General features: G+C 40.3%; 2 protein-coding genes across 10 annotated transcripts in view; both read left to right on the top strand.

Annotated features, from left to right (window-relative positions):
* Nucleotides 1–5,213: 5,213 nt before the first annotated feature.
* On the top strand, nucleotides 5,214–99,281 carry SPAST (spastin). 4 transcript variants are annotated; one of them, XM_031008303.3, is made up of 17 exons: nucleotides 5,214–5,998; nucleotides 28,905–28,991; nucleotides 31,231–31,314; nucleotides 40,192–40,287; nucleotides 56,280–56,467; nucleotides 57,340–57,473; nucleotides 57,756–57,849; nucleotides 68,579–68,653; nucleotides 70,047–70,118; nucleotides 78,178–78,253; nucleotides 78,492–78,583; nucleotides 78,728–78,807; nucleotides 83,522–83,564; nucleotides 84,971–85,050; nucleotides 86,578–86,648; nucleotides 88,844–88,884; nucleotides 96,015–99,281. In XM_031008303.3, the coding sequence occupies exons 1-17, from the start codon at nucleotides 5,584–5,586 to the stop codon at nucleotides 96,135–96,137; spliced, it is 1,851 nt and encodes a 616-aa protein (XP_030864163.1). In that variant the 5' UTR covers nucleotides 5,214–5,583; the 3' UTR covers nucleotides 96,138–99,281. The 4 variants fall into 4 exon arrangements, with proteins under 4 accessions (XP_030864163.1, XP_030864165.1, XP_030864164.1 ...); XM_031008304.3 differs by having other exon boundaries at nucleotides 5,278–5,998; nucleotides 28,908–28,991; XM_031008305.3 differs by lacking the exon at nucleotides 40,192–40,287.
* A 7,884-nt stretch (nucleotides 99,282–107,165) lies between these two features.
* Nucleotides 107,166–121,896, top strand: part of SLC30A6 (solute carrier family 30 member 6) — a 57,683-nt gene continuing 42,952 nt past the window's right edge. For 2 of the 6 annotated variants that reach the window (XM_055377680.2, XM_055377679.2), the window contains exons 1-5: nucleotides 107,166–107,281; nucleotides 112,691–112,777; nucleotides 115,455–115,539; nucleotides 116,709–116,751; nucleotides 118,891–119,010. In XM_055377680.2, the coding sequence (XP_055233655.2) occupies nucleotides 107,279–107,281; nucleotides 112,691–112,777; nucleotides 115,455–115,539; nucleotides 116,709–116,751; nucleotides 118,891–119,010 (338 nt within the window). In that variant the 5' untranslated portion in view covers nucleotides 107,166–107,278. Of the gene's footprint in view, nucleotides 107,282–112,690; nucleotides 112,778–115,454; nucleotides 115,540–116,708; nucleotides 116,752–118,890; nucleotides 119,011–120,159; nucleotides 120,225–121,896 lie in introns of those variants that run through there. The other 4 variants (XM_019021453.4, XM_004029074.5, XM_063696196.1 and 1 more) reach the window with 3 other exon arrangements.

The following is a 121,896-nucleotide window of genomic DNA, read 5'->3' as shown; positions in this document are numbered from 1 at the left end:
AACCTCTGAACATATGAATGAGGCTAGCTAGGCCATACAGCCATTCGGTCAAGCCATCAGATGACTACATCCACAGGAATGATCCACAGGCAAGGCCATCAGAAGAACCATCCAGCTGAACTTACCCCAAATTGCTGAGTCACAAAGTTGTGTGTAAATAAATGTCTGCTATCTTAAGCCAGTGAGTTTTGGAGTGGTATATTACATAGCATCAGAAATCTAACACAATCATTATGTTTGAATCATTTTTCAAATTACTCATATTTATTAAATGAGTACCATAAGCAAGGTGTCAGGCTGGATGCAAAAAGTGAGGCAAAATGTATAAAGTGTGACCAATGCCTTCAGTAAGTTTACAATCTATATCAAGAGGTGATGAAGTGTTTAAATAAGCATCCTGCAGGGCAATATAGTAAAAGAGCCACAGAGTAACACAACCATATTGTCATAACAACTGAAAAACAAGATCATTTCTGCTGGAGGTGATAATGGAATAATTTATCAAGAATATAACAGAGCTGGACACGGTGGCTCACACCTGTAATCCCAGCACTTTGGGAGGCCAAGGCAGGTGGATCACAAGGTCAGGAGTTCGAGACAATCCTGGCTAACACGATGAACCCGTCTCTACTAAAAATACAAGAAATTAGCCGGGCGTGGTGGCACGCGTCTGTAGTCGCAGCTACTCAGGAGGCTGAGGCAGGAGAACCACTTGAACATGGGAGGCAGAGGTTGCATTGAGCTGAGATCGTGCCATGGCACTCCAGCCTGGGTGACAGAGTGAGACTCAGTCTCAAAAAAAAAAAAAAAAAAGAATATAACATTAGAGGTAAGTCTTGAAGGACTTTGACAGTGGAAGTAAGAGGAGAGGCCATTCTAAGTGAATGAAAAATGATAGGAGAGTAATTGTAGTCCTGGAAAAGAGCAAAGTAGGTACAGACCAATAGTCTATATTAGCTAGAGTACAGTGAAAGTGCAGAGGAAATGTCGGAGAACCATTCTTTATTCAAAAACTATCTTCCTCATGGCCAAGCATAGTGGCTCATGCCTGTAATCCCAGCATTTTGGGAGGTCAAGGTGAGTGGATCACTTGAGCTCAGGAATTCAAGACCATCTGGGGCAACATAGTGAGACCTCATCTCAACTAAAAAACAAAAAATTCGGACGGGTGCAGTGGCTCACGCCTGTAATCCCAGCACTTTGGGAGGCTGAGGCGGGTGGATCACGAGGTCAGGAGATCAAGACCCTCCTGGACAACATGGAGAAACCCCATCTCTATTAAAAATACAAAATTAGCTGGGCATGGTGGCACATCCCTGTAATCCCAGCTACTCGGGAGGCTGAGGCAGGAGAATCGCTTGAACCAGGGAGTCGGAGGTTGCAGTGAGCCGAGATCGCACCACTGCACTCCAGTCTGGCGAAAGAGCGAGACTCCATCTTAAAAAATAAATAAATTAAAAAAAAAATAACCCAGCATGGTGGTGCATGCCTGTAGTCCCAGTTACTCAGGAGGCTGAGGCAAGAGGGTGGTTTGAGCCAGGGAGGTCAAGGCTGCAGTGAGCTATGATGGCGCCACTGTACTCCAGCTTGGGTGACAAAGTAAGACCTTGTCTCAAAAACAAAAACAAAAACAAAAACCAACAAATCTTGTTAGTATCATGGTGAGTAAAAAATAAAATAAAAATAGAAATAAACTGAACATGGTGGCTCATGCCTGTAATCCTAGCACTTTGGAAGGCTGAAGTGGGAGGATTGCTTGAGGGCTGGAGTTCAAAACTGGCTTGGGCAACACGGTGAGAGAGACCTTGTCTCTACAAAAGAACTTTTAAAACAAAAAATAAATAATTAAAAAAAATTTTAAAAAAACAAAAAATAAAAAATAATCAAGTATCAACTTGATTCCAAGCACTGCTTACTACTCTAGTGTTATACTGTAGATACGGAAGCTGAGTAATTCATCCAAGATCACCGAAAGTGATGGAACACAGATTTAAATGCAACCAGTCTGACTCCAGGACCATTTAACCATTCTACTATTGGGCCCTATCTTGGCTAAGTTAGAAAGTAAGTTACTTTCTTTAGTGGTAAAGACTGGAGGGATAATAGGGAAGATAGTTAATTAAGAAAAAAAACTGGCACCAAACTAAATATCCATCAATAGTTGAACAGTAAAATAAGTTGTGGTAAATTCACATAATGGAATACTATATAGCAGTGAAAATGTACCACAGTTATAGAAATCAACAGGGAGGAATTTCAACACTTAATTATTGAGTAGGTAGCCAGGCATAGCGGCTCATGCCTGTAATCCCAGCACTTTGGGAGACCATGACAGGAGGATTACTTGAGCCCAGGGGTTCGAGACCAACCTGGGCAACAGTGAGACTCCATCTCTATTTTCTTAAAATAAAATAAATGAAATTTTAAAAATTTTGAGGAGGGAAAGCAAACAAGGGATACTTGAAATATGATTACATTTCCATAAAGTCAAAGTGAGGCAAAATCATACAACACATTGTTTAGAAATACATAAATACACTGCAAACTAAAAATGAGACACTAGAATGATTAATATAAAATTCAGTATAGTGGCTTCCTCTAGAGGAAGAGACAAGACATTGAGATTAGGGAGGAGCTCACAGAGTGCTTCGAGGAGTTGGTTACATTCATTTTTCTTAAATGGAATGCTGCTTATTATTTTTCTTTAAATTGTGCATTTAAATAATACACTTCTTGTTTACATGATATATGTATAAATGTAATTTTTTTTTTTTGAGATGGAGTTTCGCTCTTGTTGCCCAGGCTGGAGTGCAATGGCACTATCTTGGCTCACTGCAACCTCCGCTTCCTGGGTTCAAGCGATTCTCCTGCCTCAGCCTCCCGAGTAGCGGGGATTACAGGCATGTGCCACCACGCCCGGCTAATTCTGTATTTTTAATAGAGACAGGGTTTCTCCATGTTGGTCAGGCTTGTCTCAAACTCCCGACCTCAGGTGATCCGCCTGCCTCGGCCTCCCAAAGTGTTGGGATTACAGGTGTGAGCCACCGTGCCAGGCCCTGAATCAGATTTAAAAGAGGGCATTTCATTAAAAAATTTTTTTTGTTGTTGTTTGCTTTTGAGACAGAGTCTCGCTCTGTCACCCAGGCTGCAGTGCATTGGCATGATCTCGGCTCACTGAGGCCTCAGCCTCCCAGGTTCAAGTGATTCTCCTGCCTTAGCCTCCCAGTAGTTGAGATTACAGGAATGCACCACCACCACAGGAATGCACCTGTCTAACTTTTGTATTTTTAGTATAGAGGGAGTTTTGCCATGTTAGCCAGGCTGGTCTTGAACTCCTGACCTCTGGTGATCTGCTCGCCTTGGCTCCCAAAGTTCTGGGATTACAGGCTTGAGCCACCACACCCGGCCAAAAGAGGGCATTTCAGAATGAGGGTCTAGCATAAGCACAGAGAAGGGGGAGCAATAAGAGGGAAACAGGGAGTAGGTCATTTTTGCAATAGCCTGTGACATTTGTAGGGCAGTATTGGCGGGGAATAATTAAGTAAAATTGGCTGGAGCTGTGGCTCATGCCTGTAATCCCAGCACTTTGGGAGGCCAAGGCGGGCAGGTTGCTTGAGCCCAGGAATTCAAGACCAACCTGGGAAACATAGAAAGACCCTGTCTCAACAAAAAAGTAAAAAAATTAGCTGGGGGCGCGACGGGGTGGCTCATGCCTGTAATCCCAACACTTTGGAAGGCTGAGGCAGGCGGATTTCTTGAGCCCAGGAGTTGGAGACCAGCTTGGGCAATGGTGAAACCCCGGCTCTATAAAGAATACAAAAATTAGTCGGGCCCAGTGGCGTGTGCCTGTGATCCCAGCTACTCGGGAGGCTGAGGTGGAAGGATCCCCTGAGCCAGGGAGGTGGAGGTTGCAGTGAGTCATGTTGTTTGCGCCACTGCACTCCAGCCTGGGCAATGGAGTGAAACCCTGTCCAAAAAATAAAAAAATAAAGCTGTGGCAGAATGTGGAGATTCTTGGAAGCTGGAAGCTCTCATGGGGCATTTGTAAACCTCACATTGTAAATAACGGAGTCTTTTTATCAGTTTGGCTTCCTTAGTTTTAGGAAACAAGAAATAATTATGGCTAACTCAAGTAAAAAGAGAAAGAGAAGAGAAAAAAGACGTGGAGATAGAGAGGGAGAGAGAGGAAAAGACGAAAGGAAGGAAGGGGGAAAGGAGAGAGGAAGAGAGAAATAGAGAAACAGACTGATTAGTGTATTGGATAGATTACATAACCAAGTGACCAGTCAGGAACCCAGCAGCTCTGGGGGAGCTCAATGTGATGCATTGATAAACCCGCTCTTAAGAGCACTCGTTTCCAGTTACTTTCTGTTCGGTGGGTCTCCAGCCAAGATTCCAGGTCCCAGGAGAGTCTGACTGACCTAGTGTTTGTTTCCACCTTTGCGGCCTGGGTTCTGTGCTTGCAGCTCATTAGAATACAAGGAGCAGAGACAAGCAGGTAGTTTCCGAAAGGAAGGGATGCTGAGTAGATTAAAAAAAAAAAGTGTAGATTCTTCAGTAAACTATGGGATGGTTACTATGCAAAACCTAAGATTTCCCTTATTCAAATAAATTATCTTTCATATTAGACATCTAAATATGCACTAATTTAGTTAAACCCCTGGGTTCGTTGATCTCATCACACTGAGCTAACATTTTTGTTGCTGTTGTTTGCAGTGACCTGAAGTTTCTTATCTTCACAATCGCTTTCCTCTCAAATAATTCCCAGATTTAAAATTTTTATTTTATTTTTTCTGGAGACGGAGTCTCGCTCTGTCGCCCAGGCTGGAGTGCAGTGGCGCGATCTCAGCTCACTTGCAACCTCTGCCTCCCGAGTTCAAGCGATTCTCCGGCCTTAGCCTTCCAACTAGCTGGGACTACAGGCGCGCGCCCCCACGCCCGGCTAATTTAATTCCCAGATTGATATCCATTGCTTCTGAGATGGGCCAATTATCCTTCGGAGAAGACTTAGGTCGCCTGGCAGAAAAAGATGAAAGAAATCTAAGAAAACGATGACACTGAGAGAGGAGAATAGCGAACCAGCAGAGCGACCTCAAGCCGCAATTCCCCCTTCCGTGGATCGATTACGAAGGCTTCCTGGCAGGAGCTCTCCAGGGCTGCCGACGTGAGCCGAACTGCACATTGGGAACTGTAGTTGAGTGGGAAAGCCGAGAGGCGGGCGCCGCACACGCGTACAGGGGCCCCGGTCAACAAAGACGCGCCGTGCGCGCGCGCGCCGGAGAAAAACACGGGAAGACGTGCGCGTGCGCGGCCGCCGCTGGGAGCCACCAGGCGGCGGAGAGGACAGCGACAGGAAGGGAGGGGCCCGAGCCACCGACTGCAGGAGGAGAAGGGGTTGTGCTCCTGGCCGAGGAAGGAGAAAGGGGCGGGGCCGGCGGGCAGCGTGCGGCGGTGCGGAGCTCCTGAGACCGGCGGGCACACGGGGGTCTGTGGCCCCCGCCGTAGCAGTGGCTGCCGCCGTCGTTTGGTTCCCGTCGGTCTGCGGGAGGCGGGTTATGGCGGCGGCGGCAGTGAGAGCTGTGAATGAATTCTCCGGGTGGACGAGGGAAGAAGAAAGGCTCCGGCGGCGCCAGCAACCCGGTGCCTCCCAGGCCTCCGCCCCCTTGCTTGGCCCCCGCCCCTCCCGCCGCCGGGCCGGCCCCTCCGCCCGAGTCGCCGCATAAGCGGAACCTGTACTATTTCTCCTACCCGCTGTTTGTAGGCTTCGCGCTGCTGCGTTTGGTCGCCTTCCACCTGGGGCTCCTCTTCGTGTGGCTCTGCCAGCGCTTCTCCCGCGCCCTCATGGCAGCCAAGAGGAGCTCCGGGGCCGCGCCAGCACCGGCCTCGGCCTCGGCCCCGGCGCCGGTGCCGGGCGGCGAGGCCGAGCGCGTCCGAGTCTTCCACAAACAGGCCTTCGAGTACATCTCCATTGCCCTGCGCATCGATGAGGATGAGAAAGGTAACTAGGGGGCTGGGGGAGGGGGCGGCGGCGCCGGGAAGAAGGCGGTGGGGTCGCCGGGGGAGGGCAACACCTGCGTCCCTTTCCTGCGGGAGGGGACGGTGCACCCCCGGAATTGATATGCCCCGGGAGACTGCTTTCCCGTAGGTCAGAGCCTCATCTTCTAGTATTCTTAAAACCTCTCCCCTTTCAGGGCACCGTAGCTGTCGACTTTGTTTCAGACACCAGCCTTCCCCCACACTTCTGCATGACCCAAGTCACTGTGAGACACCCAGACGTGTTGATGACAGTGACATTTGTCCTAGAGTGACCACACTGATCCTTTCTAGCACTGTGAAGAGTGTGCAGCTTCCTCTGAACCAAGGTTTCCAAAAGGTTTTGATATTGAAGAAGCAGTGCCTTGTTACTGGCTTTTAATGAAAGCAGAGTACTGTAGTGTCAGAAAAAAAGAACAAATGGTGACAATTTTGAAAGAAATAGCTGCATATGACTGCAGTTGAGTTTGCATCATTTTAATCGAGATAATCATTTTATCAGTACAACGATTCCTGAATACTTATTCAATGAAGTTATATTTAGCATAAAACTTTTCCCTCTGTTGCTTTGATTTTAATTGAAACAGTATTCCAAAGTAGCCTTTAATTTCCAAGTTGAAATGTTTGATGAATGGATTGCATAAACTTAAACATACCACTTTACAATAAAACCTAAAACAACTATGTATGTTTCTGAATGAAAGCAAGGATACTACATCTTTCGGGTTTCTTTTAAGCTAACTTTTTTTTTTTTTTTTTTTTTTTTTTTTGAGACGGAGTCTCGCCCTGTCGCCCAAGCTGGAGTGCAATGGTGCAGTCTCGGCTCACTGCAACCTCCGACTCACTGGTTCAAGCGATTCTCCTGCCTCAGCCTCCCGAGTAGCTGGGATTACAGGCACGCACCACCACGCCCGGCTAATTTTTGTATTTTTAGTAGAGTAGGGATTTCACCATGTTGGCCAGGATGGTCTCCATCTCCTGACCTCGTGATCGGCTCGCCTCGGCCTCCCAAAGTGCTGGTAATACAGGCATGAGCCACCGCGCCTGGCCTTAAGCTAACATTTTTTATTATATGTGCCAGGCATTGTGCTATTAGCTTTGCATGTGTTATCTTTTTTCTTTTTTAAAAAAATAGCAAACATCCCAGACCATGAAAAGTGTTATTTAATCCTCACAATAACTTTCTGAGATGAAGGTATTATTGGTATCAGCATTTTAGAGATGAAGAAAATGAGGCCCAAAACATAAAGCAGGTTATTCCAAACCTGTGCTAATAATGAAATTTATTTTATGGAAAATAAGTGAAATTAGGAGAAGTCTAACTTTTACAATTCTCCCCTTTTATCCTTACTTCCAGTATGCTGAGATCTTGCTTCTCCCTCTGCCAAAAACACCCACTTTTCTACCACACCTCAATTAGATACTCACTTGCATTGTCCATTAGTGAAAACAGAAACAATCTGCACTTCATTCATAGTGTCTGTCTCTACTACCAACTCCAAAAACTGTTCTAGAATTTCAATCTTGTTGAAACCTATTTCCTTTGTGGGGCCTGGGAGTGGGAAGTAGGATATAAGGAAAGAGGCAGTTATTCATTGTTTTGGACAGTAAGGAAAGAGTGACGGTTAAGAGAGGTCAAGGAGGGTGTTAACATTTAAGAATACTATGTGTTTGTAGAAGGAAATTTTTTGTTAACTGCTTCGTTCTTTTTTTTTTTTTTTTTTTGAGATGGAGTCTCCCTGTGTCACCCAGACTGGAGTGCAGTGGCGTGATCTCAGCTTACTGCAACCTCTGCCTCCCAGATGCAGGCGATTCTCCTGCCTCAGTCTCCCGAGTAGCTGGAACCACAGGTGCTCCCTACCACGGCTGGCTAATTTTTTGTATTTTTAGTAGAGATGGTGTTTCACCATGTTGGCCAGACTGGTCACAAACTCCTGACCTCAGGTGATCCGCCTGCCTCGACCTTCCAAGTGCTTGGATTACAGGTGTCAGCCACTGCGCCCACCCAGCAAGCTCCATTCTTTATCACCTCTTAAGAACATTCAGGATCCCTTGGGGAGAATTAAAACGGTTGCAAAGTTTTAGAATAGAGGAGCATGTTTAAGAGTAGATCATTTTTTGGGCCAGTCACGGTGGCTCACGCGTGTAATCCCAACGCTTTGGGAGGCCGAGGCGGGTGGATCATGAGGTCAAGAGTTTGAGACCATCCTGGCCAACATGGTGAAATCCCATCTCTACTAAAAATAACAAAAATTAGCGGGGCATGGTGACACATGCCTGTAGTCCCAGCTACTCAGGAGGCTGAGGCAAGAGAAGTGCTTGAACCTGAAAGGTGGAGGTTGCAGTGAGCCGAGATCGTGCCACTACACTCCAGCCTGGGCGGCAGAGCAAGAATCTGTCTTGAAAAAAAAAAGTAGGTCATTTTTTGCTGGGCACGGTGGCTCATGCCTGTAATTCCAGCACTTTGGGAGGCTGAGGTGGGTGGATTGCTTGAGCCCAGGAGTTTGAGACCAGCCTGGGCAACATAGTGAAACCCTGTCTTTGTGAAAAATACAAAAATTAGCTAGGCGCAGTGGCATATGCCTGTAGTCCCAGCTACTTGGGGGGCTGAGGTAGGAGGATCACTTGAGCTCAGGTTGTTCAGGCTGCAATGAGCTGAGATCGTGCAACTGCACCCGAACTGTGTGACAGGAGTGAGACTGTCCCAAAAAAAAAAAAAAACTGTTTTAATTGTTTTATTTAGGAAGAGAAAGTCAGAACATGCAAGGAAATTTTATTTATTTATTTATTTTTGAGACGGAGTCTCGCTCAGTTGCCCAGGCTGGAGTGCAATGGTATGATCTTGGCTCACTGCAACCTCTGCCTCCCGGATTCAAGCGATTCTCCTGCCTCAGCCTCCCGAGCAGCTGGGATTACAGGTGTACGCCACCACGCCCAGCTAATTTTTGTGTTTTTAGTAGAGATGGGGTTCCACCATGTTGGCCAGGCTGGTTTCGAGCTCCTGACCTCAAGTGAACTGCCCTCCTTGGCCTCCCAAAGTGCTGGGATTACAGGTGTGAGCCACTGTCCCCGACCACAAGGAAATTTTAGTTAACACTGTTGGTTGATGGGAGTTGGGAGGTAGGATAAAAGGAGAAATTAAGGAAAACCTAGGCATGAAAAATAAAAGACCCTGAGCTCTTAGATTTGAAGAAATAGCAGTTCCATGTGAGGAGTAAGTGGAAGAAATAGAATTCAGACCTCAGGTCTCGGGCTTGTGACTTAAATCTTTGAGTATCACATATATGAATATATCTATTATACTTAAATCCTCCTAAACATTTTTGTTTTTCAGTTGGATATATTAAATATATAAAAATAATTATTTAATTTATTTTAGAGACAGTGTTTCACTCTCTTACCCAAGCTGGAGTGGAATGTGATCATAGCTCACTGCAGCCTCAAGGCTCATTCCTAGGCTTAAGTGATCCTCTTTTTTTTTTTTGCTAGAGATAGGATCTTGTTATGTTGGCCAGGCTGGAGAAATTTTGACAATATTTTGAACAATAAAAAAAACAATAAATTAGGTTTTATTGTAAAGTGGTATAAGTTTACGCCATTCTCCTGTGTAATGCATATTTCATACTCTTTCTACTGATAATGTTTCTGTTCACAACTTTTTCTTTATATTTTGATTTCTTTTTTCTTTGTTTCTTTTTTTTTTTTTTTTTGAGACAGAGTCTCGCTTTGTCGCCCAGGCTAGAGTGCAGTGGCGCGATCTCGGCTCACTGCTAGCTCCGCCTCCCAGGTTCACGCCATTCTCCTGCCTCAGCTTCCCAAGTAGCTGGGACTACAGGCGCCCGCCACCATGCCCAGCTAATTTTTTGTATTTTTAGTAGAGACGGGGTTTCACTGTGTTAGCCAGGATGGTCTCGATCTCCTGACCTCGTGATCCACCCGCCTCGGCCTCCCAAAGTGCTGGGATTACAGGCGTGAGCCACCGGGCCCGGCACATATTTTGATTTCTAATGTGGACATCAGAATGGGCTGTTGACAGCTGTTTTTTTTTTTTTGAGACAGAGTCTCGCTTCTTCACCCGGGCTGGAGTGCAATGGCGCTATCTCAGCTCACTGCAACCTCCACCTCCCAGGTTCAAGCGTTTCTCCTGCCTCAACCTCCCCAGTAACTGGGATTACAGGCATGTGCCACCCCACACCCAGCCAATTTTTGTATTTTTAGTAGAGACAGCATTTCACCATGTTGGCCAGGCTGTTCTCGAACTCCTGGCCTCAAGTGATCCACTCGCCTTGGCCTCACAAACTGCTAGGATTACAGGTGTAAGCCACCGTGCCCGGCCTTGACAGGTCTTTAGTTTGATTTTAGTTCAACAACTGATGCCATAATATGCCAAATTAAATTAGTTCAGACTGAAACAGATTACTTAAAGATTCATTTTCCTTTAAAAATGAAGTAAAACTTTAGCCGGATGTGGTGGCGGGTGTGTGTAATCCCAGCTACTGGGGAGGGTGAGGCAGGAGAATCGCTTGAACCCAGGAAGTGGAGGTTGCAGTGAGCTGAGATCTCACCATTGCACTCCTGCCTGGGTGAGAAGAGTGAGACTCCATCAAAAAAAAAAAAAAAGGCTGGGCGTGGTGGCTCAAGCCGGGTGCAGTGGCCCATGCCTGTTATCCCAGCACTTTGGGAGGCCGAGGCAGGCGAATCACTTGTGGTCAGAAGTTTGCGACCAGCCTGGCCAACATATTAGCGAAACCCCGTCTCTACTAAAAATATAAAAATTAGCTGGGCATAGTGGTGCACGCCTGTAGTCCCGGGTACTTGGGACGCTGAGGCAGGACAATTGCTTGAACTCCAGAGGTGGAGATTGCAGTGGGCCAAGATCATGCCACTGCACTCCAGCCTGGGCAACAGAGCAAGACTCCATCTCTCAAAAAAAAAAAAAGAAAACTGAGTTTATTTTGTTATGGTTCTTTTCTATCTTAAATTTTTTCTTTAGGAGATTGAATATTTTTGTACTTTAGTCTTAATCCAGTGGTTGAAAGAGAGTGCACTTTTGAAGTCTGCCTCTTGGCTGTCCTTGACAACACAAACCTTAGTTCCAAGAGAATCTAATTCTTCCTCTTTCTCACTGCTTCAAAATATATATGATCAAATAGAAATGAGTTGAATAGGCAGTCTCTTCAAAGGTTTCCTAACTCTGTGGTTAACTATTAAGGAGCTGGTAATATCATGCACTGCCATTCCCTTGGCAACATGACTTATCTTTTTTTTTTTTTCTTTTTTGAGACAGAGTCTCGCTCTGTCACCCAGGCTGGAGTGCAGTGGCGAGATCTCAGCTCGCTGCAAGCCCCGCCTCCCAGGTTCACGCCATTCTCCTGCCTCAGCCTCCCAAGTAGCTGGGACTACAGGCGCCCGCCATCACACCTGGCTAATTTTTTTTGTATTTTTTAGTAGAGACGGGGTTTCACCGTGTTAGCCAGTAGGGTCTCGATCTCCTGACCTCGTGATTCTCCCACCTTGGCCTCCCAAAGTGTTGGGATTACAGGTGTGAGCCACCGCGCCTGGCCTACTTATCTTCTAATTTAACTGAAAACCAATTTATTTGATTCAGTGAAATGGCGTCAAACTGTAGTAGTGTTAATTAATTGAAATATTTGGTACCTTGAAATGTTAAATGCCAAATTAAATCTCATTTTAATGAAATCTTGTATAAATGTGGTTTATACGGTGACTATGTTTATTCTGAATTTTATTCTTACGGCATACTCAAAAAAAAAAAATTTTTTTTTTTTGAAATGGAGTCTTGCTCTGTCACCCACGCTGGAGTGCAGTGGTGCAATCTCGGTTCACTGTAAACTCCATCTCCCGGGTTGAAGCGATTCTCCTGCCTCAGTCTCCCGAGTAGCTGGTACTACAGGCGCGCACCACTATGCCTGGCTAATATTTTTGTATTTTTAGGAGAGACAGGGTTTCACCATGTTGGTCAGGCTGATCTCGAACTCCTGACCTGAAGTGATCTGCCTGCCTCAGCCTCCCAAAGTGCTGGGATTACAGGTATGACCCACTGCACCCAACCCACACTCAAATTTGACACTGAATTTTCATAAAGGCCTTAATTTATCTGAAACCAAACTATTTCAAAAGAGGAATAGCACAGCAAATTCTATTGACTTAATAAAAGGATATGTGAGGTCTATTTATTAAAGCAAATATTAATTGGAGGCCAGTTAATTTGTACAGCTCTGCATTTTAGATATTTGAGAAATATTTACTTCCTCTCCAGTGAGATGTGTTAAAACATTAGTTATGTGATTAACAAATATGTGTACATATGTATATATGTACACACACATTTTGAGATGGCCTAGGTCTGTTGTTCAGGCTGGAGTGCAATGACACGATCTTAGCTCACTGAAGCTTCAGCCTCCCAGGCTCAATCGATCCACCCACCTCAGCCTCCCTAGTAGCTGGGTCTACAGACGCATACCACCATGCTTGGCTAATTTTTTAATTTTTTGTAGAGATGGCGATCTTTCCATGTTGACTAAGTTGGTAAATATTTTAATTGTTGAACTTTCTTGGAAGACTGAAAACCTGTGATAGCCATTTTGTAAAAGGAGAAGCTGAAATTCAAAGAGTAGACTCACAGCAGAAACAAAAATAGAATTTAAGAGAATGGACTCAAAATATTGTACTTTTTACTTTATACTGCAGGTTTTTATGTTGTAATGCTGGTAATGAGCTCCTTGGAATACTTGGAGGAAAAAAGAAGGTTGTAATAATGGTTCTTTGGATTTACTAGAACATACCATGTTCTGCGTGGCTCTTGTGGGTAGACAAGCCTGAAATCTCCTGGGTAACACAATGGTGGAGGTTCTCTAGGTGACGTTTGATTTCTCAAGTACGTAGGACTAAACAGAAAAGGCCTAGTATGTTATATGAATGAGAGATCAAGTTTCTCAGGATATTGTAGGGCTAAAGGATCAGGCATCGAAGACAGAAATTGTCTAAATAAAATTTTTTCTATTTATTCATAGTTTTAAAGGGCTAAAGGGTCAGGCATTGAAGACAGAAATTGTCTAAGTAAAATATTTTTCTATTCATGGTTTTAAGCTGTGTATATGTGCATGTGTGTATTTAAAATAACTTCGTCAATGAAAAGAGTCAAACTCTGTAAAATATTTGAAGAGATTTATTCTGAGCCAAATATGAGTGACCAGTGGCCCATGACACAGCCCCAGTAGATACTAAGAACATCTGTCCAAGGTGGTCAGGCTATAGCTTGATTTTATACACTTTAGGGAGACATAAGACGTCAGTTAAACATGTAAGATGTACATTGGTTCCATCTGGAAAGGCAGGAAAACTAGAAGTTGGGGAGGCATCCAGGTCGTAGGCAGATTCAAAGATTTTCTGATTGGCGATTGGTCAAAAGAGCTTATCTGAAGTCCTGGAATCCATAGAAGGGAGTGTCTGGTTTAAAATAATAGGTTGTAGCTACCAAAGTTTTTATTATACAGATGAAGCCTCCAGGTAGCAGGCTTCAGAGAGAATACATTGTAAATGTTTCTTATGAGACTTTAAAAGGTGGCAGACTCTTAGTTAATTTTCTCCTGGTTCAGGTAAAAGACTTGGAAAGGGAAAGGATTCTCTACAGAACGTAAATTTTCCCCACAAGAGAAAGCTTTGCAGGGCCATTTCAGAATATGTCAAAGAAATATAATTTAGGGTAAAATACTTCAATTTATTTTATTTTATTTTATTTTTTTGAGACAGAGTCTCGCTCTGTTGCCCAGGCTGGAGTGCAGTGGCATGATCTCGGCTCACTGCAAGCTCCGCCTCCTGTGTTCACGCCGTTTTCCTGCCTCAGCCTCCCGAGTAGCTGGGACTACAGGCGCTGGCCACCGTGCCTGGCTATTTTTTTGTGTTTTTAGTAGAGACGGGGTTTCACCGTGTTGGCCAGGGTGGTCTCGATCTCTTGACCTCGTGATTCACCCGCCTCAGCCTCCCAAAGTGCTGGGATTACAGGCGTGAGCCACCGTGCCCGGCCTCAAAATACTTCAATTTCTTTCATGGCCTGCTATCTGACGTGATGCTGTACTAGAGTCAGGCTGGGAATTTGGTGTCTTATTGCTACAAAACATCTTAATATCTCTGTTTTAATGTTAATGCTGATCAGTTGTCTCTGAATTCCAAAGGGAAAAGGGTATATGAGTCATGTCCAACCCCCACTTCTCATCATGGCCTGAACTAGTTTTTTAGGTTAACTTTGGAATGCCTTTGGCAAGGGGAGGGGGTCCATGAGTCAGTTGGGGGTCTTAGAGTTTTATTTTTTGCTTACCGGTTTATAAAAAGTTAATGAAAATTATCATATTTCATAATTCTATATAATTCAACTTTGTACTTTATTTAAAACTCACGTATAAAATAGCTGTCCATATCTGTTTTCAGAAGATGAGGATGGAGGGTAGAAATCAGAAGTGTCAGATTTGGCAATTTTCTTATACTGCTGAAAACCTCTATACCTACCACTTTGAAAGGATTAATTTCAGACTTACTTTCTTTGGGCCTAATGATTCTACTTTGAAGTTTCTCTGATTAAACTAAGGAATAAATCTGATAAATGGACATTCAGATGATACCATACTTTTCCGAAAGATAACATTGCTTTTGATTACATATGCAATAAACATTTCACATTTTTTCTGAAGATTATTTACTGGCATCTGCACCAAAGACACAAAAAAGCAGCCACTGTTAAGGACTTTATCCCTTGTTCTGTTTTTAGCTGGTTTGTTGTTGTTGTATTTTTCCTCATGTTGAATACAGTTAAACCCTATTAAACTGGATTCCCCATATTACTGTTAGTTGTCCTGATGACAATTAAGGATAGTTAGTAAATGGATATTGAATGATTTTATTTTTTTAGTGGTGATGGCGTTTCGCTATGTTGGCCAGGTTGGTCTCGAACTCCTGGCCTCAAGTGATCTGCCTGCTTTGGCCTCTGAAAGTGTTAGGATTACAGGCGTGAGCCACTGCACCTGGCTGGATATTGAATTATTGAAGAAGGATGTTCCCTAACACTTCCTGCCTCTTTTCCGCTGTCTTACTCTCTCTGTTCCACCCAGTAGTAGTTGGGTTTTTGATGTCTGGCAAAGTATAGATTGTCTACTCTTCTATATTAGTTTTCTTCACTTTTTTTTTTAAAAAATGTTTTTAAAGCAAGATAGAGACAGGGTCTTGCCGTATTGCCCAGGCTGGTCTTGAACTCCTGAGCTCAAGCAATCCTCCCGCCTCACCCCATAAAGTGCGGAGATTACAGGCATGAGCCACCATGCCTGGCCAGTTTTCTTCAGTCTTGACCTATAATAGTCCTGCAAAGCCAGTGAAGCTGTTAATATGCTGACGTAGCCTTTTTTTCTCTCGTTTGTGAATTATTAACAATCGCTGATCTTACACATCATATACAATAAAACATCTTTGAACACTGTCACATCTCAGCAGCTCATTCTGGTTAATGAGGAAAGAAAAATGTCAAAATATGTGATTTTCTTAGAGGTTATTAAATGTTTTACAGCTATGTAGATATTCTGTAGACTTGCTGTACTTACTTACATAACTCTTCTGCTCTTCTGCAGAGGGAGAGAATTAACTTCATAAGTGGGCTTTGTCAATGCCCTCCAGTCAACGATCTCCAGGAACAAACTTATCTATGGTTGAGCAAGTGGGGTTTATTACCCACTGTAGCCAGGGAGAACACACATATGTAATAACCATGGTATGTCATAGTAAAGGGTGTTAGGAAGATCTTATAGGATTTGGGCTCGTTTTTTTGGTGATTTTAAGGAGGGTTTAAAGAAGCAGGGTTTTCTCTGATTTGGATGCTACCAGGAGCTGGGAATAATTCTATGAATAAATATCATAAAACCTATCTAGAAGAAAAGACTAGAGTGAGGTCTAAAGCTGTAGAAGTTAAAAAGCAAAGGTCACTCATTATCTGGAAAAGGGGAATATTTGGTATTTCATGGTTTAGACAGTGTTCAGTGTTCACGTTTTGTCTGTGTTTAGACATAATTGTAGAGTGGTCTTGTTCCACCGTGGTCACAGAGTGGCATTATTTCATGCTGATATTCTGTAAGTGCCAGGTCAAATAGCAAGGTTTAGCTGATAGTAGTAGGCCAGCTCCTGGATGTAATAAGCTGCTTTTCTCTTTCTCAGCTTTTTTTTTGTTTTTTTGTTTTTTTTTAAATAGAGTCTGGCTCTGTCACCCAGGCTGGAGTTCAGTGGGGGCAACCTCAGCTCACTGCAACCTCTGCCTCCTGGATTCAAGCGACTCTCCTGCCTCAGCCTCCCAACTAGCTGGAATTACAGGTGCAGGTCACCACACCTGGCTAATTTTTGTATTTTTAGTAGAGACGGGGTTTCACCATGTTGAGCAGGCTGGTCTCGAACTCCGGACCTCAAGCAATCCATCTGCCTCAGCCTCCCAAAGTGCTGAGATTACAGGCATGAGGCACCTGGCCTCTTTCTTAGATTTGAGGGTCAACTTTTACCCTTTTCGAACTGCGGGGCTTCTTATCGAAATTGACATTTAAGTCCTGACCATATAGGATCTTGGGCAAGTTACTTAACTATGTATGCTGAGATGTTTTTTTAAATGCTTAGTGCTTGCACATAATAGGTACTCAGTAAATGAGAACTATTATTATAAAATAAATAGTACTTTTAAGATTAGAGCTAGAGGTTATGTTAGAACCTTGTTAACTCTTTGTACTAGTTTCTGTTACACTTTTTAGGATGCAGTAGCAGCATAAACGAGATATGGGGAAGAACGAGAGGTATTTAAACAGTGATATAGGCCGGGCGTGGTGGCTCACGCCTGTAATCCCAGCACTTTGGGAGGCTGAGGTGGGCAGATTACGAGGTCAGGAGATTGAGACCATCCTGGCTAACACGGTGAAACCGCATCTCTACTAAAAATACAAAAACAAAATTAGCCGGGCGTGGTAGTGGGCGCCTGTAATCCCAGCTATTTGGGAGGCTGAGGCAGGAGAGTGGCGAGAACCCGGGAGACAGAGCTTGCAGTGAGCTGAGATCGCGCCACTGCACTCCAGCCTGGGCCACAGAGCAAGACTCTGTCTCAAAAAAAAAAAAAAAAAAAAAAAAGGTGATACAAAAATATTTGTGTTAATTGTGATGACAAAAAAAAAAAAAAGAGATGGAAGTCTCTCCCTAACCTCACTCCTCATTTAGTGTCATGGCTTTTTTTTTTTTTTTTTTTGAGACAAAGCCTCACTCTGTCACCCAGGCTGGACTGCAGTGGTGCAATCTCAGCTCACTGCAGGCTATGCCTCCCAGATTCAAGCAATTCTCCTGCCTCAGCCTCACAAGTAGATGGGACTACAGGCACATGGCACCATGCCCAGCTAATTTTTTGTGTAGTTTTTAGTAGAGACAGGGTTTCACTGTTGGCCAGGCTGGTCTTGAACTCCTGAGCTCAAGTGATCCCCCCTCCTTGGCCTCCCAAAGTGCTAGGATTACAGGCGTGAGCCCTGCTCCCAGACTCCTGGCTTTTTTTTTTTTTTTTAATGAAAAATTCAAAATGCTTTTTTTTTTTTTTTTTTGAGACAGAGTCTCACTCTGTCGCCCAGGCTGAAGTGCAGTGGTGTGATCTCGGCTCACTGCAACCTCTGCCTCCCAGGTTGAAGTGATTCTCCTGCCTCAACCTCTCGAACAGCTGAGATTACAGGTACGCGCCACCACGCCTGGCTAATTTTTGTATTTTTAATAGAGATGGGGTTTTGTCATGTTGTCCAGGCTAGCCTTGAACTCCTGGCCTCGTGTGATCCACCTGCCTTGGCCTCCCAAAGTGCTAGGATTATAGGCGTGAGTCGCTGCACCTGGCCACAGAAATTTTTTGAAGAAGATAAATAAGGTGACATTTTTAAGGGTCAAAGAAAATGTCAAAAACTAGAATGATGTCTTTACATAGGGTTTAAAACTTTCCAAATTAACAGGAAGAATAATTCTTTACCTTGAAAATAAATGTTTGCTAGTGAAAGCAAATACAATCTTTTTACTAAATGTTTTATTAAATTTTTTTTTCTTGTAGACACAGGGTCCTACTGTATTACCCAGGCTGGTCTTGAATGCCTGGCCTCAAGCAATCCTCCTACCTCAGTCTTCCAAAGTGCTGGGACTACAGACATGAGCCATCACGCTGGGTCTTTTTTACCAAATTATAGTAGAAAGCACTCTTTCTGTAATAGTGAACTATGAGAGAATTAATCAGGGGCTGTTAGTATTTCATCCCTGTATTAATCAGTGATTATAATGCTTTGTGGTCCATGTAGTTTGCTGGGGATTAACACACCATGAAAGTCTACCAGGTTATTTTTTTTTTCTTTGAGAACAGGGGCCATAATCAGTAGTCCTTAAATGAAATGGACTATTCCCATTTCATTATATGTTGCCTAGGCTGGACTCGAGCTCCTTGGGTTAAGTGATCTTCCCACTTCAGACTCTCAAGCAGCTGGAACTATAGGTGTGTGCCACCATACCTGGCTTAATTGAGTTTTTTTTTTTTTTTTTTTTTTCTCTGAGACAGAGTCTCGTTGTGTCGCCCAGGCTAGAGTGCAGTGGCACGATCTCGGCTCACTGCAACCTCTGTTTCCCAGGTTCAAGCGATTCTCCTGCCTCAGCCTCCCAAGTAGCTGGGATTACAGGCGCCTGCCACCATGCCTGGCTAATTTTTGTATTTTTAGTAGAGATGGGGTTTCACCATCTTGGCCAGGCTGATCTCGAACTCCTGACCTCATGATCCACACACCTTGGCCTCCCAAAGTGCTGGGATTATAGGCGTGAGCCACCGCGCCCGGCTTTAATTGAGATTTTTAGATATCTGTTACTCTGCTAATTTTGTCACTTACAAGTTGCCATCAGAAAATTGTAGGAAAATGGATATATTTGTTCCTTGGAATGGTTTTTGTGAGAATACTTAAGGATTAAATAGATAAGTAAAACCGGTGGGCTTTATATAACATAGATGAGCAAATGTCAGGAACATACAACTGTGCACACAGTTCAGGAGAAGGAGGATTTAAGTTAATTAACAAATTTACTAAGTATAATAAAGATACTAAAAGTAGTGTTTCCATACCACTTTATTACTTAAAGTATCATCATATACCCTATTTTATATGATTTTTGCCACAAGTCAGAGTTGGGTAAAAGAAATACTTTCTTTTCAGGTAAGGAGTCTGAAGCCCAGACAGATTAACTGACTTTTCCAAAATCATATTGCTATTAAATGGTGGAAGAAGGACTTAAATCTTTGCCTTCTAACTCACATACTTGCAAACACATATCCTCTCACTCTACCCCAAGCTACCCATGTTTTGACCCTTCTTGTGGCAATCTGGGTCTCACTAATATTTGAAAGGAAACATACAGTAGATAATTTGCAAGTTAATCTGTTACGCATATCTCTTACCTCTATTTAAAGATGAATATCAGCATTTCTGTTGTTTCTACAGTAACATACTAAAAAATAATGCAGTCCAGGTGCAGTGGCTCACACCTGTAATCCTAGCACTTTTGGAAGTTGAGGCAGGAGGATCACTTGAAGCCAGGAGTTCGAGACTAGCCTGGGTATGCAAGACCCCATTTCTTTTTCACTGCAACCTCTGCCTCCCAGGTTCAAGTGATTCTCGTGCCTCAGCCTCCCAAGTAGCTTGGGATTACAGGCATGTGCCACCATGCCTGGCTAATTTTTGTATTTTTTGGTAGAGATGGAGTTTCTGGCCAAGCTGGCCAGGCTGGTCTGGAACACCTAGCCTCAAGTGATCTACCCTCCTTAGCCTCCCGAAGTGCTGGGATTACAGGTGTGAGCCACTGTGCCCGGCCCCATTTCTACAAACAATTAAAAAATATTAGCCCAGTGTAGTGGTGCATGTCTCTAGTCCCAGCTACTCAGAAGGCTGAAGTGAAAGGATTGCTTGAGCCCAGAATTTCAAGGCTACAATGAGCTATGATGATGGCATTGCACTCCAGCTTGGGTGACAGAGTGAGACCCTGTCTCTGAAAAATGAAGTAAAATAGTGCACAAGTATAGAACTTGAAAATCTTCCTTAACCTTACCATAAGGGAAATGATTACTAATAAGTTTCTTAACTTTTTGTACTTATATAAACGTAAGTATTCATCAGAGAAAAAATATGCAAAACAGTTTGCAATCTTTTTCACTTACCATATTTTGGAATTTTTTTCATTTCAATATATTTGCTCTTCCTTGTGTTTTTTCAGTTGGTTTTTGTCACCCAGGTTGGAGTGAAGTGGTAAGAACATGGCTTATTGCAGCCTCAATCTCCTGCTCCCATTCAGCCCCTCAAGTAGCTGGGACTACAGGTACATGTCACCACGCCCAGCTAATTTTTATTTTTATTTTGGTAGAGATGGGGTTTCACCATGTTGCCCAGGCTGATCTTGAATTCCTGGGCTCAAGTGACCCGCCCACCTCAGCCTCCCGAAGTGTTGAGAGAACAGGTGTGAACCACCATGCTCCACCTCTTAGTCTTTACAATCTTCAAAACCTCATAAGTGGCTAATAGAGGAATGTAGTAAAGCAAAGGGGGATATCGCTGATTAGAACTGTGTTTTTAGGCTGGGTGCGGTGGCTCACGCCTGTAATCGCAACGTTTTGGGAGGCTAAGTGGGAGTATCACTTGAGTCCGGGAGTTCAAGACCAGCCTGGGCAATATAGTGAGAGACCCTGTCTTTAGAAAAAAATTAACCAGGTGTGGTGGTGCACACCTGTGGTCCCAGCTATTCGAGAGGCTGAGGTGGGAGAATCGCTTAAGCCTGGGAGGTGGAGGTTGCAGTGAGATCATACACTGCTCTCTAGCATGGGTGACAGAGCGAGACCCAGTCTAAAAAAAAAAAAAGTATTTTTTCGTTTTTTTCCAACTCATGTATACCCGCCACCCCACCCCTGCTTTTTTTTTTTTCTGACATTGGGTCTTGCTCTGTCACCCAGGCTAGAGTGCAGTAGCACAATCTCGACTCACTGTAGCCTCCTCTTCCTGGACTCAAGTAGTCCTCCCACCTCAGCCTCCCGAGTAGCTGGGACCACAGGTGTGCACCATCATACCTGGCTAATTTTTGTACTTTTTATAGAGATAGGGTTTCACCATGTGGTTCACCATCTCTAACTCCTGGGCTCAGTCAGTCCACTTTTGCCTCGGCATGAGCCACTGTGTGCAGCCCATGTTTTTTATTAATGGATATTTGAATTGTTTCCTTCTATTGTGAATAATGTGGCTATGAACATTGGTGTAAATATCTATTTAAGTCCCAGCTTTCAGTACTTCTGGATATATACCTAGGAGTAGAATTACTGAATTATATGGTAACTTTGTGTTTAAATTTTTGAACTGCCAACCTGTTTTCCATAGGGGCTGCACCATTTTGCATTCCCACCAGCAGTGTACAAGGGTTCCAGTTTCTCCACATTTGTTATTTTTCATTTTTTAAAATAATAGTCATCCTAAAGGGTATGAAGTGGTATCTCGTTGTGATTTTGATTTGCATTTATTTTTCTAATGACTTATGATGCTCAGCATTTTGTCATGTACTTATGTACCATTTGTGTATCTTCTTTGGAAAAATGTCTATTAATGTTCTTTTCCCATTTTTTAATTGGGTTGTTTTTATGTTTATCAATTTTGTAAACATTTTAAGCTCTACAGCGTAACTACTCAACCCTGTCACATGGTAAGTTTGACCCAGTAAAACTTTATGTACAAAAATAGGCAGCTTACTAGATTTAATCTTAGTCCAGTTTGCTAAGGCATGCCTTAGATAATGTAGTTACACTATTGGCTAATAATTTAAACTACAAGTGGTTGTAAGTTTCTGCCACCCAAATTCTTTCTTGATTTGATGTAGTCTGGTTTGTTGAATTTGAGTGTTATTTGGGGTCATAGAGTTAAAAGAGAAATGTCTATGAGAAACTAGGAACTGTTGGGAGCTAATGTTAAAGGATTTTGGAGGTCTTTTGTGCACTGGAGACCATCGGAAGATTGGATTTTCTGCTATAAATGTATCTAAAGGATAATCAGTGTAAGTTATGGGCTGTAGTTTGCCAACCCCTACATTAAGGGATTGAAATAATTTGAATATGGGTTTCAGTTCTTGTATGGTCTGGCTCAGTTCTTTTTTTTTTTTTTTTTTTTGAGATGGAGTCTCACTCTGTTGCCCAAGCTGCAGTGCAATGGCACGATCTCAGCTCGCTGCAACCTCCGCCTCCTGGGTTCAAGCGATTCTCCTGCCTCAGCCTCCAGAGTAGCTAGGACTACAGGCACGTGCCACCACATCTGGCTAATTTTTTTTTTTTTTTTTTTTAAGACAGAGTTTCGCTCTTGTCACCCAGCCTGGAGTGCAATGGCACGATCTTGGCTCACTGCAGCCTCCACCTCCCGGGTTCAAGTGATTCTCCTGCCTCAGCCTCCCAAATAGCTGAGGCAACAGGCGTGCGCCACCACGCCTAGCTAATTTTTCTGTTTTTGGTAGAGATGGGGTTTCACCATCTTGGCCAGGCTGGTCTCGAACTTCTGATCTCATGATCCACCCACCTCAGCCTCCCAAAGTGCTGGGATTACAGGCGTGAGCCACCTCGCCTGGCATTTTTTTTTGTGTTTTCAGTAGAGATGGGGCTTCACTGTGTTAGCCAGAATGGTCTTGATCTCCTGACCTCGTGATTCACCTGCCTCGGCCTCCCAAAGTGCTGGAATTATAGGCATGAGCCACCACGCCCGGCTGTGGCTCAGTTCTTAACTGTTCATTCATTCAGGGTCCCAGCCAAAATCTTTTGCCACAGCTTCTCCTCCTGGGCATGCTCTGAAATTCATTTTTTGTCTGTTTAGTTGCATGAGTCCACTAAAAGCTCTGCTTATTTTCTCCACCACTTTCAGAGTTCGCAGTCACTTCAAGTAGACGAGGTCAGGAGATCGAGACCATCCTGGCCAACATGGTGAGACCCCGTCTCTACTAAAAATACAAAACTTAGCTGGGTGTGGTAGCGTGTGCCTGTAGTCCCAGCTACTCAGGAGGCTGAGGCAGGAAAATTGCTTGAACCCGAGAGGCAGAGGTTGCAGTAAGCCGAGATCATACCATTTCACTCCAGCCTGGGCGACAGAGTGAGACTCTGTCCAAAAAAAAAAAAAGAAAAGTGCTGCAAATGCTGGGCTCATCTCGGCTGGCTTCTCTCCTTTTTATATTTCGACAATTTTTAAAATAATAACCATCCAAATGGGCTTGATATGGTCCCTCCTTTCTAAATTTTGGTAATTTTCATTGTTTTGGAAACTCACTAATCCCTTCAAACAGATGTTTTTAAAACTTTTTTTCTAGTTCTCTTTTTTTTTTTTTTTTTGAGACAGGGTCTCTCTCAGTGGTGCGACCTCCCTCACTGCAACCTCTCCCTCCCTCACTGCAACCTCTCCCTCCTGGGTTCAAGCAGCGATTCTCCTGCCTCAGCCTCCCAAATAGCTGGGAGTACAGGCACCCACCCCCACGCCCAGCTAATGTTTGTATTTTTAGTAGAGATTGGGTTTCACCATTTTGGCCAGGCTGGTCTCGAACTCCTGACGCCAGGTGATCCGCCTGCCTCAGCCTTCCAAAGTGCTGGGATTACAGCCATGAGCCACCGCACCTGGCTCTAGTTCTCTTCTAATCTTACTATGGTAATCAAAATTTTAGTGCTGATGTTATAATCCAAGCCCAAATGGATATTCTTATACATTAAATGTTGGAATATCATGCTTGTTAAAAATCAGATCTGCTGGGCACGGTGGCTCACGCCTGTTATCCCAGCACTTTGGGAGGCCGAGGCAGGTGGGTCCCCTGAGATCAGGAGTTCGAGACCAGCCTGACCAACATGGAGAAACCCCATCTCTACTAAAAATACAAAATTAGCTGGGCGTAGTGGCACGTGCCTTTCATCCCAGCTACTCGGGAGGCTGAGGCAGAAGAATTGCTTGAACCTGTGAGGCGGAGGTTCTAGGGAGCTGAGATCGCGCCATTGTACTCCAGCCTGGGCAACAAGAGTGAAATTCCGTCTCAAAAAAAAAAAAAAAATCAGATCTGTCCCTATGGTTTTATCTTCACTGCATGTCATATATAAATGGAAGCATGTAGTATGTAGCCTTTTGTGTCTCGCTTCTCTCCCTTTGCATAATACTTTAGAGATTTATCCCTTTTCCTACATATGTCAGTAGTTTGTTTCTTTTTAATGCTGAATAGTATTCCGTGTGCGGAGATACCACAGTTTGTTACTCCATTCACTAAATGATTTGGGTTGTTTCCTGTGTTTTTTTTTTTGTTGTTGTTGTTGTTGTTGTTGTTGTTTAATTTATTTTTTATTTATTTTTTTTTGAGATGGAGTCTTGCTCTGTTGCCCAGGCTAGAGTGCTGTGGCACAATCACAGCTCACTGCAACCTCTGCCTCCCTGGTTCAAGTGATTCTCCTGCCTCAGCCTCCCGAGTAGCTGTGATTACAGGTGCCCGTCACCACAACCAGCTAATTTTTGTATTTTTAGTAGAGATGGGATTTCACCATGTTGGCCAGGCTGGTCTTGAACTCTTCCCTCCTTGGCCTCCCAAAATGCTGGGATTACAGGAGTGAGCCACCATGCCCATCCTCCTGTTTTTAACTTTTATGAATAAAGGTACTGTAAATTCATGTACAGGTCTTAGAAGTTTGCATTTTTCTTGGGTAAATATGTAGAAGAAGAGATTGTTGACTCATGTGGTAAATATATGTTTAATGTCATAAGAAACTACCAAACTGTTTTTCCAACTGGGTACCATTTTGTTTCCTACCAGCAAACATAATGAAAGGTCCATTACCCTTTGTCTTGTAATATTTTGGTATTTTTATGTTCTTTTGTTTTTTTGCCATTCAAAATTGGGTGCATTGTTGTATCTTTGGATTTTAATTTGTACTTCCCTAACAACTAATGATGTGGAGCATCTTTTTATATGCTTACTTGCCAATTATGTCTCAATTCTTTGGCAATACTTATATTTGACTCTGCCTACTATATATATATAGAGTATATATATATTTTTATGCTATATATAGAGTATATATATTTTTATACTGTATATTTATATATACTATGTATATATATATTTATGTATTTTATTATTTTATTTTTTTGAGATGAAGTCATGCTCTGTTGACCAGGCTGGATGCAGTGGCATGATCTTGGCTTACCGCAACCTCAACCTCTGCCTCCCAGGTTCAAGCGATTCTCCTGCCTCAGCTTGCTGAGTAGCTGGGACTATAGACACATGCCACCATGCCTGGCTAATTTTTGTATTTTTAGTAGAGGTGGAGTTTCGCCATGTTGTCCAGGCTGGTCTTCAACTCCTGACCTCAGGTGATCCACCCGCTTCAGCCTCCCAAAAGTGCTGGGATTACAGGCATGACCCACCGTGCCCAGCTGGAATAAGCAATCTTAAAAAGCAGTTTGTTGATTTCTGGTGAATAGAGAAAATGTGACAAACTATGACTCAATAGTTTTATTTCTTTTTTGTTTGTTTGTTTGTTTTTTTGAGACAGAGTCTTGCTCTGTCGCCCAGGCTGGCGTGCAGTGGCTCACTGCAAGCTCTGCTTCCTGGGTTCACGCCATTCTCCTGCCTCAGCCTCCGGAGTAGCTGGGACTACTGGCTAATTTGTTTTTTGTATTTTTGGTAGAGACGGGGTTTCACTGTGTTAGCCAGGGTAGTCTCGATCTCCTGACCTCATGATCCACCCGTCTCGGCCTCCCAAAGTGCTGGGATTACAGGCATGAGCCACCGCCCCTGGCCTACTTTTATTTCTTAAGCATATACCTTAAAGAAACTGCAGGTATGCATTAGGGGACAGGTAGAAAAATGTTACAGCATTGTTTGAAATGTTGAAAAACTGGAAACAACCTCAATATCTTAATAATAGAAAAAATGGTTGAGGCTGGGTGTGGTGGTTCATGCCTGTAATCCCAGCACTTTTGGAGGCTGAGGTGGGCGGATCACCTGAGGTCGGGAGTTTGAGTCCAGCCTGGCCAACATGGTGAAACCCCATCTCTACTAAAAATACAAAAAATTAGGCAGGTGTGGTGGTGCACACCTGTAATCCCAGCTACTTGGGAGGCTGAGGCACAAGAATCACTTGAGCCTGGGAAATGGAGGTTGTAGTGAGCCGAGATCATGCCTACTGCACTCCAGCCTGGGCAATAGAGTGAGACTCCGTCTCAAAAAAAAAAAAAAAAAAAAGGGAAGGAGCGTGGGAATGGGAAGAGGCACTGAAAAAGGAACTTCTTTTGTATCTGTTACATTGTACTCATTTTGTTTTTAAAATTTTAAACCAAATACGACATTGTTATCACTTTTGTTGACACTCAGAATACAAATGCTATGACACTATTTTCTATAATTTTCCCTTTTTCAAATTAAAAAAAACCAAAAATACATGTAAACAGGTGTTTTCTTTATGGAAAACAGGAAGGTGAGTATCCAAATAATTTTAGTTAATTTATAACAAACTCTTTTTCTTCTTCTTCTTTTTTTTTTTTTTTTTTTGAGACAGGGTCTTGCTCTGTTGCTCAGGTTAGAGTGCAATGGTACAATCTGGTACAATCACATCTTAGTGCAACTTCTACCTCTTCAGCTTAAGTGGCCTCTCTCCTCAGTCCCCCAAGTAGATGGGACCACAGATGTGTATCCCCAATCCTGGTTAATTTTTAAATTTTTTGGTAGAGATAAAATCTCACCATGTTGCCCAAGCTGGGCTTGAGCTCCTGGGCTCAAGCAGTCCTCCTGCCTTGGCCTCCCAAAGTGCTGGGATTATAGGTGTGAGCAAACTGTGCCCAGTCTTCATAAACTTTTCTTTACATGTCCTTATCAAGTACTTTTTGAGCACCTGCTGTCAACCAGGCACAGTATATAATACTGATAATTCTATAACATAAGAAATTGACCTGTTTAAGGGGATGAATATGGTTAGTTATTTTCAGGGTGAAGAAACAGAAGAATCGGGGAGGTAGTACATACTCATAAGGAGACGGCATTTCTTAGTTACTTTGTGTGGTGTTTATAATAAGACTTCATCTGGCCAGGTGCGGTGGCTCGTGAGCGCCTGTAATCCCAGCACTTTGGGAGGCTGAGGTGGGAGGATCACAACAAGGTCAGGCGATCGAGACCATCCTGAACAACATGGTGAAACCCCGTCTCTACTAAAAATACAAAAATTAGCTGGGTGTGGTGGCACGTGCCTGTAACCCCAGCTACTCGGGAGGCTGAGGCAGGAGAATCGCTTGAACCAGGGAGTCGGAGGTTGCAGTGAACCAAGATCGCGCCACTGCACTGCAGCCTGGGCTACAGAGAGAGACTCCATCTCAAATAAATAAATAAATAAATAAATAGACTTCATCTGTTTCATCAAGAGTCATTGTATTATATTGATTTTGAAATTTCAAATAATAATAAGGAATAGTATGGAAATTTTTGATTAAATGGGGACAAGAGGCCAGGTGTGGTCACTCAGGCCTGTAATCCCAGCACTTTGGGAGACCAGGGCAGGAGGGTTACTTGAGCCTAGGAGTTCAAGACCAGCCTGGGCAACATGGCAAGACCCTATCTCTACAAAAGAAATACACAAAAATTAGCTAAGTGTGGTGGCACATGCCTGTAGTCTTAGCTACTCGGGAGGCCAAGGGAAGAGGATCGATCATTTGAGCCCAGGAGTTGGAGGGTGCAGTGAGCTAGGATTGTGCCCCTGCACTCCAGTGTGGATGACAGCAAGACTCTGTTTAAAAAAAAAAATGAGGCCGGGCGCGGTGGCTCACCTCTGTAATCTGAGCACTTTGAGAGGCCAAGGCAGGTGGATCACCTGAGTTCAAGATCAGCCTGGCCAACATGGTGAAAACCCCGTCTTTATACTTAAATTACAAAGATTAGCTGGGTGTGATGGTGCACACCTGTAACCCCAGCTACTCCAGAGGCTGAGACAGCAGAATCGCTTGAACCCGGGAGGTGGAGGTTGCAATGAGCCGAGATCGCACCACTGCACTCCAGCCTAGGCGACAGAGCGAGACTCTGTCTCAAAAAGAAAAGAAAAAAAGTCTAAGAAGTTAATTTTCATTCAGACAAATGTTCAACAGTAATAGAAATAAAACAAAAAATTAATTTTCAAATATGTGATTTGAGTATAACGATCACTTTACAGAAGTTATTCTACATACTTTTTGATTATGCTGAGTTTTTAGGTCCTTTTAAAGCTTAACTTGTATCAGGAATTAATGTTTGAAACTAGTTGTTGGGTTCAAAGAAAATAGAAATGTGTTACTAAATGCCACACTTGTAATCTCATATACCAGTTCTCATGATGCAATCAATTGTTAAATAAAAACTTCCTCTAGAGAGGAGGCACCCAACAATGAACACATTATATCAGATTTGAATATGAGATTAAACAGTGCTTTTTGTTTCATTGTTATTGAAATCATATTTGTATTTTTCAAAAGTATACTTAAAAATTCCTAAATAAAATGTCTTTCTGTAATACAGCATTTTAGGTTATAAGGATCAATACCATGAGCTGATAAGCAAAATAGGACTCACGGCCCTAAAATGTTGATAAACATCATGACCATATTCCCCATATTGGAGTTACATATACACATTACAATGATAAAAATACTAAGAAGTTATATAGTAATGTTTCTCAGACTTGTTTACAACCCTATTTTTTATGTATTATCTCTCAACAGCATGATTTGCAATATTTAGTGTACTCCTCATACGATCTATACAAATAATTTTTTATTTTAAAGCAGGACAGAAGGAGCAAGCTGTGGAATGGTATAAGAAAGGTATTGAAGAACTGGAAAAAGGAATAGCTGTTATAGTTACAGGACAAGGTAAGATTATATTTGTTTATAGCCATCCCAAATTACGATATATTCACATGATTGTCCAGATTTCAGATCTGTTTGTTTATGTATTTATTTTTCTTTCTTTCTTTTCTTTTCTTTTTTTTTTTTTTTTTTTTTTTTGAGACAGGGTCTTGCCTCTGTTACCCAGGCTGGAGTGCAGTGCTGTGATCATAGCTCACTGCAACCTCAAACTTCTGGGCTTAAGTGATCCTCCTGCCTCTGTTTCCCATGTAGCTGGGACCACAGGCGCACATTACCATACTTAGCTAATTATTATTATTATTATTATTACTATTTTTTGAGACGGAGTCTCGCTCTTTTGCCCAGGCTGTAGTGCAATGGTGCGATCTCGGCTCACTGCAATCTCCGCCTCCCGGATTCAGGTGATTCTGCTGCCTGAGCCTCCTGAGTAGCTGGGATTGCAGGTGCGTGCCACCGTGCCCAGCTAATTTTTGTATTTTTAGTGAAGATGGGGTTTCGCCATGTTGGCCAGGCTGGTTTCGAACTCCTGATCTCAAGTGATCTGCCCACCTCAGCCTCCCAAAGTGGTGGGAGTACAGGCATGAGCCACTGTGGGCCACACTTAGCTAATTAAAAAAAATTTTTTTGTAGAGACAGGGTCTCACTGTGTTTCTGTGACTGATCTTAAACTTCTGGCCTCAAGTGATCCTCCTGCCTCAGCTTTCCAAAGTTCTGGGATTACAGGCATGAGCCACTGTACCCAGCCAGATTGTATTTATCTTAATAAATGTATTTGGGCCAGGCGCAGTGGCTCATGCCTGTAATCCCAGCACTTTGGGAGGCCGAGGTGGGTGAATCACCTGGGATCAGGAGTTCGAGACCAGCCTGATCAACATGGAGAAACCCTGTCTCTACTAAAAATTCAAAATTAGCCAGGCGTGGTGTCGCGCACCTGTAATCCCAGCTACTTGGGAGGCTGAGGCAGGAGAATCGCTTGGACCCAGGAGGCGGAGGTTGCGGTGAGCCAAGATCGTGCCATTGCACTCCAGCCTGGGCAACAAGAGTGAAACTCTGTCTCAGAAAGAAAGAAAAGAAAAACAGTATTTCATTTAATTAAAAGTGCCTTGCATTATACCAGTAAGAGTAAAAAACAAAGTATGATATATGCTCTTTTCATCACTTAGAATTTGAATTTTAATCTTATTGAAGAGGCTGTTTTAGTTTTATTTAGACATAGATATAACAACAATATTAATATCTGTGACCAAATTGGTGCATGCATGGGCAATGAAAAACTGTGTTGTGACTGCAGCCTGGTGGATAGCATTAGTAAGTTAGCATTGGTTGTAAAATGAATCCCAATTTCAAAGATTTTGAAATGTGGGGAAAAAATGTTTTAGACCCCATGAAATAAGACCTGAAGTCTATGAAATACCACAGTAGGTTGGAAATCATCATGAGAAACTGTAACAATTTTTTTTATAGCTATTATATGTATTCTTTGAGACAGGGTCTCACCCTGTTGCCCAGGCTGGAATGCTGTGATGTGGTCACCTCTCACTGCAACATCCGCTTCCTGGGGCTGAAGTGATCCTTGCAACTCACCCTCCCATGCTCGGCTAATTTTTTTTTTTTTTTTTTTAAGTAGAGACCAGATCTCTTTATGTTGCCCAGGCTGGTCTTGAACTCCTGGGCTCAAGTGATTCTCCTGCTTTGTCTGCCCAAAGTGCTGGGATTACAGAAGTGAGTCACAACACCTGGCCTGAAGATAGTATTCTTTTTTTTTTTTTTTTTTGAGACGGAGTCTTGCTTTGTCGCCCAGGCTGAAGTGCAGTGGCGCGATCTCGGCTCACTGCAAGCTCCACCTCCCGGGTTCACGCCATTCTCCTGCCTCAGCCTCCCGAGTAGCTGGGACTACAGGCGCCCACTACCACGCCCGGCTAATTTTTTGTATTTTTAGTAGAAACGGGGTTTCACCGTGTTAGCCAGGATGGTCTCGATCTCCTGACCTCGTGATCCGCCCGCCTCGGCCTCCCAAAGTGCTGGGATTACAGGCGTGAGCCACCGCGCCCGGCCTGAAGATAGTATTCTTAAAATTTCTTCTGTTTTCTTTCTTTTGGGTATATATTTTCTTCTTTTTTTAAAAAAAAAAAATTTCTGTATAAAGACTGTGACTCCCCATGAAAGTAGTTTGGGTGATAATTTATCGTGAAACAATATTAGTTGGGAAATGTAGATATTTTAATTAATTTTTTTCTTTCAGGTGAACAGTGTGAAAGAGCTAGACGCCTTCAAGCTAAAATGATGACTAATTTGGTTATGGCCAAGGACCGCTTACAACTTCTAGGTATCAATTAATGTATAATTTGATGTGGGATTTATTGGAAATGTGTGTTCAATGAAACTTTAACTTGTAGAAAGAAATAGATCAGTGATTGAAAATGTGGACCAGGCTTTTTAACATAAAGAAAACGTATAACATATACAAAAACAGAAGAGCATAATGGACTTCTTTTTTTTTTTTTTTTTGAGACGGACTCTTGCTCTGTCACCCAGGCTGGAGTGCAGTGGCGTGATCTTGGCTCACTGCAAGCTCTGCCTCCCAGGTTCACGCCATTCTCCTGCCTCAGCCTCCTGAGTAGCTGGGACTACAGGCACCTGCCACCACGCCCCGCTAATTTTTTTGTACTTTTAGTAGAGACGGGGTTTCACCATGTTAGCCAGAATGGTCTCGATCTCCTGACCTCGTGATCCACCCGCCTCGGCCTCCCAAAGTGCTGGGGTTACAGGCGTGAGCCAACGCGCCCAGCCGAGCATAATGAACTTCTAATTATTCTTCTCTCAGCGTTGATAATTATCACCTCACTGTCAGTCTTGATTTATTTATACCAAGGGCTAGCAAACTGCAGCTGATGGGCCAACCCAGATTACTGCCTATTATTATAAATAAGGTTTTATTGGGACACAGCCATTCCTTTCCTTTAGGTATTGTCTATGGCTTTCATGCTACGGTGACAGAATTGAATAGTTGATACAGAGACAACACTGCCCTCAAAACCTAACATATTTACTGTCTGGCCCTGAGAAAGCCTGCCATGTTCACTTGACATCCCACTTCACTGTCCCCCAACTTCTTATTATTTTGAAACAAATTCTTGACTTATTTTCCATTTATAAATATTTCATATTATACCTCTAAAAGATAAGGATGTCAAAATAAAATCACAGAAATACCATTATCACACCTAAAAAGTAACTCCAAATTTCTTTTAACATTATCTAAAAAAACTGACCCCCCCAAAATGCTATTTCCAAATTTCTAATTTTCTCAAAATTTAATAATTTTTACTATTTTTAATAATTTGTTTGTATCAGGATCTTAAAAAGGTCCATATGTCTCTTTTAATGTACGGGTTCATCTGTTTTTCATTTTCTTCCAATTTATTTGTTGATGAAACCAGGTCTTTGTCACGTAGTATTTCCTACAGTCTGACTTTTGCTGCATGCATCTTTTGTGGTATGTTTTAACATGTTCTTCTTTCCTCCCCCGTTAAATGATAATTGGATATAGAGCCTTGATCACATTGAAAGTTGATTTTTATTTTTTAATGATTAGACTACTTCCTAGGTGGTTGTGTTTGTGTGTGTTCATCATTAGTTGTTCCATCTTGTGAGGTTAGCAGCAGTTAACTGTGACTGATGCCCAGTGATACTTTAATTCTGTCATTCTTTCAGCATTCATCACCTGTGATAGAAACTTTTACTTGTCTTCTGTTTGATGGCGTAGGTTTTAAATTTATATTAATAAGTTAAATCTACCACTCAAAAAAAGTAGAACAAAACCTACTACATATGAGTGGCTCTACCATATGTTGGTGGATGGAAATAGTAGATATTTGGTAAGCAGGTAAACCTTATTTATTTGTAGCCCTGTGACTTGGGGTAAGTAATTTTGCATGTCTGGGTCTTTTTTATCTAATTTGTAATATGAAGCTATTATTATCATCATTATTATTATTATTATTATTATTATTATTATTATTATTATTCGAGATGAAGTCTTGCTTTGTTGCCCAGGCTGGAGTGCAGTGGTACAATCTCGGCTCAATGCACCCTCCACCTCCTGGGTTCAAACTGTTCTCGTGATTCAGTCTCCCGAGTAGCTAGGATTACAGGGGCCTACCACCACACCTAATTTTTGTATTTTTAATAGGGACGGAGTTTCACCATGTTGGCCAGGCTGGTCTCAAACTCCTGACTTCAAGTGATCCGTCCACCTCAGCCTCCCAAAGTGCTGGGATAGGCCGGGCACGGTGGCACACGCCTGTAATCCCAGCACTTTGGGAGGCCGAGGCGGGTGGATCACGAGGTCAGGAGATTGAGACCATCCTGGCTAACACGGCGAAACCCCGTCTCTACTAAAAAAATACAAAAAACTAGCCAGGTGTGGTGGTGGGCACCTGTAATCCCAGCTACTCGGGAGGCTGAGGCAGGAGAATGGCATGAACCTGAGAGGCGGAGCTTGCAGTGAGCCGAGATCATGCCACTGCACTCTAGGCTGGGCAAAAGAGTGAGACTGTGTCTCAAAAAAAAAAAAATAAAATAAATAATAATAATAATAATAATAATAAAGTGCTGGGATTACAGGCATGAGCCACCACGCCCAGCTGAAGCTAATATTATTAGCTAATAATAATATCTCATATTTTTGACCATTGAATTATTAAAGGAACCTAAACCGTAGTAGTAAGTGCTTTAAAAATGTTGGTTTTTATTTATCTGTTTACCTGACTGTAATCACCTCCTTTGCTTAGGTAGAAAGATATATTCATATACACATACATACAGATTTTATTCATTCTTTAATTCATTTACTCCTATATGGTCATTGTGTTTGTGGGATTTTTGCCCACACATAGCTAAAAATGCAGCCGTTACTGTTTTCAGATGAGTAACAAGGTAGTGTTCCCTGGCTTCTGTGGCTGACAGGATTTGCCTTCTTCCTTTCTAAATGGAGGTTATTACTGTGTCAGATATAATTAAATAGTGTATTAAAGTTTGTTGCAATAAAATAATTGATGGTTCTAATTGGTACTTTCTACGTGTTTTATCTTTAAAGCTTTTCAGTGTATATATAAAGTATTGTATATATCATACAGAATAAATTTGATTGTGGAGCATTTGGTAACATCTTTCAAAATTAATAAGAGTTGGTTTTTATGTTTTGCTTGATGTTATGATATAGGACATTAGAAGTATTAATATCAATTAGAGACTCATCTTTGAATGTGACTTTGTACTTTCTTATTTGCGTTAGTAGAGGAGAGAACAAAAAGAAGATATGTAATGTAATGTGAAACTGGGCATTTAAAGATTTAACATTTTGGATATTTTAAAGTTGGTGTCTGTTTTCACCCTCAAAAATGCTGTTACCTATTTATGAAATATCTTACTTTAAAAGCGAGGAGTGGTAGATGGGAAGGGTGACATTGGCTGGGCGCGGTGGCTCACACCTGTAATCCCAGCACTTTGGGAGGCCAAGGTGGGCGGATCACCTGAGGTCAGGAGTTCACGACCAGTCTGGTAACATGGTGAAACCTCATCTCTACTAAAAATACAAAAAATTAGCCAGGCTGGTGGTACGCACCTGTAATCCCAGCACTTTGGGAGACTGAGGCGAGCAGATCACTTGAGGTCAGGAGTTCGAGACCAGCTGGGTGCCTGGGCAACGTAGTGAAACCCCGTCTCTACTAAAAATACAAAAAATAGCTGGGCGTGGTGGCGGGCACCTGTAATCTCGCCTACTTGGGAGGTTGAGGCAGGAGAATTGCTCGAGCCTGGGAGGCAGAGGTTGCAGTAAGCAGAGACCACACCACTGCACTCCAGCCTGGATGACAGAGTGAGACTTTGTCTCAAAACAAAAACAAACAAACCAAACCACCTCTTGTCCACTCCTAATCTCCCTTACTGTGTTTCACTTATTTTTTTCCCATACATTTGTCACCTTCTAATAAACTGTGTAACTTATTTTTTATGTTTATTGTGTACTATCTGTCTTCTCCCTGTTGGAATATAAACTCTATGGAGGAGGGATCCTTGTCTATATCCCAAGTGCCTACAACAGTGTCTAGCACATGCTAGTTACCGAATAAATATTTGCCAAGTTAATAAGTTGTTTATAACCCTTGGCACTATACCTGATACAGTGTAGGGACTTAATAAATGAATGTTAAATGAAGCTATCTTAAAAAATATATATATGTATAAAAGCCAGATATACCAATTTGCTGACATCAAAATTAATCTTTTCATCTATTGCAGGTTTTACAGTTAAGCTTTGCTCTAAGGTTCACTATCACTAAACCAAAAATAAATAATATGTACGGTCTTTTCCCATTTTTAACAGAGAGGCTACATCCTCTCAAACCAGTCAGTATTAGGAATTCCCAGGATCATTCTCTCCATTTTCCATCCTAATTAGATACCTATCTGGCACCACATCTCTGAAAAGCTCCAATTTTTAACCAGCACACAATAAACAAATATGTTACTATTAATACACATTTGTACGCAAGTCATTTTTATTGTCTTAGGTATATCCACTCCCAGACCTTTTGAGTTATTAAAAGACAGGAATATGTGGTGTCACCTCTTTTTTCTTTTTTTTGAGACGGAGTCTTGCCCTATCACCCAGGCCAGAGTGCAATGGCGCGATCTCGGCTCACTGCAACCTCTGCCTCCTGGGTTCAAGCGATTATCCTGGCTCATCCTCCTGAGTAGCTGGGATTACAGGTGGCCCTAGTTTGGGTTTTTGGTTTTAAACAGGATGGTCTCCTCTTTGAGAAGTTGCCATGAGTTAGCCATGATGATACCTGGGACAATAATGGTCCACAGAGAAGTAAGAGCCAATACAAAGCCTTAAGAGAACGTACCTGGTATGTTTGTGAAGCAGCAAAGAGGCCAATGTGTCCCAGCAAGGAGATTATAGTAGAGATGAAGTCAGAGAACTCATGCGGAGAGGGATTGTCACAACACGCAGGGCTGTAAAGGCCACCATGAGGACTTGAGATTTTACCGCCTGTGAAATGGGGAGCAGTTACAAAGATTTTTAAGAAAGCAGCCCGGTGCAGTGGCTCATGCCTGTAATCCCAGCTCTTTGGGAGGCTGAGGTGGGTGGATCACCTGAGGTCAGGGGTTCGAGACCAGTCTGGCCAACATGGCGAAACCTTGTCTTTACTAAAAATAGAAAAATTAGCTGCGTGTGGTGGCCATGCTTGTAATCCCAAATACTCGGGAGGCTGAGGCAGAAGAATCACTTGAACCCGGGAGGCGGAGGTTGCAGTGAGCCGAGGTTGCACCACTGCCCTCCAGCCTGGGCAACAAAGCGAGACTCCGTCTCAAACAAAACCAGAAAAAAAGATTTTTAGGAAAGGAATGAAATACTCTGACTTAAATTTTAGAAGGATCACTCTGGTTGCTATGTTGCATTATAGACTCTGAGGGTAGAACCAGGGAGAGCAATTAGGATACTGTTACAGTAATCTAGGAGAAAAGTGATAGAGGCTTGCACCAGGGTAGTATCAGGAGAAATGGTAACAAGTGGTTGGATTATGATTATACTTGAAGGTCGAACAACTAGATTTGCTGATAGATTGGATAAAATGGTCCTCTCTTTATGGATCTCACAATGCAGTAGGAGAAACAGACACATAAGTAGTCATCACTGCAGGATGGGGATTAGAAATATTTTGCAAGGGTGTAAAAGGTGCTAAGAAAGCTTTCTTGTGTGACAAAGCTGGTTAAAGAAAGAAAAGAAAGCTTCCTAGAAGTGAAACCTAAAGTATACACTTAGATAAATGAATAAAAGTTATGAAAGAATGTGAGGGCTGGGCACAGTGGCTCATGCCTGTAATCCTAGCACTTTGGGAGGTTGAGTCGGGGGTATTGCTTGAGTCCAGGAGTTTGAAACCAGCCTGGACAGCGTACTGAGACCCCATGTCTAAATTAAAAAAAAAAAAATAGCCAGGAGTGGTGATGTGCACCTGTAGTCCTAGCTACTTACTTGGGAGGCTGAGGCAGGAGGATCGCTTGAGCTCAGGAGGTCGAGACTGCAGTGAGCCATGAGTACACCACTGCACTCTAGTCTGGGTGACAGAGTGAGACCTTGTCTCAAAGAAAATGAAAAGAAAAAGAATTTGAGAAAAGATATGTCAGGAAAACGTGATGGCATGAACAAATACTCAAAGGCAAGAAAAGCATGGTGAGTAGGGGAGGGTACAGGTTGAGACATGAAGTTGGGATTGCCGAGGCATAAGAGGTATAGGCAGATCATGGATGGCCTGGTTTGTCATAGGAAGCAGCTTGGGCTCTTATCTGTGGGCAATGGGAAGCCACTAAAGGGTTTTAAGTAGAAGAGTGTTATACGGTAAGATTTTCCTCTCCAGTAGATCACTCAGATGACTGTGGGGGTTGGATGTGAGGAGGTAAAGCAGCAAAGTTACTGCTTTAATTTAAATCATTGATTAATCTGTACAATCCTAGTCATTCCAAAAAGAAACATTAGTCCTTTAACAGAAGTGAATTGGGTCTGGGCGCGGTGGCTCACGCCTGTAATCCCAGTACTTTGGGAGGCTGAGGCGGGCGGATCATCTGAGGTCAGGAGTTTGAGACAAGTCTGGCCAACATGGCAAAACCTTGTATCTACTAAAATTACAAAAATTAGCTGGGCGTGGGGGCACCCACCTGTAATCCCAGCTACTCGGGAGGCTGAGGCAGGAGACTCCCTTGAACCCGTAAGGCAGAGGTTGCAGTGAGCTGAGGTCGCACCACTGCACTCCAGCCTGGGCGACAGAGTGAGACTCCGTCTCCAAAAAAAAAAAAAAAAAAAAAAATTGGAGCAGTTTCACAGACGCTGTTTACTGTTACAGTATATGTGTCTATGACTCCGCCTCCAAGAAAAAAAAAATGAATTGGAGCAGGTTCACAGAAGCAATGTACTGTTACACTGTATGTGTCTGTTTCTACACATATAAATTTGAATTCTGTGTACACGAAAAGAAATCCTATAGCTTTTTATTCCTAGCTATAAAAACTAAGAATATAATTTCTTTCTTTTTATTACATAATGAATGGTTCTGTTAACTTTTTGTTAAAATTTCGTTGAGGGGAGTATTCACATTTATGTACAGATGTCTACATTTACAAATCAGTGTATTTTTTGATTTATGCTTTTACTGAGACAAAGGGTTTCTGTCTCAGCATGGTCATTTAAAGAGTTTATCATTGAGAAAAATCAGATGACCAACCTGTTAGCTCAAAAAAAAAAAACCTCCAAGGTATATTGTATCAGCCAGTTCTAGGATACAAAAGCCATGCAGTACTTTGTGTTTTGTGCAAAAAGGGTAGCTGCTATTTGACCTGTCCCAAAGGCATGTGTGGTTGTACCATAAACCAAGCATGGTACCTGTTTGTCAAACTTTAGAAGTGAAAGTTTAAGAGAGTTAATATATAGGTGCTGCATTTTTTCATGTATTGATTGACTTGCTGGTACAGAAGAAAAGAATCAATTATGATTCAGCACAATATTCCACTTGGGGAAGAGAGTGCAGCAGTAGTTTAGAGTGTCAGGGATCAAACTGCTACCTTCTTGGGCTTCAGTTGCTAGACTTAAGAGACCCAGATCTTGGGAGGGGTTTTTGTTGTTATTTGATGTGGGGGTAAGGTTGAAATACTCCCTTTTAATTGATTAATATAAAAAATAGGTAATGTAGATGTATGTCACAAAATTTTAACAAGTGTGAGTGTGAAAAGCATCCATCCCATTCTATGCCCTGGCTACCCATTTCCCCTCCCTAGAGGCAGCTGTTATTATCAGTTTCTCTGGGTCCTTTTTAGAGGTAATCTTTTTGTATGCAACTGTGCACATGTATGTTTACACAAATGGTAGGGTATCGTATATATATACAGTTACTGCAGTATGCTTATTTGACTTTGCTTTATTGCTTTTATTTTCTGCCTGACATATGTTAATGTGGCCAAATAGGGCATTTCCCAGACAATCCTTATAGTTTCGTTCTGTGCTACTTTAAATGCTGTTCTCCTTTCCTGAAATGTCCTTTTTTTTTTTCTTCTTTTTTTTTTTTTTTGAGACAGCGTCTCGCTCTGTCACCCAGGCTGTTGTGCAGTGGCACGATCTCAGCTCACTGCAACCGCCACCTCCCCGGTTTAAGCCATTCCCCTGCCTCAGCCTCCCGAGTAGTTGGGACTACAGGCGCGTGCCACCACACCCGGATAATTTTTTGTTTGTTTTAGTAGAGACAGGGTTTCACTGTGTTAGCCAGGATCGCCTCAATCTCCTGACCTCGTGATCTGCCTGCCTCAGCCTCCCAAAGTGCTGGGATTACAGACGTGAGCCACTGCGCCTGGCTGTCCTTTCTTTTAATCTTTTCAAATTCTAGCCAGTTCATAGCCCACTTGCTCTGTAAAGCTTTTTCAGTGATCTTTCTTTTGTACTATGCAGTCTTTTAAAAAATATACAGTTTTATTATAAGTTGCCAATTATATTTAATAAATACCTAAATGGTAGAAACTGATAAATTTTTTAATCTCCATAGTGCCAGGAACTGTGGCTCATGCCTATAATCCCCGCACTTTGGGAGGCTAAGGCGGGAGGATCGCTTAAGTCCAGGAGCTTGAGCCCAGCCTGTGGAACATATTGAGACCCTGTCTCTACAAAAAATAAATTAGCTGGGCATAGTGATGTCTGTATGTAGTGTCAACTACTCAGGAGACTGAGGCAGAAGGATAACTTGAGCTCAGGGAGTTGAGGCCACAGTGAGCCATGATGGTGCCACTGTACTTCAGCCTGGGTGACAGAGCAAGACCAAGACCAATAATAATCTCCATGGTATTTGTTTTGGACGTATTAGATATTCAGTAAATATTTTCTGGTGATGATAGTGATATCTAACTACCTCAGGTTACCTAACGTGAATAAGGCCTATTTTTAACATAGCCATTCACTTGTTAATTTCTGTTATTTTCGTGACTTTGTTTTTACTAATTATATTTTAAAAGATAATTTTATATAAATGCAAAACCTTTTATCATGTAACAATCTGGTAACACCTTGAGTAATTTGTCATTTCACATGCACATTTTATTTGTTCATTATCTTTTTTCTTTTTGTTTATTTTTTCTGTTTTTTACCTTCTCTGTTGCATAGAGAAGATGCAACCAGTTTTGCCATTTTCCAAGTCACAAACGGACGTCTATAATGACAGTACTAACTTGGCATGCCGCAATGGACATCTCCAGTCAGGTGGGTTTAGGTTAACTAACATAAAATAATAAAGCTTGCATGCAAAGTAAGAGTCTTACTTAACCTGATAATGTTGATTTGATTTTATAATGGTAGGTTTAGTTGTTCATGTTTTCACAGGGCTATGTTGAAAATATAGTACCTTTATCATCATAGTATATAAACATGCAACAAATCAGGTATAGTCATTCTAAACTTGCTTTATTTGCATATTTTGCAACCTCTGGTTTTTCAGATTATAAAATATGAAGGTGTACATTTCTGTAAGTGATTAAAATAATCTTTTTTTCTTTTGTGGCTTTTGTGTTTTTATATGGATAGCTATACTGATTTTTTTCATGAAATAGTGTTTTCTAAGATACATTTTAATTTTTTATGTATCAATTTTTATTGCATATCAATTTTCATATATAGTATATGTGAATGTCTTATAGTACTTGATAGAAGAAATTTGAAACTTCACATAGTGAGGAGAAACATTACAGTATTATTTGCTATGGATTAACTCTGTCCTTCATAAACTTTTGGATATCAACTTCTACAGAAGATTAAATGTCTTTCTGTTTTGTTTTCTTTGGGTGGGGGACTTTCCATTTCTTAGGTTCTCTGACATCTGAGCTAGCTTTTTATTTAATTAAAACTTTTTTTTTAGTTGACAGATAGTGTACATGTTCATGGGGTACACAGTGATGTTTTGATACATATAGTATATGGTGATTAGATCAAGGTAATTATCATTTCCATCATCCCAAACATTTATCATTCCTTGTGTTGGAAACATTCAGTATCTTCCTTCTAGCATTTGAAATGATATAATATATTATATTGTTACCTATAATCATCCTGCAGTGGTGTAGAACAATGGAGCTTACTCTTTCTATCTAGCTATACCTTTGTATCCTTTCCCTACCCTTCTCAGCCTCTAGTATCTTCTGTTCTACTTTTTATTTCTATGAGATTAACTTTTTAAAAATAATATTCTGTGTGTATATATACCACATTTTCTTTATTCATTTGTCTGTTCTTGGACACCTAGGTTGATTCTGTATCTTGGCTGTTGTAAATAGTGCTGCAGTAAACATGGGGTGTAGATGTCTGTTTGATATGATGATTTTCTTTCCTTTGGATAAATTCCCAATAGTGGGATTGGTGGGTCATATGGTAGTTCTGTTTTTAGTTTTTGAAGAACCTCCATACTCTTCTCCATATTAGCTGTACTAGTTTAGATTCCCAAAAGTAGTGTATAAGAGTTCACTTTCTACACATCCTCACCAGCATTTGGTACTTTTTTTGTCTTTTTGATAATAGCCATCCTAACTGGGGTAAGATACCTTGTTGTGGTTTTGATTTGCATTTCCCTCATAATTAACGATGTTGAGCATTTTTTCATATCTTTGTTTTTGACAGTCCAGCTAGTTTTATTGGTGACTTTTTTTTTTTTTTAGCAATAGTTTCATGTGCAGGGCTCAAATTATATTTAATATTACTTTTTTCAAATTATAGCAGAACAACCTTAGGTTAGGCTATAAAACAACTGCCTTCTTTTTCTTTTGGTATAATAAGTATATATATTTTTTTAATTACACTTTACGTCCTAGGGTGCATGTGCACAACGTGCAGGTTTGTTACATATGTATACAAGTGCCATGTTTGTGTGCCGCACCCATTAACTTGTCATTTACATTAGGTATATCTCCTAATGCTATCCCTCCCCTCTCCCCTCACCCCACGACAGGCCCCAGTGTGTGATGTTCCCCACCCTGTGTCCAAGTGTTCTCATTGTTCAATTCCCATCTATGAGTGAGAACATACGATGTTTGGTTTTCTGTCCTTGCGATAGTTTGCTCAGAATGATGGTTTCCAGCTTCATCCATGTCCCTACAAAGGACATGAACTCATCCTTTTTGATGGCTGCATAGTATTCCATGGTGTATATGTGCCATATTTTCTTAATCCAGTCTATCATTGATGGACATTGGCATTGATTCCAAGTCTTTGCTATTGTGAATAGTGCCACAGTAAACATACAGTAAAGCAGCATGATTTATAATCCTTTGGGTATATACCCAGTAATGGGATGGCTGGGTCAAATGGTATTTCTAGTTCTAGATCCTTGAGGAATCGCCACGCTGTCTTCCACAATGGTTGAACTAGTTTACGTTCCCATCAACAGCGTAAAAGTGTTCCTGTTTCTCCACATCCTCTCCAGCACCTGTTGTTTCCTGACTTTTTAATGATCGCCATTCTAACTGGTGTGAGATGGTATCTCATTGTGATTTGCATTTCTCTGATGGCCAGTGATGATGAGCGTTTTTTCATGTGTCTGTTGGCTGCATAAACGTCTTCTTTTGAGAACCATCTGTTCATATCCTTTGCCCACTTTTTGATGGGGTTGTTTGATTTTTTTCTTGTAAATTTTTTTAAGTTCTTTGTAGATTCTGGATATCAGCCCTTTGTCAGATGGGTAGATTGCAAAAATGTTCTCCCATTCTGTATGTTGCATGTTCACTCTGATGGTAGTTTCTTTTGCTGTGCAGAAACTCTTTAGTTTAATTAGATCCCATTTGTCAATTTTGTCTTTTGTTGCCATTGCTTTTGGTGTTTTAGGCATGAAGTCCTTGCCCATGCCAGTGTCCTGAATGGTATTGCCTAGATTTTCTTCTAGGGTTTTTATAGTTTTAGAACTAACATTTAAGTCTTTAATCCATCTTGAATTAATTTTTGTAAAAGGTGTAAGGAAGGGATCCAGTTTCAGCTTTGTACATTTGGCTAGCCAGTTTTCCCAGCACCATTTATTAAATAGGAAATCCTTTCCCCATTTATTGTTTTTGTCAGGTTTGTCAAAGATCACATGGTTGTAGATGTGTGGTATTATTTCTGAGGGTTCTGTTCTGTTCCATTGGTCTATATCTCTGTTTTGGTATCAGTACCATGCTGTTTTGATACTGTAGCTTCATAGTATAGTTTGAAGTCAGGTAGCATGATGCCTCCAGCTTTGTTCTTTTGGCTTAGGATTGTCTTGGCAATGCAGGCTCTTTTTTGGTTCCATATGAACTTTAAAGTAGTTTTTTCCAATTCTGTGAAGAAAGTCATTTGTAGCTTGATGGGGATGGCATTGAATCTATAAATTACCTTGGGCAGTGTGGCCATTTTCATGATATTGATTCTTCCTGTCCATGAGCATGGAATGTTCTTCCATTTGTCTGTGTCCTCTTTTATTTCGTTGAGCAGTGGTTTGTAGTTCTCCTTGAAGAGGTCCTTCACATCCCTTGTAAGTTGGATTCCTAGGTATTTTATTCCCTTTGAAGCAATTGTGAATGGGAGTTCACTCATGATTTGGCTGTTTGTCTGTTATTGGTGTATAGGAATGCTTGTGATTTTTGCACATTGATTTTGTATCCTGAGACTTTGCTGAAGTTGCTTATCAGCTTAAGGAGATTTTGGGATGAGATGATGGGGTTTTCTAAATATGCAATCATGTCATCTGCAAACAGGGACAATTTGATTTCCTCTTTTCCTAATTGGATACCCTTTATTTCTTTCTCCTGCCTGATTGCCCTGGCCAGAACTTCCAACACTATGTTGAACAGGAGTGGTGAGAGAGGGCATCCCTGTCTTGTGCTAGCTTTCAAAGGGAATGCTTCCAGTTTTTGCCCATTCAGTATGATATTGGCTGTGGGTTTGTCATAAATAGCTCTTATTATTTTGAGATACATCCCTTCAATACCTAGTTTATTGAGAGTTTTTAGCATGAAGGGCTGTTGAATTTTTTTGAAGGCCTTTTCTGCTTCTATTGAGATAATCATGTGGTTTTTGTCTTTGGTTCTGTTTATATGATGGATTACGTTTATTGATTTGCATATGTTGAACCAGCCTTGCATCCCAGGGATGAAGCCAACTTGATCGCATTGGATAAGCTTTTTGATGTGCTGCTGGATTCGGTTTGCCAGTATTTTATTGAGGATTTTTGCGTTGATGTTCATCAGGGATATTGGTCTAAAATTCCCTTTTTTGTTGTGTCTCTGCCAGGCTTTGGTATCAGGATGATGCTGGCCTCATAAAATGAGTTAGGGAGGATTCCCTCTTTTTCTATTGATTGGAATCGTTTCAGAAGGAGTGGTACCAGCTCCTCTTTGTACCTCTGGTAGAATTCAGCTGTGAATCCGTCTGGTCCTGGACTTTTTTTGGTTAGTAGGCTATTAATTATTGCCTCAATTTCAGAGCCTGTTATTGGTCTATTCAGGGATTCAGCTTCTTCCTGGTTTAGTCTTGGGAGGCTGTATGTGTCCAGGAATTTATCCATTTCTTCCAGATTTTCTAGTTTATTTGAGTAGAGGTGTTTATAGTATTCTCTGATGGTAGTTTGCATTTCTGTGGAATCGGTGATGATATCCCCTTTATCATTTCTTATTGCATCTATTTGATTCTTCTCTCTTTTCTTCTTTATTAGTCTTGGCAGCAGTCTATCAGTTTTGTTGATCTTTTCAAAAAACCAGCTCCTGGATTCATTGATTTTTTGAAAGGTTTTTTGTGTCTCTATCTCCTTCAGTTCTGCTCTAATCTTAGTTATTTCTTGCCTTCTGCTAGCTTTTGAAGGTGTTTGCTCTTGCTTCTCTAGTTCTTTTAATGGTGATGTTAGGGTGTCAATTTTAGATCTTTCCTGCTTTCTCTTGTGGGCATTTAGTGCTATAAATTTCCCTCTACACACTACTTTAAATGTGTCCCAAAGATTCTGATATGTTGTGTCTTTGTTCTCGTTGGTTTCAAAGAACATCTTTATTTCTGCCTTCATTTCCTTATATACCCAGTAGTCATTCAGGAGCAGGTTGTTCAGTTTCCATGTAGTTGTGTGGTTTTGCGTGAGTTTCTTAATCCTGAGTTCTAGTTTGATTGCACTGTGGCCTGAGAGACAGTTTGTTATAATTTCTGTTCTTTTACATTTGCTGAGGAGTGCTTTACTTCCAACTATGTGGTCAATTTTGGAATAGGTGTGGTGTGGTGCTGAGAAGAATGTATATTCTGTTGATTTGGGGTTTAGAGTTCTGTAGATGTCTATTAGGTCCGCTTGGTGCAGAGCTGAGTTCAGTTCCTGGATCTGTCTTGTTGATCTGTCTAATATTGACAGTGGGGTGTTGAAGTCTCCCAGTATTATTGTGTGGGAGTCTAAGTCTCTTTGTAGGTCTCTAGGGACTTGCTTTATGAATCTGGATGCTCCTGTATTGGGTGCATATATATTTAGGATAGTTAGCTCTTCTTGTTGTATTGATCCCTTTAGCATTATGTGATGGCCTTCTTTGTCTCTTTTGATCTTTGTTGGTTTAAAGTCTGTTTTATCAGAGACTAGGATTGCAAACCCTGCTTTTTTTGTTTTCCATTTGCTTGGTAGATCTTCCTCCATCCCTTTATTTTGAGCCTATGTGTGTCTCTGCACGTGAGATGGGTTTCCTGAATACAGCACACTGATGGGTGTTGACTCGTTATCCAATTTGCCTGTCTGTGTCTTTTAATTGGAGCATTTAGCCCATTTCCATTTAAGGTTAATATTGTTATGTTTGAATTTGATCCTGTTATTATGATGTTAGCTGGTTATTTTGCTTGTTAGTTGAAGCAGTTTCTTCCTAGCCTCGATGGTCTTTACAATTTGGCATGTTTTTGCAGTGGCTTGTACCAGTTGTTCATTTCCATGTTCACTGCTTCCTTCAGGAGCTCCTGTAAGGCAGTCCTGGTAGTTACAAAATCTCTCAGCATTTGCTTGTCTGTAAAGTATTTTATTTCTCCTTCACTTATGAAGCTTAGTTTGGCTGGATATGAAACTCTGGGTTGAAAATTCTTTCCTTTAAGAATGTTGAATATTGGCCCCCACTCTCTTCTGGTTTTTAGAGTTTCTGCCAAGAGATCAGCTGTTAGTCTGATGGGCTTCCCTTTGTGGGTAACCTGACCTTTCTCTCTGGCTGCCCTTAACATTTTTTCCTACATTTCAACTTTGGTGAATCTGACAATTATGTGTCTTGGAGTTGCTCTTCTCGAGTAGTATCTTTGTGGCATTCTCTGTATTCCCTGAATTTGAATGTTGGCCTGCCTTGCTAGGTTGGGGAAGTTCTCCTGGATAATATCCTGCAGAGTGTTTTCCAACGTGGTTCCATTCTCCCCGTCACTTTCAGGTACACCAGTCAGACATAGATTTGGTCTTTTCACATAGTCCTATATTTCTTGGAGGTTTTGTTCGTTTCCTTTTACTCTTTTTTCTCTAAACTTCTCTTCTGGCTTCATTTCATTCATTTGATCTTCAATCACTGATACCCTTTCTTCCACTTGATCGAATTGGCTACTGAAGCTCATGCATACATCACGTGGTTTTCGTGCCATGGTTTTCAGCTCCATCAGGCCATTTAAGGTCTTCTCCATGCTATTTATTCTAGTTAGCCATTTGTCTAATCTTTTCTCAAGGTTTTTAGCTTCTTTGCAGTGGTTTCGAACGTCCTCCTTTAGCTCGGAGAAGTTTGTTATTACCGATCGTCTGAGGCCTACTTCTGTCAGCTTGTCAAAGTCTTTCTCTGTCTAGCTTTGTTCCATTGCTGGTGAGGAGCTGTGTTCCTTTGGAGGAGAAGAGGCGCTCTGAATTTTAGAATTTTCAGCTTTTCTCCTCTGGTTTCTCCCCATCTTTGTGGTTTTATCTACCTTTGGTCTTTGATGATGGTGACGTACAGATGGGGTTTTGGTGTGGATGTCCTTTCTGTTTGTTAGTTTTCCTTCTAACACTCAGGACCCTCAGCTGCAGGTCTGTTGGAGTTTGCTGGAGGTCCACTCCAGACCCTGTTTGCCTGGGTATCACCAGCGGAGGCTGCAGAACAGCAAATGTTGCAGAACGACAAATGTTGCTGCCTGATCCTTCCTCTGGAACCTTCGTCTCACTGGGGTACCCAGCTATATGAGGTGTCAGTCAGCCCGTAAGGGGAGGTGTCTCCCAGTTAGGCTACTTGGGGATCAGGGACCCACTTGAGGAGGCAGTCTGTCCGTTCTCCGATCTCAAACTCCATGCTGGGAGAACTACTACTCTCTTTAGAGCTGTCAGACAGGGACCTTTAAGTCTGTAGAAGTTTCTGCTGCCTTTTGTTCAGCTATCCCCTGTACCCAGAGGTGGAGTCTACAGAGGCAGGCAGGCCTCCTTGAGCTGTGGTGGACTCCACCCAGTTCAAGCTTCCTGGCTGCTTTGTTTACCCACTCAAGCCTCAGCAATGGCAGATGCCCCCCCTCCAGCCTCTTTGCCGCCTTGCAGTTCGATCTCAGACTGCTGTGCTGGCAGTGAGCAAGGTTCCGTTGGCGTGGGACCCTCTGAGCCATGCATGGGATATAATCTCCTGGTGTGCCGTTTGCTAAGACCATTGGAAAAGCCCAGTATTAGGGTGGGAGTCTCCCGATTTTCCAGGTACCATCTGTCACGGCTTCCCTTGGCTAGGAGAGGGAATTCCCCAACCCCTTGCGCCTCCCAGGTGAGGCAATACCCCGCCCTTCTTCAGCTCACACTCCGTGGGCTGCACCCACTGTCCGACAATCCCCAGTGAGATGAACCCGGTACCTCAGTTGGAAATGCAGAAATCACCTGTCTTCTGTGTCGCTCACACTGGGAGCTGCAGACTGGAGCTGTTCCTATTTGGCCATCTTGGAAGCCTGCCTTCTTCATTCATATGTAATACAAAACTTCTAAGGTTTTAGTGGAGAAGAGATAGAGTAAAAGGATTTCTATGGACAGAAGAAACAGTTGGTCATCAACTCTTTCCCTTGTGGCTTCACATCTCCCCTAAGGACTTCTCATGTTGGTTTGGTCTTACAGTATAGTCAGTGGCAGTTTTCCTCTTCCCATTCCTTCCTATGTCTGATTTAAAATGCTGTTTCAAGTATTGATATAAGTATTTTGCCTGTTTCTTTTAGCATGGCTGTGAAGGGCTGACATTTTCAGAAGGCACTTACTGAAAAAAAAAAAAACAAAGAAATGTAAGAGTCCATCACATATAAATAGTTAAGTTTCTAAAATATGTATTTGAGATCCCAGTAATTCTACTAGGATAAATAGCAAAAATTCTCTAGCCCTGAAGAGTTGGTCTGTCTTTCCTTTCCTTGTTATCTTGATTCTCTTTTATTTCATTTCACATGCTAGACCCCATCATGTTTTCCTGATGCATTCCCCACTCCACCCTCCAAAGCAATGTTCTCTTCCTGCAACCTGTTTGAAAAAATTGAACTTTGTCTTATTTCATATTCCTAGTACAAGTTGAATATCCCTAATATGAAATCTGAAATCCAAAATGCTCTAAAATTTGACTTTTTTTTTTTTTTTTTTGAGACGAAGTCTTCCTCTGTCACTCAGGCTGGAGTGCGGTGGCGCAATCTTGGCTCACTGCAACCTCCGCAGCCTCCCCTAACCCCATCCCTGTGGGTTCAAGTGATTCTCCCACTTCACCCTCCCAAGTAGCTGGGACTACAGGCACCTGCCACCACACCCAACTAATTTTTTGTATTTTTAGTAGAGATGAGGTTTCACCATGTTGGTCAATCTAGTCTGAAACTCCTGACCTCAAGTGATCCACCTGCCCTGGCCTCCCAAAGTGTTGGGATTACAGTCATGAGCCATTGTGCCTAGCCAAATATCCAAAACTTTTTGAGCGCTGACATGATGCTCAAAGGAAATACTGGAGTATTTTGCATTTTGGATTTTTGGATTAAGGATGCTGAACCAGTAAGTATAATGTAAACATTGCATAATGCAAAAAAATGTAAAAACCCTAAGCAGTTCTGGTCCCAAGCATTTTGCATAAGGGATACTCAACCCATAATCTTTTCTTTTCTGTTTTCTAGTTGGAAGGGCATATTGGCTTTATAGCTAATTTACACAGCATTGATGTTTAATACGCAGTGAGTCCAAGTAGATCACTCAGACCTATTAATAGTTTATTAGTGTTGCTCACTTCTGGAACATTCTGTGATGTTTTACTTGGATGAGTTCTTTCACCTCTCTTGGGAAATAGTCATACCAAAGTCTGCTTATTACTACAATGTGTTATCTATTATACATTGTCCAATTTTCTACTCAAAATTACTAGACAGGCAAAGAAAAAGTAAAGTATAACCCTTACTCAAGAAAAAAAAGCAATCAGTAGAAACTGTGAGTGGGCCCAGATATTGGATTTAGCAGACAAAGACTTCAAAGCAGCTATTATAATATGTTTAAAGAATTGAAAGAAAATATGGTATCAGTTAAACAGGAAATCTAAGTAGATGATATAAACTAGACAATAAAAATAATATTCTAAAGTTGAAAAGTGTAGTTACTGAAATTAAAAATTTACAGACAATAGCCTCAACAGCAGATTAGAGATAGCAAAAGAAAGATTCAGTGACTTTGAACGCAGCTCTGTAGAAATTACTAAATTGATGACTCTCACGTAGCAACCTTCACCCGTAGTTTGGTTTCATATACAATGTTTTAACTCTTTTTGCTATTTTTTCTCTTACTTTCTGTGATGGAAACATTTTGTGCTTTGATTTTAATGGGTATATCACAGTTATATACATCTTTACAAACTCATCAAATTGTATACTTTATTTATATATATATATATTTTTTTGAGATAGGGTCTGACTCTGTCTCCCAGGCTGGAGTACAGCTGAAATTAGTTGGGACTACAGGTGGGCACCACTGTGCCAGCTAATTTTTGTATTTTTTGTAGAGATGGGGTTTCCCCATGTTGGCTAGTCTGGTCTCAAACTCCTGGGCTCAATCATTTCTGCCGCCTCAGACTCCCAGAGTGTTGGGATTATAGGTGTGAGCTGCTGTGCCTGGCTGGTATAGCTTTTTTTTTTTTTTTTTTTTTGTGACAGAGTCTTGCTCTGTCGCCCAGGGCGGAGTGCAGTGGCGCGATCTTGGCTCACTGCAACCTCTGCCTCCCGGGTTCAACCCATTCTCCTGCCTCAGCCTCCTAAGTAGCTGGGACTACAGGTGCACGCCACCATACCCAGCTGATTTTTGTATTCTTAGTAGAAACAGAGTTTCACCATGTTGGCCAGGATGATCTCGATCTCCTGACCTCGATCCACCTGCCTTGGCCTCCCATGGTGCTGGCATTACAGGCCTAAGCCACCATGCCTGGCTGTTGGTATACTTTAAATGGATGTAATTCATTGCAGATTATACCTCAATAAATTTTTATTTAGTTTTTGAGACTGAGTTGCTCTGTTGCCCAGGCTGGAGTGCAGTGGCACGATTTCAGCTCACTGCAACCTCTGCCTCCCGGGTTTAAGCGATTTTCCTGTCTCAGCCTCCCTGGTAGCTGGAATTACAGGTGTGTGCCACCATGATCAGATTATTTTTGTGTTTTTAGTAAATATGGGGTTTCACCACGTTGGCCAGGCTGGTCTTGAACTCCTGACTTCAGGTGATCCACCCGCCTCGGGCTCTCAAAGCGCTGGGATTACAGGTGTGAGCCACCACGCCTGGCCTTAATTTTTAAATACTCTAAGGCTTATAAAGAAAAGAATATTCCCCTTCTGTTTCTTTCCTCTCACGTAGCAACGTTCACCCCTAGTTTGGTTTCATATACAGTGTTTTAACTCTTTTTGCTATTTTTTTCTCTTACTTTCTACTATATTTCCAAATACAATGCTTCTATAATGATTCCTTTTTTTTCTATCAGTTTTTGATAATCGTTGACTCCTTATGGTCAAAGAAGACTTAATTCCCTTCTGTCACTCTTCATATATTAATATAACTAGTATATATATGGTTTAGTTTTGATATAACTAAAAATAACTATGTATATATAACTATATATGTATAAGCTATCTGTATATAGTTATATATGTATATGCATATACATATATAGTTACATATGTATATGCACATATATAGTTACATATGTATATGCATATACATATATAGTTACATATCTGTATGCACATACATATATAGTTACATATCTATATGCACATACATATAGTTACATATGTATATGCACATACATATAGTTACATATGTATATGCACATACATATACAGTTACATATGTATATGCACATACATATACAGTTACATATGTATATGCATATACATATACAGTTACATATGTATATGCATATACATATACAGTTACATATGTATATGCATATACATATAGTCATATATATGTATTAGTTATATCAAAATAACTATATGTATATATAGCTATATATGTATATATAAACTATATGTATATAGTTATATATGTATTTGTATATGTGTGTATATATATTTAGGTTTTTTGTGTGTGTGTGTGTTTTTTTTTTTTTTGAGATGGAGTCTTGCCCTGTCCCCCAGGCTGGAATGCAGTGGTGCTATCTTGGCTTACCGCAACCTCTGATTCCCAGGTTCAAGCAATTCTCCTGCTTCAGTCTCCCGAGTAGCTGGGATTACAGGCACGTGGCACCACACCAGGCTAATTTTTTGTGTCTTTAGTAGAAATGGGGTTTCACCATGTTGGCCAGGCTGTTCTCAAACTCCTGACCTCGTGATCCACCCGCCTCGGCCTCCCAAAGTGCTGGGATTACAGGTGTGAGCCACCGTGCCTGGCCCGTATACATATATAGTTATATATACCTATAGTTATTTTTAGTTATATCAAAATAACTATATGTATACGTAACTATATATAGTATATATAGTGTATATATAGTATATATACTGTATATATAGTATATATAGTGTATATATAGTATATATGCTGTATATATAATATATATACACTATAGTATATAGTGTATATATAGTGTATATAGTATATAAATAGTATATATAGTGTATATAGAGTATATATACTATATACTATATTTACTATATATACAGTATATATACTATATATACAGTATATATACTATATATACTATATATACAGTATATATACTATATATACTATATATACAGTATATATACTGTATATATAGTATATATAGTATATATACTGTATATATAGTATATATATACTGTATATAGTATATACATACTATATAGTATATATGTATATATACATATACATACTATATAGTATATATATACTATATATAGTATACTATAGAGTATATATAGTATACTGTATAGTGTACTATAGAGTATATATGGTATACTGTATAGTGTACTATAGAGTATATATGGTATACTGTATAGTGTACTATAGAGTATATATGGTATACTGTATAGTGTACTATAGAGTATATATGGTATACTGTATAGTGTACTATAGAGTATATATGGTATACTGTATAGTGTACTATAGAGTATATATGGTATACTGTATAGTGTACTATAGAGTATATATGGTATACTGTATAGTGTACTATAGAGTATATATGGTATACTGTATAGTGTACTATAGAGTATATATGGTATACTGTATAGTGTACTATAGAGTATATATGGTATACTGTATAGTGTACTATAGAGTATATATGGTATACTGTATAGTGTACTATAGAGTATATATGGTATACTGTATAGTGTACTATAGAGTATATATGGTATACTGTATAGTGTACTATAGAGTATATATGGTATACTGTATAGTGTACTATAGAGTATATATGGTATACTGTATAGTGTACTATAGAGTATATATAGGGTATACTGTATAGTGTACTATAGAGTATATATAGTGTATACTGTATAGTGTACTATAGAGTATATATAGTGTATACTGTATAGTGTACTATAGAGTATATATAGTGTATACTGTATAGTGTACTATAGAGTATATATAGTGTATACTGTATAGTATGTATAGTATACTGTATAGTACATATATACTATATAGTATATATAGTATACTACATAGTATATATAGTATATATACTATATATAGTTACATATACATATATTTTTAGTAATATCAAAAAACCATAGCTAAGATTTTTATGATTTAGCAAAATATTGTTTACCCCAAAGCCACGTATTATATATTAATGATATTTTTTCCTTTTTGAGTTTTTCTTCCCCATAGGTTTTCTGATCTTTTTTTTTGTTCTCTAACTTTATATTATAGGTATATACTCCTTTCTCTGTTTTATTTGCTTTTTAACTAGAAGACCTCCTTTAGTAGTTCTTTTAGTGAATATCTGTGGTTAAACTCTTAGTCTTTCCAGTGTCTGAAATACCCTCATTTTAATGTGACAGGTCACTTTTCTCACGTCAACATTTTGGACATACCTCATTTCCAACAAACATTTGTTACTTCTGATAGAGAGTCTGCTGTCATTCTCATACTTGTTCCTTGTGGAAATGTCTATATATAAAGTCTCAGAACTATATCTTTTTAATATATATACATATATTTATTTATTTAAAAATGTATAATTAAGTTAGTATTAGTAGTAGTAGTAGTAGTAGTTTTTTTTTTTTTTTTTAGATGGAGCCTCCATCTCCCAGGTTCAAGTGATTCTCCTGCCTCAGCCTCCTGAGTAGCTGGGATTACAGGCACACACCACCATGCCTGGCTAATTTTTGTATTTTTAGTGGAGACGGGGTTTCACCATGTTGGCCAGGCTGATCTTAAACTACTGACCTCAGATGGACCACCTGCTTTGGCCTCCCAAAGCGCTAGGATTACAGGCATGAACCACTGCGTCTGGCCTTAAGTTATTATTGACTATTGACGCCCTGTTGCTCTATCAAGTAGTAGGTCTTATTTATTCTAGAACCTCGTTTTAAGGTATCCTGAATGTGGCTTTTTTTTTTTTTCCCCCTAAGACGGAGTCTCACTCTGTTGCCCAGGCTGGAGTGCAATGGAGTGATCTTGGCTCACCGCAGTCTCTGCCTCCTGGGTTCAAGCAATTCTGCCTCAGCCTCCTGAGTAGCTGGGATTACAGGTGCACGCCACCACACCTGGCTAATTTTTGTATTTTTAGTAGAGACGGGGTTTCACCACGTTGGTCAGGCTTGTCTCAAACTCCTGACCTTGTGATCTGCCCACCTTGGCCTCCGAAAGTTTTGGGATTACAGGCGTAAGCCACCACGCCCAGCCCAATGTGGATTTTGTTTTTTTTTTAACTTGAATTTTATTTATACTTCCTGATTTTATAATAGTTAACTTGTAGTAAAAGTAAACTGGTTGTCTAAATAAATAAGCTGGTTTCCTATACTAGTTTAGAGTCTTTAGTTTTCTTAAACCGTATTAAGAGATTTGATTACAAAAGTAAAATTGAGGCTTTTGTCTTTTTTTTTGGCCACTCTAATTTGCTGACTGACTTAACATTTGTCTTCACAGTAAACATTGTAAATAAACACTGATGTTTGTTGCGTAGTATATAAAAATATTATTTAGGAGTGGTGAGATTTAAACATTTACAAACCTGTAATATATATATTAGAGCAACACTGGACAAATAACCTTTTCAACTTAATCAGAGGTGTTCTATAAATGTTCATTTGCATATATACAGCACATATAATACTTAGCATATGTAAAAGCACATCTTTATACTCTTTCAATTAAAATTGATTATTATTATTTTTTTTTTTTTGAGACAGAGTCCCTCTCAATCACCCAGGCTGGATTGCAGTGGTGCAATCAGGGCTCACTGCAATCAGGTAGCTGGAACTACAGGGATGTGCCACCATGCCCGGCTATTTTTGTATTTTTAGTGGAGATGGGGTTTCACCATGTTGGCCAGGCTGGTCTTGAACTCCTGACCTCAGGTGATCTTCCCGCCTCAGCCTCCCAAAATGCTGGGATTACAGGCGTGAGCTACCGCACCCGGCCTAAAATTGATTAGTTTTTAAGACCCTCTTGGTGGGAACAGACTTTCATAGTGTTTATAGTTATAATAGTTTGGAATCAAAGTAGTCGAGTGCTACTTTTTTTTCTTCTGTACATCCTATCCCTAATGCCTTTACTATATTTTGTTTCTTATTTGAGAGCTTTATTTGCTTCATAACTTTTTTTTTTTTTTTTTTTTTTTTGAGACAGAGTTTCACTCTGTCACCCAGGCTGGAGTGCAGTAGTGCAATCTCGGCTTACTGCAACCTCCGCCTCCCGAGTCCAAGTGATTCTCCTGCCTCAGCCTCCGAAGTGGCTGGGATTACAGGCCCCCACCACCACATCTGACTGATTTTTTGTATTTTTAGCAGAGATGAGGTTTCACCATGTTGGCCAGCCTGGTCTTGAACTACTGACGTCAGGTGATCCGTCCACCTCGGTCTCCCAAAATGCTGGGATTACAGGCGTGAGCCATCGCGCCCGGCGCTTCATAACCTTTTTATATTGTCTTTCTGTTCCCCAAAATGAAGTAGTTTCTTCTGAAAAATACTGTTTTTTGTTTTTTTTTTATTTGAGATGGAGTCTCTCTCTGTCGCCAGGCTGGAGTGCAGTGGCACGATCTCGGCTCACTTCAACCTCTGACTCCGTGGTTCAAGCAATTCTCCTGCCTCAGCCTCCCAGGTAGCTGGGATTACAGGCACAAATACTGTTTTTAATAAGAAAATTAGAATAGGGACAGGCACAATGGCTCACTCTTGTAATCCCAGCACTTTGGGAGGCCAAGGTGGGAGGATTGCCTGAGCCCAGGAGTTCGAGACCAGCCTAGGCAACATAGTGAGTGAGACCCTGTTTCTATAAAAAAATGTTTTAATTAGTCCGGTCTGGTGGTGCACAACTGATGTCCCAGCTACTTGGGAGTTTGAGGTGGGAGGATGGATCACTTGAGCCCAGGAAGATTAAGGCCACAATGAGCTGTGATCATGCCACTGCCCTCCAGCCCAGGCCACAGGTTTCAAAAAAAGAGAAAATTAGAATTATACATTAGGGGGAAAAAACCTAATAACCGTATTCCTATCTACCTAGTGACCACCCCTATGAAGATCCTGGTACATGTTTGAATTAAAAAAATATATTATTACCTTGGTTTTACAAATGTTTGCTTGTCTTTATGTTCAGCTACAATTTTCTAATCACAATGGTTTTACTTTTTCCTTGTCAGAAAGTGGAGCTGTTCCAAAAAGAAAAGACCCCTTAACACATACTAGTAATTCACTGCCTCGTTCAAAAACAGTTATGAAAACTGGATCTGCAGGCCTTTCAGGCCACCATAGAGCACCTAGTTACAGTGGTTTATCCATGGTTTCTGGAGTGAAACAGGGATCTGGTCCTGCTCCTACCACTCATAAGGTATTCTGGGACAGTAACTTTAATTGCTGTCTTTTTGCAAATAGAAAAATTTTTAAGATACTATGCCTGCTTAAGTTGATCATAAGTACTTTATAATACTTTAGAGAATGGATAAGTTTCCATAAAGTTAATTTTTTTTTTTTTTTGAGACTCTTGTTTTCCAGGCTGGAGTGCAATGGCGCGATCTCGGCTCATTGCAACCTCCTCCTCCCAGGTTCAAGTGATTCTCCTGCCTCAGCCTCCCAAGTAGCTGGGATTACAGGCATGCACCACCACGTCCAGCTAATTTTGTATTTTTAGTAGAGACGGGGTTTCTCCATGTTGGTCAGGCTGGTCTCGAACTCCCGACCTCAGGTGGTCCGCCTGCCTCAGCCTCCCAAAGTACTGGGATTACAGGCATGAGCCACCGTGCCCAAAGTTAATTTTTTTAAAAATCCACAGGGCAACTTGCTATAAAACTTTTTTTGGACCTCATTAGACATTTAATACCAAGTTTTGCTTACCCAGTCTGTTTTATATAATGCTGTATATTTCATTTTAAATTTATTTTTAAAATTATTTCAATCTTTGTAAATGTTTTATAGCAGTAACATACCTATAGTTTTGTCATGATTCTAACAAGGGTTAAAATTTGTTTTTATTTTGTAAAAACTAAATCTCTGGATAAGATCCTCTATAACTGACTTAATGCCAAATATAGTTCTCTAGTGAATACAGTTTTACCTTCAGGTAAATAAATATACAATTTCTGGATTTTTATACCCTTTTTCCTATTTTTAAAGCTTGAATTCTGTGAACTTTAAGGTTAACTTATTTATGAAAAGTGTAAATGTTAGGTTGTATTTTCATATTAAAATTTTGTATCCTTTAAGGGTACTCCGAAAACAAATAGGACAAATAAACCTTCTACCCCTACAACTGCTACTCGTAAGAAAAAAGACTTGAAGAATTTTAGGAATGTGGACAGCAACCTTGCTAACCTTATAATGAATGAAATTGTGGACAAGTAAGTTTTGCCATCTAAATGTTTTATTTTATAGTTTTTATATTTTAATTTTACTTATAAAACATGTCAGGAGTGAAATAGATAATAAATACCTTGTCTGGTTTACATACTTAATTTTTATGATAGTTTTTAATTATAAATATAGAAAACCATTGCTTTACTGATTTAACTATAGTTTAACAGTTAACATAAAAATAACTATATGTCATAGGGCTTAGGCTTCATCTTGTAATAACTGGGCCCTGTTTGTATCGTAGAACTAACTGGGGTCTTGTTTCTTAGTGGAACAGCTGTTAAATTTGATGATATAGCTGGTCAAGACTTGGCAAAACAAGCATTGCAAGAAATTGTTATTCTTCCTTCTCTGAGGCCTGAGGTAAGAACTTTATATTATCATTTTTCTATAATACTATCTGTTACTGAATCCATAGTAGTAGTAGTAAAGAAATATTTGAGCTATACTAAAATAATTAATTCATATAAGGTAACAGTAGATTTAATGTTTTAAAAAAGATAAAACATTAACAATTGATGTTGAGAAGTTATTATAGAATAGGAAAATGGATATGAGTTCCTAATTTCCAATCCTTTTATATTTTTAGGAAAAGTGGGTAGTATGATATAATTTCGTTTTGTTTTGGAGACGGAGTCTCACTCATTGTGTCGCCCAGGCTGGAGTGCAGTGGCATGATCTTAGCTCACTGCAACCTCTGCCTCCTGGAATTCAAGTGATTCTCCTGCCTCAGCCTCCCAAGTAGCTGGGATTACAGGCATGTGCCACTATGCCCAGCTAATTTTTGTAATTTTAGTAGAGATGGGGTTTTGCTATATTGGCCAGGCTGGTCTTTCATACCTGATGTCAAGTTATCCACCCATTTCGGCCTCCCAAAGTGTTAGGATTACAAGTGTGAGTCACTACATCTGGCCAAATTTTGATATCAAGGTGAGAGAGATTTAAAATTAAGATAAGGTACAAAAATTAGCCTAGTGTGGGGGCGCACGCTTGTAGTCCCAACTACTGGGGAGGCTGTGGCAGGAGAATTGGTTGAGCTAGAAGGCAGAGGTTGCAGTGAGCCAAGATGACATCACTGCACTCCAGCCTGGGTGACAAAGCGAGATGTCATCTCAAAAACAAAACAGGCCGGGTACGGTGGTTCACGCCTGTAATCCCAGCACTTTGGGAGGCTGAGGCGGGCAGATCACGAGGTCAAGAGATTGAGACCATCCTGGCTAATATGGTGAAACCCTGTCTTTACTAAAATTACAAAAATTAGCTGGGCTTGGTGGTGTGTAACCCCAGCTACTCGGGATGCTGAGGCAGGAGAATTGCTTGAACCCGGGAGGCGGAGGTTGCAGTGAGCCGAGATCACGCCACTGCACTCCAGCCTGGCAACAGAGTGAGACTCCGTCTCAAAAAAATAAATAAAAATTTAAAAAGATAAATACATAAAAATAAATAAATAATATTAAGAGAAGGAAATCAGGCAGGTAGTGGCCCCTGACACAATGAGTTTTCCCAGAATTGGATTGCTTGGAAATGCCGCTCAAAGAGTGTGGTAAACTCCATCGAAGGCTAAATACCAACATGACACTGATAATAAACAAGTACTTTATGGGAAAGTTTTTTTTAAATTATTTTTAAAAAGAGAGAAATTGTACTGTAGAAAAGAGGAATTCAGGTAGAATAATTCTTTTTTTTTTTTGAGATGGAGTTTTGCTCCTGTTACCCAGGCTGGAGTGCAGTGGCTTGATCTTGGCTCACTGCAACCTCTGCCTTTGGGGTTCAAGTGATTCTCATGCCTCATCCTCCCGAGTAGCTGGGACTATAGGCATGCACCCCAACACCTGGCTAATTTTTGTGTTTTTAGTAGAGATGGGGTTTTACCATGTTGGCCAGGCTGGTCTCAAACTCCTGGCTTCAGATGATCCGCCCACCTTGGCTTCCCAAAGTGCTGGGATTACAGGCAGAGGCCACTGTGCCTGGCCTGAAGAACAATTTTTAAAAGAATGACTTTTAAGGGTATTAAGTCATCAAAGTAGATAGAGCCATTAAATGATGGGTAGAAACCTAATCTTCCATCCCATATTTTATGACTTATTAAGGAAGATAGGCAATCTTGCAGTTGATAATAAATATTTGGCTTTCCATACTTAGCACTGTTTTGAATTTTTCCAGTTCACAGATGGTATGTTTAGTGCTGTTCCAATAATATTGCAAAAAATAAATCTGAAGACTCACTTCTGGGTCACAGTTATTTCACTATTAACATTAAAATCTTACGGACCTACCTACAACATGTAGTGGAAATAAGTTGTGTGGCACATTGTGGTGGGTGCATTATTAAATAAATGTGCAAAGGTTTTATGGCTGTCTCAATTTTTCCATAGTCTTGAGTCATTCACATACTGCCTTTACGGTGTTTATCACTTGTAAGTGAGTACCAACTGTACTAGAACTTACTGAGTATTTTTCAAGTCTATTTTACTTATTACTCATTCTAAGTACATAAAATCACTGGTCTGATATGCTAGTTAGGTTTTCGCTAATACCCAGTAAAATAATTAGATAATTATTAAAATAGAAAGCATTTGTCATTATGTGAACTGGATTTATGTCATGTACCACCTCAGGTCACACTTTGGGAAACGTAGCTTACGTATTGAGCTAACATTTTGCAGGATTTATGTAAGATTAGTAAATGCTGTAGACTAAATATTGAAAAAAAAGCTTGCTTAAAGAGGATTTACGTAATTATAGACCTGAAAAGGATCTTAGCAGTCTTCTGATCGATTCATTGATAAAGAAACTAGTCCTAAGAGCTAAAATGACTTGCTCAAGATTTTAGTTAAGTGGTAGACCTAGGAAATAACTTTCTAAGATTAGAGCTGCCTGGTTAGTGCTATAGCTGCCACCTAATTCTTGCATTTATTTATTAAGGGACATGCTTTTTACGGTATAAAAATATATCTAAAATTGTGAAGGTAATACCAAGGAAATATTTAGGCTATGCAAGAAAAGTCATTCAGCTTTTGCTTTACCCAGGCCTATAGAGAACATATCTAAAATAATAAGTAACATGTGAATTTGAATTTAGGCATATTTTCATGGTAGTGACATAATGTGCAATTAAGAAGCTATAATAATGTAAAAATGCCAGTTGCAAGTTATTTCAAATAAAGTTGAATAACCTGACCTCAGGAGGGGCAGAAACCTTAGTAAACTTAGCAAACTGAGACCTAAGGAAGAGCAAGATCCGTGGTAGAGCCAGGTCTCAAGGTTTATATCCTGGTACAAACTTGTCTATACATCACCACACCTGCCAAATGGAACTTTTTTTCCTTGTAGTTCAGATTTCCAAGAAAGGGAATATTATTGTCCTAGCTCAGCTTTTCACAATAGACTCACAAAATGAATCTTGTTAAGCCTATGAATGGGTAAGACTCATTCCATAACACGCCTCCATTGTGTAAAAAAAATCAGCTTTATTCCTAATTCCCTGTAGTAGGAAGCTTGCATAGACCACAATAGAGACATTGTTAGATTATATCAAGAAGGTGAGTGGCAGGCATTCTTGAGTATACTGGAATTTTTATTTCATTGTAGAAACACAGAATCATAATTAGTCATCTAAAACTGGTTTTAAGGAGATAATACTAAAGATACTCACTTGAGGTAGATTGTTCTCAGAATTACTTAAAATAAGTGCTTTAAATCTTGCTCATTCATGAAGCCATAGCCCTGGAAGGAGATGTTGAAAAACTTCTCCATCTTCCTTCAATCCCATAGGACCATGTTTTTAATTGTATTTTAACATTAAACATAATTTTTGAAAGTAGCAAATATTAATCTTTGACAAAAAACTCAAAACTATATAGCAGAAAATAGAACATGCCCTCTCACCCAAAAGTAAGACTACATTTTAAAGTATATCACAGTGATCTGTCTAAATATTTTTCTCAAATATTTTACAAAGAAAGCGTATATTCTTCTGTCCTTATTTCATAGATCTCTTCCGTATCCTGTGCAGCTCGTGTATCATTTCGAGCTTTTATATTTCTTATTTTGTTCTCTTGCTGCTTAAATGTGATTCTTTGAGATTTATAGAAGAATGTGATTGTTCTCCAGTTTTAAAAAGCTCTTCTCTATCTACTAAAATTTCCATGAATTTCTTTCTTTCTTTTTTTTTTTTTTTTTTTTTTTGATTGAGACAGTCTCGCTGTGTTCTCCAGCGTGGCCTTAGGCTTAAGCGATCCTGCTGTCTCAGCCTCCCAAGTAGCTGAGATTACAGAAATTTCCATCAATTTCTAAATATGATGTTATCTTTCATATAAGCTTAAACATAAGCCTTTCTTCTTTCAAAAATGTTAGAACTTACCTCTTTAAATAATCTTATAAAGCCATTTCTTAATTTTTGTTTCCTTTTCGAATCTATTAACTTGCATATCGTCGTAAATGAACCCTTAGCTCCATCACACCACACACCTTCTACTCCTGTCCTCCCACTTTTTCTCACCCAGGCTGGAGTACAGTGAATATTTAGTGCTTTTAAATATTATTCATTACCAAGCCAAGTAGCTTACTATTTTTTCCTTGTACAGCCTTTTTTCCCCCTAAATAATTGTGTTTTTTCATTTGCTTCATTTTCATCTTATTGATTGATAATTCTCTGTTCCATTTCAGTCTAATTTCCACGTGGCCAAACCAATCTAAAAACCTATTAACTCAGGTCTTTTTTTTTTTTTTTTTTTTTCCAGAATACCCTTTCCTGGAACCACCTTCTTCTTTTCATTCGAGACCAAATGCTTTCCATGCCTGTGTCAAAGTGGTTGTTCTCTAATCTGTCTTCACCACCATCATAATTTCCTTTTCCTTTTTTCCTTTCTTTATTATGTATCTCCTGTCTTTTAAATTCCGTATTTTCCACTTTCATGATTTATTTTCTCATTTTGATGGCTACATCTTTCAGTAACTGAGAAAAGGTTTGTGTGAGGGAATATTTTGAGATGCTGTAGTTTTGAAAATATCTTTATTCTGCTGTCTTCTCATTAATAATTTGACTGGATGTCAAGATTTAAGTTGGAAACTATTTTCCATGAGTATTTTGAAGGCATTATCTATTGTCTTCTAGCTTCCAGTGCTGCTTTGTATTAGAGACAGAAGATCAGGAATCAGGATAGCATTGGACTTCTTATTTCTATTTCCCAAAGCTTTTTGGATCTTCTCTTTATTCTTATCTTCTGATATTTTATAATGATATGCTTGATGCATTTACTTTTTCTTTTCTTCTTCCCTCTTGTACATTTCTTTCTTTTTTTAGCGGGAGGCAGGGGGGAAGGAGTCTCACTCTTCTCACCCAGGCTAGAGTGCAGTGGTGCAACCTCAGCTCACTGCAACCTCCACCTCTGGGGTTCAAGCGATTCTCCTGCCTCAGCCTCCCGAGTAGCTGGGATTACAGGCATCTGCCACCACGCCCAGCTAATTTTTGTATTTTTAGTAGAGACAGGGTTTCAGGCTGGTCTTGAACTCCTGACCTCAGGTGATCCGCCCTCCTCAGCCTCCCAAAGTGCTGGGATTAGAGGCATGAGCCACTGCGCCCAGCCCCTCTTGGACCTTTCTAGATATTCATCCTTCAATTCTGAGAAAGGTTCTGTAATTCTTTAATTTAAAAAAATTTTTTTGTTTCATCTTTCTCACTTTTTTTTTTTTTTTTTTTTTAAGACACAGTCTTGCTCTGTCACCCAGGCTGGAGTGCAGTGGTGCGATCTCAGCTCACTGCACCCTTCGCCTCCTGGGTTCGAGTGATTCTCCTGCCTCAGCCTCCCAAGCAGCTGGGATTACAGGTGCCCACCACCACCATGCCCGGCTAATTGTTGTATTTTTAGTAGAGACGGAGTTTCACCATGTTGGCCAGGCTGGTATCAAACTCCTGACCTCAGGTGATCCACCTGCTTTGGCCTCCCAGAGTGCTGGGATTACAGGCGTGAGCCACCGTGCCCCGCCCTATTCTGATTTCATAGATGCAGTGTCTTCTTTTATGTCTCTGAGAGCTTTTGTCAAGTTTTCTTTTGTTTACTTTATTATCTGTTTCTTCGAGACTCCTCCTCTTTTCTTTTTGCCTTAAGCTTTTTCATATTGGAAGCTTCTCTCAAATGTCTGGTTATTCTGGTTGTCCACTTATATTATGTGGAACAGTAAAAAAGTTGATTAGGACTCTGTGCTGTAAGTAAGTAAATTGTTGATAGTGAGAGCCCATTAATCACAGGATGATCAAGCAGCAAGGCTCCTGTTTATTTGGGTTTCTCCAAATGGCTATAGCTGTCAGTCTTTTTTTTCTGGGGTTATTTGGCTTCTCTAGAAAAGAATTTTCTAGTCTCTTGTTTGGAGAATACAAGCTTGACTATTGGTGTTCCAGAAAATGGGTGGGAGGAGAGGACTTTGTTTTCTGTTAGGTTGAGCCATGTGAAATTACTAGGTTTTGTTTTGTTTTGAGACAGAGTCTCACTCTGTTGCCCAGGCTGGAGTGCCTTAGCATGATCTTGGCTCACTGCAACCTCTGCCTCCCAGGTTCAAGCAATTCTCATGCCTCAGCCTCCCAAGTAGCTGGGATTATAGGCATGCACCACCACACCTGGCTAATTTTTGTATTTTTAGTAGAGACGGGGTTTTGCCATGTTGACCAGTCTGGTCTTGAACTCCTGACCTCAGGTGATTCACCTGCCTTGGCCTCCCAAAGTGCTGGGATTACAGGTATGAGCCACCGCACCTGGGCTGAAATTACTGTTTTTATAGGTCAAAAACAGTTGAGGGATAGGCATGGTGGCTCACACCTAAAATCCCAGCACTTTCAGAGGCCAAGGCAGGAAGATTGCTTGAGTCCAGGAGTTCGACACCAGCCTGGGCAATGTAGTGAGACCCCATCTATATTAAAAAAAAATAGATGAATATCTTTGTTTGCAGATAACATGATTGCATATGTAGAAAATCCCAAAGAACCAACAAAAAGAGCTCCTAGAACTAATAAGTGATTATGACAAGGTGTAGAATACAAAGTTAATATACAAAGTCAATTGCTTTTTTATCTACCAGCAGTGAACAACTGGAATTTGAAATTAAAACACAATACCGCCGGGCGCAGTGGCTCACACCTGTAATCCCAGCACTTTGGGAGGCCGAGGTGGGCAGATCACCTGATGTCAGGGGTTCAAGACCAGCCTGACCAATATGGTGAAACCCCATCTCTACTAAAAATACAAAAATTAGCTGGGCATGGTGGCGGGTGCCTGTAATCTCAGCTACTCAGGAGGCTGAGGCAGGAGAATCGCTTGAACCCAGGAGGCAGAGGTTACAGTGAGCCAAGATCGCGCCATTGCACTCCAGCCTGGGGGACAGAGCAAGACTCCATCTCAAAAAAAAAAAAAAAAACTAAAAACACAATACCTTTCATATTAACACTAATAAAATGAAATATGTGTAGTTCTAACAAAGTTTGTTGTAGAAGATCTATATGAGAATTATAGCACTCATGAAAGAAATCAAAGATCTAAGTAAACTGAGAGATATTCCATGTAAATGGACAGGGAGTCTAAATATTATTGAGATGTCAGTTCTTCCCAAGTTCATATATCGATTCAGTGCAGTCCCAGTCAAAACCCAGCCAGTTATTTTGTGGATACTGGCAAACTAAAGTTTATATGAAAAGGCAAAAGACCTAGAACAGCCAACACAGTATTGAAGAAGAAAAAAGTCAGAGGACTGAAACTACCCAATTTCAAGACTTACTGTAAACCTACATTAATCAAGACAGCATGTCATTGGCAAAAGAATAGACAAATCAGTAGAATTGGACAGAGAGCCTAGAAATCAACCCACACAGATAAAGTCAACTGATCTTTGGCAAAGGGACAAAGACAATTCAGTGGAGAAAAGATAGCCTTTTCAACAAATGGTATAGGACAACTGGACATCCACATGCAAAAAAGTTAATCTAGACACAGACCTGACAACTTTCACAAAAATAAATGGATCATAGACCTAAATGTAACATGCAAACTGAAACTTCTAGAGGATAACATAGGAGAAAATCTAGGATAACATGAGAAAAATTTTTGGTTTGGCAGTGACTTCTTAGGTACAATACCAAAACATGATCCTTGAAAAAAAAAATCAGTATGTTGAACTTTGTTTAAATTATAAACTTCTGCTCTGTGTAAGATGCTGTTAGGAAAATGAAAAGACATGCAGCAGAGTGGGAGACTTTACAAAATTCATTATCTGATGAAGGACCAGTATCCAAAATATACAAAGAACTTTTAAAACTCAACAATAAGAAAATATACAACCCAGTTAATAAATGGGCAAAATATCTGAACAGACACCTCACCAAGGAAGATAGATAGATGACAACAAGCATATGAATATATGCTCAACATCATGTCGTTAGGGAAATTGCGCATTAAAACAGCAACAAGATACCCTGCCACCCCTATTAGAATGGCTGAAATCTAAAACACTGACAACACCAAATTCTGGCAGGGATGTGGAGCAGCAGAAACTTTAATTCATTGCTGATGGAAATCTAAAATGGTAGAACCATTTTGGAAGGTAGTTGGACAGTTTTTTACAGAACTAAAGACAGTTTGACAGTTTCTTACAAAACTCTTACCATATGGTCCAGCAGTCTTACTCCTTAGTATTTACCCAAATAAGTTTAAAATGTACATCCAATAAAAAAAACTGCACATGAATATTTCTAGCAGCATTATTCATAGTTGCCAAAACTTGGAAGCAGTCAAGGCATCCATAAGTAGGTGAATGGATAAACAGACTTTGGTATATCATGTAAAGGAGTATTATTCAGCAATAAAAAGAAGTGATCTATCAAGCCACAAAAATATATGGAGGAACCATAAATGCATATTGCTAAATGAAAGAAGCCAGTCTGAAGAGGCTACACTATAGGATTCTGACTATATGATGTTTTGGAAAAGGCAAAACTATGGAAACAGTAAATAGATCAGTGGTTGCCAAGGGAGGCAGGGAGAGATGAATAGGTGGAGCACAGTGGATTTTTAAGGCAGTGAAACTGTTCTTTATGATAATCCAATGGTGGATACATGTCATTATACCTTTGTCAAAACCCACAGAATGTAAAACATAAGAGTGAACCCTAATGTAAAATACGGACTTCAGTAAATAATAATATATGAATATTTTTTCATGAGTTCTAACAAGTGTACTACACTAATACAAGATATTCAGAGTAGGGGAAATTGGAAAGGAATGAGAGGTTATATGGGAACTCTGTACTTTCTGCTCAATTTTCTATAAACCTAAAATCACTAAAAAAAAGTTTATTTATTTATTTTTTTAATTTTTAATTTTTTTGAGATGGAGTTTCACTCTTGTTGCCTAGGCTGGAGTACAATGGCACGATCTCGGCTCACTGAAACCTCCGCCTCCCGGGTTCAAGCGATTCTCATGCCTCAACCTCCCGAGTAGCTGGGATTACAGACATGTGCCACCACGCCCAGCTAATTGTGCAGTTTTAGTAGAGACAGGGTTTCTCCATGTTGGTCAGGCTGGTCTTGAACTCCTGATCTCAGGGGATCTGCCCACCTCGGCCTCCCAAAGTGCTGGGATTATAGGCGTGAGCCACTGTGCCCAGCAGGTTTTTTTTTTAAGTTGGATATTAGCCATTTCATATGATTCAACTTAAAAGTACATACACCTTCACTATTATTAAAGTGTAGGTGAGATGTTTTCAGTCTGGAGCTCTACCCTTGATTCCTGCCATGCCTAGTGTCCCTGAGTCTGGAGACTCTTATTTCTTTAGAGGATGAAACTCCTGCCTTCTGCTTTGGTGGTGATTGGTACCTGCTTGACTGCCTTTGGTGGGGAGTTCCTCATACCAACTTTCAATCAGTTCCTGTGTTTGTTTATTTATTTATTTATTTACTTACTTACTTATTTTTGAGACGGAGTGTCGCTCTGTCGCCCGGGCTGGAGTGCAGTGGCGCAATCTTGGCTCAATACAAGCTCCGCCTCCCGGGTTCACGCCATTTTCCTGCCTCAGCCTCCTGAGTAGCTGGGACGACAGGCACCCGCCACCACGCCCGGCTAATTTTTTTGTATTTTTAGTAGAGACGGGATTTCATCGTGTTAGCCAGGATGGTCTCAATCTCCTGACCTCGTGATCCGCCCGCCTCAGCCTCCCAAAGTGCTGGGATTACAGGCGTGAGCCACTGTAAGCCACCGTGCCCGGCCAGTTCCTCTGTTTTTGCCTGCCTGCCTTACTACTGCTTTCTGTGGTGCCTGATAACATCCAATTCCTGAACCTTCCCGGGATTTTTGTTCACGTCAGCGTGCTTCTTGCATCTAGGTATCCCTTCACAAATAGGCATTTAGGTTTTAAGCTCTGCTAAGTGATTTACCACACTTTATCAGTTCTCCATTTTGTGGAATTCATTGTGTTAATCTCCTTTTCTATTTTTGTTTGGAAGATTCATGTATTTTTTATTCATTTAGTATTTTTTGGTGGGATTTCTAAGTAGAGAAACATGCTTATGTTCAATATGTCTTGTTTAAGCAGTCTGCTTTCATTTTTACCACCGAGGAGTTGGTTTTATTTCATTTTGGTTTTTTTTTTTTTTGTTTTGAGACAGGGTCTCACTTTGTCAGCCAGGCTGGAGTACAGTGGCGCAATCAAAGCTCACTGCACCCTTGGCCTCCCAAGCTCAAGTGATCCTCCCACCTCACCCTCCTGAATAGCTGGGAGCTCAGGTGATCCAGCACACCCAGCTAATTTTTTTTTTTTTTTAATTTTTTGTAGAAGGAGAGTTTCCCTATGTTGCCCAAGCTGGTCTTGAACTCTTGGGGTCATGTAATCCTCCTGTCTTTGCCCCCTAAAGTCTGGGATTACAGGTGTGAGCCACCACACCCAGCTGTTTTTAATTATTACACTAATTTATGATTATGTGTTTCCTTTAAAGCTATGGGCAGCTCTGTTTGGGAAGATGCTACTGAAAAAAGGATGCTTTTTAGATGACAAAGAGTACTTAAAATGTTTCTAGAATCATAGTTGTAAACTAAAGTATATATTTTTTAGTTGTTCACAGGGCTTAGAGCTCCTGCCAGAGGGCTGTTACTCTTTGGTCCACCTGGGAATGGGAAGACAATGCTGGTAAGGGTTCTCTTCAAATTTGAGTTTTCTGTTGAGATATTTGGGATAATATGAAAAAAAGAAACTTTATCTTGTCCCTGAGTCTATTATTTATGACTTGCTTTTTGCTATTATACACTTTTGTTTTTTTTGTTTGTTTGTTTGTTTTGTTTTGTTTTGAGTGATCTCGGCTCACCGCAACCTCCACCTCCTGGGTTCAAGTGATTTTCATGCCTCAGCCTCCCAAGTAGCTGGGATTACAGGCACACGCCACCACACCTGTCTAGGTTTTTTATTTTTGGCAGAGACAGGATTTCGCCATGTTGGCCAGGCTGGTGTCGAACTCCTGACCTCAAGCAGTCCTCCTACCTGGGCCTCCTAAAGTGATGGGATTACAGGCATGAGCCACTGCACCTGGCTGATACACTTTTAAGTTTTTCAGCTACTTTTCAATGTAGAAGTAGATGGAAAACCATGTACGTTATCTTCAGTAGTGTGTTTTTGGTTGGTTAAATTTGACAGTATGATTGTCATTATTTTTTGTAAATTAAATTTTTACCTGAAAGAGCTTACCTTACTGCATTGAGTATCTTTCTAACCCCTGATTTTTGCTTCTACTATCATAATAACTTTATTTAAGTAATCAGTATGTTATAGCTTTTTTTTTTTTTTTTTAAGTATTCTTTTGCCAGAAGTTTTTATCAGGCTCTGGATACCTCTTTCCTCTGCATAGTCCTCCTGGATGGAAGAAACAAAGAGGGAAAGAGTAACTTTTCCTTAGATGTTTGTCTTTCTCAAAGCAGTTATCTTTGTATATCTAAGAAGAGAGGAGAATAACACTGTCTCTCTTTTTTTTTAAATCTCTCTCTACTCATTCTCTCTCAGGAGGAGAGTAGAAAGAAGCACAGCTCTTCCTATAACCTGTCCTTATTACTGAGAAAGGAACACATTGATTGCCATGTATTGGGGATTGTATTATACCTTACATTTTTATTTTTATTTTTTATTAATTTTTTTTTTTTTAGACAGTCTTACTCTATCACCCAAGCTGGAGTGCAGTGATGTGATCTCGGCTCACTACCATCTCTTCCTCCTGGGTTCAAGCAATTCTGCCACGTCAGCTTCCCGAGTAGCTGGGATTACAGGCATGTGCCACCATGCCTGACTAATTTTTGTATTTTTATTAGAGATGGGGTTTCACCATGTTGGCCAGGCTGGTCTCAAACTCTTGGCCTCAAGTGATGCGCCTGCCTCGGCCTCCCAAAGTGCTGGGATTACAGGCATGAGCCACCACACCCGGCCTCATAGCTTACATTTTTAGAGAATCTTTTCTAGTACTTAAATCGGTAAATATGGTTATCTTTTAAATGTAATATATTGAACTATTTAATATTTGCTCTTGTGATTTTTAAAGGCTAAAGCAGTAGCTGCAGAATCGAATGCAACCTTCTTTAATATAAGTGCTGCAAGTTTAACTTCAAAATACGTGAGTGCTCTGTTTCCAATATTGTCGTATTTTAAGTTACTGTCTAAATGTTACTGTGTTAACTGTAAATGGTAATAATATTTCATGAAAATATTTTTCTAGGAGCTTCTCTATTGTATCTATTATTTACATATGATGAATATCAATCTTCAGAGTAGAAAGTTATGTACATTTGTGTTGTCAAATACTGTTATTAGTTTACTGGGGCCATGTAATAAAATACCTTAAACTGGCTGGCTTAAACATCAGCAATTTATTGTCTCACAGTTGTGGAAGGTAGAAGTCTAAGATCAGTCAAAATGTTGGCAGGGTTGCTTCCTCCTGAGGGCTGTGAGGGAAAATGTATGTTGTGTGCCTCTCTCCTGGCTTCTGGTGGCTTGCTGGCAATCTTTTGTATTCCTTGGCTTGTAGATGCATCCCTCCTATCTCTGTCTTTATCTTCATGTGGCATTCTCCCTGTATCTGTCACCATGTCCAAATTTCCCCTGTGGATTAGGACCCACCCTAATGATCTCAATTTAAGTTTGTCATCAGCAACAATTCTATGTCCAAATAATGTCACATTCATAGGTACTAGGGATAGGACTTCAACACGTTTTTGGAGAACACAGTTCAACCCATTAACAAATACTATCACTTTCCACTTAAGCTTCAAGTAAAGTGGATTTTATCTCAAGGAGCCACCAGATAGGAACACAGATCTGATGGCATAAACTGAGTATTTCTGGCCTTCTGATTCTGATCTAAAATATGACAGAAGATTTTCCCTGTTTTAATTTTTTTTTTTTTTTTTTTTTTTTGGTAATAGAGACACAGTCTCGCTATGTTGCCAGGCTACTTTCAAATTCCTGGGCTTAAGCAATCCTCCTGCCTCGGACTCTCAAAGTGCTGGAATTACAAGTGTGAGCTACCACACCTGGCCAGTAGATTTTCCCTGCTTTCTTTTGATTGTTTATAATTTCGTTTTCTTTTTCCATTCACCCTCTGCTGACCCTATAGTATTATTCAAAGAAGTGTTCAGTCTAGTTTTGGGGTAGGGCAAGCATAACTACAGTGCTTAAAGAGAGTAATTTGTCTGGTGTGCAGAACTAGTGTGTAAATATAACTGATGCATTGCAAAACTGTGAAGTAGTTTCTGTCAAACCTTACACTGCTTTGTCTTTCTCCGTCTCTCCCTTTCTCTTGGTTGCCCCCTCCCCCTCCCAATGATACCTTAGTCTCTGCTTGCCTTTATCAAAACCTTTATGATTGGCCAGGCACAGTGGCCCATGCCTATAATCCTAGCATTTTGGGAGGCCGAGGCAGGAAGATCACCTGAGCCCAGGAGTTGGAGACCAGCCTAGGCAACATGGTGAAACCCCATGTCTACGAAAAATAAAAAATTTAGCCAGGTGTGGTGGCATGCACCTGTAGTCCCAGCTACTCGGGAAGCTGAGGCGAGAGGATCTCTTGAGCCTGAGAGGTTGAGGCTGCAGTGAACTGTGATCATGCCACTGCACTCCAGCCTGAGTGACAGTGTGAGACCCTGTCTCAAAGAAACAAAACAAGGGGGGGCATGGTGGCTAACTCCTGTAATCCCAGTACTTTGGGAGACTGAGGCAGGAGGATTGCTTGAGGCCAGGAGTTCAATACCACCCTGGGCAACATAGTGAGATCCCCATCTCTACAAAAAATAAAAAATTTAGCTGGACATGCCAGCGAATACCTGGTCCCAGCAAATCAGGAGGCTGAGGTGGGAGGATCACTTGAGTCAAGGAGGTTGAGGTTGCAGTGAGCCACAATCATGCCAATGCATTCCAACCCGGGCGTCAGAGCAAGACCATGTCTCAAAAACAAAACAAAACAGACTTTTGTGGTTGAAAGTGTTTTGGCAAACATACTTAAACTGAAATGTGAATCTCTGATGAAAGAACATGTTACCTGTAAAAGTTTGAAGTGTCGGCATTTGTTGCACCGAAATCCAGAGGTGAGGCCAGGCGCGGTGGCTCACGCCTGTAATCCCAGCACTTTGGGAGGCCAAGGCTGGCAGATCACCTGAGGTCAGGAGTTCAAAACCAGCCTGGCCAACATTGCAAAACCCCGTCTCGACTAAAAATACAAAAATTAGCCAGACTTGGTGGTGTGCGCCTGTAATCCCAGCTATTCGGGAGGCTGAGACACAAGAATTGCTCGAACCCAGGAGGCAGAGGTTGCAGTGAGCCGAGATGGCACCACCGCACTCCAGCCTGGGCAACTGAGTGAGACTCTGTCTCAAAAAAAAAAAAAAAAAAAAAAAATCCAGAGGTGAATCCAGAGGTCATCACCACATGATATCCAGATAGCCTCTTTCCATGAGAGGCTCAAAGGATAATTTTACTGTCTACAGTTTTGCAGAGAGAGAAACTGGATTTTATCAGTACACCAAGAGCAGATCTATGTCTTCGGAACAGACATGAGATCAGAATTGTCTAGCTGCTATGAACAGCATGTTCTCTCCCTGTACCTATAGACATGTATGGGAAACTTATTTGTAAGGTTGTATAATGAGCAGTGAGTTAAAGCAAACTTGACATGTTGACCATAGTTGTTATGGCATTGGACTAAAGTAGCCTCCATCACTATGATAGAGATAGCCTTGGTGTTGGACCCATAGTTTTTGAAGTCTGTTTGCTAAGACTCCCTCTTCTTTAGACAGTTCTTCAAATATTGTTATGCTTTTTCCTGTCATGGGATTCCTCTTCATGGAGTTTCCTTTCTCAGGAACACTATCTTCTCCTGGTTAATTTGTACTTATTCTTCAGATACCAGTTGAAATGTTACAACCTTCCTTGACCCTCCAAACTATTCCCCATTATTATTCTCCTAGCACCACTTGCACCTCATTTTCATACTCACTGGAGTTGCAATTCATATTCATTGATAGGATTATTTTAATTGTATCTGATATCACTGTCACCTCCACTAGAAGATGGTCTCCATGCGGGCAGAGACTATCACCATGTGTTCTTCACTTCGATTTTCAGTAGTTGGCTGTGAGTAGGTATTGAATAAATATTTGTGGAGTAATCATATGAGGTATAGATATTATTCTCATACCTCTATTTTATTAATTAGGGAATTACAGAGTTCAGTGATCTGCTCAGGATCTCATAACCAGGAAGTGGGAAACTAGGATTTGAGCTCCAGTGAGTGTGGCCTTTCATTAAAAATATTACAGCAACCATTCTTTTTTTTTTTTTTTGAGATGGAATCTTGCTCTGGAGTGCAGTGGCGTGATCTCGGCTCACTGCAGCCTCCGCCTCCCGGGTTCAAGCGATCCCCCTGCCTTAGCCTGCCGAGTAGCTGGGACTACAGGCACCCGCCACCACACCTGGCTAATTTTTGTATTTTAGTAGAGACGGGGTTTCACCGTGTTGGCCAGGATGGTCTCGATCTCCTGACCTTGTGATCCCGCATCTACCTCCCAAAGTGCTGGATTATAGGCGTAAGCCACCACATCCGGCCTACAGCAACCATTCTCTTTCATCCATACTTGTTTCAAGAGTACTGTTTCATCTTCATGTTTCCAGAAACAACATAGCATTCATGATCTTAACCCCCAATTCTGATACTGCCTGAATATCTTGAAGTAAGTTTACTTTTAAGAAAGTTGAGGCTAGGTGTGGTGGCTCATGCCTGTAATCCCAGCACTTTGGGAGGCCAAGGCAGGTGGATCACTTGAGCTCAGGAGTTCAAGACCAGGCTGGGCAATATGGCGAAACCCTGTCTCTACCAGAAATACAAAAAATTAGTCGGGCGTGGTGGCGTGTGCCTGTGGTCCCAGCTACTTGGGAGACTGAAGGGGGAGGATTTCTTGAGCCTGGGAGGTGGAGTTTGCTGTGAGCCGAGAGATCATGCCACTGTACTCCAGCCTGGGTGGCAGAGTGAGATCCCATCTCAAAAAAAGAAAAGAAAAAGAAAATTGAAATGTCTAGTCTATCATTTTGTCAGTTCTAGCTAATACAATTTTTTCCTTATGTCTAACTGAAATCTGCTTTTTCTAATTTTTACATACTTGATTTAACAAAACTCAATCTTTTTTTCTTTATGAGACAGCCTTTCAAATATATAGGAACTCAATGTTATATCTGCTTCCCTCCATTCCCCAGAATAGTTACTATTTTAGTTGTCTTTCTATGGTCTCATGCCAGTTTGTCAGTATGCCTAGATAAGAACTGAATATTTTACCTCAGATGTGACCTGACTTTGAAGACTTAAAAAGGAAGCATTGTGCCAGGCGCAGTGGCTCACACCTGTGATCCCAGCACATTGGGAGGCCGAGGTGGGTGGGTCACCTGAGGTCAGGAGTTTGAGACCAGCCTGATTAACATGGAGAAACCCCATGTTTCTCTACTAAATACAAATCTCTACTAAATACTAAATACTAAATCTCTACTAAAAATACAAAAGATGAGCCGGGCATTGTGGCACATGCCTGTAATCCCAGCTACTCGGGAGGCTGAGGCAGGAGAATCACTTGAGCCCAGGAGGCGGAGGTTGCGGTGAGCCGAGATTGCGCCATTCCACTCCAGCCTGGGCAACAAAAGTGAAACTCCATCTCAAAAAAAAAAAGCAGCAGCATTGTGTAATATTATGTAGATGTTCTGTCTCATGATCTATCCTGAGAAAGCTTTTGGGAGGAACTGCATCATAGTCATGGACAACATTTGTGTTATTAAAATATCTAGATTATTTTCCACAAAAAATCAGTTACATATGTATCTTAACATGTTGTATTATTGTTTAACCTTGTTTATTGAATAACTAACATGTAGAAAAGTATTTATAGCATAACTATACAGCTGTATACAGCTCAGTGGATTACCACAAAGCGAATATACTTTCATAATCACCACCCAGGTCAAGAAATAAATTGTTACCTGTGGCCCTAAAATCCCTCCAGGCACTCCACCATCTTTATCCACTCACTCCTCTCCCTCAAAACCATTAGACTACTAACATCATAGACAAAGCTAGCATGCCTTTGAACTTTATATAAATCTAATGATGTAGGATTTTGTGTGTATGTGTATTTGGCTTCTTTCATCAGCATTGTATTTGTGAGATTTATCCAGATTGTTGCAAGTAGTTGTAGTTGTGCTTTTTTACACAGATTTAATTTTTATATTTTTCTTATATGTTCAGTTAACCTGCTTATCTATTATTCAAAAAAAAAAAAATGAACATTCACATAGTTCTTGCCAGTTTACAGTGTTTTTTCCACACAGTCTTCAAAATGTAAAGTTTGGTCTTCAGTACATCAGTATGCTGCTAGATTTAAATACTAGGAAAAAAAAATCAGAGAAGTTAATAATATTAACTGTCACCTCCACTAGAAGATGGTCTCCATGTGGGCAGTAATATTTCTCTTGTATTATCTGTGCTAAGTAAAATCTTCTGTAAGTTTATTTAAATATTTTAATAAACCATAGTACTTAAAATGTTCTCAATATTCTAAAGTAGTTAAAAGTAACTGTAAAATGGTACCTGTTTTTCTGATCACATTTTACTTCCTATGTGAAATTTTAAAAGTCGTTACTCTATTTATTGATTGATTTATTTTTTAAGACACGGTCTTGTTCTGTTGCCCAGGCTGGAGTACAGTGGCGTGATCATGGCTCACTGCAGCCTCAGCCTCCTGGGCTCAAGTGATCCTCCCACCTTAGCATCCCAACTAGCTGGGACTATAGGCACATGCCACCATGCCCAGCTAATTTTAAAAAATTCTGGGGGGCCGAATGTGGTGGCTCACGCCTGTAATCCCAGCACTTTGGGAGGCCGAGGCAGGCGAATCACAAGGTCAGGAGTTCGAGACCAGCCTGGCTAACATGGTGAAACCCTGTCTCTACTAAAAATACAAAAAATTAGCGGGGTGTGGTGGCAGGCGCCTGTAATCCCAATTACTCAGGAGGCTGAGGCAGGAGAGTTGCTTGAACCTGGGAGGCAGAGATTGCAGTGAGCCGAGACTCCATCTCAAAAAAAAAAATTTTTTTTTTGTAGTGACAAGGTGTCACTGTGTTGCCAGGGCTGGTCTCAAACTTCTGGGCTCAAATGATCCTCCCATTTTGGCCTCCCAAAGTGCTAGGATCACAGGCATGAGTCACTGTGCCTGGTCTTCAAGTTGTTATTAAAGCATGTTTACCCACATTATGCATATGGTATAATGGAAAGCATTGTTGTGGAAGTTAGGAGATAGGGATTCTAGCCTAGCTTTTTATTTTTTTGGGACAAGGTCTCACTTATTCGCCCCAGGCCGAAGTGCAGTGGTGCGATCTCGGCTCACTGCAACCTCCAACTCTCAGGTTCAAGCAATTCTCCCACCTCAGCCTCCCGAGTAGCTGGGATTACAGGCATGCGCCACCACGCCCGGCTAATTTTTGTTGGCCAGGCTGGTCTTGAACGCCTGACCTCAGGTGATCCACCCACCTTGGCCTCCCAAAGTGCTGGGATTACAGGCATGAGCCACCGCACCCGGCCTCTAGCATAACTTTTACATTCTGAACTGGCCTTAAGAAAGTATAACTTTAGGCCTGTTTCATCTGTAAAATGTTAATGTCATAGGAGATGATCTTTTGAGATTTCTTTCAGCTCTGATAATTTTGTGTGTGTGTGTTTGTGTGTGTGTGAGATGGAGTCTTGCTCTGTCGCCCGGGTTGGAGTGCAGTAGTACCATCTCGGCTCACTGCAAGCTCCACCTCCTGGGTTCACGCCATTCTCCTGCCTCAGCCTCCCGAGTAGCTGGGACTACAGGCGCCTGCCACCACGCCTGGCTAATTTTTTGTATTTTTAGTAGAGACGAGGTTTCACCGTGTTAGCCAGGATGGTCTCGATCTCCTGACCTCGTGATCCGCCTGCCTCAGCCTCCCAAAGTGCTGGGATTACAGGTCTGAGCTGCCGCGCCCGGCCTAGAATATTTGTTTCAATTATTCTAAATCTGGTGACATTTCTTTTGTTTTTAAGTTAAATCTTCAGTAAAAAGAATAAATGCCACCTAGAGGACAGAAAAATTTTTACAGTAGATTATCACAGACCTCATGACTCATTACTTTGGTGTATAAAATGGCCTTTGTATGGTGTCAGCACCTGGGAATGTCTCAAGGGGTGTTCGTTGACCTTCTGGACTATCTGGAAATATTTTGATATTTATTGGCTGGGCGCGGTGGCTCACGCCTGTAATTCCAGCACTTCGGGAGGCCAAGTTAGGTGGATCACTTGAGGTCAGGAGTTTGAGATCAGCCTGGCCAACTAAGTTAGTTGACTATTTGTGAAATTTCCCTCTCCAAATAGGAAAGATATGATTGGAAACATTATTCAGAAGGAAAAAGTTTTAAAGAAGGGCAAGCTTAAAGACTATCTAATGAATTTACCAATATGGTAAAACCCCATCTTTACTAAAAATACAAAAATTAGCCAGGCGTGGTGGTGGGCGCCTGTAATCCCAGCTACCTGGGATGTTGAGGGATGAGAATCACTTGAACCCAGGAGGCAAAAGTCACAGTGAGCCGAGATTGCACCACTGCACTCCAGACTGGGCTATAGAGCAAAACTCTGTCTCAAAAAAAAAAAGGAAAAAAAAAGAAAAGAAATTTTGATATTTACGTGAGAATGACTTTTCACGGTGTTCTTAATAGCGCAAGTTTTGTTTAGGAGAGCACATTCCAACTTACTTGCTTCTATAAATATACCGTGTAATCTAGGGCTTAAAGAATATGTAGTGTCTTTTTCTCTCCCCTAGTCTTCCCCTTTTCTCACTAGTTATATCCTTGACTGAAGAGCTATTTCGTTCTCAAGTCTTAGGAATGCAGGGTGAAGCAAAACAGATGAATTTTTAAAGCACTTAACCAGGCTGTATGAAATCACAGTCTGTTGTCTAAAATTGTAAGGGACGGTTCAGTAGTACTCTCCCCTTTCTCAAACCAAATCTTTGGTTGTTTTAAGGAAGGGAAATTAAATTCCTGTGTGCTAGATTTTCAACATAAAATTTAAAAAACTGGAATAATGTTGCATTTTATGTGTATAACAGTATAATGCTTTGTTTTAGGTGGGAGAAGGAGAGAAATTGGTGAGGGCTCTTTTTGCTGTGGCTCGAGAGCTTCAACCTTCTATAATTTTTATAGGTAAGAACATATTTTCCAACTAAGTTATTGACTGTTTGTGAAATTTCCCTCTCCAAATAGGAAAGATACAATTGGAAACATTATTCAGAAGGAAGAAGTTTTAAAGAAGGGCAAGCTTAAAGACTATCTAATGAATTTAGTAGGACCCACTATATTAATAAGTAGTAAACTAGATTAATCTCAGATGACTCACATAGCTTGGTCTTTAATTAAAGTCTTATACTTGTATTTCCTCTAGATGAAGTTGATAGCCTTTTGTGTGAAAGAAGAGAAGGGGAGCACGATGCTAGTAGACGCCTAAAAACTGAATTTCTAATAGAATTTGATGGTGTAAGTGTTGATTATGATATTTTTAATGTGGCAGCATTTTAGTATATATATTTTCCTATTAAATGGCCAAGGTTAAAAATACAAATATCTTTATATTTGTTATTACTTTTCTAAATGAATTGAAAAAATATTTTTTGCTTGTAGGTACAGTCTGCTGGAGATGACAGAGTACTTGTAATGGGTGCAACTAATAGGCCACAAGAGCTTGATGAGGCTGTTCTCAGGTAGGGAGATTTATATGGAAATACATGCATTTATTACAGACAATATTTACTCATGTGTCCATCTTACATATTATTTCCTTACTCTCAGTTTTAAGACTAAATTCACTATTTTCTTCCAGTACTACCTCTAGCCTCTTGTTACCAACTACATGAGGATTTTGAGGTCAACAGCTTGATATCAGGAGAATTAGTCTAGTAAAGGTTTAGTTACGGTTTTAGGCAAATTGGTCAGTTCTTCTGGGTTGCATTAAATTATCTTTAAACTTGAAAATTGATTCTTTCTGTCTTTTATTGGGCTTCATGAGAAGATGATCAAATCAGGGTTCATGGAAAATGTGTTTTCTGTTCTTGTGTGTTTGAGCAGTTTATTCCCTTCATACTGGAAGGACGGTTTGGGTCAGCATAAAATTCTTGGGCATCCTTTCCCAAGGAATTTACAATATTGCTCCATTGTTTCTAGGATTGGCTGTAGTAGTGTAAAAGTCTGAATCCAAATTGATTTTTTCAAATTTGTAACTTGATTTTTTATCTCTTTACTGGATGGGTTACGTGGGTATATTGCACCCAGGTAGTGAGCATAGGGTGCAGTAGGTAGTTTTTCAACCCACACCTCACTCCTTTCTTCCCCCATGTAGTAGTACGCAGTGTGTATTGTTCCCATGTTTATGTCCATGTGTACTCAATTTTTAGCTCCCCACTTATGAGAACATGAGCTATTTGGTTTACTGTTCCCACATTAATTGGCGTAGTATTAAGGCCTCCACCTCCATCCATGTTGCTGCAAAGGACATTATTTCATTCTTTTTTATGGCTGTGTAGTACATAGTATTCCATGGTGTGTACGTACCATATTTTCTTTATCCAGTCCACCATTGATGGACACTTAGATTGATTCTATGTCTTCTGTCGTGAATAGTACAGCAATAAACATGAAATGCATGTCTTTTTGGTATAATGATCTATTTTCCTTTGGATATATACCCAGTAATGGGATTGCAGGGTCAAAGGTAGATTTGTTTTATGTTTTTTGAGAAATCTTCAAACTGCTTTCTACAATGACTGAACTTTACATTCCTACCAGCAGTACATACGCTCCACAACCTCACCAACATCTGTTATTTTTTTACTTTTTCCCGCCAATCTGTAGACAATATGGGATGTTTTTTGCCATTTTATTAATAGCCATTCTGACTGGTGTGAGATATCTCATTGTGATTTTGATTTGCATTTTTCTGATGGTTAGTGATGGTGAGCATTTTTTCATGTTTGTTGTCGCCTCGTATGTCTTTTGAAAAGAAGTGTCTATTCATTTCCTTTTTACCCATTTTTTAATAGGGTTGTGTGTTTTTAGCTTGTTCAATTGTTTGAATTCCTTATAGATTCTGGATATCAGACCATTGTTAGATGCAGTTCTGTAGATTGTCTGTTTACTCTGTTGATGGTTCTTTTTGCTGTGCAGAAGCTCTTTAGTTTAATTAGGTCCCACTTGTCAATTTTCATTTTTGTTGCAATTGTGTTTGGGGACTTAGCCAAAATTTCTTTCTGAGGCTGATGTCAAGAAGTGTATTTCCTAGTTTTCTTCTAGCATTTTTATACTTTGAGATCTTACATTTAAATCTTTAATCCACCTTGAGTTAACTTTTGTATATGGTGAAAAGTAAGGGTCCAGTTTCATTTTTCTACATATGGCTAGCCAGTAATCCCCATGCCATTTATTGAATAGGGAGTCCTTTTCCTCATTGCTTGTTTTTGTCAGTCTTATCAAAGATCAGATGGTTATAGGTGTGTGGCTTTATTTCTCAATTTTCTATCCTGTTCCTTTGGTTTGTGTGTCTGTTTTTATACCAGAATTATGCTGTTTGGGCTGCTGTATAGTTCAGTTTAAAGTCAGGTAACGTGATACTTACAGCTGTGTTCTTTTTGCTTAGGATTGCTTTGTGTATTTGGACTCTTTTTTTGCTTCCATATGAATCTTAGAATAATTTCTTCTAATTTTTTGAAAAATAACATTGATAGTTTGATAGAAATACCATTGAATCTGTAAATTGCTTTGGGCAGTATGGTCATTTTACGACCAGATAAATCAGGCAAGAGAAGGAAACAAAAGGCATCCAAATAGGAAAAGAAGTCATCATACTCTCACTCTTCACTGGCAATATGATTCTATACTTTGAAAACCCTAAAAATTCCGTCAAAAGGCTACTAGAACTGATAAATGATTTTACCCCAAGATTCAGGATACAAAATCAGTGTACAAAAAATTAGTACCATTTCTGTACACTAATAATGTCCAGGCTAAGAGTCAAATCAAGAACACAGTCCCATTTACAATAGCCACAAAGAAAATGAAATAATGGCTGGGCACAGTGGCTCATGCCTGTAATCCCAGCACTTTGGGAGGCTGAGGCAGGTGGATCACCTGAGGTCAGGAGTTCGAGACCAGCCTGACCAACATGGTGAAACCCCGTCTCTACTAAAAATACAAAAAATTAGCCAGGCGTCGTGGTAGGCGCCTATAATCCCATCTGCTCGGGAGGCTGAGGCAGGAGAATCGCTTGAACCCAGGAGGCACAGGTTGCAGTGAGCCGAGATTGTGCCACTGCACTGCAGCCTGGGTGTGAAAGAGCAAGAATCTGTTTCCAAAATTAAAAAAAAAAAAAAAGAAAAAAAAAAAGACAATGGAGTACCTAGGAATACGGCTGATGAAGGAGGTGAAAGAGTCTGTATGAGAAGTGTAAAGCACTGCTAAAATAAATCAGAGATGACACAAATAAATGGAAAAACACTTCATGCTCATGGATTGGAAGAATCAATATCGTTAAAATGGGAAATGTATCTTAATTTTTTTCCCTAGTTCATTTTTCTGTTTTCTTTTGCACATAAATTATGTGTTATGTTGCATCCTTTTGTTTTCCCTATCTGTAATTTTCTTCTTCATCCTTTTAAACTTTTAGGTCTTTTTGTTTTGTTCTGTTTTCCCAAGGCTGTTGCCTTTATTTCTTACTGGGTTGGTATCTAATCTCCTTTCTGCTATATCTTTTGTAACTCTTCTTTCCTTGGTGGTTTTTTATTCATTACTTTCCTGACATCTGTTATTCTACTTTTCGTCTTCTGTTTTATTTCTTTGAGCATCTGTATGTTATTTCCACAAGCTCTTACATTTCACTGGGCTCTTGTTTCATAGAAAACTATTTTTTGGTGAGGACAGACCACTTGAGGCCAGGAGTTTGAGACCAGCCTGGCCAACATAGTACAACCCTGTCTCTGCTAAAAATACAAAAAATTAGCTGGGTATGGTCGCACACACCTGTAATCCCAGCTACTCAGGAGGCTGAGAATCACTTGAACCCAGGAGGCAGAGGTTGCAGTGAGCCAAGACGGCGGCACTGTACTCTAGCCTGGGGGACAGAGCAAGGCTCTGTCTCAAAAAAAAAAAAGAAAAAATTTTTTGGTCAGGTGTCATGGTGGGTCACACCTGTAATCCCAGCACTTTGGGAGGCCAGATCACTTGAGGCAGGGAATTCCAGACCAGCCTCGCCAACGTGGCAAAACCCCATATCTATAAAAAAAACTTAAGGATAAAAAAAATTAAATTTTTAAAAAATTAAATTATTTTATTTCGTGGAAAGATACTTGGTCATAATTTTAGTTTGCTCTATGGCAAAATCTTCTCATGCATGTTCTTCATTTTATCTAGTTTATGTTTATTGTGTTTTGTTTGCTCTTTTTTGGGGGCAGGTTTTGTTGTTTTGTTTTTTGTTTTTTGTTTTTTAATGAGCCCTGTCCTGGTTTTTCCTTTTTTGCTTATTATTTTTCTTTGAATAAAAGGAGTTTTCTTGGAAAACCTAGTTTTGGAAGGATATTGTAGGGGAAAGGATAGGTATCTTGAGTAGTCCATGTATACACTAAACTAGCATGCAGCCTCCCTCACTTACAGTGAAGCCCTACCTAATAATGAAGTATATGTGTGTGTAAATAAGAGATAGGGTTGATTTATTCTTCTACTAAAAAATATTGGTCACTGCAAGACATTGTCTTCCTGCCAGACTGTTAGATGCCTTCTTATAAAGATAATTCGTCTTAGAGTTTCTTTGTTCATTCTCACCTTCCTTGCCATTCCTATGCTATCAATTAGGGTTTACATGGTCTGTAGAGCCAGGCCTCATATGCTTGTTTAAATGTGGAGGGACTGGCCTTATTACCCTTTAGGGCGTGCTATCTCTTTTTGGGAGGAAAACTGTACTCTGACAGTCATGTCCATGATCTTTAGCGGCAGATCCTTTGTGTGTCTTCCTTTGTCAGTGTAAGTTTCACTGCCCTAGGCAGTTCACCTTTATGTATTTTAGTTCCATAAATGTTACCTAGTTTGTTGATGAAGTGTATGTTTCTGTTTCTATTATCCTTGCTGATTTTAGTCTTTTTTCAGATTCAAGAAGACAGATCTACTTATATCAGATATTTTGTTTGTTTTAAAGCATTACTGCTATTAAAAACATATACATACATAAATGATTAATTCTAACAATACCGAATTAAGGATTTTAAACATTAACTAGAGTTTTAAAAGAGTAACAAAAATATTTTTACATTGATAACTACCAAAATGCATTCCAGTGCCTTGAATATTATATTTTAAAAGCTTTTTCCTGTCATTTGCTGTTTCAGCTTTAAATTCAAAATTATATTTCTAAAAGTGCTGGATTTTTTTTTTTAGGCGTTTCATCAAACGGGTATATGTGTCTTTACCAAATGAGGAGGTATGTATCTGTGTTTGAATTTTTTTTGTTTTAGAGCAGAAACAAGAACTACCATCTTGACAATATTAAGTCTTCCAATCCATGGTACAGCTACTTTGGAAAACAGTTTAGTGGTTTCTTAAAAAGATGTACGTAAGCTTACTGTCAGAGCCAGCAATTTCACTCCTAAGAATTTACCCCAGAGAAACAAAAATGTATGTCCACACAAAGACTTGTACAAGAATTTTTATAGCAGCAATATTAATAATAGCCAGAACTACAAATGATCTAAAATGTTTATTTTGGTGAATAAACAAATGTGCTATATTCATTTAATGGATACTGTTATCCATTATACATGCTGCATACTCACTTCATATATTAAGTTTTATGAATGAAACTCCAAAACATTATAAGTGAAAGAAGCAAGATGATATATGTCGCATATCATAGGATTCTGTTTATATGCAGAAAACCCAAATTTATTTTTTATTTATTTATTTTTTTGAGATGGAGTCTTGCTCTGTCGCTCAGGCTGGAGTGCAGTGGCGTGATCTCGGCTCACTGCAACCTTCACCTCCTGGGTTCAAGTGATTCTCCTGCCTCAGCCTCCTGAGTAGCTGGGACTGCAGGCATGTGCCACCACGCCTGGCTAATATTTTGTATTTTTAGTAGAGACGGGTTTCACTGTGTTAGCCAGGATGGTCTTGATCTCCTGACCTCGTGATCCGCCCTCTTCAGCCTCCCAAAGTGCTGGGATTACAGGCATGAGTCACCGTGCCCGGCCAGAAATCGCAAATTTCTAGAAACGTAAAGCAGATCAGTGGGTTGTCAGGGTGAGAGTTGGGAATGAGGATTAACTGCAAACAGGTATGAGTGAACTAAAAAGTGTTCTAAAACTGGATTGTGGTGATGATTGCACATCTATAAATGTATTAAAACTCATTGAATTATATACTTACAATGGGTGAAATTCATAGTAGATGAATTCATACCTCTATAAAACTGTTTTTTTGCAGCAAAATATTTATTGCTATGTTTTTATTCAAGTGTGGTGAATTATTGCTATGTTTTTATCCAGGTGTGGTGTCTCACGCCTATAATCCCAACACTTTGGGAGGCTGAGGTGGGAGGATTGCTTGAGCCAGGAATTCAAGACCAGCCTGGGCAACATAGGGAGACCCTGTCTCTACAAAAACTTTTTTAGAAATTAACCAGGCATGGAGGCACGTGCCTTTGGTCCCAGTTACTCGGGAGGCTGAGATGGGAGGATTGCTTGAACCCAGGATATCGAGGCTATAGTGAGCTATGATTGTGCCCTGCACTCCAGCCTGGGTAACAGCACAAGACTCTGTCTCAATATAAAAAAAGAAAAGAATCATTAATTCTGAAATTAGACTGAATGATCATTTTTTAATATTTTTCAGACAAGACTACTTTTGCTTAAAAATCTGTTATGTAAACAAGGAAGTCCATTGACCCAAAAAGAACTAGCACAACTTGCTAGGTGAGTAATTTGGATTTGGTTTATCTTACAGCTTTTATTTATTTTTTGTAAATAATTCTTTTTTTAGTTATTTAAAGTAATCTTAAGTATGAAATGAGTAATTGATTGATCAGAAGACTTTCTCTCATCCTCTACCTCCTTTGCCTTTTTCTTACCTCTTGTTCTTATATATATGTGGAATCTAAATTTCACTGGCTATGTCCTTTGCAAGACATGATCTAATGATGATAGTATATTCTTTTTATAAATTTATTAAAACCTGTAAGTGGTATTAAAGTAATTTAAACATTTACACCTTAGGCAACATGGTAAAACCCCATCTCTACAAAAAATAAAATGAGTCAGGAATGGTGGCACATACCTGTAGTCCCAGCTACTTGGGAGGTTGAGGTGGGAGGATCGCTTCAGCCCAGGAGGTGGAGGTTGAGCAACAGAGTGAGACCCTGTCTCAAAAAAAATTTTAAACATTTCATATTGCACACTAACACAGATATTTTTATATAAACTTGTTCTTGGCATATGCTGAATACTTTTCAGCTCTTTTAATAATTTTAATTATTTGATAATTTTAATAATTTTAATTTCAGCTATTTGAATAATCTTAAACTTTATGAACAGTGTGAAGTAGAAACTGAGTATGGGAGATGCGCTCATGAATTTTATTCCCTGAAAAATGTCATAAAGTAATATAAAGTATTCAATGAGTATGTGAGTATTGAATAATTTTAACAAGAACTCTGAGTTCCCAGATACCTATGACAAAAGAACAAATTACTTGGAAGTCTCTTCTACTCCAGACCTTTCTGTCTATCCCCTTATTTAAAAAAATGTACATTGATTGTCCCTTATCCCATCAAGAGAGTGTTCTTTGCCAAGATAAACGCTAATTAGAGAAGTAATTGTGTTTATGTGTCAGTTGGCCACCAGTAGTTTGTAGATGTTACCTTTCCAGGTGACATGTTTACAATTTAATGAAGCCTCTGGAGATAGTATGCCTTAATCTAAAGGAATGGTTCTAATGATTAAAATTTGAGGCATTACTACATTTGTTTTCAGCAAATGGGCCTTTCTATTCCCTTAAAATCAAACCCTCATAACTGTGGGTTTGCTGACAAAGGGAAACTAGTTTTTACTCTCTTATTATATGGAGATTTTAAATCTGCAGAGATGAAAATAATTTGCTGTTTCAGCTGGGTGCGGTGGCTCATGCCTGTAATCTCAGTACTTTGGGAGGCTGTGGCGGGTGGATCACCTGAGGTCAGGAGTTCGAGACCAGCCTGACCAACATGGCGAAACGCCATCTATACTAAATACAAAAAATAAATTAGCCAGGTGCGGTGGCGCATGCCTATAATCCCAGCTACCTGAGAGGCTGAGGTAGGAGAATCGCTTGAACCCAGGAGGTGGAGATCCCAGTGAGCCGAGATCATGACGTTGCACTCCAGCCTGGGCAACAAGAGCAAAACTCCATCTCAAAAAAAAGCGGGGGGAGGAAATAATTTGCTGTTTCTTCCTTCCCTTCCTCAGAATGACTGATGGATACTCAGGAAGTGACCTAACAGCTTTGGCAAAAGATGCAGCACTGGGTCCTATCCGAGGTAGGTATACAAGAGCTTAAAACATTTAGAACTATTTATTATACCACCTTAGAAGTTTAAGGAGTCCAAAAAAATCTACCAAGAGATTTTTTTTTTTCTTTTGGAGACAGGGTCTCACTCTGTTGCCCAGGCTGTAGTGCAGTGGCACAATCATAGTTCACTGCAGCCTCGAACCCCCCAGGCTCAGGTGATTCTCCCACCCAGCCTTCCCAGTAGCTGGGACTACAGGCATGCACCATCATGCCCAGATAATTATTTTATTTTTTGTAGAGACAGGGTTTCACCATGTTGCCCAAGGTGGTCTTGAACTCCCGGGCTCAAGTGAGCAGCCTGCCTTGGCCTCCCCAAGTGCTGGGATTACAGGCATGAGCCACCATGCCCAGCCTTAAAACCATTCTTAGCTCACAGATCATACAAAAACAGTCTATGAGCCAGTAGACTGTGACCCCTGTTCTAGGCAAGAGGTTTCATTTCTTGATAGTAAGTAAGCAGCAGAAAACTCAAAAATAAAACTTTAAACAAAAAAGAATAATGTAAGGAAAATGTTCTTATCTGTTCTCTGGCTCTTTTCAATATTCTGACATCATTTGAAATTAATGTGTCTAAAGGAAATTATATAAGAGAAGTTTTCACTTTTTTAATTATATCTTTTGAGGAATTGCAGCAAAATATTTATTGCTATGTTTTTATTCAGGTTACTTGGTTGATTCTGAAATACCACGACCAATTCTTTTTAGGTTAGGTTAGGATAAACTCACACAGATATTTTCAGCTACATTTCCACAGCCAGCATGGGTAGTGGATGGTTGATGCTCTCAGGTATGCACTCAGATTATTAGCTATGATGATAAAGTAATCATAATAGCTCCATCCCTTTCTCTCATTCAAGAAAGTACAATTGAATGTAGTTGTATGAGAAAGATGTTATCATAGTGTCTACTGTAATTTGCATTAAAAGCCTACATTATACAAACCTTTTTGTTTTACTAGTTAAAAATTACCAGTAACACCTCCCGTAGTGAAATAGGGTGCTGATTAAGAACTGCTACTTTGCAAAATAAAAAATGTAATCTTGAGAGAATATTTTGAAACTCTGGATGAACAAATTTTCTTGCTGCTGGAGCTTAAATCTTGTTCAGATAGTGGATTTAGAAACAGTAGCTAATGCATAAATGAGTTGTATTTTCTTAGAACGTTTTGGCTATTCTAAGGTAGACAAAATTTGGGTTTAAAAAAAGATTCGCATCCATTAAAGTACAGAAAATGGCCGGGTGCAGTGGCTCACGCCTATAATCCCAGCACTTTGGGAGGCCAAGGTGGGAGGATCGTGTGGGCCTAATAGTTTGAGACTAGACTGGGCAACATAGGGAGATCCTGTCTCTACAAAAAAATATAATAAATTAACCAGGCCTGTTGGCATGAGCCTGTAATCCCAGCTACTCGGGAGGCTGAAGTAGGAGGATCACTTGAGCCTGGAAGGTCCAGGCAGCAGTGAACCATGGTCATGCCACTCACTGCACTCCAGCCTGGGTGGGTGACAGAGTGAGGTGCTGTCTTAAAAAGTAAATAAATAGGCCAGGCATGGTGGCTCACGCCTGTAATCCCAGCACTTTGGGAGGCCGAGATGGGTGGATCATGAGGTCAGGAGTTCGAGACCAGCTCGGCCAATATGGTGAAACCGCATCTCTACTGAAAATACAAAAATTAGCCAGGCGTGGTTGTGCGCGCCTGTAATCCCAGCTACTCAGGAGGCTGAGGCAGGAGTATCGCTTGAACCTGGGAGGTGAGGTTGCAGTAAGCCGAGCACTGCAGCCTGGGCAACAGAGCAAGACTCTGTCTCAAAAAAATAAATAAATAAATAAATACATAAAGTGCAGAGTAAAAACAAAAAAAGACTAATGCATTTTGTAAAGAACAAGTTGCATTCTTTTAAGTTCCCTTTCAAATTTGTGAACTATTGTTTTTGGGCAGTATGCAAGAAATTGAACACTTTCCAGTTATTCCTAAGAAGGAATATTCTCTTCTCAGCATTTATAAATTGTATGTGCTCTCAAAGTTAACATGTGTCTCTTTTTTTTAATATAATGATTTGTACTGAATAGATACATGTAGATCATTGTACTTGGTTTTGCCCTTCAACAATTTAAACTGCAAAATGTATGTATTTTTAAGTGCCTGACTTTTATGTTTTACAGAACTAAAACCAGAACAGGTGAAGAATATGTCTGCCAGTGAGGTATAGTATTTTACAATGATATTTTCTTTGTCCTCTATATTGTAAGACATATATAAGACATACATATATGAATGTGTGTGTGTGTGGGTTTTTTTTGTTGTTTTTTTTTTTTGAGACAGTCTGGCACGATATCGGCTCACTGCAACCTCCACCTCCTGGATTCAAGCTATTCTCCTGCCTCAGCCTCCCAAGTAGCTACAGGCATGTACCACCAAGCCCAGCTAATTTTTGTATTTTTAGTAGAGAGGGCATTTCACCATATTGGCCAGTCTGGCCTCAGACTCCTGACCTCAAGTGATCCACCCAACTTGGCCTCCCAAAGTGCTGGGATTACAGGCTTGAGCCGCTGCATCTGGCTGTTTTTTTTTGTTTGTTTGTTTGTTTTTCTGAGACGGAGTCTCACTCTGTCGCCCAGACTGGAGTGCAGTGGTGCGATCTGAGCTCACTGCAAACTCTGCCTCCCGGGTTCACGCCATTCTCCTGCCTCAGCCTCCCTAGTAGCTGGGACTACAGGCACCCACCACCACGCCTGGCTAATTTTTTGTACTTTTAGTAGAGACGGGGTTTCACCATGTTAGCCAGGATGGTCTCTATCTCCTGATCTCGTGATCTGCCTGCCTCAGCCTCCCAAAGTGCTGGGATTACAGGCGTGAGCCACTGCGCCCGGCCTTTTTTTTTTTTTTTTTTTGAGACACAGGGTCTTGCTCTGTTCCCAGGCTGGAGTGCAGTGGTGCAATCGTGGCTGACTGTAGCCTTGACCTCTTGGTCTCAAGCAGTCCTCTTGTCTCAAACTTTTTAGTAGCTGGGACTACAGGCAAGTGCCACAACGCCCCACTAATTTTTAAATTTTCTGTAGAGATGGTGTCTCTCCCTGTTGCCCAGGGTGGCCTCAGACTCTTGGCCTCAAGTAATCCTCCTGCCTCAGCCTCTGAGAGTGCTTGGGACTAATTTTTTTTAATGGATTTTTCTAGTTGATTAGAAGCTAGAAAAAATTAACTTTGCTTCATTTCAAAATATGGAAACCTATGAAATAGTCAAAATTTTTTTTGGTAATAGACAAAACACATATACATAGACATTAAGTCATTTTCTATCAAATCATATTACATAAATACCAAACAGAAGAAAATTATAGGCCAGGTGCGGTGGCTCACGCCTGTAATCCCAGCACTTTGGGATGCCGAGGTGGGCAGATCACTTGAGGTCAGGAGTTCAAGACCAGCCTGGCCAACATGGTGAAACCCTATCTCTATCAAAAATACAAAAAAATTAGGCCGGGGGCGGTGGCTCACACCTGTAATCCCAGCACTTTGGGAGGCCGAGGCGGGCGGATCACGAGGTCAGGAGATCGAGACCATCCTGGCTAACATGGTGAAACCCTGTCTCCACTAAAAAATACAAAAAAATTACCCGGGCGTGGTGGCGGGCACCCGTAGTCCCAGCTACTTGGGAGGCTGAGGCAGGAGAATGGTGTGAACCTGGGAAGTGGAGCTTACAGTGAGCCGAGATCGTGCCACTGCACTCCAGCCTGGGCGACAGAGCAAGACTCCATCTCAGAAAAAAAAAAAAAAAAAAATAGCTGGGCATGGTGGCACGTGCCTGTGGTCCTGGCTACTTGGGAAGCTGAGGCAGGAGAATCACTTGAACTTGGGAGGCAGAGGTTGCAGTGAGCCAAGATTGCACCATTGCACTCTAGCCTGGGCGACAGAGTGAGACCCGGTCTCAAAAAAAAAAAAAAAATTACATGAAACTTGTGGGGTTTTATACAATAAAAATAACCTATAACTATAGGTTAATCCTTTAATAATGTTTTATTTTGTTTTTCAATAACCTTTATTTTTTTAATTAATTAATTTCTTTTTTTTGAGAAGGACTCTGGCTCTGTCACCCAGGCTGGAGTGCAGTGGCACGATCTTGGCTCACTGCAGCCTCCACCTCCCAGGTTCAAACGATTCTCCTGCCTCAGCCTCCTGTGTAGCTGAGATTACAGGCATGGGCCACCATGCCCAGCTAATTTTTTTTTTTTTTTTTTTTTTTTTGTATTTTTAGTAGAGATGGGGTTTCACTATGTTGGCCAGGTGGGTCTCGAACTCCTGACCTCAGGCGATCGCCAGCCTCGGCCTCCCTAAGTGCAAGGATTACAGGCGTGAGCCACCATGCCTGGCCAATTTATTACCGTTTCTTAATATGGAAGACCTCCTTAAGAGATGCTGAAGCATTTCATTTAAAAAAAGTTGCCTGTAAAATATAAAATTGGGTATGCAGAATGGTCATAACTCTGTGAGCAAAATTTTGAAATCAGGCTTGAATTACAGTCAGCCTTTCCTATCCGTGGATTCTGCATTCATGGATTCAACCAACTGCAGATCAAAAATATTTGGGGGGAAAAAGCATCTGTGTTGAACATGTACAGACTTTTATTCTTGTTATTATTCCCTAAACAATATAGTATAAAAACTATTTACATTGCATTTACATTGTATTAGGTGTTATAAATAATCTAGAGATGATTTAAAGTATACAGGAGGATTGTGTAGGTTGTATGCAAATACTGCACCATTTTATATAAGGGACTTTAAGCGTTTGCGGATTTTGCTATCTATGGGGGAACCAATTTCCCAGAGATACCGAGGGACAGCTGTATATTTGTAACTTATTTTTTATTTCCCTAATTTCAGCAGCTGTTGAGGGGACAGTGAACTGTTAACATAGATAACGAGTGTATTCAAGTACATTTTGGAGTTTTTTTTTTTTTTCAGGCTTTTAGTCGCCTGTCGGATGAGGCATCATACTTGAATTTTTTTTTTTAAGAAAGCTTTTAGTTTTCTTTCTTTCTTTTTTTTTTGTGAGATGGAGTCTTGCTCTGTTTCTAGGCTGGAATGGAGTGCAGTGGTGTGATCTCAGCTCACTGCAACCTCCGCCTACTGGGTTCAAGTGATTGTCCTGCCTCAGCCTCCCGAGTAGCTGGGACTACAGGTGCGCGCCACCACGCCCAGCTAATTTTTTTTTTTTTTTTTGTATTTTTAGTAGAGACAGAGTTTCACCATGTTGGCCAGGATGGTCTCGATCTCCTGACCTTGGGATCCGCCCACCTTGGCCTCCCAAAGTGCTAGGGATTACAGGTGTAAGCCACCGCGCCCGGCTGAAAGCTTTTAGTTTTCTAACTTATTTTATTTAATTTAATTTCATTTATTTTTGTTTTATTTTTTGGGACAGTGTCTCACTTGGTTGCCCAGGCTGGAGTGCAGTGGTACAATCATGGCTCACTGCACCCTCTAGCTCCTGGGCTCAGGCAATCCTCCTGCCTCAGCCTTTTGAGCTGCTGGGACTACAGGCATGTACCACCACACTCAGCTAATTTTTTAATTTTTTGTAGAGATGGGGTCTGACTATGTTGCCTAGGCTGGTCTCAGATTCCTCAAGCATTCCTCCCACTTGCACCTCCCAAAATGCTGGGATTACAGGTGTGACACTGTGCCAGACTTGAAATTTTTAATCCCACACCTAAAAATATAATTTTATCCACCATTTTTTAAAAGTCATAACATTATTTATTAAAAATTTAGATGGTAAAACTAAAAATTAAAGCTTAATAAAACTACTGAGTGATTTACAAGGAAGAATATTACTGGTACCTTTTGTGAGCATCCCATTAATTATATATATTCAGGTTATATTGTTACAATATTTGGTTCTACTGTATACTTTTTTTTTTTTTGAGACTGAGTTTCGCTGTTGTTGCCCAGGCTGGAGTGCAATGGTGCAATCTGGGCTCACTGCAACCTCCGCCTCCTGGGTTCAAGTGATTCTCCTGCCTCAGCCTCCTGAGTAGCTGGGATTACAGGCATGCGCCACTATGCCTGGCTAATTTTGTGTTTTTGTAGAGACGGGGTTTCACTATGTTGGTCAGGCTGATCTGGAACTCCCAACCTCAGGAGATCCGCCCACCTCGGCCTCCCAAAGTGCTGGAATTGCAGGTGTGAGCCACCATGCCTGGCTCTACTATATACTTTCATTCAGTTGTTTCTTTTTAATCTAGTGGTTTTGGTATTAATAATTTGATAATGACCTTTAGCTGTTATTGCTTACTTATGAGTTAATATTTATAAAGCACTTAAAGTAGTTGGCATGTAGTAAACATTATGTAAAGATCCATTAAATAACTTTAAAAAATATAAAACTGATAGTGGCATTTTATTATAGAGATTAAGGTAATCCATTCTCTCATTCCCATTTATGGGATGAGACGTAAACACAAGTAGTTTGCTCTCTAAAACTGTATACTAGAATTTTATATACCCATTATTTGATGCAACTTTAATACCAAAGTGTATTGTCAGTTACCGGTGAATATATATAAATTTAGATAAGGAAAACCCAACTTGGTCGTGCGCAGTGGCTCACGCCTGTAATCCTAGCACTTTGGGAGGCCGAGGCAGTTGGATCACCTGAGGTCATGAGTTCGAGACCAGCCTGGCCAACGTGGCGAAACCCCGTCTCCACTAAAAATACAAAAATTAGCCAGGCGTGGTGGCACATGCCTGTAATCCCAGCTGCTCGGGAGGCTGAGGAAGGAGAATCGCTTGAACCTGGGGAGGTGGAGGTTGCAGTGAGCTGAGATCGTACCACTGCACTCCAGTCGGTGCGACAGGAGCGAGACTCCATCTCCAAAAAAAAAAAAAGAAAAACCCAACTTATCTTTTACAGTTTATAATAGTAGAAGTTCAAATAATTGGTTTGGAATTTCTGTATTTTTAAGGGTTAGTACTAAAATTGTTGGTTATAAATTTGGGTACAATATACTTTGTTTTTTAAGTACCTTGTGTATCTAATTTAACTTTAACTCCTTTATTATTTTGTTTTGATAAGACAACTTTGCTGCTTATTTCCCCCCTTGACTGAACCAGCTACCATCTGCTTTTTTCCTGTTGTATACATTAGTCTCTTACGTTAAAATATCATATAAGTTTCATATATATACACATATCAAACTATAGACTTAAATTAGAATTACATCAACATCTTTTAAAACCTTAATTTCTGGCCAGGCGTGGTTGTTCATGCCTATAATCCCAGCACTTTGGGAGGCTGAGGCCGTTGGATCCCTTGAGCTCAGGAATTCGAGACCAGCCTGGACAACATGGTGAAACCCTCATCTCTACAAAAATTACAAAAAGTTAGCTGGGCGTGGTGGCGCACACCTATAGTCCTAGCTACTTGGGAGGATCTCTTAAGCCTGGGAGCCAGAGGTTGCAGTGAGCCGAGATCATGCCACTGCACTCCAGCCTGGGTAACAGTGAGACCCTGTCTCAAAACAAAAATATTAATTTCTATAACAAATAAATTTTATTTAGTAATATCATGTTTAATACCCATGTTACATTCATTATTCTTCTACACTTTGGCCTTTAGGAAGAGGCAGTGTGTGTGTTACAGTTAAATAGGAAACAAGTAGGGTTCATATAGTGCTTATGGGGTTTTCTTTGGTGGGGGGTTGCTGGGTTTTTGGGGGGTTTTTTTTGAGACAGGGTATCACTCTGTCACCCAGGCTGAAGTACATTGGCATGCTCATGGCTCACTGCAGCCTCAACCTCCCAGACTCAAGTGATCCTCCTACCTCAGCTTCCTTAGTAGCTGAGACTACAGGCGTGCGCCACCATGCCTAGCTAAATTTTGTACATTTTGTAGAGATGAGGCTTTGCCATGTTGCCCAGGCTGGTCTCTAACTCCTGGGCTCAAGTGATCCACTTGCTTCAGCCTCCCAAAGTTCTCGGATTAACAGGTGCGAGCCACTGCAACCAGCCTATATTTTAACTATATGTTTTTTTCTTTTTGGCTAAAATTTTTCAGATTAGCTTACAAGTTACAAGTGTAGGTGATATCTCATGGAGATATCAAAGATGATATGAAGTTAGATTGGGTTTTTGAGAGTAATTTTTAAAATACGGATAAATACCAGTTGTTGAAGTTTCGTTTAAAGTTCTTTAACTTCTTATTTTTGGGCCAAAATACAGGTATACGCTAGTAATGATTTTTAACACAGGTCATTTATGGCCAAACTGCATTTTGCCTTAATTTTTTTTTTTTTTTTTTTTTTTGAGAGGGAGTCTCACTCATTGCCCAAGCTGGAGTGCAATGGCACGATCTCGGCGCACTTACAACCTCCACCTCCCAGGTTCAAACGATTCTCCTGCCTCAGCCTCCTGAGTAGCTGGGATTACAGGCACCCGCCTGGCTAATTTTTGTATTTTTAGTGGAGACGGGGTTTCACCATGTTGGCCAGGCTGGTCTCAAACTCCTGACCTCAGGTGATCCACCCGCCTTGGCCTCCCAAAGTGCGGGGATTATGGGTGTGAGCCACCGTGCTTGGCCAAAATTTTTATTAATTTTTCTATTGCCTGGACTCTGTGAACCTATCCATTTTGCCTTTTAAAAATACTTAGGTGTAAATATAGATATTTATTAACTCAGCATTGTTTTAATCTATATTTCCAAAGGCAATTTAAAAGATCAGAAAATAAGACCAAATTAATATAAAAATGCATACTTTAGGCTGGGCACAGTGGCTCACGTCTGTAATCCCAGCACTTTCGGAGGCCAAGGTGGGCGGATCACCTGAGGTTAGGAGTTCAGGACCAACCTGGCCATCATGGCGAAACCCTGTCTCTACTAAAAATACAAAAATTAGCTGGGCATGGTGGCATGTGCCTGTAATCCCAGCTACTCGGGAGGCTGAGACAGAAGAATTGCTTGAACCTTGGAGGGGGAGGTTGCATATCTGAGTGGTGAAATTGTGATTCTTTTTTTCTCTTTGTCTGTATTTTTGAACTTTTCTATAAATGATTGTGTTTTGTTTTTATATTGGAAAAATATTATGCTTTCAAATGTTAATACCTATGAAACTAAACACAAGTAATAAATACATTAGTATAGCATTTATTAAGGTTTCTTGTGTAGCAGATCAACATAGAAAATATATTTAAATGGCTGACATAATTTTCTAAGAATACATACACGTATATTTTTTATAACATTAAGAAACAGCAGCATCATTACTTTAATCCATCATTTCGTTAACCACTATATACCTGTTGATCATTTGTATTGTCATGTGCTTTTTAAAAATCTAGATGAGAAATATTCGATTATCTGACTTCACTGAATCCTTGAAAAAAATAAAACGCAGCGTCAGCCCTCAAACTTTAGAAGCGTACATACGTTGGAACAAGGACTTTGGAGATACCACTGTTTAAGGAAATACCTTTGTAAACCTGCAGAACATTTTACTTAAAAGAGGAAACACAAGATCTTCAATGAACAGTCATCGGCTACAGAAACAGCCTAAGTTTACAGGACTTTTTAGAGTCTTACATATTTGTGCACCAAACTTGAAGATGAACCAGAAAACAAACTTAAACAAAATATACAATGCAAATGGAATTTTTTGTTGTTTAAGGCCTTGCCTTGATGGTCACAGTTATCCCAATGGACAGTAAGTTAGAGCACAACAAAACCTGATTCTGGTCTTCTTTACCAATATAATCATAATGTAAATAATAATTTGTATATTGTGTTGCAGATGAAAGTATTCCAGAAACAGTGAATGGTAGAAGACACAAGAACATTTGTTTGTTTGTCTTCTGATGTTTTTTCTTAAAATAGTAATTTCTCCTACTTTTCTTTTCTACTGTTAACTACGGGTGATTGGAATGCCAAACACTCTTAAGTTTATTTTCTTTTTTCGTTTTATAAATTCAGTGTGCCAAATGAAACTTTTTTCCTAAGTAACTGTAATAGGAAAAAGTTTATTTTGAGAGTTTCTTCTTCATAAATCTACAGACATTAAACAATTGTTGTGTTCTTTTTACCTTTTATTTTTCTATTACCTTACTTCCAAACAGTTTAGATAGCAATATAATAGCAACAAAGCAAATATGGTAAAATAGAGAAGGTTTGAAGGTTTGAGTTACTCTGTCATATAACATGTAGATCAGTCTTCATGTGACCTGCAGTATTTTTTTTTCTAATGTATTTGTCAGAAATCTATTGTAGACTGTTAACTTCTTCCTGATGGAATTTATTTTCTGCAAGAATTATTCTGATATTTAAGAGAGCCAATTTTAACTGCTGTGAAAATGTTTCCAGTGCAAGAGAAGGGAAATACTAGGAACTAAGACATTTCTAATTTATTGCTTATTACTTCCTTAATGTTTACAGGATAATTATAAGCAAGTGGAACTACCATCTTTTATTCTTAATAATTATTAATCCCTTCAATGAAACTTTAAAAAAACTGAATTTTTATACATGGCATACATTTTTCTAGTTCCTTCTGCTTGCTTTATTAACTCAAAAGTTCTAGTTCTAGTCTGTTGATCTGCCTTTTGTTCTCCCAAAATGTACAGTAATTCCATTTGTTTGTATAAATATGCCTGGATTTTCATTATAAAAATGTCATTGTAGGGAGTAGAGACTCATATCATGGCCTTTTAAATATTGTAATAAAGGCAAATAGATATTTGCCCTTAGTTTACTGGTTAAAAGTTTGTTTACAGAACTTTTCTCTGGTGCTTAAATGATGCTATGTAAAATGTCATGAGTGGAAAGAATATTTGTAGTAGTAACAAGAATTTTTCATTTAGGAAAGATTTCTTAGGTTTTGAAAGAATACATTAAAATAAAAAACTTGCCCCTATTAGGTAAGAACTTTATAATGAAGACATACATTCTTCTTAATTTTACTCTTGCTCTTGTTAAGGATTTGTTTGAATATAGAAGATGCATGATTTCTGGGTTGTTTTTTTTTTTTTTTGAGACAGAGTTTCGCTCTTGTTGCCCAGGCTGGAGTGCAATTGCGCAATCTCGACTCACCGCAACCTCCGCCTCCCAGGTTCAAGCACTTCTCCTGCCTCAACCTCCCGGGTAGCTGGGATTACAGGCATGCGCCACTACCCCAGCTAATTTTGTATTTTTAGTAGAGATGGGGTTTCTCCATGTTGGTCAGGCTGGTCTTGAACTCCTGACCTCAGGTGATCCGCCTGCCTCGGCCTCCCAAAGTGCTGGGATTACAGGCATAAGCCACTGCACCCAGCCAGAAGATGCATGATTTCTTAGGATCATATGCTGTTTGTAGCCATAAGGTAAATCATGTCTCTTCTAATCATGACTTTGGAACTCCCTGAATAATAAAAATGAGAGTTGAGATAAATAGGGGAAAAAAAATTTTTTTTAAGCCAGAGCTATGCATATGTTAGGTGATGGGTAGTATCCCTTTAAGATCTCAAACATTACAACATCAATTATGAAATACTGATAACGAAAGGTAGTAATGAAATATATATGATGAAAAGAATTGAGAAGTTCTAAATTAAGACATTTCAGTTAAGCTCATAAAATTTCATTGTTTTCATTTAAAAGGAGATTAACGTTATTGATACTTGGATAACTGGCTAATCATATTAAAGGACTATGTGGTTCCAGTTCAACTTTTAATATATTGTCTCCTTTAAAACTATCATGATTATAATTCAGTTGGGAAAGATTTTTAGATAACAAAGATTTCAAATGTTAAAAGAGATAAAAGTCAGGTTAATACTATCTTAAACACTGAGTCAGAAAATCATTACTGTATAGAAGTTGCTTTCCTGATCAAGTCTGAACTTCAGCTAGTGCTAGAGAACTATTTTCTATGACTTAACTCTAACCAAGTTTTATTTTAAGCTGTTTCTTTGATAGAAGGGCCATGAAAATAGAGTAATGATATAGTAGGAGATAAGGGATTGGTTTGGTCTTTTTCAATAAAGATAGAAGTTGCTGAAGTTTTCTGAATTAATAATGACTTAGATTGTGACCTTTTAGATTCGGTGTTGAGCTCTGTGTTGTATTACTTCCTAAAAGATAATGTTTAAACATTAAGCATTAGTGTGCTCTTCATGTTAATATGGCAGAGTTTTGTAAACTAAATTAAAACTTACTGATATATTGGACTTTGAGCCAAGGGAAAGAATGAGTACTATCTTTCCAGATATCTTAAGGGTAAAAGCTTATTCTAAGACAGTCTGTCCATTGAGAATATTAGATTTCTGACTTGCAGATATGTTTGTACTCCAGAAGAATTAGAGGAAAAGCAGATACTAGAATTCTAATTTAAGTACATATACAGCAGTCTTTGTTTATAGTGTAGAATTCTTTATATTTTGTACAAAAACTAATTCTTTTGGTAAAATGAACCATTTACAGTTCGGTTTTGGACTCTGAGTCAAAGGATTTTCCTTTAAATGCTTGTCTCAATTTTAGTCTGGTCTTTTGTACTTTTCTTCAGAAGAAATGAATTAAAGGGTACAGTTGCATAAAGTGGGTTTTTATCCTAATGTATTGGAAATAAATGATAAACTTTATTTTGTCTTTACTTTTTTACTTTAAAACTTTTTGATATTTTAGGGGTTGGAGTCTGATAATGAAGGAGTTGTGTGTATTGGACTCTGTTAGTAACAATTATAAACGCTTAACAAAATATAGAAAGCAATGATTGGGTGGCTCTGCAGAGCAATCAAAACAAGGTAGAAACTGCAAAGTCCTATATTAGAAGAGATTCAGGCTGGGTGCGGTGGCTCATGCCTGTTTGGGAGGCCAGTATGGGAGAATCGCTTACACCCAGGAATTCAAGACCAGCCTGGGGAATATAGGGAGACCCTGTTTCTGCCAAAAAAAAAAAAAAAAAAAAAAAAAAAAAAAAAAAAAAAAACTAAACTAAAAATTAGCCAGGTTTGGTGGCCTACGCCTGTAGTCCCAGTTACTCAAGAGGCTGAGGTTAGAGGATCGCTTAAGCCCAGGAGGAGGAGGTTGCAGTGAGCCAAGATCACACCACCACACTCCAGCCCGGGTTACAGAGACCCTGTCTCAAAAAATAACAAGTAAACGAGATTCACCTTAACCGGCTTTTACCGATAGGGCAATTTCCAGTTTGTGCAGTTCACTTGGATATAGAATTCAAGTAGAATGTGACAGTCTTGACAGGCTGAGGAATCATTTGGGACTTCTAGAACACCTGAAAATTAGAAGAGAAATTTTGGGAAGGAGAGTGCCTCAGTAAGCTCTAAAATCTGCCTACATGTTCCTTTCAAATCCTTGGTGGATTCCAAAATTGTGCTGGTGCAGTGTGATTATTTAAAGGAACCCAGGAGAAAGCAAGTTAAAGTCTAAAAAACTCAGCAGCGATTGCAGCTGCCCAAGGACAGAGAGTTTGAAATTCAAGTTCCACTAAGAAGGACTGAGTAAATACTTGGTGTTTCCCATTGAACCCCCAAAATGCCATGCCTTAAGGAAGAATTGACAGTATCCTAGAAATAAAGGCTGTGCTTTAGCACTAAGGACAAAATGGAAAGAAACTCACTGTAATGAAGCTTAAAATCAAATCTCACAGCATCAAGGTTATCCATTAGTAATTTAAAACCAGAACAAAACACAGCATTCTTGAGAAGAAAACAATTCAGTCATCACAGCATATATCCAAAGCTCAGTACATAATAAACAGTTACTAAGCATGCAAAGAAAAATTATGTGATCCTTTTGACTCAACTTCCCTGATGGAAAAAAAAAAGTGGTCCATACCATACTCAACAGAAAATATACAGAAGCAGATGCACAAGTGACCTCTATGAGAGTGATTTTAAAATAGCATTAAAATATGTTAAAAGAATTTACGAGAAGAGATAATGGGCGAATAGATAGGGAGTTTCAGCAGAAAAATAAGAATTAAAAACCCAACAGAGGCCAGGCACCGTGCCTCACACCCATAATCCCAGCACTTTGGGAGGCCAAGGCAGGTGGATCACCTAAGGTCAGGAGTTCAAGACCAGCCTGACCAACATGGTGAAATCCGGTCTCTACTAAAAATACAAAACTAGCCGGGCATGGGTGATGCATGCCCGTAATCCTAGCTACTCGGGAGGCTGAAGCGGGAGAATTGCTTGAACCTGGGAGGTAGAGGTTGCAGTGAACCAAGATCATGCCATTGCACTCCAGCCTGGGCAAGAAGAGCAAAACTCCATCTCAAAAAATAATAATAATTGGCTGGGCGCAGTGGCTCACGCCTGTAATCCCAGCACTTTGGGAGGCCGAGACGGGCGGATCACAAGGTCAGGAGATAAAGACCATCCTGGCTAACATGGTGAAACCCTGTCTCTACTAAAAATACAAAAAATTAGCCTGGCATGGTGGCGGGCGCCTGTAGTCCCAGCTACTCGGGAGGCTGAAGCAGGAGAATGGCATGACCCCAGGAGGCGGAGCTTGCAGTGAGCCAAGATCGCGCCACTGCACTCCAGCCTGGGCAACCGTCTCAAAAATAATAATAATTAGAAAATAATAAAAAATAACCCACTGGAAAGTATTGTAATGAAAACTACAGTATCTGAAATTAAAAATTCAAATGGATGGACTTAACAGTAAACTAGGCACAACAGGAAAGACTGAAAAAGACAAGTAAGTATCAAACCAAAGCACAGAGAGGAAAAAAAAATAGCAGAGGTTTGAGACCTTTGGAACATTATCAGTTACTGTAATTTGAAGTAAAGAAGGAAAGGAAGAGAATGGGGCAAGAGAAATCTTTGAAGCAATGATGCCTGAAATTTTCCCCAAAGTGTTGAAAGACATTAACGTACAGATCTAAGAAGTTCACTGAACCCCCAAGCAGAATAAATACAACAAAGACTACATCTGGGTACATCACATTGCCAAAAAAAAAAAAAAAAAAAAAAAAATCTTAAAAGCAATCAAGGTGGGGAGTGGGAAGGAATAGCATTACATTCAGATAAACAAGAGTGATGGCTAACCTCATCAGAAATGATGGAATTAAGACAATGATGGAATGACATCTTTAAGGTGCAAAGATGAAACAAAGGTTAACTTAAAACTCTGTATCCAGTTAAAATATCCTTCAAGATGTTAAGGCAATGGCCAGGCTCAGTGGCTTATGCCTGTAATCCCAACACTTTGGGGGGTGAGACAGGAGAATCCCTTGAGGCCATGAGTGACCAGCCTGGGCAACCTAGTGAGAACCCCATCAAAAAATAAAATTAGCTGGGCATGGGCTGTGGTCGTGCTACTGCACTCCAGCTTGGGGGACAGAGTCCCTATCTCTTGAAAAACTTAAGACAAAATCTTTTCCAGATGAAAACAGAATTTGTTGCTGGCAGACTGACTTTATACGGAATGCTTTAAGAAATTCTTCAGGCTGAAGGAAAATATAAATCTGGAGTGAAAAACGTAGTATCTGAAATTAAAATTTTCCTTGGATGGACTTATCAGTAAATGGATTTCCCAATGGGAACCTGTATCTCCAGGGTGGAATTAAGAATTTTGAAATGATAAACATGTTGGTAAATAAGAAAGACATTTTTCTTTTTTATTTTTCTAAATATCATTGCTGTTTAAAGCAAACAAAAATAGTATTGCAGTGTTTATAATATATGCATAAGTAAAATATAGGACAGAAATAGCATGAAGGGTCGGAGAGGGCAATATATGTTAATTATATTGAGATAATATTACTATATTGTACACAAAGTGAGATAGCATTAGTGTAAGGTAGATTGTGATAAGAATGCATTTTGTAATCTCTCACCCCATCACTGGGGTGCAGTAGATCTAAAAAGCCATTAGAGAAGATAAAATGGGTCACTAAGAATTATGTGATTAGTCAAATGAAATCAAGGAAAGAAAAACAGAGCAAAGAACTGTAAGATAAAACAATGGGATGGAAGAGCTGAAATTAAGTAATGTCACTAAATTGCTTACCTTCCTCCTTCCTGAACTGTTGTGGATTTTTTTTTTTTTCAGGGGGTTGGGGTTTTTTTTTAAGAGACAGAGTCTCTATTGCCCCAGGCTGGATAGCAGTGGCGTAATCATACCTCCCTGCAGTCTCAAACTCCTGGGCTCAAGTGATCCTCCTGCCTTGGCCTCCCAAAATGCTGGGATTACAGGCAGGCAGAGCCACCACACCCTGCCAGAACTATTGTTTTAAAGTCATTAGGTGGTTAAGCCCTCGAGACTATGTGCAAGTTTGATGATTCGTTAGGAGCACTCACAGGACTCAGCATATAGTCTTACTCCCAACAATGGTTTATTAGAGCAAAAGGATATGAAGCAAATTCAGCAAAGGGAAAAAAGGAATTAAGTGAAGTCCAGAGGAAACCAAGCACCAGCTTCTAAGAGTTCTCTCCTAATGAAGTCACACAGGATGTCACTCCAGCAACAAGTGGCAGCATGTGAAAGTGTTACGCCTCACTGTTAGACATAGTAAGCTTGTTAGGGAATAAGCTCAAGCACAGAAAGGGGTGTCCATGTGGGGTAAGGGTGTCAGCAGAGATGGTAGATTGGTTGCACACCAAAGACTTGATGGAATAAAGTGAATATACTAACCACAGAGAAGGTAATTATAAATACAGAAAGGGGGGAAACTAGAATGAAACCTGGAGTTCAGCTTGAATTGGGTTTAAGAAAGTGAATTCATGGTTTAAAATCTATAAAAATAGATGAAATATCGGCTGGGCGCAGTGGCTCACGCATATAATCCCAGCATTTTGGGAGGCCGAGGCGGGCAGATCGCTTGAGATCAGGAGTTTGAGACCAGCCTGACCAACATTGCGAAACCCCATCTCTACTAAAAATACAAAAATTAGCCAGGTGTGGTGGTACACACCTGTAGTCCCAGCTATTTGGGAGGCTGAGGCACGAGAATCACTTGAACCTGGGAGGCAGAGGTTGCAGTGGGCTGAGATCGCACCACTGCACTCCAGCCTGGGCAACAGAGCAAGATCCTGTCTCAAAATAAATAAAAATAGAGGACATATAAGCATATAAATATACACGTGTGTATGTGTCCAAATATGTATATTCCCTAGTCTGTCCACCAAGGTGGCCTTGGAGCAGTTACGCTCCAATAATAATGAGCACATAAAGTACCCATATCTTGCCTTCCAAATTCTTCACTGTCTTAGTCTGCTTGGGCTGCATTACAAAATACCATAGACTGGGCAGCTTAAATAACAGAAATTTATCCTCACAGTTCTAGAAGCTTGGAAGTCCAAGATTAAAGTACCAGCCAGTTTGGTTTCTGGTGAGGGCTTTCTTCCTGGCTTGCAGATGGCCATCTCCTCGCCGTGTCCTCGTATGGCAGACAGCACAAGCTCTCTGGCGTCCCTTTTTATAAGGGCATTAATCCCATCATGACAGTCCCATCCTCATTATCTCATCTAACCCTAGGTACTTCCCAAAGGCTGAATCGCCAAAGACCATCACATTGCTGGTGAAGCCTTCAACATATGAATTTGAGGGACACGAATATTCAGTCCATAACATCAACTAAAGGAACCAAGACTCTTTGATAAAATGGCTAAATTCAGGGCTGGGGCAGAGAAAATACATGAGTGTGGAACTTCTTGTGCCAGAGAGAAAAAGTGCCCAAAGAATGATGAGGATGAATCATTGAAATGACACACAGATTAAAAGGGTTCCCACTGGACAAATTTGAGAATCAAAATAAGTAATTGTAGTAATTAATTATAACCCATCAGATGAAATAAACCATGAGCTCATGTGAATATATGAATACATACATAAACAAATTACAAGCATAATGAGGAATGTGATATTTATATGGTTTAAAGGTACCTCTCCAGGCCAGGTGCAGTGGCTCATGCCTGTAATCCCAGCACTTTGGGAGGCCAAGGCAGGTAGATCACCTGAGGTCAGGCATTTGAGACGAGCCTGCACAACATGGTGAAACCCTGACTACTAAAAATACAAAAATTAGCCGGGCGTGGTGGCACATGTCTATAATCTGCCACTGACTAGGTGTGTGATTTTCCCAAGCAGGGGATAATAGTAGTACCTATATCAAAGGCTGTTATGAGGATTAAATGAGCTAACACATAATCGTGCTTTTTTTTTTTTTTTTTTTGAGACAGAGTCTTGCACTGTCGCCTGGGCTGGAGTGCAATGGCACGATCTCGGCCCACTGCAACCTCTGCCTCCCAGGTTCAAGTGATTCTCCTGCCTCAGCCTCCTGAGTAGCTGGGATTACAGGCTCCTGCCACCACACCTGGCTATTTTCAATAGAGACGGGGTTTGACTATGTTGGCCAGGCTAGTCTCAAAAACCTGACCTCGTGATCCACCCGCCTTGGCCTCCCAAAGTGCTGGGATTACAGGCATGAGCCACTGCACCCGGCTTTTTTTTTTTTTTTTTTTTTTTTTTTGAGATGGAGTCTCTCTCACCCAGGCTCCATCTCAGCTCAGTGCAACCTCCGCCTCCTGGGTTCAAGCAATTCTCCTGCCTTAGCCTCCCGAGTAGCTGAGATTACAGGTGCCTGCCACCACACCCGGCTAAGTTTTATATTTTTAGTAGAGACGGGGTTTTGCCATGTTGGCCAGGCTGATCTCAAACTCTTGACCTCAAGTGATCTGCCTGCCTCAGCCTCCCAAAGTGCTGGGATTACAGGCATGAGCCACTGTGCCTGGCCTCAAATTCTTAGAATACTGCCTACCACATATTGAATGTTCATTAAATCCTAGGTATAGGACAGGGGTGTTGGCTCATGCCTGTAATGCTAGCATTTTGGGAGGCTGAGGCAGGAGGATCACTTGAGCCCAGGAGTTCCAGACCAGCCTGGGCAACATAGCAAGACCTCTCCTCTACTAAAAAAGATTACTGTGGCTGCAGTGTGGAGAACAGATTGTAGATAGATGATAATACCTATGATTTTATTTATTTTTTACTTCTTATTTATTTTTTTGAGATGAAGTGTTGCACTGTTGCCCAGGCTGGAGAGCAGGGGCACGATCTCGGCTCACTGCAACCTCTGCCTCCCGGGTTCAAGCAATTCTCCTGCCTCAGCCTTCTTAGCAGCTGGGATTACAGGCACCCACCACTACGCCCAGCTAATTTTTTATATCTTTAGTACAGACAGGGTTTCACCATGTTGGCCAGGCTGGTCTCAAACTCCTGACCTCGTGATTCGCCCGCCTAGGCCTCCCAAAGTGCTGGGATTACAGAGGTGAGCACCACACCTACTCAGTTGTTCTGTATACCATTACATGTTCAGCAACCCTAATCCAACCATCTGAAATTAAAATGCTCCAAAATCAAAACTTTTTGATCATCAACATGATGCCACAGTGGAAAATTCCACACCTGACCGCATGTAAAAAGTTGTAGTCAAAATTTTGTTTGATACACACACAATTTTTAAAATTGCATAAAATTACCCTGAGGCTATGTGCATAAGGTGTATACGAAACATAAATGAATTTCAAGTTTAGCCTCTGGCCCCATCCCCAAGATAAAGAGCCACAATCTGAAACAGTTCTGGTCTTAAGCATTTGGGATGAAGGATACTCAACCTATACCCAGTTTTCTACACGACACTACTTATGAATATCTTTTAAAAATTTCTTTATCCCTACTTGTTTTCTGTCTTCCCTACCAGAATATAATTTTCACGAGACCAGTACCTGACAAACACACGTGCTACATATTCAATCTTTATCGAATGAATTTAATATTTTCCAAGTTTTCTGTAATTAACATTACTTCTATATTATTAATTTTATAGAGAATCCAAATAGCATTTTATTAAGTAGACCATTAGTCGGTCCGAGTTCAAATTCTGCTACTACAGCAAACTATATGTAGGACTCAAGGCAAGTTTCTTTTTTTTGAGACGGAGTCTCGCGCTGTCGCCCAGGCTGGAGTGTAGTGGCGCGATCTCGGCTCACTGCAACCTCCGCCTCCTGGGTTCAAGCGATTCTCCTGCCTCAGCCTCCAGAGTAGCTGGGATTACAGGCGAGTGCCACCACGCCCGGCTAATTTTTGCATTTTTAGTAGAACCGGGGTTTCACCATGTTGGCCAGGCTGGTCTCGAACTCCTGACCTCAAGTGATCCGCCTGCCTCGCCGCCGAAAGTGCTGGGATTACAGGAGTGAACCACCATGCCCGGCGGAGGCAAGTTTCTTAATCTTCTTTCCTCACTTGTAAAACTGGAATACTATCCATTTTCATAAGGTTAAATCATACAACACAGGTAGAAGTGCTTCAGCACTCAACGAAATTTTTCTAACGTAACGAAAAACTCCTCGTTGCTCCTTGCCTTGCCCTTAACCTCAACGCTTCAGGTCCCGACCAATCTCTCAGAGAGCTCAAGAGGGAGCCGCTCTAGCCGCCTACCGCCACGGAGTACAGGGACAGCCGGGAAGGGGACGGAAGCCGGAGGCCAGAGCACGCACTTCCTCCCACGCTTTCCTCACAGCCAATCGCCCACTGGTGCCCCACCCCTTCCGTTCTGGGAAAACTCGAGCACCCAGAACGGCTTCCGGCGGGAGCTGTGCAGCTCCTTATCATGGTGAGTTGGCTGTTGGGGTGAGGGTTTCGGCTGTAGCTGATTCGGTTTATCTTATTTGGTCCCGAAGCGGCCTTGAAATCCCTCAGCCACCCAGAGGAGGGGTCATTGGAGTTGAAGTCGGGCCCCTTGGCAGGAGCGGCTGTCTCCCAAAATGTTCCCCTCAGAGTTCTGGTCCCTTTCGGTCCCTCACCTGTTCCGCAGGTGCTCACCATCTAGGCCCCGCTGCAGGCAGAGCTTTCAGCTCCTGGCGAGTTTCTGACTTCCCTCTGCCGAGATTTCTTTAAGGTAATAAAAGTTTTTGCCAGCGTCAACAACTAGACCACCAACAAAAGATCTGAAAACAAGTCCACAGCAACAACTGTAATAGTGATTCTTAGAGCAGTGGCGATAACGCCAGCGGAAAAAAAAAAAAAAGGTTAGTAATAGGGTTTTAAGGCAGACGTCTCACTCTGCAACTTGGCTTTACTAAATATTAAGTAGCCTGATTACGGCAGCAAATTTCATAAGCGCAGTAACTACAGAAAGTCAAGGTGTTGGTAGGACATTTTATTGCTGCTTTATTTCTGGGTTTGTAGAAACTAATGGAAGACCCAGTAGACGTTATGGTTGTTGGGATATGGTGTTTTCTCTCAAATTTGTTAGAATTAGTCATTCTTTGCCTTTAGAGCTCAAATATATAGCTCTGAACTTTAAAGATAAGCAGTTGGTTGGGATTTCAAGTGTCCAAGTGGCGTGTGCCTTTTGAAAATGCATTTATTAGAAAAACTTATGGAGTACTTATTGATAGCCTACGTATGAGAAAGAGACCACATTTCTGTGCCTAAGCTTTTGTCACTGTACTAAGTTTTTTACTTAAGTGGATATGGTCGGGAAAATGCCTCATTCACACACTTTATGTTTTGTAAATTTTCTGTAATCCTTTTGCACACAGAAAATGGGTAAAAGTTTACACTTTCTGGCTAATGATCAAATAGCCTTCAGTTACGCTCTTCAAAACATTCACCATTGTGAAGCCTGTAGCCAGAGTTATATTTCTAAAATTTGACCACATCACTCCCTTACTCAAATTTTCTCCTTTTTTTTTTTTTTCTGTAGCACTCAAGATAAAGTCATGTTTAGCATGGCATACAAAGCCACTCATTATCAAGCTTCTTACTTTTACAGTCTCTTTTTTTGTTGTTGTTTTCGAGACGGAGTTCCGCTCTTGTTGCCCAGGCTGGAGTGCAATGGCGCGATCGCGGCTCACCACAACTTCCGCCTCCCGGGTTCAAGCGATTCTCCTGCCTCACCTTCCCGAGCAGCTGGAATTACAGGAATGCGCCACCACGCCTGGCTAATTTTGTATTTTTAGTAGAGACGGGGTTTCTCCATGTTGGTCAGGCTGATCGCGAACTCCTGACCTCAGGTGATCCTCCCGCCTCTGCCTCCCAAAGTGCTGGGATTACAACAGGCGTGAGCCACCGTGCCCGGCCACAACCTCTTTTTTTTTTTTTTTTTAATGCATACATGTATGCAACATCCGTATTTCAGCCACAGTGAATAGCTTGCAAATCATGCTGTATTAATTGAGCCTTTGTACCTAATTTGCATATGCTCTTCCATCCCCAGAATTGTTCTCTGTTCTCTATCGGCTGTCCTTATCAGAATAACCCTTATATATCCTTAATTATTTTTTATGAGCCTTTCCCTCATGTTCCAGTATCCTCTTAGTTGCTTCTCCTTTGTGCTCTGGTGGTACCTTGTGCTTTTATACACACAAACACACACACACACACACACACACACCAGTTTTGTTACATAAAGCTGCACAAAACGAATACATACAATAGAAACTTAACTTGCCTATAATACTGATGATTTGAAGGGAGTTGAAGATCAAGGGATAAGAGACTTAAAATTCAGAGGTCTTTCAGATTATACACCTTCATTAACTCACAGCCCTAATTTAAGAAAGTAAAACTTGAATCTCTTGTGCTTTTTACCAGTAACATCTGTAATCCTTACAGACGATGTTAAAGTTGTGTATTTATTTGTCTTTCTCACTTTCTAGACTGTAAGCTCATTGAGAGCAGGACCTATGTGTTTCACTCTAATTCCCAGAGCTTTGTACAGTGCCTGGCCCAGAGGAAGTTTTCAATAAACATCTGTTTTATAAGACACTGAAAACTTATGGCACTATATCTTTATGCTTGAAACATTAGTATTAGTCATGCAGGGAAACAGTATTTAAGGTTTATTTTAAAGGATATTGAGAAAAGGTTTTGCGTTTATTAAGAACATGGTATGTGAAAACAGTACTTTCTTAGAAAATATAAAGAAAAATACAAATAAAACGTCTGTTTTATAAAGCACTGAAAACCTATGGCACTATATCTTTATGCTTGAAACATCAGTATTAGTCATGCAGGGAAACAGTATTTAAAGTTTATTTTTTAAAATATTTTAAAATAAAATATTGAGAAAAAGGTTTTGTGTTTATTAACATGCTGTGTGAAAACAGTGCCTTCTTAGAAAATATAAATAATATAAATATATAATATTAAAAATATAAGTATGTAAAAACAAAATATAAAGGAAAATAGCCCTTGTCATTAGTGAAGTTACTAAAATTACAAAGCAATGTAACAAGTTGAAGGCTTTACTTTGGTTAATGCAAAATAAGTGGCATAAAAAACACTATAGTTTGGAATGATCTAGGAAGACTTCATTTAAGAAGTGAAACATGAAGCTAAGTACTTTGTGCCCCACTCTAATACTCTTAATCTAATACTTGTTTATCATTATAGGAATAAGAGCTTGGGTTAGACAGATCTGGCCTTTTCACGCAAGAGTGGTCATGAGACAAAAGAGTAGACCAGTTTAACTGAAGTTGAGGGTTTCTATCTGGAGTAAGAGATAAGACTGGAAAGAAACAGGCTAAGTCATTGAAAACCTGGAAATTCAGGTTGTAAAATTTGGAGTTTATTCTGATAGCAATGGAGAGCCAATATAATTTTGGGAAGAGTGATATGACATTAGGATTTTTGTTTTATTTTCATTGTCAGGATGGCATCAGAAGTGGCTTTCTGCCTCTTAGAAACCTTGTTGATTCTCTTAACCTGAAACTTAAAGTTGGCTAGGGTTAAACAGAAGATGTCCAAAATAACAGTATTAAGGAGAATTTTTTAAATCTTTGGAACCAAAATAACTCACATAATTCTTTAAGAAAAGAATATATATACATATGTACATACACATATATATAATATTTATACATATGTACATTTATTTATGTATTTATTTATTTATTTTGAGATGGGGTCTCGCTCTGTTGCCCATGCTGGAGTAAAGTGTGATCCTGGCTCACTGCTTGACTTCCCCGGCTCATGCGATCCTTCCACCTTGGTGTCCTGAGTAGCTGGGACTACAGGCATGTACCACTATGCCTGGCTAATTTTTTTCTTTTCAATTTTTTTGTAGAGACAGGGTCTCAGTATATTTCCTAGGCTGGTCTTGAACTCCTGGGCTCAACTGATCCTCCTGACTCAGTCACCCAAAGTGGTGGAATTACAGGCATGAGCCACCATGGCCAGCCAAGAAAAAAATATATATATTTATTGGCTGGGCGTGGTGGCTCACGCCTGTAATCCCAGCACTTTGGGAGGCCAAGGCGGGCGGATCACGAGGCCAGGAGATCAAGAGCATCCTGGCTAACACGGTGGAACCCCGTCTCTACTAAAAATAGAAAAAAAAATTAGCCGGGCGTGGTGGTGGGCACCTGTAGTCCCAGCTACTCCTTCACCGCAGGATGGGGCTGCGACAGAGTCAATATCCTGTTTGCCGTGTAGCCTATATTTAAAATCAGACTGTCCTCCTCAAAAGCAGCTGGAACTGAGGTTCAAGAGATGGATGTGACTGTGTATAGGGAGAGGCATACCATTTTTATTTTTAAAGTATCAACAGAAATCATGATTTCACATTAACAATACAAAGTTGCAAAAGCAAATGTGAATAATGAGCAGGTACTGATTTGGCCAGCTTTATAAATGTGTAACTTTTAAAACTGGGTTATTCATCTTTTTAAAAATAGTTTGTGAAAGCTCATTGTGTATAGAGAAAATTGGCCTATTGTTTGTTGTGAATTACAGTTTTTTTTCAGTTTGACCTTCTTAAAGTTTTTTTCCCCCTTAAGGGTATTACATTCGCCCATGAAATTATAGAGCAAAATCAATCAATTTTTTTCCTTTAGAGCTTCTTGGGTTTTATGCCCTGTTAAGAAAGGCTTCCCCCAACTCCCAGATTATAAAATAATACATCTAGACTTTCTTCAGTCAAGTACTCTATAAATCTGTATTTTATTTTTAAAAATAACAACAGAGTAAGGAGTAATGGTAAGGGTGAAACATTACCTTGATCAAAATACCATTTATTGACTGGCTTATATTTTCTCCCACTGATAATTGGATACTGCTTTTCTCATAAGTTAATTTCTCATATGTGTTTGAACTCTCCGTTCTGCTAAGTCTTTCCCATATGATTTCCTAAACTTGGGTGGTTAATCCCCTCTAGTTGCCACTTGGTCTCCTCTCTCATTGGTGAGCCCTATCTTTACTATCCCCAAACTAACTATATACTAGCAGGGGCCAGGGAGACTAGCCAGGATGTCAGATACTTTGACTGAATGCCTAAGAGATAATCTCAGGGGTTTTACTATAATAGTTGCCTGAACTTACTTTCTTTTTGAGACAGAGTCTCACTCTGTCACCGAGGCCAGAGTGCAGTGGCACAATCTTGACTCACTGCAAACTCCACCTCCCAGGCTCAAGAGATTCTCACGCCTCAGCCTCCTGAGTAGCTGGTATTACAGGTGTGCACCACCACACCCAGCTAATTTTTATATTTTTAGTAGAGACAGGGTTTTGCCATGTTGGCCAGGCTGGTCTCAAACTCCTGGCCTCAAGTTATCCCTCTGCCTCGGCCTCCCAAAATGCTGGGATTACAGCCATGAGCCCCAAGCACAACCACATATATAGCTTTAATTAGGTGAATTTTCAGTAGAAATTTCCAGTAGAGCTATTTGGCAAACTATTTCTTTTTCAGTTCAAGTTGCCTTATCCATTTAAAAATAAAGAGTGTGGTCTGGAGCTAAAAAGCCTGGGTTTGAATTTCTGCTCAGCCATTTACTAGCTTTGTGACTTTGGATGACTTACTAAAAGTTGTCTCCACCACACAGGTTTATTGTGAATATTAAATCCATAAATACACATAAAGTGTCTAGAATAAGTGCTTGATGTATATTGAGTACTTAATAAATATTGGTTATTATTACCACTATCTCATACCATATCATAGGAACCACTATATCATATCATAGGAACTCTGAAGACGATTAAATATCTAAATGCTGATTTGTATATGTTTGTTTGAAAGGGGACAATTCATCTCTTTCGAAAACCACAAAGATCCTTTTTTGGCAAGTTGTTACGGGAATTTAGACTTGTAGCAGCTGACCGAAGGGTAAGTTATTCCTTAACCCCAATTTTAATTATTGCACAAACAACATTATAACATTGAAGAAAGATAATTTTTAAGGCCAATAGAAATCACTCCTGATCCTGCCACACTGTTTTCATTTTTCTATGTTGGAAAAGTATTTTTTTAGTGTAAAATTCCAGTTGTTTGGTGTTAAATTGTTTTACTTTGGTAGGAAGCTTCTGTTAAAGTTTTGATTCTAATTCTGAAGTGTTTTAAAGAAAAATGGTTTTGTGGTTGCTTTTTGTTATTAAGTTTTCAAAAAATTAAATGGATCCAGTCTAAAGCCATGTTTTCTCTTTTATTTATTTTTTTTTGAGATGAAGTTTCACTCTTGTTGCCTAAGCTGGAGTGCAATGGCATGATCTTGGCTCACCGCAACCTCTGCCTCCCGGGTTCAAGCGATTCTCCTGCCTCAGCCTCCCAAGTAGCTGGGATTACAGGCATGGGCCACCACGCCCGGCTAATTTTTTGTATTTTTAGTAGAGATGGGGTTTCACCATGTTGGTCAGGCTGATCTCGAATTCCTGACCTCAGGTGATCCACCCACCTCGGCCTCCCAAAGTGCTGGGATTACAGGCGTGAACCACTGTGCCTGGCCCATGTTTTCTCATTTTTAATGTAGGGCAAGAAAAATATGTTCGGAGACTGTAAATAAAAAGATGTAATTGCCATCCTTTTAGGCCACCAATGTAAACCTTCTAGTTACTGTGTTTCATGCTTCTCATTGTTGTCTAAATGATAAACTCTGTGAGGGAAGTGACTGTCTCTATTTTGCTCACCTTTTTATAGAAGTACAATATAAGCATTCAGTAAATATTTGATGACTTTTAAGTAAAGCCAGCTTCAATGAAACAATAATAAGCAGTACCAATGGGCACTCCAATTGAAACTCTGCCATATTTTCACTATTTTTCAACTCCGTTATCCTCATTTGCTTCCTTATCCAACTTAGATTCTATGCTCCATCATTATCATTTCCCTCCTTTTTGTTCTTTTTTTTTTTGAGATGGAATCTTGCTAAATTATCCAGGCTCGTCTTGAACTCCTGGGCTTAAGGGATCCTCCTTCCTCAGCCTCTTGAGTAGCTAGGATTACAGGGGTACACCACCACTCCCAGCTAGTATCATTTTCTTTTATATGTTCTCAACTCTTTTGTGCTCCCCTTCCCTCTGTCTTAATTCCTGGAAAATCCCTAACCTTCATTAAGTTCACTTTCTTTCTACTCTGTACTTGCATCTAAGCAACTGAATGTAACCTGAGAGAAACAAAACCATGCGACTGGTCTCACTTTGAATTCATGATCAGACAGACCATTAGTGCTGCCCATTAGTGCTCTTTCATTTTATATTTCCTTTGTTCATTCAATTTTCCAATTTCCTAGATGGCTGTTTCATACGATGTTCTTTCGTTTCTATCCTCAAGCTTCTAATACCTTCTTCATCCTCACCCTAACCTGATGATCTTGCTTCCTGTTTCACCAAGGGAAAAGAAGTAATCAGAAGAAAACTTCTACATCCTATCATTAGCACATCAGCCATCACTCCGCCTTCCCTCCTATTTCTCTAGACAAGCTTTCAGTTCTCCTTTATAAAGGCAATCCTTTCACTTGTTGCCTACTGAAAGATGATGTCCCTATAATTGTTCTGTTTCTTACATCATTGTTTTTCTTGCATCATCCATCATTCTCCTCTTTCTTGCATTGTAATTACATGTTATAAGTTCCACTCTCAGGGCTGCTTCATTTCTCAGCTTCCTTTTGTAGCAAACCTACTTGAAAGAATTATCAGTACATTGTGTTCACCTTCTCTTCTCCCCATCTTTGTTAAACACGTACCAGTTAGGTACTTGTGCCCACTAATTCACATAAACAGCTTTTACAAGGTAACCAAAAACCTCTGTGTTGCCAAAATCAAGATTTTTCCTTATTTCTCACCTTACTTGGTTGATGTTGAACAGCCAAGGTCAGTACTTTTTTTTTTTTTTTTTTTGAGACAGAGTCTCGCTCTGTCGCCCAGGCTGGAGTGCAGTGGCACAATCTCATCTTACTGCAACCTCTGCTTCCCTGGTTCAAGCGATTCTCCTGCCTCAGCCTCCCAAGTAGCTGGAAATAGAGGTGCCTGCCACCACACCTGGCTGATTTTTTGTTTTAGTAGAGATGGGGTTTCACCATGTTGACTAGGCTGATCTTGAACTCCTGACCTCCACCCGCCTTGGCCTCCCAAAGTGCTGGGATTGCAGGAGTGAGCCATTGCACCTGGACAAGATTACTAACTTTTAGGAACATCATCATGCCCTTTATTCAGATTCACCAGTTGCTTACATTTGGCCCCATTTGCTTCATCATTGTCTCTATAATATGTACTTATAGAGACAAAATGATATGCATATGTATGTGTATTTTTCTCAACTATTTGAGAATTTCTATGTCAGAATTTATTTTCTCTTGAACAACTCTCCTTCTGGAACTATTCTTTTAAACTTGTATACTATAGTAACTTAGCCGATGACAATTTTGGTAGATGTAGAAAGTGTGACACAGACTTTTTGAAGGAAGTTATGTTTATTCCTTTGAATATCAGAGTATAAATTGTAGCAACTTGAACAGACCCCGTGAAATTTATCACTTCTGTACACATAAGAGTGACTTTTGTTTTCACAGTCCTGGAAGATACTGCTCTTTGGTGTAATAAACTTGATATGTACTGGCTTCCTGCTTATGTGGTGCAGTTCTACTAATAGTATAGGTATGTCACCTTTGTATTTTTATGGAGTTGTTATTTTTACTTTTATTTTTCTCATTGGAAATAAAGGTATATCTTACATAGAATATATTATTCTGAAATGTATATAACTCAAATGATTTAAATAAGGGACTATATTTAAAACTTCCCTGTAAACTGTAAACTTTTGTTCATTTGTTAGGATTGTAGTTTTTTTTTTTTAAGTTTTTTTCCTTTTAAAATATATTTTAAAACAGAAATGGGGTCTCGCCATGTTGCCCAGGCTGGTCTCAAACTCCTGAGCTCAAACGATCTACCCACCTTGGCCTCCCAGAGTGCTGGGATTACAGGCGTAAGCCACAATGCCTGGCCATTTTCATTTTAAATAAGCTGTTATTTTTTGAAAAATCATTAAATCTATCTGGAGATTTTTTTTTTTTTTCTTTTGAGACGGGGTCTCACTCTGTTGCCAGGCTGGAGTGCAGTGGTGTGATCTTGGCCCACTGCATCCTCCAACTCCCTCGTTCAAGCGATTCTCCTGCCTCAGCCTCCCAAGTAGCTGGGATTACAGGCATGTACCACCACGCCTGGCTAATTTGTGTAGTTTTGGTAGCGATGGGGTTTCACCATGTTGGCCAGGATGGTCTCGATCTCCTGACCTTATGATCCACCCGCCTCAGCCTCCCAAAGTGCTGGGATTACAGGCGTGAGCCACCGTGCCTGGCTGGAGATTTGTTTTTAATGTAATAGATTAAAACTTTAATTTATGCAGTTTGTAAGTTAGATTTTGAGGTTTGTTGGCTTTTCCTTAAAAGGGGAATTCTGTAATTTTTTTCTTATATCTTTTTATGTTTTTTATTGCATTGTTCTTTTGTTCAGTTATTCAAACAATACATTTGAAATAGCGCTGAGATTACAGAAGCAGGCAGAAAAATGGTAACAGGGCTTTTGAACATTCATTGCTTCATTTTTCCTAATGGAGAAATCAGGTTGGGAAGTAAGCTTTTCTACCAACCAACTTTGGCTACATATATTTATCAAATTTACTAGATAACTGCCAATATATGAGGTTGGCCAGTGACTCAAAAGTTTTTTTGATAATGGATACCCCTGGTAGAAATAATTTTGGTAACTTGCTGTATTTTTTTAAAGGGGTCAGTAATACTTTTAATCATTTTTTTGTTGTTTTGCAGCTTTAACTGCCTATACTTACCTGACCATTTTTGATCTTTTTAGGTAAGTTTTTAGGAAATCTTAATGTTTTGGAGCCAATAAAGAACTTGGTAGAAATGTGGTATAGCCATACAATTCAGCAGTAAAAACAGCAACTACTGATATCTTACAAGAAAACAATAAAAACATTATGCTATGAAGACAGTCATAAAGGACCACATATTTTATGATTTCATTTATATGAAGTGTCCAAAACAGGCAAATCTATGGAGAGAAAAAGTAGATTATGAAGAAGTTTTCTTTGCTTAAAGGAAAGTAATCTACTAAATAAGTAAAATTATCAACATAGAACAAACACACAAACAACAATAATTAGAGACATAACAGTAATTAGAGGGCAGGTGGGGTGGCTCATGCCTGCAATTCCAGCACTTTAGGAGGCCGAGGCGGGTGGATCACTTGAGGTCAGGAGTTTACGACCAGCGTGGCCAACATGGTGAAACCCCGTCTCTACTAAAAGTACAAATAGCCAGGCATGGTGGTGTGTGCCTGTAGTCCCAGCTACTTGGGAGGGTGAGGCATAAGACTTGCTTGGACCCAGGAGGCGGAGGTTGCAGTAAGCCGAGATTGTGCCACCACACTCCAACCTGGGCAACAAGAGCGAAACTCAGTCTCAAAAAACAAAATATTTATAAATTTGATTATATTAAAGTTAAAAACTCTAGGTAGCAAATGTCACCATAAACAGAGAATAACCTGAGAAGATATTTGTAATTCATACCTCAAAGGGCTAATTTTGCTAACATTTGAAGGGCCCTACAATTTAAGACAAAGACCAAGAAAAAGAAAAGGAAGAAAAAAATTATAATTCATACAGAGAGTTTACAGAAAAGGAAATATAAATGACACTTATGAAAAGTTGCTTATCTTCACTAACAGTAAGAGAAATGCAAATTAAAATTACTCTGGGATGCTGTTTTGCCTGTCACGTTGGGAAAGCTTAAAAAATTTGAGTATACCTGTGTCATTGAGTGTATTAGGGAAACATGTGCTCTTTTGTTTTTTTAAAAATGGCTTTATTTGGCCAGGCTTAGTGGCTCATGCCTGTAATCCCAGCACTTTGAGAAGCTGAGGAGGGTGGATCACAAAGTCAGGAGTTCGAGACCAGCCTGGCCAATATGGTGAAACCCCGTCTCTACTAAAAATAACAAAAATTAGCCAGGCATGGTGGTGGACATCTGTAGTCCCAGCTACTCGGGAGGCTGAGGCAGGACAATTGCTTGAACCTGGGAGGCAGAGGTTGCAGTGAGCTGAGATCGCAGCACTGCACTCCAGCCTGGGCGACAGAGTGAGATTCCATCTCAAAAAAAAAAAAAAAAAAAAAAAAAAAGGCTTTATTGAGATACTATAATTCATATGCCTTAAAATGACTTTTAGTCTCTTCATACATAGAGTTGTGCATTCATCACCATAATCAACTTTACAATATTTTCTTTTTTTTTTTTTTTTTGAGATGGAATCTTACTCTGTCACCCAGGCTGGAGAGCAGTGGCATGATCTCAGCTCACTGCAACCTTTGCCTCCCAGTTTCAAGCTATTCTCTTGCCTCAGCCTCCCAAGTAGCTGGGAATACAGACATGCACCACCACGCCTGGCAAATTTTTGTATTTTTAGTGGAGACGGGGTGTCGCCGTGTTGACCAGGCTGGTCTCGAACTCCTGACCTCAAGTGATCTGCCCACCTTGGCCTCCCAAAGTGTTGGGATTACAGGCGTGAGCCACCACGCCTGACCTACAATATTTTCCTTGTCTCAAAAAGAGACCACTCGCCTTAGCTATTACTCTCCAGTCATTCCGTTCTCCCACTCATTCCATTCTCTTCTCCAGCCCTAGGCAACCACTGATCAGTTTTTTCTCTCGATAGATTTGCCTACTCTGAACATGTCATATAAGTGGAATCATACAATATACAGTCCTTTATGACTGTCTTCTTAGCACAATGCTTTTCTGTTTTGTTGTAGCATATATCAATAGTTACTCTTTCTTTTTTTTTTTTTTTTTAGTTAGGGTCTTACTCTGTCACCTAGGCTGGAGTGCAGTGGCGTGATCTTGGCTCAAGCGATTCTTTTGCCTCAGCCTCCCAAGTAGCTGGGATTACAGGCATGTACCACCAGGCACGGCTAATTTTTTGTATTTTTATTAGAGACGGGGTTTCACCATTTTGGCCGGGCTGGTCTCAAACTCCTGACCTCAAGTGGTCCACCCACCTCGGCCTACCAAAGTGCTGGGATAACAGGCGTGAGCTACCGTGCCTGAGCAATAGGTATGTTTTCTTCTAAGAGTTTTATAGTTTTTGCTCTTACAATTAGGTCTTTGATTTTTTTTGTTGTTGTTTTTGTTTTTTTTAGATGGAGTCTCACTCTGTCACCCAGGGTGGAATGCATTGGCATGATCTTGGCTCACTGCAGCCTCAGCCTCCCAAAGTGCTGGGATTACAGGCATGAGCCACCATGCCCAATTAGTTTTTGTATTTTTAATAGAGACAGGGTTTTCCCATATTGAACAGGCTGGTCTCGAACTCCCAAACTCAAGTCATCTGCCTGCCTCCGCCTCCCAAAGTGCTAAGATTATGGGCGTGAGCCACTGTGCCCTTTGATCCATTTTGAGTTAAATTTTTTTTTTTTTTTTGAGATGGAGTCTCGCTCTGTCGCCCAGGCTGGAGTGCAGTGGCGCGATCTCGGCACACTGCAATCTCCGCCTCCCAGGGTCATGCCATTCTCCTGCCTCAGCCTCCTGAGTAGCTGGGACTACAGGCACCCGCCACCACGCTTGGCTAATTTTTGGTATTTTTAGTAGAGACAGGGTTTCACCGTGTTAGCCAGGATGGTCTCAATCTCCTGACCTTGTGATCTGCCCGCCTCGGCTTCCCAAAGTGCTGGGATTACAGACGTGAGCCACCGCACCCGGCCAAGTTAATTTTTTTAAATGGTGTGAGATTGGGGGTTCAGATTCATTCTTTTGCATGTGGATAACCAGTTGTCCTATCATCATTTGTTGAAAAGACTACTTTCCCCATTGAATTGCCTTGGTATCCTTGTCAAAAACCAGTTCACGGGCCAAGTGTGGTGGCTCATGCCTGTAATCCCAGCACTTTGGGAGGCCAAGACAGGTGGACCACCTGAGGTCAAGAGTTTGAGACCAGCCTGACTAATATGACAAAACCCCATCTCTACTAAAATACAAAAATGAGCCGGGCATGGTGCCATACACCTGTAGTCCCAGCTACTCAGGAGGCTGAGGTAGGAGAATCGCTTGAACTTGGGGGGCAGAGATTGCAGTAAGTGAGCTGGAATCGCACCATTGCACTCCAGCCTGGACAACAGAGTGAGACTACATCTCAAAAAACAAAACAATAGCAACAAACACGAGTTCACTGTAACTGTGAATGTTTATTTTTGGATTCTCAGGTCTGTCCCATTGATCTGTATGTCTGTCCTTTATGCCAGTACCATCAGTCTTGATTACTGCAGCTCTGTAGTAAGTTTTGAAATTGGAAAGTGTGGATATTCCAGCTTTGTTCTTTTTCAAGATTGTTTTGGCTAAACAGGCATTCTTTTTTCTCAGGCTGGAGTGCAGTGGGTTGACCTCGGCTCACTGCAGCCTCAGCCTTTACCGCCTGAGCTCAAATGATCCAGCTCAGCGTCCTGAGTGAGTGGTACCACAGGCTTGTGCCACCACACCTGCCTAATTTTTTGATATTTTGCAGAAATGAGGTCTTCTTATGTTGCCCAGGCAAGTCACAAATTTCTGGGCTCAAGTGATCCTCCTGCCCTTCCCTCCCAAAGCATTGGGATTACAAGCGTGAACTACCTGTCCTGACTGGAAACAGGCACTTTTATACATTGCTGGTGGGAATATAAACTGGTGCAGCATCTCGAGGGCAATTTGGCAGTATCAATTAAATTTATAAATGCCCATAACCTTAAACGTAGCAGTTCCTTTTCTAGTAATTTATGCTGCAGATATATTCCTGTGGTTAAAAATGAGTTGCATATGAGATTATTCAGTACAAAAGATTGGAAACAATCAGTATATGAATGATGAAATAATGGGGCATGTATACCCCATATTTTGGTATGTATATATCATAGAATTCTCAAACTTGACCATACATCAGAATTACTTGGAAGGTCTTGTTAAAATACATATTGCTTCATTTCTAGAGTTACTGATTCAGGAGGCCTAGGGTAGGACCCAAGAATTTGCATTTCTAGCAACAGATGAAACCGATCCTGCTGGGTATGGGGAACCCACTTATCTGTGTAATTAAATATTATGTAGCCTTAGACAATAAAGTCAAAGCATTTTATGGTTTAGAGGTCCTAATGAGGGGAAAAAGCAAGATACACAACAGTGTATATAGTATGCTGCAATTTGTATTAAAAAGGGGGAAAGAATAAGAATACACACATGTATACACATCCACACACTACACTCATTCATTTGCTTGTATTTGCGTAAATATACATAGGAAAGATAAACAAACTGATAATAATAGGTGTCTTTGAAGAGGAAGACTCTGGCAGGGAGACAAGTTTAAAATCTTCCCACTATATATCTGTTGTAAATTTTGAATTTTAATTATATAAATAAAACGCCAATTTAAAAATAAATTAAAAAGCAGTTTAAATATGTTACCGCCAAGAGCGGTGTCTCATGCCTGTAATCCCAGTGCTTTGGGAGGCTGAGGCAGGAGGACATTTGAGCCCAGGAGTTTGAGGCTGCAGAGAGCTATGATCTTAGCACTGTACTCCAGCCTCAGTGACAGAGAGATACCCTATAGACCAGGCACAGTGGCTCATGCCTGTAATCCCAGCACTTTGAGAAGCCAAGGTGAAAGGACTGCTTGAGTCCAGGAGTTCAAGACCAGCGTGGGCAATACAGTGAAACCTCTTCTCTACAAAAAATTTTAAAAATTAGCCAAGTTTGGTGATACACACCTGTAATCCCAGCTACTCACTGAATAGTAGGCAGTAGGATCGCTTGAGCCCAAAAGGTCAAGGCTGCAGTGAGCTATGATTGCACCACTGTACTGCAGTCTTGGGTCTTGGTGACAGACTGATACCCTGTCTCAAAAAAAAAAAAAAAAAAAGGATTTTATTTATTTATTTTTGAGACAGGGTCTCATCCTGTCACCCAAGCTAGAGTG

The sequence above is a fragment of the Gorilla gorilla genome, chromosome 12 (genome assembly GCF_029281585.2).
Source record: "Gorilla gorilla gorilla isolate KB3781 chromosome 12, NHGRI_mGorGor1-v2.1_pri, whole genome shotgun sequence".
NCBI classification, from domain to species: Eukaryota; Metazoa; Chordata; class Mammalia; order Primates; family Hominidae; genus Gorilla; species Gorilla gorilla.
The sequence above is the reverse complement of the archived record's forward strand: the minus strand, read 5'-3'. Positions and strand labels throughout refer to the sequence as shown.

What these genes read in the sequence shown, in the direction of transcription:
- SPAST (XM_031008303.3), top strand. Translation starts at nt 5,584, where the DNA reads ATGAATTCTCCGGGTGGACGAGGGAAGAAGAAAGGCTCCGGCGGCGCC. An exon ending in TGTTATAGTTACAGGACAAG is followed by an intron (nt 28,992 to 31,230) that starts GTAAGATTATAT and finishes TTTTTCTTTCAG; the next exon opens with GTGAACAGTGTGAAAGAGCT. An exon ending in TTCCTTCTCTGAGGCCTGAG is followed by an intron (nt 57,850 to 68,578) that starts GTAAGAACTTTA and finishes TATATTTTTTAG; the next exon opens with TTGTTCACAGGGCTTAGAGC.